General features: G+C 40.5%; 2 protein-coding genes and 1 pseudogene across 5 annotated transcripts in view; all 3 read right to left on the reverse strand.

The window, feature by feature from the left end:
• The window catches only part of Fam151b (family with sequence similarity 151 member B), a 31,528-nt gene extending 3,404 nt beyond the window's left edge, over nucleotides 1–28,124 (reverse strand). For both annotated transcript variants that reach the window (XM_028760146.1, XM_028760147.1), the window contains exons 1-5: nucleotides 28,018–28,124; nucleotides 23,004–23,129; nucleotides 19,098–19,263; nucleotides 14,898–15,115; nucleotides 13,964–14,099 (exon numbers count right to left, since the gene is read on the reverse strand). In XM_028760146.1, the coding sequence (XP_028615979.1) occupies nucleotides 13,964–14,099; nucleotides 14,898–15,115; nucleotides 19,098–19,263; nucleotides 23,004–23,129; nucleotides 28,018–28,042 (671 nt within the window). In that variant the 5' untranslated portion in view covers nucleotides 28,043–28,124. The remainder of the gene's footprint in view (nucleotides 1–13,963; nucleotides 14,100–14,897; nucleotides 15,116–19,097; nucleotides 19,264–23,003; nucleotides 23,130–28,017) is intronic.
• Nucleotides 28,125–31,547: 3,423 nt separating this feature from the next.
• Zfyve16 (zinc finger FYVE-type containing 16) lies at nucleotides 31,548–76,150 on the reverse strand. Of its 3 annotated transcripts, XM_028760195.1 has the most exons (19): nucleotides 76,038–76,150; nucleotides 66,764–66,872; nucleotides 64,436–65,830; nucleotides 63,507–63,754; nucleotides 62,092–62,188; nucleotides 58,892–59,053; nucleotides 56,338–56,480; nucleotides 53,532–53,895; nucleotides 52,020–52,142; nucleotides 50,884–51,039; nucleotides 50,011–50,235; nucleotides 47,506–47,588; nucleotides 46,325–46,429; nucleotides 45,747–45,894; nucleotides 42,692–42,772; nucleotides 38,582–38,744; nucleotides 37,522–37,627; nucleotides 36,400–36,567; nucleotides 31,548–32,503 (listed from the first exon to the last, which is right to left on the reverse strand). In XM_028760195.1, the coding sequence occupies exons 2-19, from the start codon at nucleotides 66,831–66,833 to the stop codon at nucleotides 32,342–32,344; spliced, it is 3,999 nt and encodes a 1,332-aa protein (XP_028616028.1). In that variant the 5' UTR covers nucleotides 66,834–66,872; nucleotides 76,038–76,150; the 3' UTR covers nucleotides 31,548–32,341. The 3 variants fall into 3 exon arrangements, with proteins under 3 accessions (XP_028616028.1, XP_028616026.1, XP_028616027.1); XM_028760193.1 differs by having other exon boundaries at nucleotides 63,507–65,830; XM_028760194.1 differs by lacking the exon at nucleotides 76,038–76,150 and adding an exon at nucleotides 75,653–75,806 and having other exon boundaries at nucleotides 63,507–65,830.
• A 20,645-nt stretch (nucleotides 76,151–96,795) lies between these two features.
• LOC114614433 lies at nucleotides 96,796–97,246 on the reverse strand (annotated as a pseudogene).
• Nucleotides 97,247–102,987: the final 5,741 nt, after the last annotated feature.

Consider the following 102,987-nt stretch of genomic DNA (forward strand, 5'->3'; position numbering starts at 1 on the left):
GGAGGATGTCAGACCCAGGACAGTGAGGACACTGGAGGATGTCAGACTCAGGACAGTGAGGACACTGGTAGATGTCACACTCAGGACAGTGAGGACACTGGTGGATTTCAGACTCAGGACAGTGAGGAGATTTGTGTAGAGGTTGCTCAAAATACTGAAGATAAGACTACCATAAGATCTAGCTAATGGTACAACTGGATATACATCCAGAGCATCCCACATTCTATCAGACAGATACTTGTACGTTCATGTCTACTCTCCACTATTCACAACAGTAAGGAAAGAAACTATCCTAAACCTCCATCAACTGATGGCTAAAGAACATGTAGTACATATATACAGTGGAATTTTATTCAGCCATAAACAAAAATGATATCACATTTGCCAGAAAATATAGCTGAAAATTATTTAAGTAAAGCATCTCAAGCTCAAAAAGATAATTTTCACTGAATTAAAACACTCCATTCCCCAGAACAACTCCTTAAGACCTAGGAAGTGCTAAAGGAAGCTAACTTAACATCCAGGAAGTAAACAATTCACAAGTCAGGAAGTTCCTGAAACTTACTAGACTCAGAAGTTCCCCCTTCTCCTTATATAATCAGTAAACCCTGCTGAGGAGTGGAGAATTTGATCAGCAGAACTGTCAGCCAGTTAAGCAGATAGATCTGGTACTCCAGCTTTCATGAATCACCTCTGTGTTGGGGTGAGCTTTTTGTGATGCAGATGCCTCTGAGTCATTCATGCTACTGTAAGTAAACTTTTACCCACATTCTTGCAAATAACCCAAATAAACTCAATGGTTCACCAAGTTGGACTTTAGATATTAATACTTTGGTCTGTTATCAATTTTCTATCTGAGGTAAGCAGATATTTGTTCATGTCTTCCAGGGATAATGCTGTGCGACAGACAAATACTATATATTTTCTCTTGTTTGAGGATCATAGATTTTAGTTATTATATGTGAAGGGGGCAGAGTCAATAAAAGTAAAAGGGTGACCTTCACGGAGAGTAAGAGATTTAGAAGGGAGGGGGAAGAAGGTAACTGAATACATGTAATATAAAAGCAGAATAAGGGCCACTTGGGGCAGGAAAGGACTGGGCGGGGGGAGCTAGTGAGAGGTGGAAGGCAGAACAAGAAGGGACCAACAAAAAGAATACACAAAACACCATGATGGACTCTAAATAATATATGCTAATTTAAGCAAAACTGTCAAAGCAATACATTTAGTAAACACGGTGGTTTAAATAAGACTAGACTCCAGAGGCTCACATATTTGAATGTTTGGTTCCAAGCTGGTGGAACTGTTTAGGAAAGATTAAATGTGGCCTTCTTAGGAGACTCTCTTGTGGGAGAGTGGGCTTTAAAGGTTTCAAAAAACCCATGCGAGGCCCAGGTTCTCTCTCTGAGATCTCAGCTACTGCTGCAGTACCGTGCTTGCCTGCTTCCTGTCATAACGGTCATGGACTCACCCTCTAAACTGTGAGCAGGCTCCCAATTACATCCTTTCTTTTATATGTTGCCTTGGTCATGGCATCTCTTCAAGCAACAGAATACTAAGACGGTAAAGGTACATAATGAAACAACATAAAAATCAGTGCATTTCTATATACTAACAATAAGTAAGAAAAAAGAAAATACGAAAACAATTCCAATTCAAGAGCATCATAGAGAATTAATTAGGAATAAATTTAACACATGAAGTATGATATCTGTAGATTGAAGATGATGAGTATAAATTAACACTTGGGCTGGTGAGATGGGCTCAGCTGTTAAGAGCACTGACTGCTCTTTTAGAGGTTATGAGTTCAAATCCCAGCAACCACATGGTGGCTCACAACCATCTGTAATGAGATCTGATGCCCTCTTATGGGATGTATGAAGACAGCTACAGTGAACTTACATAAAAAAAAAAAGGGGGCTGGAGTGAGCGGGAGAAAGAAAGGGGGAAAAAATAAACTACCACTGTTTATCCATACATCCTACTTCCAGCAACCAATGAGGTCCCATCAAAGTACCTGCAATAGTCACTGCTCTGTTTCTGGGATAAAACACTATGACCCAAAGTGGCGAGCTTGCTTTGGCTTATGGTCCAGAGGGACAAGCACCCGTCGTGATGCACAGGGACGGCCACGGCGTAGGCATGCCGACAGGAGCAGGAAGTTAAGAGCTCACATTTCAACCATGAGCACAGAGCAGACAGAATAAATTGAAAGCAGGGCAAGGATTTATAGTCTCAAAGCCCTCCCCAAGTAAAGAACTTCCTCCCGCAGCTCTGCACCACCTAACCCTTCCTGGACAGCACCACTGACAGGGGACCAAGTGCTCAAACGCCCGAGACTATGAGGGACACTTCTCATTCAAACCTCCACGCTCCACTCCAGGCCTCCACAGGCTCATGGCCATATCATTTGGTCTACCTTCAAAGGTTCCCGTTGTCTTTAACATTTTTAACACTATTTACAAGTCCAAAGTCTTTCCTGAGGCTGGAGGCCATCTGTTAAGTGTAACCCTCTGTAAAATCAAAATCACGTATTTCCAACATACAGTGGAACAGTATACACACTATAATTGCTAAGGGGAGGAATGGAGCATGGTGAAGAAATACCAGGCCTAAGAAAGTTCAAAACCTAGCAGGGTCACAAGGCCAGGCCTGTCACTCTGTGTCTGATATCTGAGCTTCAAGGGCTGAGATGCCTCTGTCCCTGTAGCACACACCTATCTTTTGGGCTAGTCCCACTCGCTGTCTATGCAGGGGTCTAGCACTGGCGACACTTTTTAGTTTCTTGCTAGATCAGGCCTCACTTTCATAGCTTGAGACCTCTCACAGCCTCTGGGCCTCTCTGGGCCTTCACGTATGGACCCCGATGCACACACTGCCTGACCTCAGCAGCAATCAGAAGAGTCAGAGGAAGACTCCATGAGCCCCTCACTGTCCTGCCTCTAGAGCCAGCACCATGGAGATGATACTGACAAATCCGGCTTTTTGTCTAAGCATCTCCACCAGCAGCATCTCGTATATTCAGTTGCTTTCCAGGAGCAGGAAATGCCTTCACTCTCTTCCTAAGCTGAGGTTTGTCCCAGGGCAGAGCAGGACTCCTCTCCTCAATGGCGCCAGTCTCCGTAACAGTTGCAGTCTGTCTTTGGGACACATTTTCTCTTCAAGTGGTACATTTCTATTTCTTTATGCCCCCACTTGCTCTTTTCACTGTATACTGTGGAAGTGTTATCAACACTAACCATACCACAGAATCAACATTATATAGTCTTGACATTTCTTCCACTAAAGAGATTCCTCCTTTACTTTTTAGTTCAGCCTCAAGCAAGTTCTTAGAGCAAAGACAGAAAGCAGAGTTGGCTATGGTTCAAGTCCTTGCTTTCCTCCGAAGTCCTGAGGCAGGCCTCCTCACCGTCCATGCTGCTCTCGGCATGGCTCTGCCCCAGGCTCTATTTGGCTGCTGAGAGCTCTGTTTACCGCACTAGGTCACTTTTCTCTCCAAAGCTCCAGAGTCTTCGGCATCTCTCAGAAAACACACGATCTGGTTCTCCTCAGCAACAGGCTACTCTTAGCAGCAACTTATGAATGAATCACTTTTCTGTTGCCGTGATAAAACAATTCATGGAAAGTGAGTTTTTGTTGGCTTACAGTAGCAGAGGAACAAGCATCTATGGTGGGGACACAGGGCATCGAACAGTAGGCATGGTGACAGGAACAGGAAGCTGAAAGATCACATCGTAACCATAAGCATGAACCAGGGAACAAACTGGTAGAGCTCTATCATCTCAACACCCACCTCCAGGGACACTCTCCTAGCAAGGTGGCACCGCCCAAACCTCCCCCAAACAATACCACCAACTGGACACCCAGTGTTCAGGTACCTGAGCCTCTGAGGGACACTTCTCATTCAAACCACTAGAGTACTTATGGTATTTTTACAGAAATAAATCAACCTAAAGTTTATCTGGAACCATAGAAGATTTTAATGTCTAAAGACTCTTGAGCAAGAAGAAAAAGCAAGTAGAAGTAGCACATTCTTGATTTAAAGTCAAATTACAAAACCACGTAATCAAAACAACATGCTAAATGGCATAAAAGACACATAGAACCACGAAACAGGGCAAGCCACTTAGAAACAGGCCAACAGATTTACCACCAAATATTCTTCTATTTAAAAAAGTAGAAATGCTGACATCATTCCCTTACATGACAATAAACGAAAATCAGACTGATAAAAGCTATCGCTTGGGCTGGAGAAATGCCTCAGTGGTTAAGAACACTTACTTTTCTTCCTGAGGTCCTGAGTTCAATTCCCAGCAGCCACATGGTGGCTCACAACCATCTGTAATAGGATCCCACACACTCTTCTGGTGTGTCTGAAGAGAGCAACAGTATACTCACATGCATAAAGTATTCAAGAAAAAAATCTTTTTTAAAAAAAGGTATCACTTAGATGCTAAAATTTTTCTTTCAAATGTTTGAGACTAAAAGATAAAGAGCCACGGCTGCAGCATAGTTCAAATCAGCAATGCCGGAAGCTCCAGAAGACTGACAGGACACAATCCAAGCACAGGGCAGAGAAAGAGTGGTCTTCAACATCTATATTAATATAAGTAGTTCAGAGCGTTATCTTAACAAATGCACAGGTGACAACCAGCAGTGTAAGCATCCAACAGGAAGTGAAAACAACTACGTTTCAAGGAAGAAAAGGAAGGAATTACTAAGTCATAAGCCAGAAAAATAAATCCAATCCAAGATCCCACTTCAAAGAATTATCATCTAGTCTAGGAACGGGGAGATAAGATAGCCCAGTGGGTAAAACTGTGTTTGTTTGTTTGTTTGTTTGTTTGTTCGTTTCTTTGAGACAGGGTTTCCCTATGGAGTCCTGGCTGCCCTGGAAGTAGGATCTGAGTAGGGATGACCAGCACTCACGTAGAGGAAGGGTGTGATGGTTTGAGCACAGATCTGCAACTTCAGCATGGGGAGGGGGAGCGACCAATCCCTACAGCAGGGTGGCTAGCCAGCCTAGCCAATCCCTAAGCACCAGGTTCAATGAGAGACCTTGTCTGAGAAAATATGAAGAGTACTTGAGGAAGACAGGGCATCACTCTCTGGCCTGTGAGTGTGTCTGCATGCACACAGGTACACATTTGAAGATCTACACATATACATATGCACATGCATATACCACACATGCAAACTATCTAGTCTAACCAAGAAGCCAGTGGGAAAGCTCAGATACACTAAGGAACCGAAGACTTGTAAGAAACTAAGAGAGTAACAGACTATTTCAGTCAGCTGAAGCTAAATAATTTTAAAAACATTGACAAAATGAACAATTTTCTACAAGAATATAATTTATGAAACCTGGCTTCTAAAGCCATTGAAAACAAACAAATCCTTTTCTAAACAGCAAACAGAAAGGTTACTCAAGTTCAGCTTTCCCCAAAGCCTCGGGTTTAGAATATTTCATATGCAGGTCATTTTAATGTTATTTTCGATATCTCTGAATATATAAGAAAGTGCAGGACATTTTATGACGTGCACAGGATTCTCATATCTAAAACTGAGGAACAAAACCTTGCAGACGAACACAGAGTTGGCATTGAGACACACAGCAGGCCTGGCATGCCAGACCCACATGGGGAAGTGATGAGAGGGTACAACACTGAAATAGCACAATAAATATTCTTTTTTTTTTTTTTTTTTTTTTTTTTTAATAATTTATTTATTTTTGAACATGAAATGCTTTTTTATAGCATGTTTCACAAGGGGAGGGGGTAAGAGGGGCCAGATGGTGGAAAAGTACAAAATCTTCTTGGCCTGTGCCTTGAAACATGTCATGGTCTATACGGTACACTGCCTTGAATTATGATCTACCTGCTGTTCTTCAGAAGATATGGTACACTGCTTGAGTTATGGTCTCCCTGCTATTCTTAAGATGATATGGTACACTGCTTTGAGTCTATCTGCAGTTGCTAAGCAGGATCTTGCAGTTGCCAAGCTTCAGAGGACATTGTGCAGGTGGGGAAAGGTAGGGGGTGAGGGTAAGGGCGAGGGTCCTGGCTTCTGGCATCTCCCCCTTCTCTGTTTAGTTAGAGAAGGCATCTTATGATCAATCCCAACTATGTGAATTTTGAATTTGGATGTCTAATTATGGGGGGTCTTAGACAAGTTCACAACCCCAAAACACTGATGTGAGACGAGTCACATCGATGGTCGAAGGTTTTAGGCTGTCGACGATGGGCAACGTCAAGGGACTCCGATGTGGGTGAAAGGAGGGTGAGGGCCCTGTCTTAGGCCATGTAGGCTGCACCCACTCCCAGCACCACGCACTCCTTTTCGGCTGCATTGGGTGGGCCCCTGGGAAGTGGACCTACAATAATCCCGTCATTGGGCTAACTCACAGCCATCCTAGTCCCTTGTAAATGTTCAATTTACCAACCATTTGTCAGTTTGGGGTGTAATATTGTCATAAAGGAAGGCTCCCCAACGTTAGCGGCCATATCAAGGGCGGCCTTGGTTTAGGAAAAAGCCAATTTTTGTTGTGGTGATCAAGAGGCCAAGCTCTCTATCGAGAGAAACGGGGGCAAAGCCAGGCATACCAGGAGCCCTTCTGGAGGGCGTGGAAGTCTAGCGGTCGACCGTAGGGGGGAGGCAGGGGAGCTGGCAGCTGTGTCAGTCTCCTGCAGAGTCACTTCTGGATCCTCTTCAGTTTTCGGCTGAAGGTAATGAACTTCAACCGTCTTCTTGATGGCAGCATCAACCTGGTTCCGTGGATGACAGGTCGCGGGTTTTGATCTCTGTCTCACTTAATCTTGATGTCCTGCGCACATCCTCTCAATGAGGGTCCGTCCAGAGGGGTCCGTGCCTCGAGCCCCACGTCTGGGTGCCACTTGACCCGACTGGCAGGCCCTAGTTATTCGTGGGGGCGAGGAGGACTGCAACCTGCTATTCTTCAGAAGATATGGTACACTGCTTGAGTTATGGTCTCCTTGCTATTCTTCAGATGATATGGTACACTGCTTTGAGTCTATCTGCAGTTTCCAAGCAGGATCTTGCAGTTGCCAAGCTTCAGGGAACCTTGTGCAGCTGGGAAAAGGTAGGGGGTGAGGGTAAGGGCGAGGATCCTGACTTCTGGCCCATCTGGATTAGAACTTCTAATGGCAGGCATCACGGGTGATTCATTTTTGCCTGGGATGCTGCGTGAGTTCAAGCTCCTGGGAGTCCCTGTTTCTCTCGGTTTTCTGGGGTTGAGTACGGAGCTGCCGCCTGCGACCTACTCTATGCTCGGGCCCAAACCGCACAATAAATATTCTATTAGTAAGCACAGAGGGAAAAGAAGACACTCTGTCAGGGGAGGTATCGTGGATGGAACTTGCTATACAGACTGGGCTGGCCTCAAGTGCACCACGATCCACCTGCCTCTGCTGGATGCTGGGATTAAAGGTGTGTGCCACCCCACCCGGCTATGACTGCTGTCATGGAATTGAAAAGGCACTTGAGAAAACTGAACGCCCACTTGGATTTTGGTGCTTGTTTAGACTGGCATCTTTGGAAGATTTGAAAAGCTTCCACATTAACAATGCCCACGATCACTAATAATTGGACGCTTTTCTCAAATTCTCCATATGGGTGTTATGTCATCATGTGAGAGACTTTTTCTCCTGGGGGTGTCCTGTGCAGTACAGAACACACTCCAGACTTTTGTCACGAGATGCCTCCTTGAATCCCTGCTACAGACAGATTGGAGAACCAAAAAAAATCCTCAGGCATTATCTGCTGCAGTTAGCTTTCCCCTAGCTCTGAACGCTTGTTCTGGAAACACTAAACAGCGTGCCTTAAAAAGGAAAGAGAGCTCAAAAGGAAGAAGAAATATTGTTTAAAGAGAATATATCTTTTTTTTTTTTTTTGCTTTGAAACCTGGAAAATCAACCAAAAGCCACTTAAAATGATAAAAGTATTAGAAGATTTGGGCATAAGCATGTAGACATAAAAGACTTTCCTATACACAGCAAGTGAACATTACATATACATCATATCTAGGCAGGGCATAACAGCAGCAAAGGACTAATTCAAAGTAGTAACTCTAGGGCAGAAGCGATGGCTCAGGGTTAGGGGCATGGAGTGCTCTGGAGAGGACCCAGGACCATAGAGGGTCACCCATAGCCACTTATAAATCCAGCTCTAAGGAATCCCAACACCTTGTCTGCACCCTGCAGCTACCAGTGTTCACATGGGCATGCTCCCATGTTCCCTTGCATGAACAGACACAGACACACACAGTTTAAAAAAATCTTTTAAAACACCAGTTCATTATTAATTATTAATATATTGTTAATACCATAAACAAAATACAGCAGAGGGTTTGTTCTTGTTTGTTTGTGAGGTGAGCTAAGAGTCTCACCCACACAAGGCAGCACTCACCACTGATGGTGGTCCCGGTACCTAACTTTTAGTCTTTTATCAACTCAGTTAAACATCTCAAAGCTTTTGCTCTAATTTAAAATAAATAATAAATTTCCTATCTCAAGCTGTATACTGCCATTAGAGATATAACAATGACAAGGTTTTACAACCTCTACAATCAGAAGTTCTGGGATGAAGACTGTTCAATTATCGGTACCATGACAGTCACTGCATAATATCCAAAGCAGTGGCTCTCAACCTGTGGGTCCGGTCCCCTTTGGGAGTTGAGTGATCCTTTCACTGGGGTGGCATGTCAGATATCTTGCATATCTGATATTTACATTAAAATTTATAACAGTTGCAAAATTACAGTAGCAACAAGCTAGGCAGTGGTGGCACACGCCTTTAATCCCAGCACTTGGGAGGCAGAGGCAGGCAGATTTCTGAGTTCGAGGCCAGCCTGGTCTACAGAGTGAGTTCCAGGACAGCCAGGGCTACACAGAGAAACCCTGTCTCAAAAAATAAATAAATAAATAAATAAATAAATAAATAAATAAATAAGCAACAAAATAATGTTATGGCTGCTCGTCATCACAGCATGAGGAACCCTATTAAAGGGTATAGCATTGGGAAGGCTAAGAACCACTGGTCTATAGTTTGATTTTACTTATTTGTGTCTAGAACAGTGATACTCATGGCCTAGATTTAAAGAGTAACTGTACTTAGTTTGTGTTAGACTTTTGTTATGGCTACTGAAGAAAATATGCCTTCCATAAGCTATACAGTTTTCATAAGAGAAAAACCTAGGGTCTAAGAATACAGTTCATTGGAGAAGTGCTTTGCCTGGCATGGATAAAATACCCAGCACCCTCTCCCATACACACACGCACACGTGCACGCACACACACAGTGTATGAAGTTTATTTTAATGCCAACTGAAGATAGGTAAAGTATTAAAATAAAAACATATTTGTCTTTATTCATTAATGAAATGATACTGAAAGGAATTCTAAATTGTCTTTTCATTAGTAATGATTAGTGTTCTTTTAGTTACTTGTTTTCAACTACTTCCTGTGATAAATACTTAGGGGATAAACTGAAGGAGAAAACTGTATCATATCACTAAAAAGAAGCTTATCATCTTCCAAAGTCTTCTAAGCCTCAGGCAACTTTATATACCATACTTACATTAGGGGAAAGATTTTCCATACATATGTGTGCAACACACATACATACACATGTGTGTATTATACACAAAAATGTACATCACATACATGTACATGTGTGCATCACACACACGCATCACACACATAAATACACACATGTGCACCACACATACCTACACATGTATCATACACACATATATGTATCACACATACACATGTATGCATCACAAATACATATGCAGGCATCACACACATACACATGTGTGCACCACACATACACATGTGCACATCATATACATACATGCATCACACATAAATATACACATGTGCATCACACATACATACACATGCATGTATCATACACACATGCACACAAGTATGCCACACACAGATGCACACATGTGCATCACATACCTATACACATGCAAAGGCTATGAGAACTTAATAAAAATGACACAATGAAAACAGCATGTAGTCCATAAATGAGAGCAGAAATGAAAAACAATGCAGTTTAGCACCCATGAGACATGGTGTCAAAAAGACTGATATCTCTGATGACATGCTAAAGTACATCATTGTCCTGACTTTTCCTGATCATATTTAAAAGATTGTTCATATACAAACTTATGTACATACTACTTGAGGGAAACTTTTAAATGTTAATAATTTATGCCATTTATGTCACTAGAACTCATTACTTTAAAGACTATTTCTCAAACATTGTCCTTATTGTGAAAAGCTGGGTCATGGATTAACTAACTATTGCTGTTTCTCTAACACTTTATACAGATTCAGAATGGAGGATGCAAATAGTCACTCACTGTTCTTAAAAATAGTATCTCTCTCTGTATTTTGTGAGACAGTTTACTATGGAAAAAAGACCCAAGCTTTAGAGAATTACTGTTAACTTACTGTAAAGAGTTGTCTAGGTCACTGAAAAAGCTTTTGGTAATGATGGATTGCCATGTTTAAAACCATAGGGAAACACTGTTTATATATAATCCACCACTTTCAATTTGAAAGACTTAACACTAGATATTTAAGAAATCTACAGTTTCTGCATAAGAGACAAAAAATTCTAAAAATTCTTAGACTCCATAACACAGAGCAGCCCAGCAACGTCTGTTGGTACTTGCTAGTCTGAACTTCACGAGGCCCATTAGGATTCTGTTTGGAAGGCTTATTTCTGATTGTGGGCTCTCAGATTAGCAGGTGCCTCTGTGAATTGCAAATTTTTCAGGAGATCAGACATAGCCTTTCAAAACCATCATGACAAATCAGTGGAGACACTGCAAACCGCAGGTGAAAGGAGCACAGCCTGGCCAGGTTTCCTCACATCAGTGGCTCTTACCTCACCTCACGGTGCTCTGTACACGACCAAGTCCTCCACATCCACGGAAGTAATCTGTTTATACTGCGAATGCTTCTCAAACAGGGCTATCAGAAGATATTTTCAAAAGCTAGAGTTCTGTATAAGAATTCAACTTTTACAATCTAATTTAGTGCCATAATTTAAATAATAATCTTTTAAAATGAATATACTATGCTAGTTGACTTCAGAGTAATTCTTCACCAGTAATGAAAACAAACAGAACTAGAAGCAGCGTTAGTGATAGTAAGAGTTAATAATGCTGACACGCCTGCCCAAGAGAATGTCTAAAGCACTGCACACTATACAAATAATGATCTCGGGGCTGGAGAGATGGCTCAGTCGCTTAGAGCCCTGTCTGCTCTGCCAGAGGATCCAGGTTCAATTCCCAGAACTCAGAAAGCAGCTTACAACTGTCTCTATTCCAGAGAATTCAACACCCTCACACAGACATACATGCAGGCAAAATACCAATCCACATAAAATTTAGAAAAAAAAAATCTCCTCATTAGCTCAATACATCTCTTTTCGGCTTGTTAGGCAGGTTTGGTTTCAGTTGTTTGCAATGAAGACCCTGACTCATTATTATCTGGGACCATCTAATGTCTCTCTTCTGTCATAATGCTGTAAGTCTAATTCATCTATAAGTATTTTATAATTCAGCCTTTTCATGCAAAGACTCAAAGTTACTACAAGATCACTGTGCACTTTAATGTTTTTCACTTAACAGAATTATTTTAGAGATTTGTCCATATTAAAACCCCAAGCCCAAGCATGACCCATCACAAGTATTTAACCTTCCACTGTGAGGGTATACCATAATATACTCAGCCAGTTTCCGACTGGACTCCTCCAGTGGAGACGTGGAATGCTTTAAACTCTGCCAGTCCTCCTCTGTGCTTACATGAACTTCTCCTAGGTAGATAAGCCCTTATTGACAAAAATCCAGGAACATGCCCACTGTTTCCTTAAGGAAGTAAATCAGTTTACATCTATGGTGTACACAACATGCCGGCTTCCTCTACTCTTCCCAACCTAGTTAGTTATTAAGTTGGGCATTTTGCCAGATGATTGTAAAAAACATTTTGTGTCAGAATTCTTTATATCTCTCTGACATGTATCATAATATCATTTTTACCAGAACTTTTGATTCTTATGTATTCAAATATAGCAAAATTATCTTTCAAAACTTCTGGATGAGTTACCTTTAATACCAAGAAAAGACTTCTATTCTGAAACTACATTAAAAAGCTAGCCTTGGGGCTAGACAGACTGCTCAGTGGTTAAGACTTGCTGCTCTTGCAGAGGACCCAGGTTCAGTTCTCAGCACCCACAGGGTAGCCCACAATCATCTGTGACTCCTGTTCTAGGGAATCTGACACTGTCTTCTGACCTCTGTGAACACCAGACATGCAGGCACCTCACACTGTACACACAGGTAAAAAACACTTGTACACAGAAAATAAAATAAATCCTTTTTAAAAGCCATCCTAGTCTGTTCTTCCTGCATTAACAATTTAATATTTGAGTGTTAATTCAATGGAAATATATCTGGCAAAAAGAATAAGAAAATCTGTAAGCATAGCTTGTTCTAGATAGTTAACTGCTTCTCAACCAGCTACTGGGCTGTCTACTGGCCCCAGAAAGTACTACCCAAACTGTTTGAATATTGTACCTTTAGGGTATACTTCAACATTTAATATACAATACAGCTAAGTTAAACTTATTTATTTTAAGATTTTAAGTATGTATATGTACGTATGTCTTGTGTAGGCATGTGCAGGTGAGTACACACGCCCTCGGAGGTGTGATCCCCTAGAGCTGGGACGATGACAGCTGAGAGTCACCTGACATGGGGGCTGGGAACTGATCTCAGGTTCTCTGCAAGACCAGTGCACGCTCTTCAGCACTGGGCCATCTCTCCAGTCCCCAAAATATATTTTTATATTATTATTATCAGTGTGTGTGTGTGCTCGCGTGTGCATGCCATGGCTCGTGTGTGGAGATCAGAGGACAATACTGTGGGGTCAGTTCTCTCTCTCCACATTTACATGGTTGCAGGACATGGTAAGGTCATCAGCTTTCATGGCAAAACACGTGGACTCGCCGAGCCACCTTACCAACCCCAGTTAACTTCCTGTTGTATACCAAATGATTAAAATTTTGTGTGAAAAAGACTTCTGTAATGTAGTGTTCCAAGACAAACTACCTTTTGTACTTACAACTGGAAGATGACATTTACTTGGAATCAGGATGTACACAAACTGTAGAAAGCGGGGTAATGCTCTCAAGGTCTGCTGGGAAGGGAATCTGTGCACTAACCTCATCAGTTTTCATTCCTTCTCTCTTCCCACTGTCCTTTGATAATTAGCATATCATGGCTTTTTTTTTTCTGTGTTAGACAGTCTCATGTAGCCCAGGCTAGATTCCAAGTCCCTCTGTAGCTGAGGTTGACTTTGAATTCCTAATCCTTCTGTTTCTGTTCCCCAAGTGCTGAGCTTGCAGGCATACATACAGCAGCACACTGAAATTTCCACATCCCTCTCTCCACACCTTACACAGGTATAGTGATAATTGTTAGGGGTTAGTCTGGTGTTGCTATGAATTTAAATGCTAAATGCCGGCCCCCAAGTCAAGCAGAGTGTCATGTACAACACGTGACACTATGTAAACTCTACACCACACTTTAATTAACTAATAAATGGCTAGAGACTGTGACTGGGCAGTAGGGAGAGACAGGCAGGATGTGAGGATGGGTGACTGGTTTGAGACGAGACCAGCGGAGGGGGGGAGGAGGAAGAGAGGGGACCAAGGGACGAGGGGACGCCATGAGAGGAGACGGACCATGAGTCCGTGTCCAGGAGATACAGCAAGTAACAAGGAACATATGGATGGGATAGAAGTTCAACCAGCTCAGAACCTGCCCAACCTGGGCTTACAGCTTGCAACTAAACTACCAGGATTATGTGTCTTTTATATGGGCTAGTTAGGATAAGTAATTCTTATTACAGATAACTCATACCTGTTTGATTTTGTCAATAGCCAGAGCAGCTGAGAACACGACTGTCTCACTAAAGCTGCCCTGACAGGGAACGTGACAGGCTGGGTTAGCTCACTGCATATGTAGTCCATCTCTTTCACCATCGACCAACTGTAGCCTGAAGTGGGAAGAAAGCAATGTGCACTTGTGATTGGAATCCTGGAAGTCAATTTACTAAAAACCCAAATTACCCAGGAGAAGACAACTCTATCAGTAACTTACAGGTGAGTTCCTACTCTACAGAATTTCCATTGAGTTCAGAGTGAATTAAAACATCACAGTAAAGAAAAAAATTAATTGTATTTATGTATTTAATTGTGCTGGGTGGAATCCATGGTCTTGGACATGCTAAGCAGGTAGAACATCCTTAAGCCACCTGTGGTTTGGCCCCCATAGACTCATGTGTTTGAATGCTCGGTCCATAGGGAGTGGCACCATTAGGAGGTGTGGCCGTGGTGGAGTAGGTGTGGCCTTGCTGGAGGAAGTGTGCCACTCTGGAGGCGGACTTTGAGATCTCATATGCTTCAGTTAGGTCTAGTGTGGCAGTCTCCTGCTGCTGCCTATAGATCAAGATACAGAACTCTCAGCTCCTTCTCCAGCACCATGTCTGCCTACATACTGCCATGACGATAATGGACCGAATCTCTGAACCTGTAAGCCAGCTCCAATTAAGAGTTTCCCTTTATAAGAGTTGCTGTGGTCATGGTGTCTCTTCACAGCAATGGAAACCCTAAGACACCACCGAACAACAATGAAACGTTCAGGGACAAAGCTGAGTTCTTCAGCCACTCGTATGTGCTTGAGCTAACATCTGAGTTTGCTCTGTACTCTACTGAAGAAATGAGTCTGGAATATTTCACACATTTGCAAAGATCAACTTGGTATTTGCTCAAAGAAAATTGCTTAGAATTATCACCTTCATTGACTTTCTCTGGATGCCATCCTGTTGTCCAACCCAAGGAAAAGGTCACGTCTGGAAAGAAGGATGTCACGGTGTCTAGAAAGGCCTTGGCATCTACTACTTTGCTGCTCCCGTTTGGCCCAGGAAGAATATCGGCATTAATCCACACGGGCCGCTGCAGGTGCTGTTTCACGCTGTCCAGGAAGAGCATGGATGCTCTGACGGCTGCCAGACTGAAAAAGAGTGTGACCAGTCAGTCTTCCCACACTGAGGTCTTCCTGTTCTCAAATTCAAAGTCAAATAAAAGAACTCACATGGGACCAAAGGGGAAGACTAACACATATCCTACCTCAAGGTATTTATACTTCATTTTCATGAAAGGAACTTATAGATTTTACAGTGATATGAATAACGTCAGTTCCTATGGACCTAACAGGGGCTTCAGAACTCCACATTTGTGTCACGAAGTGTGAAGTGATGCAAAAAAAGATACAAATATTCACTTGTCAGCCACACTCAGGAAATAGCAGTTGCACCTGGGAACAGTCTGAGAGTGGTTCCTGTTACCACAGCCTCTGATAAAATTGACCCCAACACTCACAACCCTGTGGGAGGAAAGGTCTCTTGTCCTTCATGCATGATTAGGTGAATTTGGAGACATAAACACATTTCTTAAAATGCCTAGAAATACTAAAACCACACATCCTTTGGGCTGGAGAGACAGCTCAGTGGTTAAGAGCACTAGCTGTTCTTCCAAAGGAACCATGTTCCATTCCTAGCACCTACATGGCCGCTCCCAGGCATCTGTAACTCCATTTCCAGGGCTTCTGATACTCTCAAAAGACATTCATGCAGGTAAAATGCCAATGAACATTAAATAAAAAATAAATTTAAAAAACATATTTCCTAAAGCTAATACAAACTCGGACTCTTCCTGTATTGTGAACACTTCTGTGAAAATGATAAGATACTTTAGCTCCTCTTGAAAAGTGGGTTGTCTTCTCTTCCCTACGACTATTACAGCCACAGAATTCAAAGCAGGAAAGGCTTCTGTTGCTGTTTTTATTTATTCATCTGTTGGTTCTTAAGACAGAGTTTCATTATGTATTTCTGGCTGGCCTGAAACTTGCTATGTAGTACATGCTAGCCTCAGTTCAGAAATCATCCTGCTTCTGCCTGTCTTAAACCCTGGGATTAAAAGAATGTGTCAGCATGCCCAACTGACAGAACAGTCTAAGTTTAGTATATCATTTTTACTTTGTGTATACATGTCTGTGTCTTACTATTCTCAGATATAAGCATGCATGCACACACACACACACTTAACTGGAGAACCTCACTGCTTTAAGATGAGTACAATGCTTCTGACCCTTTAGAAATGTTCCCCCAGCTCCCGTGCTACTGTGATAGCGGCTGAGAACCCTGGGGACAGGAGAAACATCAGCTCTTCCTGAGGACAGGTGTTCTGTCTGTGCTCCTCTCCTGTCCCTCCTACTTTAAGAGAGACACTTTATTAACTCACGTGCTGAAAGCAGAGGCATGTGGTCCTCGGCCTCCAGTCTTTACCTTGCATTTCTCCCCATTGTCCCTGAAATGGATGTCCTAGATTTTAGTGGATTAATAAGTAAGCCTCAGGCAGGACTTTGAATTTAGATGCTTTTATTTCTCTGTAATGCTAAACAGCTAAGTGCTACACATTAGTATTTCGTGCACAGAGAAGGCTGCCCTGGCCCTGAGTCCTGGGATCTGCAGCTGGCTCCGCAGTCCTCTTCGGGTGAACCCCTTAGCTACTCTGGGACTCAGACTGTTAATAAAACAGATGAACCACTCATTGTAAAAGTAACTCTATTCACCTGATGTGACTATAATCTGGGAGGCTTACTGCCCCCATCTGCTTACTGCTGAATAAGCTCACTCTTTCTGGTTCTTTCTGAACTCTGACTGGTTGGTCAACTCAGCCGTTCTGGCTCAAACTCCTCTCCACACAGACTGGTTCAAACTGGCTTCTTTTACCTTCTAACTGAATTGCTTTGCTTTGCTTTGTCTCATACTAACTTTGGCAATGTGTTCTAATCTTCTAGCTTTTCTGTCTTCACCTGTATCTAGCTTGTTCTCTCTCTGCAACCTGTCTCTGTACAACTCTTTCAGTCAAACGGCCCTCTCTCCTCTTCTTTCTCTGCACTGCTCTCTTAAGTAGCCTGTTTTCTCTCTGTTCTCATGAGTTGGGCATATTCTATTCTGTCAAATCTTTCTCTGATTTGTCACTTTGTCTGCCTCTCAATTAGACATCACTTTCAAACATGGCTGCTTCCACTTTATCTTCCTTGTTTGGGCTTAAAGGTGTATACTAAGGGTGTGCCTTATTCCATCTAGAGAGATTAAAGCAGTGTGCTAAAGGGTTGCCTGTGTGTCAGCCAGAGAAGCCACATTACTGGATTAAAATCTTTCTAGAACTCACCACCCACAAAACTCGCTGGTCTTCAGACGATTCTGTAACTCAGGCCTTGTCAGTCCAGACTCCTCTACATCAGTTCTCCACAGCCACCTATCACAGCCAAGTGAGGTTTGCTGGGCATTCATTCACCCACAAATGGTTAGGGTTATCTTAATAATCCTACAAGCTTTTCAAATCCTACTCACCAAAGGTTTTTATTTTTATTTATGTATGTGTGCCATGTGGGTACAGGTGTCTGCAGAGGCCAGCAGAGGGTGTTGGGACTCCTGGAGATGGAGTTACAGGCTGCTTTGTGCTACCTGACATGGGCGCTGGGAGCCAAACATGGGTTCTCTGAAAGACCAGCAAATGCTCTTAACTGCTGAGCTCTTTCCAGCCCCGAGATAACTTCACACTGAGGTATGATTCAAAGATGGGGTGAATTTGCCACTAAATCTAGGTTTGAATGGCAGTGGCCACTGGAGCTTGTGGTAATCCATTCTGCATGCCATCAATTCCAGACATTATAGCTTTCTTCATGGCCAAATGCCATAAAAGGCACATCCCGTGACAGACATTGGAGGGGAATGAGACTCATTCCTGCTCACATGGTCAGTTCTTGCAAAATAGTATTTTAAAAGATGCTTTGATTACTGATGACTTTCAAACAAACCTCTTTACTAATATAAAACATAATGAAATTGAATATGCAGGTACTGGCTCTGTTAACGCCCTCTCCTTTCAGAGTACTGGTGGAGAAAAGCACTTTCAGTTTGTCATTCTGTGGTATGATAGTTACATGTGAAACATTCCTTTATAAAAGCTGACTTTATATATACAGTATTTTAAACTTTCTGATATATATTACCATAAAGGAGCTCATTTTGAGTCCAAAGATCTCATGATTCTTAATGTTTTTGTTTCTCTATATTAGCCAGTATTTGACATAAAAATAAATTAACTTTTAGCATGGTAAAAAAAATAAATAAAAATAAATGCTGACTTTAGTTTTAAAGGTCCTTAAGGAGCAATCTTAGCCATTGGCACAATGTCCTTTTACATCTATTCTAGAAACACATAAGGTCTAAAATTTCTTTTCAGTTTGGATAAGGTATAAGAATAGGTAGTTGTAGTCGGGCAGTGGTGGTGCATGCCTTTAATCCTAGCACTTGGAAGGCAGAGGCAGGCAGATTTCTGAGTTCAAGGCCAGCCTGGTCTACAGAGTGAGTTCCAGGACAGCCAGGGCTATACAGAGAAACCCTGTCTAGAAAAAAAAAAAAAAAAAAAAAAAAAAGAATAGGTAGTTGTGGTCATTTAAATAGGTATGTTCACTCCCTACAGACTCTGTATGAATGCTTGGCCCATGGGGAGTGGCACCATTAGGAGGTGTGGCCTTGTTGGAGGAAGTGTGTCACTGTAGGGATAGGTTTTGAGATCTCCTATGTTCAAGGGACTTTGAAATCTCCTAAGCTCAAGCTATGCTCAGTGTGTCACAGTCTCCTCCTGCTGCCTGTGGATCAAGACGTAGAACTCTCAGCTCCGACTCCAGCACCATGTCTGCCTGCACACCACCATGCTTCTTGCTATGATGGTCATGGACTAAGCCTCTGAAACTGTAAGCCAGCTCCAACATAATGTTTTCCTTTACAAGACTTGCTGTGGTCACACTGACTCTTCACAACAATAAAGCCCTAAGACAGTAGTCACAGACAGAGATGCGTGTCTTAATGTCCTCCCTGAATGTGAATTCTGTAGCAATTCAAGCACGTTTGTAAAAGTACCTCTTGAAATCCAACTTGATGCCCTTGTTGCTCTTCACGACCTCAGCCAGCCACTCCTGCAGAGTGTTGTCACTGCTTGTCTCAGGAGGATGGGCCATGATTGGCTGGCCATGCTCTGATCCGTCACTAGGAAGAAGGACATCAGCCTCTATCATGTGAGCAGCACCTGCCCAAGTAAGAGCTTACGTTACTGCGAACAAAGACTGACAGTCAGGAGCAGCACCTCGGGGCCCATGTGAGAAAGAAGAGACACCGAGCAAATGCAGAATGCCAAGCACTGTACGTGGCCCACGCTCTGTCCTTACATGGCTCCTCAGCCATTACCCTGCCTACAATTCTTTTCTAACATCTAGCAAAGTGAACAACAGGAAGGGAAGGGAAGTAGACTAAGTATTTGTTGGTAATAAAGATAGTATATTTGAGCAGGGAGTGCCTCTCAACAGTGCTACTTGCCTGGTAGTATGGGCAAGGTTCTGGTTCTACCTCTACCACCACACATGTATACACACATACACACACATACACCCCTGCACACACACAGACACACAGACGGAGAGAATCACAGACACATGCATGTATTATCTTCTTGATATCAAATTAGATTCATGGACATTCACTGCTCATGTCTGAAATGCTACATAAAAATTAATGTCTTTGATTTAAAGCTTGGCTACTTTTTAAAAGTGACTTTTTTTTTTTTTTTTTGGTGGAACAGGCTGTCACCATGTAGTCCAGGCTGGCCTCTAACTTGCAACTGTGCTGCTCCAGCCTCCCAAATGCTTGGACTGCATGTGTGCAGCACCACCCTCAGCTCTGGATGTGTGCTACCAGGAGTGAGGCAGAAACAGACATCTGCCAGTGGCTATTGTTCTAATAAAACCCTGAAATAGAGCATCAGCAGTGGGACTAGGAAGCCTTAAAAAGGTAAGGAAGGAACTTTAATGGAAATAGACAAAGCAGTATGGAAATGATCCATAACTTGAAAACTGACACTTGTCTTAATTTTTATATTTATAAATGTTTATATTGTATAAGAACATATAAATATTTTATATTTATTCATAAAGTTATATACATACATACATACATACATACATACATACATACACACACACACACATACATATCTGAGTGCATGCATGTGAATGCCACAGTGGCGGAAGACCATGTATGTGTAAGAGTTGGTTTTTTCCTTCTTCCATGAGGGTCTGGGTACCACACGTAGGTTGTAGGCTTGGTAGCAAGCATATGTATACACTGAGCAACATTGGTAGCCCCATCTGTCTTATGCAATAGTAAAGCTCTAGCAACACTCTCCCCTGTAGTAAGCAATGGTAGACGATCACGAGAGCACCAAATCAACGTGTGGAGCTGACGTGGGTGGTCTCTGTCAACTGTGAAAAGGACTGTGTGGGGAAAGGTGAACAATTAGCTATTGGGCCTTTTAGTAGCATACTAAGGAATATTTCCAATTTAGACCCCCAAACTTCCCTAGATATCTCATCTTCCATATAAATCTATTGGTAATTATACTATATAGAGAAGACAAACTTTCAAATAAAAGTACAATAGAATATAGTCTCAGTGCCAATAGGGCAGCTGCAAGACTCTTTATGAAACCTCAGAGAGATAGCTCTCCACGTAACTATGTGAAGAGAGTTTAGAATACTAAGAGTGCTTGCTCACAGTAACCAAACCTGCAGTAACCAAACCTGCAGACCAACCAACCCAGAGTGAAGACTATCACAAGGCAACCTGGATTTGTGGCTTTTGGCTAAAGGAGTAGTTTATAATTTGGTACATAATAAACCCACAAGCTGGGGCTACAGAGATAGCTCAATGGTTGCACATTGTGGACATATGTACATGCAGAAAGCAGACAAAACACTCAAGACTCGGAAAAGTATTAAGTAAATCTTAAAAAATAAAGCATATATATCTAACAGTGTTCTGCCTGCATATGTGCATGCATGCATGCAGAAGGCAGCACCAGATCTCATTACAGATGGTTGTGAGTCACTATGCGGTTGCTGGAAACTGAGCTCAGGACCTCTGAAAGAGCAGCCAGCCCTCTCTCCAGCCAAAGCCCACATGTTTATGGGAGATCAAACATGTGCTTGAATCAAAATGAACAGAGATCAAGCTGGAGAGATGACTTACTAATTACAAGCACTGACTGCTCTTCCAGAGGTCCTGAGTTCAAGTCCCAGCAACCACATGGTAGCTCCCAGCCATCTGCAATGGGATCCAATGCTCTCTTCTGGTTTGTCTGAAGATGGCGCCAGGCTCCTAGTAACACAGACATCTGGACCTTAACCTCTTACCATGGAAGCTAACCCATGGAAGCTTCCACAAATGGTCAGCCTTGAGAAAAACAACTTACCCAGTAAAGTTTACCCTTTAACAACATGAGCTACAAGTGCTCATGACCTGATGGTCAGTGTGGGGATGTGGCTTTTCTGGAGAGCTGTTGTCTTTGCACATCAACATTTATACGCAGGGTTTTAGAGCCTTTAGCTCTTTTATATTGCGAGCAAAGGAATGAGAGCCTAAGGCAGGTTCAAGCCGGTTCAGGCTTTCCACAGTGAAACTGCGCCCCCTGACTCTTGCAAAGAGGACTTTGCCCCTTCCTCTCAGGGGTGCCATAGTATCTCCAGAAATTCACTCACTGCTTTTCTTCAGTGCATTTCAATAAAATCTCTCCTTGTCTGTTCACGTCTGCTGACTTCTTTTTACCACATGCACTGCTGGCCGCCTACATGCCAGTTCACAGGGCAGACAGTGAAGTAATAACCAAAAATGGCACCAACTCAAAGGCTTATGAACTGATGAGTGGATAAAATGCACTCCTTTGTGTATAAAACGATGCAGCAGAGATCCGTGTGAGAAAACAGCAACCTCAGGACCATACCCACTAAAAGGAATAGCAGAAGCGAGGCAAGGCAAGGAAATGCATTGGGCGTGGGGGACAGTGTTCAATCCTGGGGTCAGGAACAGGCGTTTTTCTTTAAGAAATGGCAATCCGATTGATGCCACAGGCTTTGTGGTAGGCTGGCCAGGCCTGGCCTGGAATGTAGCTCTGTAATTCCCATTGCTTGGGAGGCTGAGGCAAAAGATAGAGTTCAATCATCCCTATAGTTCAATTCCCAGCACTCACATGGCAGCTCACAATTGCCCATAACTCCAATCCCAAAGAATTCAATGCTCTGTTCTGGCATCTGGGCATCAGGCACACTCACGGTGCATAGATATACATGCAAACAAAACACTCATACACATAAAATAAAAATTAAAAAATTAAAACTGGCCAGGCAGTGGTGGCGCATGCTTGTACAGGGCTTTCAGGTCACTAAGATGGTTTGAAGACTCCAAAAAATAGGTCCCATCCCTCACACGGATCCTGAGAAATAAAGCAGCGGTTTAGCCGACGAGTGTCAGACTATTACTCGTATCACCCTGACACTAGGACAAATGGCTCAGCTTAGTTGAGAGTGAAATGAGCCTGATAATTTCTAACTGCAGCAATCATCCCTGGTCCAAATTTTGGAACACAGTCTGTTTCCAGAGCCAAGCGCTAGCGAGAGCATCCACACAGCTGCTGGCACCCTCCAGGGGAACTGCACACTCCCTGCTCTACTGACTCCAGCAGGCTGGCTCCCAATCCAGCCAAAGCACAGCTCAAGACATTTTCCTGGGATTTCAAAAAATGTACTCAGTTAATACATTACCCAAAGAAAATTGAAGTAGTCAGGTATAGTAGCTCATGTCTAGAATCCCAGCACTTGGAAGGCTGAGGCAGGAGGATCACAAGTTTGAGGCCCGCCTGGATTACATATCAAAGAGTGTTTTAAAAATAAAATAAAATGAAATAAAATAAGAAAATAATTTTTTGTAGAAGCCACTTACTCTTCAGCGCCTCGCTCATCTGAGACTTGTGGTTGGCTGCATGGTACCAGAGAATCTCAGCGCCATCTTCTGCCATGATCTGGCTGTTCCTCAGAAAATATTTCAGTATATTTTCACTCCAGGATCCTAAAATAACAATATTTACGTGAAAAGAATATTGGTTTTGATGGGGTATATTTTTAAGGTAGATAACATGATGCTGTGAGATACAATGGCAAGAAATAGTTTCTATCCTGAGGTAAATAAACATACCCACCATCTCATAGATAACCATTTTTAAGGTTTGGGGTGAGTGTGTGTGTGTGTGTGTGTGTGTGTGTGTGCGCGCACGCGCGCGCAGGTGTATGGATGAAGAGCAGCTAAAATCTCATTAGCATAAGTTTTATAAACATTTTCATTACCCCTCGCCTTCATGGACACTCTACTTCTAGATTTCCTAGGCTCATTCATCCCACGCATCTGCTCTGTATCCTTTGACCAATACCTCCTCCTCTCTCCTGTGAATAGCCAATGCTGCTATCTCTACTTCTATAGAGTCGAAAATTTTCAAGCTCTACAAGTAATGAGATCATGCAATATTTTCTTTCTGTGGCTGGCACAATGATATTTCCTAGGCTCATATGTGTAGCTTCTAGCAACGGCTTTGTCAGAGTGGAATACTATTCTACTGATAACACATACCACATTTTCTCTATCCATTAGTCTGTCATTGTAGTCTTGGGTGACTTCTATGCCTTGGCTAATTATGAATGTTCATAGACATTCATTTACAAGGTAATGGTTTTCTTCCCATGGGTACATGCCCAGAGGGGTAAATGCTGGATTATAGGGTTAAAAAAATTTTTTTATATAAATGAGTAAAAGATACAATGAAGGAGAAAAACCAAGCAATTGAGCTAGAGAAAATAGAGCTAAGAAACAGAACATGTAGTGTGATGTGTACATATAATCATACATCATGCTATAATTAGTAGTCATATAGTGTGGTCTGGAGATCAGAGAGGACAAACCATGTAGGGGAGTAGAGAATTGCTAAGAATTAGACACTCAAGAGCAGAAATTCTACATTATGTCCTCCAAGAACCGAGGTTCCTCTGTATAGAGCCGCAGCAGTATGAGTTCATTGAGGGCGGTTCCCTCTCCTCCACGGTGTATCTGCCTTCAGACCATGACTCTCTGGGCAGTTCCCTCTCCTCCACAGTGTATCTGCCTTCAGACCATGACTCTCTGGGCAGTTCCCTCTCCTCCATGGTGTATCTGCCTTCAGACCATGACTCTCTGGGTGGTTGAGCACTTGAATTCAGGGCAGCAGTCACAGGCTCAGCTGGCACACACAGATACAAGTAATGCATACATTCACCAGTTGCTTACGGCATACCAGGTTTCTCTAAGTCCTGTTATTCAGTCCTGCGCCTAACTTCCTTGTGTGCAAAATATTCTGCCCTCTGCCAACTGTTGGCTTATATCTGCCTGGAAACAGTTAAAAAGCCTAAAAAAAATGCTATTGCACATTGCCAAGAAAATATTAGGAAAAGTAGGGATTTTTTGAGATGGCTCTGTGGTTAACGGCACTGACTGCTCTTTCAGAGGACCCAGGCTTGATTCCCAGCACCACCATGAATGCTCACAACCTTCTGTTAAGTCCAGTTCCAGGGAATCAACTACCTCTTTTAGCCTCCATGCCTGTGAAGCATAGACTTACATGAAAGCAAACACATATATAACAGGATAATTACTCTTTGGTCATAAAATAGTGCTTCTTTCATTTTGAACTACCTCAGTTCATTTCAATCCAAGTGTATGTATCTCTCATAAAGATGGCATTATTCTTAAGATTTATTTATTTCCTATGTCTGGGTGTTTTGTCCACCATGTCTGTGCCTATTGTCTGCAGAAAACAGAATTCAGCACTGGATTCTAGAACTGGAGTCATGGACAGCTGTGAGCTACCAAATGGGTGCTGGGAACTAAACCCAGGTCCTCTGGAAGTGGCTGTAACCACTGAGCAATCTTCCCAGCCTCAGCATGTTGCTAGTTTACATACCAAACTATAAACCACTCCTTTAGTCAGGAGATAGAGACTCGAAAGATAATGTCTGACATCTTGAACAAGCACTCTCCATAAAGGAAGGAGAGTTGGCTGAACGCTGCCCCCAGCAGTGCCTGTTCCCAGCACAGGGCCCTGTTCAGATATGCAAAAGTATTCATGGCTGTATTTAAATATTCAATTCAGCACATTAATTCTTAGTAGTGACAAATACCAAGGAGGAAAAACAATCAAATCATAGTATACGTTCATGATAAAAAACATAATGGTTTGGACACTTGAATCACATATCTCAGCAGCTCAGGGTAGGAAGAGTATAAGTTCAAAACTAGCCGAGACAGCAGGACGTAAGATCCTGCCTAAAATAATGTAAGAAGGGACAGACAGACAGAGACCAAATGACTTAGAAAATTGGTCCTTCTTTCCTGGATGGTTGCCAAAACAAACCTCAGCATTCATAAACAGTGCACATTAGGTTTTGCCATTGCACCTTGCCACTGTCTTTACATTGCACTCAGAGGTTTTACAAAGGCATCTTGCAAAATAGTAATAAGGCACAACAATGCAGGACTTGTAAGCACGCCAAATACATTTTTCTTAGGTATACTGCTGTTCTGTATACTTAGTGAGTCATAATGGAGTTATGTCCAGGTAAGCTAATTGTTGGGTTAAAATATCCTAATTCAAAATACATTCAACATACCTACAGGACTTATATCTTCTTTAAAGTTGAAGGCAAAGCAGGGAGTTGGGCCTGTCATGGGGCTTTTGAAACTTCAAAGCTTGCTCCCAATGACACTCCTCCTGCAATAAGGCCAGGCCTCTCAATCCTTCCCAAAACTGTTCCACCAACTACAGACCAAGCACTGGAACATAGACGCCTATGGGGGCCAACCTCGTTCAAACCACCACAAAGAATATCTGTCCTTTGATTCAGAAACTCTAGTTCTATGGATTTATTCCATACATAGATAAGCTCATTTGGGAGAAGACATTCCATTCAAGAGACATAATGCAGAAGAGTGAAACTTTAATGTTTGTCAACATATATAGGGTCCATTCTGTGGCACTTAAAATGAATAAGGCAGCTATTGAGGTAGTAGAATTTCGCGTGGGGAGAGCATTAGCGCACCGGTGTTCCTGTAGCAGGAGGGGTAATGAGGACCTGTGCATACGCTACACAGCAAGCCAGGAAGCCTGCTAGTCAGACGCCTGCAGCATCTTTGTCAACTTGTGTTTTCTTTTTTAGAGTCCATGAAAGTGAGGACACAAGATATTTTAATTCCAAATGGAATTTAGGGTTGCTAATCAGAAATAGGAGGACATTTATATGAGTGTATAAATTTTAATAACAAGGTCCTTATAAGTCTACAGGGAGAAAGGCCAGTAAAAGTCGAGGTGATGTAGTGAGAAGAACTCAACCAATTATTTCCGGCTTGAGAGGTGCAGGAAGAGACCTTGTGAGCCAAAGGGGCCAGAAAGGCAGGCAAGGCCACTGTCACCCACACCTCCTGGAGAAAGGCAGGCCTGCTATCACAGAGCTCTCAGCCCTCTGAGATCTGATTCAGACAAGGGAACTGAAAACAGCTTCAGGGTGGTGGCTGTGTCTCCTGTCAGAATACCCCTTTCCTAGTTAGATGTCCTTAAGTACCAGGGCTTTTCTCTATACTTGTGCACCAAGGAGGGGTGTGCATCCTCCAAAGAGCCAGTGCCATTACGTTACAGTGTGGCACGCCTGTGTGTGTGTGTGTGTGTGTGTGTGTGTGTGCGTGTAGAGACCAGAGGGCAATCACAGATGTCATCCTTTGGGAGCCTTCGCCTTGTGTTTTGAGAAAGGGAGGCTTCTGACCTGGAGCTTATCAAGAAGACAACTCTTGAGTGACTTGCTATCTACTTCCATGGCTCCACCTGCTCCCATCTCCCCCAGCTGCCCTCCTGGATCAGGGTCCCTGGCTTTCACATGTGCTGTGTGGATGAAACTCTGCTTTGCGAATGAGCTCTCTCCAGGCCCTCCATCGTGATTCTGACACCTACCTCTCCCTTTTTTGTGGGCCTCATTGGAAGAAATACCGAAGAAATTGATATTGAATTGGTCCACTATGGGTTGGGAGGGGAAAAGTCTCACCTCATCCCATAAATATGCACCATAAACATTTAAGGAAACTTTCTTAAAACCCACAGAACAGAACCAGAGGGAGGCCCCCAACCTTGAAACAGCTCACTCTATTCCCTCTTTGGAGTTTGATAAATATAAGAACAAACAAAAAGACCCATGACGTTGGAGAGAGGTTTGGTCAGATCTGGGGCAGAGGCAAAGATGAATTGACCAAAATACATTGTTTAAAATCTTCCAAGGGTTAACTGCAATATATATATATTTAATGTGTATGTTTGTGTGTGTTAAAAAGCAGACGGTAGGGGGCTGAAGAGATGGCCCATCGGTTAAGGGCACTGACTACTCTTCCAGAGGTCCTGAGTTCAATTGCCCAGCAACCACATGGTGGCTCACAACCATCTGTAATGGGATCTGATGCCCTCTTGTGGTGTATCTGAAGACAGCTATAGTGTACTCATATAAATAAAATAAATAAAATCTTTTTTTAAAAAGTGGAAGGTTAAAAAAAAAAAGGTAATATGTGTGGTATATATGTACGACCTTTCTGGAAGGATCCGCCCACGAACGTGCAGCAGAAGCCTGAGAGAAAAATGGGTTGGTGATTGGGAAGGAGTATAGACCTTACTGAACCATTTTGAGCTTTTAATATCAAAAATGAATTTTCATTTTGTATTTAAGCAATCGATTTACCCTCAATTATTCCTATCTTTGTCACACGGAGATACTGACTCCGGCCTCTGTAAAATCAGCCACCACTTGAACACTCCACACCCGCAGACACTGGCATTTACAACTCCAATAACAGAACAGGGAAAGGAGTAGGTGGCGCCCGCTGAACCCTCCACACTTACCCGGGCCCCCAGCACATGCTGCCATGGTGACAGACAGACGCCGCGGTCTGCGCAGGTGCACAGGGTTGGCGAACAGGGGGTTGTGTCCGTGGCGGAAGCCAGATGACCTGACCGGAACCTCTGCACCGGTGATGTAAGAGGCGCGCATGCGCACTGCAACTGCAGGGCCTGAAGGGAGAGAAGCGGGGATGCTGGAAAGAGCGGGGTGGGTTGGGGGAGAGGACTGCGGGGCAAGTTGCCCACAATGCAGAGGTTCAGTTCTGTTGCTGAGCCACTCCTTCTAGGGTACTGCGGGCTGCAAAGCGAGAATACATTACGTGACAGCACCAACGGAAGTGGTTCTCGCCCCGCCCTTCAGAGAGTAAGATTTTAAATCACTCTGACTTGTGTGGCAATTATTTTAACCTTAACCAGGACTCCATAGTCTTCTGGATTTCCTCCAGCCCAGCCAGAAAACACTATAGCCCTATTGCTTTATGGTCTTTTCGTTTTCTACTTGTATCTTCACATTTAAACTTACTTCTTTATAAAAATCATAGGTCACACACCTCTCACCTCAAGAGTTTATTACTGAATCAAGTATGAGTGATAATCGTCCTAGAACACCAAATCAGCTGCCCCAAACATTGCATAGTTTAGTGGAGTCTTCGCTGTTTAAGAAAGGTATATATCATGGGATTTTTCAAATACTTTGGTGGAAATATCAGGTATTCAGTTTACAGCAAAGTGAGGGCAAGTTTCAGTTGCTACCCGACGGTTCTTAGGTTTTAGGCTGGTGGTGTGCTAAGTTAACATAGTCCAAAGGTTTCACCTAGTCACAAGGACGTTAGGTCAAGTGACGAAGCTATTAAGGGAGTTAAAACCAGCACAAGATGATATGATGCTTCTAGCTTCAACATTCCAACACTCTACACACTGGAAGTTCTAACTACCAGCCTTGTTAGTAATGAAATTAAGTACTTCGAAGAATACAGGCAGGATTTCTAATGGATTTTTGTTCCTTCTGCAATTAAGATGCTTTTTACCAATGGCTGAGTAAAAATGTTCAGACAGAAGCAATGGACCTTTATAATCCTAAATATAAAGCTACATAATCCAAGTAATTAATATGGTACGACTACACCATGCTACATTTTATGTAAGAAATGTCACTATGAAAATGGTGTGGCCGGGCAGTGGTGGTGCACACCTTTAATCCCAGCACTTGGGAGGCAGAGGCAGGCAGATTTCTGAGTTCGAGGCCAGCCTGGTCTACAGAGTGAGTTCCAGGACAGCCAGGGCTATACAGAAAAACCCTGTCTCGAAAAATCAAAAAAAAAAAAAAAAAAAGAAAAGAAAAAGAAAAAAAGAAAAAAAAGGAAAATGGTGTAGATGGCCCTGGAAAAATTAAAAACTACCACTCACTGTGTATGTAAAGGTGCTGACTGCAATGTTAACTCATAAAAGCAAGACACAAAACCAACCTAAGATCCACCAACAGATGAATAGACAAAATGTAGCACAGGCCTATGATAAAGTTCACGGTTCATATAGGCGGTCCAGTCATTGTAACAAAGATGAAGCTGTCAGAAGTTAGGTGAAGGAGGACAGGTAGGTGCAGGAAGACCGAGGCTGCCTGATTTCACATCTATGCTCACCTAAGAATGCTGACCTGGACCAAAACTGACGATGGTGTTGCTGGGGCAGAGTTGGTGGAGGAAAGGGAGACCCTGGGGAGATGTCAGGACACACCATTTCAGGTAGGAGAGATAAACTCAAGTGTTTTCTCACACAACATACTAATTACAGCAATCCCTGTGTGTTGTGCACTATTAGAAATGGAGAGGAATAAGATCATTGCTGCTATTACCTCCAAATCTTGGGCTGGCACACAAGATCCCTGTTGAATGTATGTGGTGGAATAACAGGGTAGATCTGTGCAGGTGGGGTCTGCACAGTATTTAGGATCATAAAGGTTCCATTGCTTCTGTCTCAACATTTACAACTCAGCCATTGGTAAAAAGCATCTTCATTGCAGATAGGAACAAAAGCTTAACACTGCTAAATTTGCATGTTTCTTTTTGCCGAACTGTGTATAGCTTGAGTCAAACATTTTAAAGCCACTCAACAAAACATTAAACCTAGAATGAGTCAGAAGTTTGTTTTACTTCAAAAAAGTCTTTTAACACTTGAATCATATCAAATTATTCTTTCTATTAAGAAACGTCTATGAAACAACACAGAAACCTAGGTTGTCAGGAACCGATACAACTGTCAAAATAAGACTTTTATTATTCAATCATAAAGTGTGGTATTCAGTCTCTCTACAGCATTCTTGGCGTTTCAGACTTCCAGGCCAAAATGTCCACTGTACTGCCAGCTCCTCCTGAGGTGGACATGGGCATCCTCCAGTCAGTTTCCCACACGCATGCAGTCATTTCTCCACTGCAGCAGTTAAAATGCTCTTGTATGTCCACATCTAGCTCCAAAAAGAAGTAACTTAGTATTCAACTGATGCAACCTGATAATGGTCCTCTTTTGTATGTCGCACACACAGGCACACAGCTTGTTCAATAGATGCATAAAGCAAGATTATAGTCCACCTCATATTTCAAAATGCAGAGAACCCAAGTTGCATTAAAAGTCTTAAGACCATAAACAGAGCATTGTAGACTGACTACAAAGAACCAACCAAGTTCTTTACTAAAATGTCAAATAAAGTGCAAATGTGAACAAAGACTTTGATCAAGCAAGTGTCTACATTCAGAAAAATCCATCTCCAAAGAATGCTGTAGAATGTGCCTCTAACATTTTAGACTACAATTCCAAACTTACTGGTTGTAAACAGTATGAAAACAAATTCAAAGTTACTTTACCACAGAAGATCCTCCCACTATTTGGTAAGTTCAATACTCATAAATTGTGTAGTTACACAAAGTATACAATATACTGAAAAAGAAACAAATTATGTAAACAAAATGAGCTTGATATGCAGTCACCTTTATATCACATCACTTTGTCAGTAATATGTTGTCATTTTATTTCCTATCTGTAACATTTCACATTACTTGTGACTATTCTCCTCAAATATGTCTTTGGCTGGTCCAAGTGGGATTCAGAGTAGACTCACGCAACTGGATCTGTAAGTTGCAATGCTTTATAAATAATCCTTCTTACACGGCTATTTAGTGTGGCTTTCTTGATAGATACAATAGTGTTTTTAATACAAAAAATATACTTCACATAATAAAAAGACATCAAAACAATGATTACATTTTATATAAGTTACATGACAGGTTTTTTTCTTTTCTATTGTTTGAATTAAATAAGAAAGCTCTATCAAAACCTTTAACTTTATGTTAAGTTAAATATTCCATTATAAAAAATAACTAGCATAGAAAGAATTTAAAATATGCAAAAGTAATCAGTTTGTTGAAATTTACACTTCATACACTGATGTCAATCAAGAAACTCCTAAGGACTAACATGGAAATAAAAGAAACCTGATTTAGGCTTCATTTACTGCTACACAATGACTACTTCATGGGTCATCTGGCCTGCTGTCATCTGAAGAGTGTAAAATACAGTGCTGTACTTCGTAAGGAAGGAGAAAGAGAATGCATTGTGATACAAAAATATTACCTATTTATATATTAGCAAAGATTTATAAAACACATTCCAAATCATATGTTGCTATGGAAACAACAGACTTAAATAGAAAAGCACAAAGTCCTGAAGCACCCACAATTATTTTAATCAGAAAAAATTATATATTTATATATATATGCACATATATATAATTTGAGAAGAAATAAAGGCAAAATTCTAATTTTAATCAAACAGAGTTTGCATGTAATCATGGAGGTAGTTCTCCATTCCATTTATACAAATAAGTTATCAGCATTATTCAAAGAATTATAAGTCTAGAATCTTGAAACTGGTCTTCATTACTGAAATACATTTTTAAACAGACTTCGAAACCGGTATTCTCATTAGCATACACAGAAAACAGGTATCTCCTTCATTAAAATCATATATAAAGAGGTATAACTAAGTGCAGATACTTTGGCTTAACATTTAAGTTACACAGTAAATACTATAAATTTTAGGTTAGAAGAAATAGTTCTTTCTTCTTAGTTCTTATACCAAGCATAAAGCTATAAAAATGGTGATTCTTTAAATTTTTCGGTAAATATTGTGCTAATGATTTTTAAAAATCATTCCTACCTAAAAAGCAAAATTATATATTTCAATTATCAAACATTTAGTGTTTGTGGCATTTCAGTTTTAGTGCTGAGATTCATTTTAACAAATCAGTTTGCAACATACAGCACAGTACATTCTTTCACTCAGAAAGGTTTTCTAAAATGAAAAATGCTAACTCTATTTCCAGTGGCACACTCGAGCTGGAGGCCCCGCCGTGGATCACAGGAATCAGAGCGCTGTCGAGATCATTCAGGTAATGCTGCGGCAAAAGCTGGCCTTCACAGCCTGCCTGAAATTCAACCTGGAAGAAAAAGAAATCTTGATAAGGTAACCCTAGAAAATTAGCCCTCTTGTGTTGCTTGGTGGAGGAATATGTAGCATTTTTGAATATTCAACTTAAGGCTATTAGTAAAATAATGTTATTTTCAAAAATATATTCTCCAATATCTTTTATCTCTTTGCTACATAAAGTATAACATTATAAATATTGTCACTATATATTTTAGATTTTCCTTCAACTAAATATATATGTAAATAAGGTCTGAAGCTTTTAAAAATAATTAACAATGCAACTTAACTGCAATCAAAAATGAATTGAAAAATCAACTTACTGTGTTTCAAACTGTTGCAGTAATGTGTTGTGTGAGCTGTACGTGCAGTTGTGTGTATGTGTGCATGTGTGTATGCAGTTGTGCAGCTGCATTCGCCTGTGTGCACAAGTCAAGTCCAGAGGTTTGACTCTGGGTGTCACTAAGGTTTCCACTAAGCCTCCACTTTATTTATACAGCGTCTCTCACTGTTGGCAGCTACAGTGAAAACAGCGAGCCCCAGGGTGGTCTTGTTTCTGTCCCCACAGCAGCAGGGTTACAGGCATACACCTTCATACCCGGCTCTGACATAGTTAACATAGGTCTGGGGATCGACACTCAGGGCTTCGCGCTTGCGCAGCAAGGACTACCTGCTGAGCCTCCTCACAAGCCCTGCAGTGCTATTTGATGTTAAGATTTAATATTACTGATGAAGTTTATATTTTATACATTTAATGATAAGAAAATAGTGCTTACTCAACCAATACTCATGGCGAGTTTCTTTGAAAGGGTCTTACAATGAAGTAATGAAAACAAAACACCTCTTTTTAGTAGGAAACATGAGTAGAACACATCTTGCCGAAGAAGCAAACTAGTATATAAACTCGCATTTAGAAAACCAATTCTAATGAAGAATCTGCCTTGAAAATCTGTACTTAATGTGAAAAGTTACAAAATACACCCAGCAAATATTCACTAGACATTCTTAGGAAGATAAATAGCTTTTCCAAGTACGATCACTGTTAATTAGATAAACTCTGTTAAGTAGAGATGCATATTAAGGTAACACTGCACAGCTTATTGTGCTGAGACTTGTTTGGCTTTGTAAGGGATGGAATAACGCGGTTCCTGACACCGAACAGAGCCAGCAGGGCCTAAAAGAATGGTGATGGTTGTTGCTACAGGCTTAAGACTCATTGTATAATTATGCACATATTTTCATGCTACTTCCTTGATGAAGGTCCTCTCTGCCAAGGCTAATGACTCCAGGATAATCAGAGACAGCATGAGTCCAGGAGGGTGTATCTATGTCTCAGCAAAATGGTAAATGTTGTGACTTTTAAGACAGCTCTTAAGGCTAGGAAAGAATGCTGAAAACATGACTAAAAATATATATAATTTCTTAACTATGCAAAATATAAGGATGCAGTATGAATCGTATAAGGACTTTCACAGATCTAAAGGAACAGCAGCTGCTGCACTAAGGCCAGCTAGCCAGTCAGAAAGATACTAAGAAAGGAGATAAAGAGATTTAGGGAGTGGTGGTCTTAAGGAAAGATCCCACCCAGCTAAGGTTTTTGTTTATGCTTACAAAGGCAGGCAGGGGCTGGAGAGATGGTTCAGCGGTTAAGAGCACTGACTGCCCTTCCAGAGGTTCTGAGTTCAATTCCCAGCAACCACATGGTGTTTTGCAACCATCTGTAATGGAGATCCAAAGCCCTCTTCTGATATGTCTGAAGACAGCAACAACGTGCCCACATACATGAAATAAATAAATAAACTAAAAAAAAAAAAAAAAAAAAACAAAAAACAAAGGCAGGCAGATTCCAAAATTCAAGGTCAGCCTGGAACAGAAGGAGTTTGGAGTTTAGGTCCAGGCTTAGGCATGGTCGCAATGGTAATTTCAGAGTGGGGTCCCACCCAGCTATCTTACTGCCTGTGCTAGCACTTGCAGTCTCTTTCTAAAACAACAAGGAGCTGGAGTCCTGGGATGCTGACTCATGGAATAATCAAAACGGAACCTGGGGTAATGACTGAATTGATATTAAATAAAAGACTGGTCTTTTGATCTACAAGAGCTATCTAGAAAATTTTTAGAATAGCAAGAAAAAGCTGTCTTGAGCAGAAGAGGGGTGGGGAGAGGAGGAGAGAGGGAAGGAGGGAGGGAGGGAAGGAGGGAGGGAAGGAGGGAGGGAGGGAAGGAGGAAAGGAAGGAGGGAGGGAGGGAGGAAGGGAGGGAGGGGGAGCTCAATCTGGAAAGCTATCTCAAGCAGAACATAGGCCATCAGAACACAGTTTGTAACCCTCGATTTGAATTCAAGCCATTTGATTTGTTGCTCCCAGACACCCCTTCTCTCAGGAACCTCTCTCCAAGTCAAGGCTGGTCCTTGGCATTATTGCAACTATCAAACTATCAACAATCAAAAGTTCTATTTGGCTTTAGATACAGCATAGTAGTAAAACACTTGCCTAGCATACACAAGGTCCTGGATTTGATTTGCTGCTAAACTACAAAGATGTGAATAAGACCTGTCTCAGAAATTGCTAACAGAAGGCAGGCTTGGTGGTAGCAGGCCTATTATAATCCAGCTATTCCACAGGCCAAGACAAGAGGATCACAAATACAAGGTTTACCTGGGCTACGGGGTAAATTCAAGCTCAGAGCCTGCCTTGAACTAAAAAATGAAGGGCTAGAAAAAAAGAGCCCTGAGAGGACACATCTGCCTTGCATGTGGGAAGCTGGGGTTCAAGCTTTCAGTGCACACCTGGGGCAGTATGCTGATAGCCATTGAGTGCATACTTGGATGTAAATCTAGTTCTATGGTTATATTCAAGTTTATGTAAAAGTAAAATACTGTCAATAAACTAAATTTTAGTCAAAATTACCAAATGATATTACTTGTTATCCTAATCAACCATGACTACTATACAACCATTAAAAAGAATATGTACTAATATACAATCTCTGATATATTAAAAAAGTACGGCAAATAAAACATTTTGAAGAAATGACACAAGTTTTATTATATGTATACACTTGTTTGTACATGCATAAAAATCACAAGAAATATATAGTATCAATTATATAACTGATCGGGGGAAATATTTAAGGAGAGTCTGGAGATGAAGTTCTGTTTGGGAATTAAGGGTAGCTCTTCTGGGAAGCAGTCACACTGTGGTCTAGAGTCAACATCTCCATGGCCCACCAACTCAGTACTGTACAGCATGACTATTGCTTCCTGCAACGTTGAAGAAATGGTGTGTGTGCGTGTGTATAGTTTTACATCTTTGAGTCATGTAAATCAATTAGAACACATCAAAGCCAATCTACCACACAGGACAGGACTGGATCAGCAGACTATGGTCCCCAGGCCGCCCTGTGTGTAAAACAGTTTCCCTGGATCACAGGCACACTTATCAGTTACAGGAATAGCTTCCCTCTATAGAAGGTGAGTTGTGAGAGAAACCCCTGCAGCCTACATTACCTTTTACAGAAAAGTCTGACTTCAGTTAGAGGCTAATACAGGGAATACATGTGTGCGACAGAGTCTGGCTTCGGGGTGGAAGTGTAGCTCAGTGGTTGAGGACTTGTCTAGCATTAAGGCCTTGGGTTCTATTACTAGCTCCACAAAAAACAAAAGAAAAAAAAAGGAGGCCCCCTTTTCTCAAAGGGTTAGACAAAAGTTTTGGTTTCAGGAGCAGCAACATGGCTCAGTGGACAAGCTTGACAATCTGAGCTGAGTTCCTAGAACTCAATGCCAGGAGGAGAAAACCGACTCCCATGAGTTATTTTTGACTTCCACATATGCATCATGGCACACACGCCCCACATATAAATATATTTATATCAATATAAATCTCAAAAGTATATCACAAGAGTATGTCTTACCATATCAGTGTCAATGGAAACTCTGAGTCCAATTTTGTTCATTCTGTTACTCTTTAGAGTTCTCAGGTTAGGGCACAGGGCAGCACTACAAGCCGTGGCAATCTCTTTTGCAAACTGGTAACTACTTGATAAAATAGATATATCTTGGTCCTTTTGGAAGCAGAACACCTGAAAATCAATCAAATTAGGAAAAAATCATGACTGTGACAAATAAGCTGAATTAAAACAAATAAAAAAGGCAACTACTGCTTTCAATTCAACTTTTAAGAAAATTCCAACATTAGATCTTTGAAATCATCATTTGAGAGCATTCTATATCTTTAGCCTGAATATGTATGATAAAAAAAATTTAAATCAGAGATTACATACTATAGGAGTGGTCCAACTATTTTTGCCTAAAGTTGACTTGTGTCAATGAAATCCTTGTTAATTCAGTTCAGAGCCAACATTATAAGAACGTCTGTATGGAATCCAATCAGACAAAGAAACAATGTTCTGTAGCTGCTATGTCATTCTACACGTATGACAGAAGAACTGGCCACCTGACTGCAGAGAGGACAAAGGGACTCCAGGCTGGGAGGCTATGGACAGTACCTTCATAGTGTCTTATTTCAAAACAGAGAATGTGCCAAAATGGTTTTCCTACATGAGTGATGATTATAAGCTGTTGTCAATAAAATCTTTTATAATAAAATAACAATATAAAAATGCCAATTTAGCCAGGTGTGGTGGTGCACATCTTTGAGCCCAGTACTTGGAAAGCAGAAGCAGGTGGATCTCTGTGAGTTTGAGGCCAGCCTGATCTATAAAGAGAGTAGTACCAGGACTACAAAGAGAAACTCTGTCTCAACAATCCCCCCACCCCCAAGTCAGCAACTATTAGCTGTCAGGAAGTCCTTTCATGTTGAGAGCTTAAAATAAATATATGCAAATTCAAATCTGGGATGTGAGGGATTCTGGGTGGGGATACGTTTCCACATGGAAAGTGAAAGGTGTAATACGCTAATCAGTCACAGGCTGAGTAGGCAGCATTTCCAAGTATACACCATGCACAAACACACACGCGCACATGCACACACACAGACGCCTGTGCACATGAAGCGAAGAGACCTTTTTCTATACCTCAGTGCATTTCACAGTCTTCTCTTCAGTTTCAAAATCTGTTTCCAGTTTTATTTTTTCACTTGGAAATCCTTCTAATGATATTCCATCTACTGAACTGATAACACTATGTAATAAAGCAGAGTATAATACAATTAGTATCATGGTGCTTTCTATGAAATTGATTATTGAATTTGGAAAATGAAATAATAAAGTCCAGGTTTTATATTTAAAGTACCAACAAATATCTCAAATGTATATAAAATAATCACTTATCATGATTCCTTGATTGTGTTATAATCCTTTTGTCCAGTAAATTGTATCTCCTTTTTCATATGTCCAGTTCAAATCTAGCTTTAATATAATTTAGTTTCCTGACAGAAAAGTATCTGACAAATTAAAAAACTATTTTCTGGGGTTACATATGTTACCAGTTTGACAGGGTCTGGCGTATTTTGCAGACAGCTCTGAGGTGGATCCCCAACAGGCCTTTAACACTAGCACTCAGGAGGCTGAAGCAGGAGGAGCTCAAGTTTAAGGCCATCCTGGGCCATATATTGAGTTCATGTCCAACCTAAGCTACATAACAAGACCTTATTTCAAAAATCTATTTTGGAATCATTTCCTTCTTCTTTTTTCTAGAACCTTAATCCATCTCCCAAACTTCAAGGTTATGGGTAACCGAACAGAAGGAGCAACAGTAGTATTGATAAGGCCTTTACTGATTACATCATTAAGTCTTGCTAACATTACAGGGAGTTAACAGAATTCAACAATCAAAAGGAAACCCTTATTTATTTGACAAAAATGTGTACCACATAATATAAAACATATTTTGCCTTTCCTTAGGCCTCATTAATGTTTTAAAATTAGACCCTCCCCAAGTTGATGGTTCATTATGGCTTCCTGCCCAAGAAAACTTACGAGTCTGATTAGTTACATATTTGAATAAATACATACTGTATTAATTAGAATAGAGACGTTAAAGTTAATAGCATAATTCTATATTCATTTATAAAATATGTCATTGTATTTGTACAATGTTATTATCATCCTCCTCCATCAAGTAAGAAATTCCTACCCTTTGTTCTTCCTGTCTTCCGAATCCACCCAACAGATGTCCACATATTCTCTCAGGTCTACTGCATCAACTTTTCCACACTGAATTTTAAAGTCCTTTTGCTCTCGTAAAGCCAGCCGTAAGCCATCCATAGTCTCTGGAGTTATTTGTACCATTAAGCCATCTAGAAATGAGAGTTATGCTTCATATTGTGTTTCCCAAACTTTACAATGTGTGCCCAGTAACAGAATTCACTATTAAAATATTTTTGTTTCAAGATACAAGTTTTAAATATCCTTTGTTAATAATTTAAATAATTAATTTTTTCACTAGGAAAATAAAGCTATTTCATAAAGTTAAGAATTATTATAAGGTTACACAAATAAAGACAGTAAGTTAAGCTTTTTAATCACAGTACAACAAAAATATCATGTTCCATAATTAAGTAGGATTTGTCCTAGGGATGCAAAGATGATCAGGCATATGCAAATCAATAAATAGCATACCAACTGATAGACAAAAATCATGCATTAATAATCTTTCAGAAGAAAACACTGGATAAAATTCAATATCCATTTATGAAAAAATCTCAATAAATTAGGTTTGGAAGGTTTAGAAGGAATATATCTTAAAACAAAAAAGGCAAAATGGGACAAAGCCACAGTGAACACCACAATGAAAGGGGAAAGCTGAGACCATTCTTTTTCAGTACTCTTGGCACACTAGTGTAGTTACCAGACACTAAGTCAGGAGGCTAGAAAGGAATCCAAATAGGGAAGAGGGAAGGAAGTCAAACTGTTCCTGTTTACAAATTGTATGAATCTGGCAAAAATATGTTAAAGCTGAACACAAAATCAAGATATAAAATAAGGAGCATGTTTATATACACAAGAAGCTTGCCGACAAGGAAATTAAGACATCAATCCCTCTCACAACAATAACAGAAAGGAATAAACTTAATGAAGAAACCAGATGATTTCTACAGTAAAAATGTCAAAATACCAATAAAAGACTTGAAGAAAGTATAGACAACTAGAGATTGAAAATAATCCCCATCAAATACCAATGGCATTTTCACACGGACAAGGGAAACAAGCACACAAATTCCCAACCCTAAAACTCTCAGGAGAGCACAAAAGACTCGGAATAGCTAAAACAATCACCCCACACATACCACAAAGCTATAAAACCCCAAGAGCATTAAATACACACACACACACACACACACACACACACACTCACATACACACACACCCTAAAATCCCAGGATAAATTACCCACTTAAGCCACCTGATTATTAACAAAGGTGCCAAAACATTCACTTAGAAAAACAAACAAAGTCTCAATAAATGGTGCTATAAAATAACTATTCATTCACAGTAGGTCCCCCTTCTCACCTTAACCAAAGGCCCAAAGGTAAGATCTGAAAATATGAACCTACTAGAAGAAAATACAGGGGAATTATTTAAAACGTATGCATGACTAGGACTTTCTGTCTGTGTACCCTGTAAGAACTGAAAGCACTGCTGGGTGTGGCTCCTGCCTAGAATCCTAGTACTCAAGAGGCTGAGAAAGAATATACATGCAAAAAGACAACCCAAAGCATAAGTAACAAATGTACATCAAATTAAGCCTCTCCTGAATAACAGAGGGAAGAAGACTGCAGACTAAAACATGCATGGCAAGAGAGACCATTTTTTAGCACTGGGGGTTATTGCCCCAGCACTCTGGAGGCAGATGTGTATCTAACAAGTTTGAGTCTAGCCTGGGCTACAAACTGAAATTTTGTTGTACAAAATCAAAAGCTGGTTAAAAAAAATGACACTTTTCTAAAGAATTTCTAGAAATATCTAAGAAATATTCAGCATCACTACAATCATCATATTTTTCAGTGCATGCCAAGCTAGTGCTCTAGCACTGAGCTACATTTCCAAGCAGAGAAAGAGACTGTACTATACACTGCTGACAGCAAAGCCATATCAAAAATAGCACATGTTGCTCAATGAGCCAAAATTAGAAATGCCTTATGATCCAACTATTCCCATGCTGGGTGGACCTCACATGGAATTAAACAATTAATTAGAGTTAAGCTGGACATGGTGGCAGAGGTCTATGACCCCAACCCTCAGAAGGCACAGGCATGAGGGCTGAGGAGTTGAGCTTAGCCAGAACTACACAGTGATCCCATTCATAGCAACACCCTGTCTGAATGCCCTCTGATGTTCTCCTCCAAAACAAACAACAAAAATACAGAAAAAGAGAGAGAGAGACTTCACATCCTCTTATTTAGCACTGTTCTAAATAGTCACAATGTTAAATCAATATCATGTTTAAATAAAAAATAATGATAATATTAATAATTATTTTTAAATTAATTAAATTAATTAATTAAAAAACATGGTATAGAGAAATAATAGATTAATAATCCAGGAAAAAAAAAACAACCTGAAATCCTGTCATTTACAGCAATGTGGATAGAACTAGAGGTCAGACATTAGATTTAGTGCAAAATCACAGAAGGAAAAACATCACTTGGTTCCAGTTACATGTGGCTGCTATAATAAAAGAATCACTTTAACACAGGAAGGTAAAATGACAGCTCCTACAAGTGGGAGGGTAGAATGGAGGACAGAAGAGGAGACTGGATGACGGCCACCATAACCCAAGTTAAGACCAAGGATGCTTCGTGCTCAGAAAGGCAACTACACTTTACGATTTATCCGTTATAAAGAGCTTGCAGAAGAATCTCAAGGTTGTTAGTTAACACAAAGAAATAACAAGGGTTTAAGCAGATGGAAATGGTAGCTACCCTGACTTGACCACTATACATTCTATATTATGTTCCAAATGATCAAAATACCCTATATAAATATCAACAATTACTATCTGTTACTTTAAATATAAAGAGGGGAATCTACAATATGTAACATATAAACTACAAAACAGGAAAAAAAGCAATCAATGGAAAATAGGCAAAAGTTGTGAATGAGTATCTTACAAAGATAACGCATTCTATAAATATAAGACTGGCTAATGAATAAGAAATATGCCAATAATGACCATATTCAGAAATATCTAAGAAACTGACAAAATTAAGTAGACTAATAATAGCATGTCTGGAGACTCTGTAGACTAGTGAGGAACTTAACAGCCTAAGAGTAACAAGGACTGGTACAATAACTTTGCAAAATAACTTAGAAATGGTCTGTAAAACTGAACATTTACCAATCTAAATGTAATTGGCTCAAGAACTGCAATCCTAGATATATATTAACACTACTGGTTGCCATAAACAACAAACAATCTAGAAGTTCATGGTCAGATGAACAAACTACCACATATTCACAAAATATTTAAAGGCACTGAAATTGAACAAGCAATATGCATAAACTAAAAAGATAAAGTGCATTTGTAAGTAAATTATCATTCTTAATAAGCATAATGAAGTAGCATATTCTGTAAATACCCTATAATATAAGAAAGTAATACACACTGTGGTCAGTCAAGTAGCTGACTCTTGAGAAAGAAGGCTCAAGTAGATCCAGTACTGTCACGCCCTAAGCTTAGAGAGGCTTCACAGAAGTTTGTGCTTCTGACTGTTTTTAACAACTTATATTATTCTTTTATAAGCATCAAATATGTTCTTTGTTTCGTTTTCAGATAAGGTCTCACTATGTAGACCAGCCTAGCCTCAAACTCACAGAAATTCACCACCTCTGCTCTCCAGGTACCACCATACCTGACAATTTCTTTTTCTTATTTTCTTCTTTCCTTTCTTTCTTTTCTTTCTTTCTTTCTTTCTTTCTTTCTTTCTTTCTTTCTTTCTTTCTTTCCTTCCTTCCTTCCTTCCTTCCTTCCTTCCTTCTTTCTTTTTTTCTTTCTTCTTTCTTTTTTAAAATTAATGTATGAGTACTCTATTTGCCTGTACACCTGCATACCAGAAGAGGGCACCAGATCATATTATAGATGGTTGTGAGCCACCATGTGGTTGCTGGGGATTGAACTTAAGACCTCTGGAAGAACAGTCAGTGCTCTTAACTGCTGAGCCATCTCTCCAGCCCTGCAAATATATTTATTAAAGGAAAAGAAAAAATAACTTTATATTAAAACACTCAAATATGAAGCTCATACCTTCAACTATGCTGGATTTGGCAAGAAATCCTGAAGATGTTTTCAGAGCACCATTGAACACCACAAAACTTGCACCTGTCACTGATAACAAATAATAAGTTATATTTTAATCTGTTCATCCTCTGCTGTGTTTATTACTCAAAATGTGGAGTTTCTGCATTTCAAATATTTGATAAATGTTATCTCATAACACATTAAAAATACAATAAAAATCAAAACAAAATTACAATATTGGATAAAATAGTGTTTCAAATGATGGACTACTGTATTACTTAAAACATTTGTGCTTTTGTTAATGAGGGTGTCATGAATCAAATTCACTGTGGGTGAACATAAAATGTATAAATCTCTGTGAGAAGAGTAGTTAAATACTTTCCTGTGTAAGCATCGAGACCAGAGTTAAGATCCCTAGAGCCCATGTCAATCCTGGGTAGGTGTGATAGCCTGCCTGAAGTCTAGCCTTTGAAGACAGAGATAGACTCTCAGATCAAGACAGCCAGCAAGGCTAGCCATATCAACAAGCTCTGAGTTTTACTGAGAAACCCTGTGTGCTGGTGTGAATAGGAATGGGCCCCAAACTCATGCGTGTGAACGGCTGGCCCATAAGGAGTGGTACTATTAGGAGGTGTGGTGGTGGTGGTGGAGTACATATGGCTTTGTTGAAAGAAATGTATCACTTGGGGGGTGGGCTTTGAGGTCTTCTATGTTCAAGCTAGGCCTAATGTGGCAGTCTCCTGTTGCTGCCTACAGATCATGTAGAATTTTCAGCTCCTTCTCAAGTACCATGTCTGCCTGCATGCCACCATGCTTCCTGTCATGATGATAATAGACTAAACCTCTGAAACTGTAAGCCAGCTCCAATGAAATGTTTTCCTTTGTAAGAGTTGTAGAGGTCATGGTGTCTCTTCACAGCAATAAACCCTAACTAAAACATCGTGCTTCCCAAGAGGTCTCCACATGCACACCTTTAGAAAGAATATATTGAGCACTGTGTGGCTCCATCACCTAGCAATTAAAAAGCCATGGCTTACGAAGGAAATAGGAGGTGGAACATCAGAGGCAGAAAGAATTCTGGGATAGAACCAGGTACAGGAGATTCTCCTGGAAAGATGTGAGGAGAGAATGCATGGAACCTGAGCACAGGTAGCCAGCCACGTGGCAGAATGTAGTTTAAAATAAATGGGATATTTTAAATTATATCTAGTCAGAAAAGAGTCCAGATACATGGCCAAGGCATTCAAATCTGAGTCTTAGTTCTGGGAGCATGGGGCTGGGAGGAAGACCCAGCACTAACTTCTATACGCACACACATCACACACACACACACATACACACACACATCACACACATGTACACGTGTATCTACGGACATGCAAAAACATGCTTAAATGCACAAAAAAACACTACGCACAAAAAGTAGAAAAAGGAAAACACAAATATAACTTTTGACAGTAATTTCACCCCTAGAAACAAAACATGCATGTATAAAAGGTTATTCATAACAGCATTTTTATAAGTAGCTGAGGAATGGTAACCAACTATGACAATAAGAGACAGGTAAACGACAGATAATTGCCAAATGGAAAGTTACGGAGTGACTGTTCTACACTAACACAGAATAACCTGAGAGGTGTTAAAAACAACAAAGCAAGGTGCACAATGGAACAAGTGTTACAAGTTATCTGAAAGATGCATCTTGAATGTATGTACATGTATGCCCTTGCCTGAATGTGTATATTATACAAAGTCTCTGGAGAGATATACAAAACAGTAAACTAATTTGTTGCCCTTTAACAGGATGCTTACCTAAGTGGTTAAGGGGATACTTTTTTTTACCAGAGCATAAATACCAATAGTCTTAATCTTACCACAATGTAAATATCTTCTATTAACAATAAATACTTAAAACTCCATAAATTTACAGGCTGTGAAGATGGTTTAGTCAGTAAAGTGCTTGCCATACAGGAATGAAAATATGAGTTCAGAATCCCAGCCCTCATGTAAAAGATTAAATGTGGTGGTCACAACTGTAATCCCAGCAGAGGTAGAAGCAGGAGGATCCTGTAGGCTTCCTAGTTAATAAGTCTAGGTGAACTGGTAGACTCAGATTCAGCAAGACCCTAGCTAAAAAACCAAGGTGGCAGGAGAGTTGAAAATATCGTAACTCTGATCTCCACATGTGCATATGCACACATACACAAACACACATACAGAGCTCTTAAATGTCAGTTAATGGTAAGAAGGAAAGTACAAAAGTATAAAATCAAGTCTAAAACTATCCATTCAACCTATATATTAATAAACAAGAAAATACATTAAAATATCAACAGTGGCCTTATATTGCAAAGGGGTGTGTGTGTGTGTGTGTGTGTGTGTGTGTGTTGCAGGTAGCCTCAGAGACCAGAAGAGGGCAACCAAACTCAGGCTTCTGTAAGAACAGAACATACTCTTAAGTACTGAGCCATCTCTCCAGCCCCTACACTTCTTTTCACTGCTTTTCAAAATGTATTACAGGTGGGTATACGACATCACCTTTACAATTGGAAGAAAAATTATTAACAGTGAGAACATCAGGCTATTTTAATGTTATCCTATAATTATGAACTGCTTAGCTTTCACTCAACTTTCAATTTGTCAGGCTGTTCACCACAGAATGAATGGCAGCAGCCAGACCTGAAGCTAATGTCCAAGAGGCTGCTCACTCTACCATTTCATCATTTCTCCATCCACGGTCTCTTGGCATTATAGTTCTTTACCCTTGTCAACCTCTGTGCCCTCCCAACTGAATAAATAAATGTGAAAACATCTCACTCCATAGAGAACCTACTGAAAAGGTTCTCACACAATGGGATACACTAAAGGTGCCAAAAAGAACAGACTTCCAAATCTTTACATCTAATGTAGTCAGAAATAAAAACACGAAATAGAGGCAATTTTCATCCTATTATTTATGCAAGCTCAAATGTTAAGCATACCATCCATCATTAATTCAGCAAATAGGTAACGGGTATCTGTTTCTCTTTTGAGGGCCTCTTGTGAGGGTATCTTAACTTACCTTTCCTTGTTTGCCCAGTGGCACTGTTGGCCTGAGTCTGATAAACCCCATCACTCTGTACACAGACCAGATGAGAATCTGCTTCTGTACTAAAACTAGCTCCAATACTGATGACATGTTCATTAGAAGAATTGATTACCTTCATTACCTGAGGGGGGAAAACACCACATTTGTTAAAAAAAAAATTATGTCTAGTCTAGAAGTGTTATTACTGATTAGCTTCATAATTATCAAGCTTTAATCTGAACAACTCCTTGAGAATTTAACAAAGACAGACTGACAGGCACGTACGTATGTATGTACGTATGTCTGTATGTACATACATATATATATATTATATGTATAATATATATATGTAGGCAGGTATACAGGCAGAAAGTAAAATCTCTATTAATAAATAAAGTAATTTTAAAAGGATTAAAAAATCGGGTCAAATTCTCTATTAACAAATTTTAAAAATATAAAAACATTGTTACGAATTATATATCCAGATTCAAAACAAACAAACAAACAAATTTCAGTCTCAGGGACGCCTCTGCTCACGTGTCTTTAGATCTGGACAGCACAAGTACACTTACATCGCTGTACTTTTTCCGAGGTATTTTTATACAGCTTTTTCCCATTTCCATATGAATCAACAGCTGATCGATGTTATGCAATGTATACTGGTAATTTCGAAGATCCTACATAAAATGATCAAAGTTCCATCAACATTTATCCATCCACTAAATGCTTCCATCAGCATCTACAGTTTAAGTCTTCTGACACAGTCCTATCAAAATGCTACACAGAAGGATAGTCCCAACTTGAAAAACAAAACACTCTCCCCAAGAAAATCCCACAAACTAATTTTTCCAACTACTTCTCAAAAGTGATGAAGAATATTCTCAGAGAGAAGTTTACAGTGTGTGGAGACTACTCTCCTTTCCTGTTATAGCTTTCCCAAAACAGAAGTCATTTCTGCATAAGTGTCCCCCAAGAGCTCCCATATTAAGGGCGTAGTCACTTTCAGTGCTCCCTGGGATGAGATGGGATGTCGAGGAGGTAAGGCTACCCTTGAAGGGACTATTAGATTCCAGACCCTTTCAGTCTCTGCTTCCAAGCACTATGGGATGAGTGGCATCCCCCACCAAGCTGTCCCTCCAAACGTTGCCACAGCCTAAAACAACAGAGCCACATGACCCTGACCTGAATCTCCTGAAGTCACGGCAACAGAACACTAATCTCTAACAAGATTATCTCCCATGTTTTAAAAAAGTAACGGAAAACTGAGAGGCTTCCAGCTGGCTGCTGATGGGAATCTGAAAGTAGGTCTACTAAAACTTTCATACAGTAACAAGCAAACAGAATGACAACGGTATGGGAGGAAGAGAATCTCAGAGATCACCTTATCCATGCTTTCCTACGACAAATGAAGACACCATAATTTGTTCAAAATCACAAAGCTGATTTACTTTACTAACACTTTATTCAGCTTTGTCAATTTCAGAGGTTTGTGAGGAAGTCTCAATTACCTCAATATGCAAGAACAAAACAGTCCAGGGAACCAAAAGGCTATCAGAATTAAGGAATACATACATTAGGAGACACAGTATTCTAAAAGGCAGAGCTCATTCATGTTAAGTGGTTTCGGACTTACAAATGTGCCTTCAAATACCAAATACTCCAAATTAAAATGGACAAATAAAGTAGGTGAAAGATACTAAATAAACACTTGAAGAAACTGTATGTCAGACAACACAAGAGTCCAGTTACTTACAACAAGTAAGTTCATAATAGTATGGCCTATTTCTCCAAAAAGAGGTTTCCTGCCTCTGACACTTGTTAGAGGAGCAGGGTACACTGCACATGAAAAAGAATAATTGGTTATTATCAACAATAACACAAACTTCAAAGGTTATTAGTTTTATTTTCTTTTTTCAAACAAAAAGTACATATATACTCAGTCAGTTACCAAAGAAAAGGAAAAGATGCCTATGCATCTGCTAGACACACTAGCTGGAAACCTTACATAGACTGTCTTATGTAAATCCTGTAACAAGCAAGGGTAGTATACCTGCTTATAGATAAAAAATCAAAACAAAGATAAACAAACTCGCTCACTTAACTGTTAAAAAGATTCGAAGCTGGGCTTTTCTGACTCCGGAGCATTTAATTTTTTTAATCTTACTTCTATAAAATCCCCAATGGGAAAGAAAAATTACAATAACTGATTCAATCCCTGTAAAGCTTTTCTAATTTAAAGAGAAAAAAAAAACCTTAGCATTTTGGTCTTTTCTTTTGTGGTGCTGGGGATTGAACCGGGGCCTTGTACATGTGAGGTAAGCAGTATGTATGTAAGTGAACTATAACCATAGTCTCCAAATTCAAGACTTTAAAGACTTAACATTAAGTTTTAGTAATTAAAAAATGGTAATTAAAAAATTAAATTCTGACTTTGATAGGGCTCCCTACGTATTTAAGACAAATACTTGATTCTATTATGAAAAAAATTAACTTTAATCTCATATTTTGTGTGTAATCCTGAGAATTTACAGAATTTTACTTTGAGCCAGTGTTTTCTTTATCCAGCCCAGTGTTTTGTTGCTGATAATAAAATCTGAATGCTGTTTTTATTGACGATTAGGACAGTATACTAGCTAGTCATCAGTCACTGTAAGGCATATACTCCATAGGTGTGGCCAGTAGCTCCAACAGAAGCACTAAAAACAGACTGGTTTTCTTACAGTGAAGCTCAGAAGGTCATGGAGTAAGGAGGGTCTTTCAGAAGCATGCAGGATTCAAACTGCAAAGCTGTGTACTAACAGTGTCGGGACACTACATCAGTGGACACTACCGAGCCTCAGCAACGGCCTATATCTGTTACAGTCTGCTCACCTAAGACAGACTGACACTGAAGGCAGAGATGCTCATGCTGGTTACATAGAACTTGGATTTTTTTATGGAATTTATGGGACATTTAATGACAAAAGTTAAAGTCCCAAGATTCTGGATAAAAATAGCTTTCTCGGATCAGTGACCACCGTTTATACATCATTAGTCATAAGACTATAATATGGAGGCTACATCATTCTAAGCCACAGCCTGTTCAGTGTCTTAAGTAAGATTACCTCTAACCATTTTCAAGGGATGCTCATGACTCATAAAAAGATGAGGTTAGAAACTCGGCATTTACACTGATCACATCCTTTATAGTTTTCTTGACTTTTAACACTAATTGTGTTTCTACCAGTCTTAGACATCTTTCACAAGTGTGCATTCTGAAATAGAAGTAACTTTTATTTTTCCCAACACTAATTTTGTCTCTAAAATAATACATACTAAATTATTTAAATCAAGTTCCTCATAGTTAAATACAATTTGCTGCAGGTATAACAAAAAAAACATATATATATATATATATATATGCACACACACACACACACACACACACACACACACACACTTTTTTAAAAGCCAGGAATAAAGGTACAGAGTAATTTTTAAAGTGTAGCATTAGAAACAGTTTTGAAATGACAAAAACAATCATATATAAAAGTCTGACCATTTATGATAGTGCTAGAATCTTAATCTATGTCTAAAGTAGGCATGTAAACACACACGCAAACATGTATGTATTTTATAGTACTTCTGAGTAATTAGGTAAACATCAGGAACATAAAAGTTAAAATGAGGAAGGTAAAAGTAAGGAAATGACAGTCAGCTCTCGAGACGTCGTCAAGCCTTGACTTCATCAGCAAGTGTTACGACAGTGCTACACCTAAGAATCACTTGTCTGTGTGTAAGCAGGGGGACACTAGATGCCTACTATGTAGTTAAACACAACTAACTAATAATACACAATTTTAAGAAGACTTTAACAAAGGTAATAATGTGAAGAACGTTGTTTTGCTTTGAAAGAATCAAGCATGGTGGTGCTAGCCTGTAGTCTCTCTCCAAAAGTGAAGCAGGAGGATCAGGAGCCCGAGGTCATCTCATCAGCTTCACAGTAAGTTTAAGGGCTGAGAGTGACTTCTGTTATGAGACCCTGTCTCAAAAAAATTAAATTTTAAGTTAAGTTACATAATTTATGAGCATCCTAATAGCTCATGAAACAGCATCTTTGTCACACTAACTTGGTATAAGAGGGCTGTCTTGGAAATTTAAAAATAAACCAAATCAAAAGTAGTTCTATTAATCTAGTAAAAATTACTTGAATGATTTCCCTGAATCTACTGCTTTATCTTCAGTATATTTGAAAATCCAACATTATTTTCAGACTTACCTTTGTATTCTGCTCCCAATCTCAACATTAACCGCATAGGAAAAACCTTTGCCCAGGGAATCTCCAGCTTCTGGATAAGAATGCCACAGAGAAAAGGCTTCCTTGGTACTGGGAGATCATCAAGTTTCTGAAAGGTAGGTGTGATAAACAGGAACCCTCCATGATCCTTGCTATTGAGAAAACTCTCAGTAAAGGTCAGATTGTCCAAGTTTTCTATGTACTTTCCTGAAATAATATTATTAATAAAAATATTTTAAGTTGTTATATTATTATTTTGATGAAACATTCTGAGTCTGAATGTCCCAATACACATTTTCTTAAGTAAAAGCAATACAAAGATCTTTGTTGTTCTTGTTGTATTTCTACTCTTAAAGAAGCCTCTATTTGGACTGGTAGAATAATATCTCTCAAGAATGCCTAAGGCCCTAGGTTCACTTCATGGCACCCCAAAAGCATTAAAAAGGAAGTGGTAGCTGAGCCACTCCTGGATATTGGGTTGAGGACTATAACAAAAATTTGAAAATGTTTCCAGCTACATAGTATCTTAATTTTTTTCTCTTTTGTGCATGGCAATAAGAAAAATTACTCCCCTCTCCAATGCAATATAGATAAGTACATTGATACATCTAGAAAACCAAGGAGGCAAAGGTATTTCCACTTATAAAATCTAAAAAAATACTACATACAGACATTCATCACATCAAAGTCTAGATTTAAAGAACTCAATGGTGACAAAGCTCATTGTAGAGACATCAATCTCCTCATGAAATACATCTTCAGTACAACCAGCAGAGCTGAGATACAAACGCCTTTAACTAGCTTTCTACTCCTAACCTCAGTAGTTCAAAATAAAACAGTAGTAAAGTGATATACCTTTCAAAGCATCCTTGTATATGGTGATGAACAGTCTAAAGACGTCCTTAGGAACTGTATCCTCATTTGGCAAACACAGCAACAGGATGATGATTTCTGCCTGTCCCAAGCCATGCAGCCCATTGGTTGAGAAGTACCAATACTTATCTGAGGAATCTTGAGGAATAATGACATATAACTATAAGTGTCAATTTTTATTAATTTGAAAGCTAAACATTGCTTTTACATAAAGCACAATTTACTCAATTTTTAAATTCTCTTGATTAAGAACCTTGAAGAGTTTAGGATTCATGTACGAAAAACCCAGAGATTACCACAGGAGACAAGCAGTATCAGTTAAACACCCGGGAGGAAAGGGTGCACTGTCATGCTGCAGGGAAAGCAGCGCCTGCAGAGCGGCGTTTGTTTCAGAGAGGGGGAAAACAATGAATGTGTTACTGGACAGTAAAGATTATTTATGATTGAGGATGACTTATTTCCTTAATTTACTTTAATCAGGTCACATCACTGACCCAGCATTTGAGAAGCAGATTAGGGAAGGCTGCCACAGATTTGAGGACTGCCTGATCTACATAGTGAGGTTCAGGCCAGCCAGGGATATGCATTGAGTCCTTGTGTCAAAAAGAAAAAAGAAAAAAGAAAAGAAAAAGAAAGAGGAAAAAGTCCTTTATTGCTAACCAAATCATGATTCCATTTACCATAGTTCAATTTATCTAAAAGGTATGACCGATAACAGGCAGTTATACACTAAGCATCAAAATGTGCTTCAACTGGACTGAGAAGGCAGTCTAGCAGCAGAATGCTTAGCCCCCATACATGAACACCTAGGTTGAATCCCCAAGGGAGAGAGAAGGAAGGGAAGAGGTATGGAGAGGGGGGAGAAGCAGGGAGAGAGAGAAAGAAAATGAACAAAACAAAACCACCTGAGCTAAGCTGAGCATGCTGCAATCCCAGCATTCCACAGGTGGAGGCTGGAGAACCTCAAGTCTGAGGCCAATCGCTGTTCTGTCTAGAATCATGTAGTCACATTTGGCTGCTTATTTTTCACTATTTGTCAATCAAAATGTAACATGAAGATATAATCACTTTAGATATCTTTACTGAAAAATAACTAGAAAAAGTAACTCTCTACTTACAAAATACCAACTTGACATTCACAAGTAGGTTTGCATTTAGGACAAATGTGGCATGAGGAAATCCTTCACCTTCAAGAAGCAAAATGATCTGCTCATGAGACGGATGCTCCTGTATTACAGGCACTAGACAGCAGAAAGACAGTAATCAGGACAAATAGCCTCTCACATATACTTGCAATTTAAAAAAAAATGTGTAAATCTATCAAAAGAATCGAAAACAAAACCAAACATGTTCTTGAAACCAATTCCCACTCTGTTCAATTTTTACCCTTTATCTGTTCATTTTTACCCTTCTACCCACTAAACACCTAATGAATACACAAAACTCTGATGTGTGTGTGTGTGTGTACACATTCAATTACCATTTTTGTATAAAAGTTTTGTACTTCTCAAGTTTTAAAACAAACGCTTATCAAAAGTGGATTCTAGGGCCTGCAAAATGGCTCAGTGGGTTAAATAACTTGTTTTGCAAGTTTCCTTTCCTAGAACCTACTGTAGAAGGAAACAGCCCAGCCCCTAAAGCTGTCCTCAGCCCTCCACACATATGCTGTGGCATACGCCTGCACTCCCACACATCATACGTACATTAAAGTGGATTCTAATTTCTGAAGAGAGTGTACATTCAAGTCTCCTCTGATGCTTTGCTACCATATACATATCAGCGACATGTAGCCACAGCAAAACAAAACTTGACAACCAATCAGAAAAATATGCATGATATTCCAAGAACAGAGCTTAAAAACACCTTCTCTCTAAAGGTAACCTCACAAAATGTCTCCTACAGGCAACAGAGTAATAAGCTTCTTTTCTCTACGTTGACATGCAAACAACAACCCATGTAGTTTCAAGTAGAACAACGCTTGAGGCAACAGGCAACTGTCAGAGGTGGGAGGGACTTGGAGGAGGAAGTCAGTCACAGTAGCCCAGCTCATCTGCTTTCTCTTTTTACAAAGAAGTAGAGACCCAATGAGATCATACATGAAATAAGTTTAAAGTCATACATGAAATAAGTAGCAGATGATGAGCTAAAATTCCAGGTTTTGTCATTGAATTTAATGCTACTTCTTTGGGAATCATGCTTCTTTAAAAAAAAAATACAAAAGCTAGAGTTAAAACTCAAAAATAGAAACATTTCTGATCAGTTTCCTCATTGTGTTAGACTTTAATTCATCCTAAATCAGAGACCTACATGCAATAAATGACTCAAAAATTGAAATCACTTTGGATTTGTTTTGTACAAATTAAGACTTTCTATAAGCTAAATTTATCACCCCTTATATATAGCATAACAAAAATGTTTAAGTTTTAAAAATACATTTTATATACTAGAGACAAATTCCTAAGTTCTCTTTTAAAAGTTCCTTTCCTTAGAGAAGATTAATGGTAGCTCACACCTGCCCTCTCACCGGCCTGCTCTATACAAGTCCCATGGTAGCACATAGCTGCATACATCTTGTCTTAAAAATTCCAAACTAAGGATTCTTTTTCAATTTTAAGTAGCCACTACCCTACCTGTTCCATCTTCTCCAGATGTGGCCACAAGGGGAGGCAACCCAATGTCATCATCTGGTAGAAGACTAATGTTATTACAGACACATTTGGCAACACCACACAATAACTTGTAGTCTGAAATGCTAGCAACAGGCAAAGCAGTATTAGCAGGGACAACCGTAGGAGTAGATGGCTCCTCACTGTCCACAAAAACATCATCTTCTAGTGTGAAAGGGCCGGGCATGGGCAAGCCTTCAGTGCCTGTGGTCCCAGGTACAGCATGATGAATTAGACTCTGGGTCATCTCACTTCTTAGAGTGTCTCCTACACCACTGTTTGGTTTTTCCACTGTAGGAGAATGGGTATGATCCACTTTATTTATCATCTGTAAAATATAGAATAAAAAATTAAATCAGTCCATAGTCTCTGTTCAAGAGTGACATGTTAACATCCATAACCAAAAATATTTTAGCAAAAATAAAAGAGACCAATATAGGTTTCTAAAGTTCATTTCCCATAAAAGAAAGGCCATTTTGTTTCTTTAAATTCAGGGTATACCACATCAAGAAGCACAAAGGTTTAGTTAATGACTATGTCTACTACCATTACAGAAGGAGGGCTGCAAAGGAGTGGCTGGGAAGCAGAGTAGAGAGAGTCCACAGTAGCAACCACCTGGAAAAAGCTACCACCAAGTCATCTTCGTTAAAGCCTCTTTCAGACTGTCCAAAATAAATCTTAAGGGGGAAGAAGTCATGACAATGAATGTATTTATTGGTCTGTTTTTTTGGAACAGTGACTGAGAGTAGGTGTGAGCTAAGGACTATGCCACCTTTCCAAATTCCACCTATCTACAAAATCTACTCAACAACCTTCACTTGCAGGTGGTATACAGATCACATGACTTCCACTTACACCTGGTACAGCTGTATAAATGCAACCATAAATATCACCAATAAATACTTTCCTGAATGTATAGAAACCATTAAGTTAATATTAATCTAAATTAAGTTATGATTCTCAAGTTGCAGTCTAGGGAATGCTGAAGTCCACGACATCCTTTCAGAGGGACAATGAGGTCCTAGATTTTCTTCATAAAATCAATAGACTATATCACAACACACTACATGAGGAAGCAAAACAATGCCACTCTCTACTGACTCAAGTGATCTGGTTTTAAAATATTATCAATTGGCTTATATATTATATAGTTTATAAAATAGTTTTACTTTTTAAAACTCAAATTCATTCATTCATTCATTCATTCATTCAATCATTCATTTATTATGCTCTGCTGTATGTACCCCTGAATGCCAAAAGAGGACATCAGATGCCCTTGTAGATGGTTGTGAGCCACCATGTGAACTTAAGACCTCTGGAAGAGCAGCCAGGCCTCTTAACTGCTGAGCTATCTTACCAGCCGCTATTATTTTAATTAATAAATATTTTGAAGTTTTTCTATCTTAGTTTTAAAAACAGTAATTATAAATACATGTAACCCACATAACCCATACTTTGGGGCTCTCTACAACATTTAAAGCTTATGAAGAGCTTCTAAGGTTTCTGTTTTAAAATTGAGAATCAATGCCTAAAACTAACATTTAAAGGGGTAAAAGTCAGGGTCTGGAGAGGTGGCTCAGAAGTTAGGAGCACTGACTGCTCTTTCAGAGGTCCTGAGTTCAATTCCCAGCACCCACATGGTGGCTCACAACCATCTGTAATAGGATCTTATGCCCTCTTCTGGTGTCTAAAAGGGTAAAAACCAGGACTGGAAAGATAGCCCACAACTATGAGTGCTTACTGATCTTACAGAAGAGCAGAGTTTGAGCCTGGCGGTGGTGGCACACGCCTTTAATCCCAGCACTTGGGAGGCAGAGGCAGATGGATTTCTGAGTTCATGGCCAGCCTGGTCTACAGAGTGAGTTCCAGGATAGCCAGGGCTATACAGAGAAACCCTGTCTCGAAAAAAAACAAACAAACAAAAAAACAAAAACAAAACAAAAAAAGAAGACCAGAGTTTGATTACCAACACCCACAGCAGGCTCCAGTTACCGGGAATCCAACCCCCTCCTCTGGCTTCTATGGGTATCTACACATACACATATACAACACCCACAGAGACAGACACACATACACATATAAAACTAAAATAAGTCTTTTATTTAAAAAAATAAATAAAATCTATTAACAATGTTAATCCAAGCATATCTCAGATCCTGGGGACCCAGGCTCAGTAAGAGTACATAAAACCTATGTTTACATCATAGCATAACTTATAAAGTGGGCAATAGCACTATATCTAAAGAAAAGTTCAGGCCGGGCAGTGGTGGCACATGCCTTTAATCCCAGCACTTGGGAGGCAGAGGCAGATGGATTTCTGAGTTCGAGGCCAGCCTGGTCTACAGAGTGAGTTCCAGGACAGCCCGGGCTATAAAGAGAAACCCTGTCTCGAAAAACTTAAAAAAAAAAAAAAGAAAGAAAAGTTCATACCTTTATTAAAAACACTTTATTACTAAAAACAGCTAACGGCCATTTTGAGCAGTTGGAAAAAAAAAAAAGAAAGAAAAGTTCATACCTTTATTAAAAACACTTTATTACTAAAAACAGCTAACGGCCATTTTGAGCAGTTGGAAAGCTGCGGCCGACAGACCTGCTGCATCAGCACTTCCACAGCCTTAAACTCAGAAACAGTATAGTTTGCAAAGTGCCGTAAGGGAAGCAAAATATGCATATACATTTTTTTCTAGGCAAATCAAGGCATGCAAAGGATAAGCACACTAATAATCCCATGAGGAGTTATGAGTTAACAAGTGTTATTTAGATCCCTTACTGTGGGCGCATCAGGCAAGACAGGACTAAAGTCATCCGAGCATCGTTTGCTTCCAGACGATAACTTTGTAGTGTCTGCAACTTCACCATTCGGCAGTATGCCGTCTGCAAACCATACTCTCTTCTGTTCTCTGGAACATGGTCCTAAGACGAGTTGGAAAAGTGAGTTGGGTTATTTGGCAATACAGCAGGATTATAACACCAAATAGGTTGGTTAATGTTTTAAGAATCCTTCTGCTATTCACCCAGAAGTCCTATATTCTCAGAGAAGCCTAGGAAAATGGCTTCTCTAATTCATATATCCTGAGAAGAGTCCATGCCTATCTAGTCCACACCAAGAGAGGGCACCACAACAGTTGTGGCCATAGGAGTCCATACTCTGAAAGGAAAGGAGACTCTTATACCTTATGGACTGTGGGGAAGATACAAGGCCTCTGTTACTGAGGCGAAGTCTCTATGGAGCAGCGTGGTAAGCCAGCTTTCCACTGCTAAAACAAACCATGAAGAAAATGAATGACTCCAGAGTTTCTGAGGTTTCAGTCCAAGGTGGCTTATCTCCATTTCCATGGCTTGTTACAGGTAGCCATGGTGAGGAAGATGGAGCAGGGCAGAGCTGCTCACCTCAGGGCGTCCCGGAAGCGAGGAAACAATAAGAAAAAAATGACAATATAGACACTTTCCAGGACACACCCCAAGGGCCTACTTCCTCCAGTAAACCCACCTTCTAGTTTCCACCCCTCACAAAAGGTCTTGGGATTATAAAGCCAACAACAGATTAACTCACTGATTAGTCCAAAACCTTAGACATCCAGTCACTTCCCTAAAGCCTCATTTGTGAACAATGTACTAGGGACCAAGCCTTCCACACACCAGCCTTCGGGGGACACGTTAGAGTCAAATCATAACAAGCAGGTACTGAACACACCTCAAGGGCTGAGTAAGGACAGGGATGAAGAACAAGGTCTAGAAGATAAGTGAAGAAAATCACACAGATAACAGAAAGAAGTAAGTCTGGAAAAAGTGTGAAACTGGATCACTTATGTATTCAAGAGGTCTTTTTGTATTTTCATTTAATATACATACAGCAACACTGTAGTTCTTATAATACGGGTCATAAACTTACTAATATATATTACCATTTCCTCTCAAATATGGAGGAAATATTTGTTTAAAAATAGGAAGACTTATTTTGTTGCTGTTGTTGTTAAAACAAAAGTTACAAGAATTAAAATTAGATAATTTTAGAACAACATAAAAACATAAGAAGTTTCATGTATAATTTTTAGAATGGAGAAAATAATGGAAAAAGTTGGAATTAAGTACATGTATTTGTAACATGAGTGGGTATATTAAACAAGGTACCTTTCTTTCATTTACAATAGTCTGATAATAATTTAGATCATTCAAGAACATACAAATCACTTTAGACACAAACTTATTATCTTTAGGGTTAAAATACACAATTTCATTAGTATGTCTCCACAGATATGATTATAAATAGAAAAGCCACTGAGCGATAATCTAAGTACCCCCCCAACCCAACTGTCAGAAGAATCAAATGTATCTTTAACTGATATTTATAGGTATTTTCTAAATGTCACAGCCTTTGCTTCCAAATAATGTCTGTAAATATATACTGGCCTTGTATGAGACTGATAAGAACTACAGACTAGAACAAACTAGCAGAAAATTCCAACATTTAAAATAGATGTTTCGGTAGTGCATGTCTGTAATCAATGACTCATGATAGGTTACTTGAGTTCAGAAGCTTGGACTAGCTTGAGTCTTAAAAACAAAAGACAGATAAATAAATAATAGTTTGTTATTGTTGTAAAACACACAATTAAAGAAAAGTTTTTAAACAAAGTTATTTACTGGTTATTACTAGAACCCAGGCCCCTAGTCTATACTGAGCTCTTGAATCCTAGGCTGGAAGTCCGGAAAGTACAAATTCTAACCTTGTCTTCTTGCTAGCTGGCTGTGGTCAGAACATGCTAGGGGTAGGGACTGGTGGGAAAGGGAGGCCAAAACGTAGAAAGGGATGGGATTCTTTGTGCCCCAACTCCTGCAAGGAATCCTGCAGCAGCAGCAGCAGCAGCAGCAGTTATGCTGCAAGTCCCATGACTTTCAGTACTCCTAATATCAAATCTAGAACTCTCCCTCAGTCACCTGAGCACCATCTGTAAGACTCCTTGATGCTTCCAGTAATTGCCATATGGCATTTTCCCAGAGGCCACAGCTTTAGTCATATGGTGCTTTAGCCCCCAATGCTCAGGTCTGAGAGCTAAGCACCACCAGGCACTCCTCTCTGATGCTAGTACTGCCTTCTCCCCTTCCATCCCCCTGGTCCTAGCGATGGTAGCTGCTCCCTGCAGTTTTGAGTCTGAGACTCCTAAGCACGTTTCCGGTCTCCATCATGCATGTATAACCAATTCCTTGCGGAAATCCCCCGACATATAATTGGTTTCTCTCTTCTGTTTGGATCCTGACTACAAGAGTATTTCTACTTAAAGAACGTATTCTTGGTGTAAACCACAGCAGTTTACTCTGGTTACCTTCAACATTTGGTTGCTTCAGTGCTGAGATGGGCAAAGTTGTAGGTGAAGGTGTACTGGATGTCTGGGCCTCCTGAAGTGGCTGGGCAGTGGCACAGTCATTAGAATGATTAGACTTAAGACAAGAACCACCTGGACTCATCATCCTTTCAAATGCCTGAGCTATAAAGGGAAAGAATAGTATTAACAACTCATGGTTTTGAACTTCCTAGTAATCTATAATAAATATTTGATTTTTCAAGTTACAAGGAGAAAGAAGTAAGTGAAGTAAATCAAGAGAAAGTGGCACTTGGCAAAGATGTCCGAGTGACTAGTATTTAGTTGGCAGCACTCCACTCTGATAAGCTATACTTGAGTTATTTCAGTATTTTTAGTTGTTGTATATGTGATATCCACTATAGAAAATCATCTTTATTGAATACAAGTGTCTGGTTTTTTCCTTTTACTCCTAGATCTACTAGCAACATACTCCAGAGTACATCTTTAAGACCTAAATGATTATTTCCTTAATCCTCATTTTAAAGCCATTTAAAAAAAGGGCTTTGTTTGTCTGTTTGTTTGTTTGTTTGTTTTGGAGGGCTGTTTGCTTGTTTTGAGACAAGGTCTCTCTGAATAGTCTTGGCTGTCCTAGAACTTACTCTGTAGACCAGGCTGGCTTTGAACTTAGAGATCTGCCTACCTCTGCCTCCCAAGAGCTGGGGCTAAAGGTGTGCATCAGCACCTCAGCTTTTATGTTCTCTGGCTTTCTAACTAGAGTAAAACGCTAAGTTAGGCTCTTCATCCCCAGTCTCATCTCTCAGTACAATCCACTGACTCACTAGGAGCAGCGACCTGAGCCTCTGGGCTTCAAGCTAAGCAAATCCAGCTTATGTTGTCTGCTCTTCCCTCTGCCTAGAATGCTCTCTCCATAGGTTCTCACAGACTAGCTATTTCTTTCAAGTCCCTAGTCACATATCATATTATCATAAAGCATTCTTATGGCCACTGATCTGTTTCTATCTATCTTTGTACATTTGAACTTTAAATTTGGGGTAGTATTACCATCTGATGGCCTGTTTACTATCCATTTATCTCCACATTCAAAAATTCCACTGGCAACAAAACATCTATTTTGTTGTCAGCTGGAGCTCCAAATTACAGAATAGTTCCTAAATATCATTGAATAATACTTCAATAAGAAAAAGGAATAGTCCTGGCAACAGTATCTTCAGCACTTCTCCAAACTCAATGACCGTAAGTTCTATTACTGCTACAATCTTCTTTTTTTTTCTTTTACTTTTTTTTTTTTGTTTGTTTGTTTGTTTTTTGAGACAGGGTTTATCTTGTAGCCCTGGCTATCCTGGAACTCACTCTGTAGACCAGGCTGGCCTCGAACTCGGAAATCCGCCTGTCTCTGCCTCCCAAGTGCTGGGATTAAAGGCGTGCACCACCACCACCCGGCTACAATCTTCTTTAATATTCCAAAATAGCAGTGTTCTGAGAAACTACTCCACTAGGTAGGAAAACCCACATCCAGGTTCACACTCTGGATCCAATCTACCTGACAGCACTCACACGCTGCTAAAGCTCACGCAATTCCAGCAGCTTTCTCAACACCCACAATCTCTACTCATCTTTTCTTCCATCCCTTTACTGAACGCATCTCACAACCTTTGAGTCAACGTTTTCATGTCTAACAATATTGTTAACATGATCACTTCAGTCAGGTTCTAGCCTATAGTTGGTGTTTTCTTTAATAATCATTGATAGCTCCCTAAAAGAAACAGGTTACCTAATAAATTCACTCCACAGCACATTCGTGTGTGTGTGTGTGTGTGTGTGTGTGTGTATGTGTGTGTGTGTTGATGGGAATTAAATTTGTGGTCTTGTACTTGCTAGGCAAGCACTCTACCGTTGAGTAACATTTCCATTCTTCTACATTGTATCTTTGAGAGACCAAACTTTCATCTCAGTATTCTATAAGTCTCTTTACTGAGCATATTCTCCTCTCTCTCAGACTCTATAGTTAGAATGTCTCTCTCAAAATTTGACCTATCAACTCTAACAATCACAGCTTTTTAAGTAGGAACTTTTAGGTGGGAACTTATTCTAAAAATTGGATTCTAGCAACTGCTTGGGCTAATAGCTACAGAAACAGTGCAAAAAGAAAAACAATTATAAGCATGTAGCTTCTTCATAAACAATGGTGATAACATAAAAATATTTTAAAAATTATATTCTATTATCTTCCAGAGTATAGGTCAAGAGCAGGGAGTAGAACAGCTTACCTCAGGCTAACAGACTCAAGTCAGAGCTTTTTGGAGAATTGCGGAAAAAATTTATCTTCATTCAAAAGAGAAAAACAAATTATTATCAGGTATTTATTCTCTGAGCTAAAAGGAGCTAGCTCACAGGCCTGGTCAAGAAAGGGTCAAGTAATTTTTGCTGGGAATTAAATGGTCAACAATCTTTGAAAAAGCAAGAGCTACTCAAAAGAATAGACATGTATCTAGAGTGAAAACACAGTCTCTCTCTCTCTCTCTCTCTCTCTCTCTCTCTCTCTCACACACACACACACACACACACACACACACATACACACACACACACACGCACACACACCCCATGGGAACTCAAGACCACCAAGACCACTGCTTAAAATGAAAACTAGCTAGAGAGCCAAGAAACAATGGGAAGACACACATGTGACATTCTAACACTAAGGAAAAAAAGAGGAGGCCAAACTGTGCAGACAGCATGGTGTCCTATGAGCTTATAAAGTCATACCTAAGTCCTTACCTCCATTCTCATTTCAGGCGGTCGTCTAACAGGTAAGGACTACGACCTTGCCTTCTAGCACTAATATATGATCCTGAGCATCAGTACGGTGGCTACTGTTATGACTGTCTCCATTAAGATGATGAGGATGACAGTGATAATGAACTAGTAGGCAGATGAAATGCAGCACTTGGGGACTTGGTACCTGTTAAAAGGCAGTGAACTGCCACACCAGAACCTGTGCTTCGTTTCCAGACTGGTAGTGTTAATTGTGAAAGTAGAACAAAAAAGAAAAACCAAGCCTTGGGATGTCCCACCTAAGCCAGATAAGTCAACACTAGGTCCTTATTGTAAGAAAATAAACAAGTTTATCTTTGTCACAATCCAGTTATTCTTAATATATATTCATTTAATAGAAGAAAACATGTCAGGCTAATACTCACCTTTATTAATAGTCTCATAGCAGATTACACATACTCTTGCTTCCTTTTCTAGATACTGAAGCTTACATTTCCTGTTACAACAGACACCACAAAATACCTATAAAGAATAAAATACTAAATTTGTTTTTTGTCTCAAGCATATTTAAACTTAGTAGAAGCAAGGGGATAGAAGCTCAAAACTTAATTAGCTGAAACTTACTTTCTTACTTTATTATATAATTTATTTTTTCTAATCACCACAACCATAAATATAATTATTTAATGATCTTTAAGTACGATAGTTAATCTTGACTGTCAAGGTTAGGTGAAATGAGAGATGTTTAGTTCTGGGTATGTCTATAAGGGTGTTTCAAGACTAGATTGGCAACCAGAATGACAACTAAGGGGGAAAGACATACCCTGGATTTGACCAGCACTGCCCAATAGACTGGGGGCCTGGCAAGCATACAAGTGGAAGAGAAAGGCAGCCAATGAGGACAAGCTGTGCTCTTCCTGAGCAAGCATGTCTACTGCTGCTACCATCATTTGAAGACAACAAATTCCAGCTTCTTCAGACATATCGATGACTCTGCAGGGAGATTGCAGGCCTTCAGCATCAGACAGGACTGCACAATTCATTCCCTACCACCACAGTACTTTGATCAAAGTTCAGCTTCCTGAACTAAGCAGCTACTGCATTATCTGCCTCTATAACATGTGGATAATCACTGTTGGAATAATTAGCCTCCTATCATTAAATCTAGTGAACCCCTTTAAAATTATGTACACATATATTTATATATAAATATATACAGTAACTGTTTTTCTAGAGAACTCTAATTTAATGAATATTGTTTATTTATATATCTCTAATAAGAAAAAAATTTTTAATCAACTATGTTAGCTGAAAAGCAATAAAAACTTTCTTCAATAAATACTTTTCATTTAAAAAGCTTCCTGTAGCAGCCCAGGGATGATAAGCTTGCCTACAATTTAAAAGAACTTGGTTTTCGTAAGAAGGACACTATTTTGCTAAGATAGAGTAGTTTGATCTGAAACCAACATGAAGAATATTACATAAAAACCATGCCAGTCTTTAAAGACAATTTCCTTAAAATTCATAGACAGCATCTTTATCATCAACTACAATAAGGACACAAAGTCCAGCATGGTATTCTTTATAAGCAATTGGCTTTCTAGTGTTTTCATGGGCAATGATCAGGAAACTGGCTGCAAAATGGTCTTGCAATTCAGTATTTGAGGACAAAGGAGGATTCACTCAGCTTGGAACATCCAATTTATCAATATTTGAAAGCATAGACACTTACTTAGAGAATAGAAAGAGTAACTCAGAGAGAGTTTTCTTGGTGTGTGAGGATCTAGTTTTAATCTCTAAGACCATGGAAGAATAAAAGGCTAAGGTTTCTATAACTTACCTTCCCACATGCTCGGCAGTGGTGTCTCCGTTTTGTAAAAGTGAATTTGACTTGGCAGTTCATACAGTTTGGAGCTTCTGAATCAGGAACCCATGTAGGTTGTTTCTGGCCCAAAAGCAAGCCTTCTTTACGTATATTTTCAGGCAGAGAATCTTTGTTTGCAGTTACAAAGCTGGATCCACTTTCAGAATTACTTTCTATGTCAATGTAATTGGAGTTGAAGTTAACCTGAGCATCAGGTATATGATCTGCAGAGCAAGTAGATGCAGCAATAGTATTTGCTGTGCTTGGCTCACTTTCTGGCACATCTAGAACATCTGGACTATTCAGTTCCTTTGAACTCCTTGTTCCTGGTGGAAGATTCAGCAGCTGCTTAGGTCTAGCCCCCCCGACAGCTTGAGTGTTAATACTGGGGACTGGCAATTCATCCCTTATGTCAGGCTGACAGGCAGATATCCCTCTTTCAGCTGGAATTGTGCTTTTTTCTCCTACGGAAAGACCACTATTTTCTACTGTGTTTTCTTTACCAGTTGTTTCACAGACCACAATACCTCCGCTTTCCCCAGCAGCTCCTGCTTCAGCACTGAAGTATACATCCCCAGTGTTTTCATCACTGAGTCCTTTCCTATCTATCGGATTCATGTGCAACTGCGAATCATTTACATTTTCTCCAAAAGACACTGTGTTAGAGCTCTGAAGACACTGTTCCTTCAGGAAAGCATCAAGTTCAGCATCGCTAATTAGTGTGCCACTTCTCATGCCTTCATCAATATTAAAGTAATCTAACTCTTGCCCATCCACATGACTGCTGGAAAAAGTGAGACCTTCACATGGACCAGGAACCTCTGGGGCACACACAGCGGAGAGTGCCACTGAAGCCCCAGCTGCTGCAGCAGAGCTACTGTCCTCAGAGGACTCCAAAGACTCACCACTGATTACCATCTCCTCAAGCTCCACCTTCCCATCCCCGTTCTTTTCGTTTACTGGCTGAAGAAATACGTTCTCACACTTTTCCTTCTTCAAAAGATCTGTCTCCCCATCTAAAACAGCACTCTTCTGTATGTCTTCATGTATGGTCACTGCATCATTGTTCTGACCTGCAGACTCACTAGGAGGTAAAATATCACTGTGCACACTATTGTCAATTAACGATCCACACGAAGACCCAGACAATGAAAGACAAGACAGTGAAGGGGGCACACCATCACCTGAAACATGTAAAGATGAAGAAGAAACCTGGACTATATCATTATTATCTTCAAGGTCTAAATTTCCTGAGTCTTCTTTTATAGTCTGTTTCATGAACACAGCAGTTCTATTTTCCTGGAAGGAAAAGTCAGGTAACTTGAAATTTTCATCTTCTGAAGCTGGGTCACTTGGGGATATCCCTTCATTTTTTGGAAGCTTGCAAGGCATAGCAATTGTGTTACCTCCTTCTTCTAAACACTCTGTATTATTGACTGCCATGCCTACTTTCTCTTCTGCCAAAGAGCCATCATCTTTTAACAAGTCACATGGTAGCCTCTTGTATTGTAGGTTATCTTTGGTATTAGACATTTCAGAACTTCGTTCAGTCAAAACAGATAGTATGTCAAAATCAACTGTTTCTAACTCATTAGAAATCATTTTATCCTTTAAATTATCTGTTCTATTATATTTACAAGAATCGGAAAGTGCCATGTCTACTTTTACACCCAATTCTTTGATACTACTGCTATCTCTGTTTTGTGCCCCTGCATTGTTGTTATTCTGCTCTTCTTTGACAGCATCGCTACTACCACAGTCTACCGATGAAACGGTGAGAGTATCTCTGACAGCATTCCTACCACAGTCCACTGGTGAAGCACTGAGAGTATCTGAAGCTGAAGCCAGATCCAATCCTATCAAAGCCTCTGAAATGGAAGATGAGTCCAGTGTGATCACCGTGTCTGCAGGAGACTCAGAGTCGTCTGGCAACAACTGTTTAATGTCTTCCTCACTGTTGGTAGCATGTACTAAGTTACCCATGTCACTTATCAGGTCACAGACTGGCTTACTACATTGTCTCATACATGAAGGCTGGAGCTCATCTGAAGTCCTGGCATCTACAGAAGAAAGAAGATCAAGTCCCGCTACGTTTTTTTCATTCTGTCTAGAGGTTAAACCCTCATGTATCTTTCCATTGAGGAAAGTTTCATTTGCTTCTTCACAGGATGTTTCTGATGAGGCACAACTACTAATGCATCTTGGGTCCTTTGACAGCAAAGCCAGCTGTGGAGAAGCCAACTCTGAAGAAATTGAACACTGGTTAAAAGAATATGCATCTTGGAAATAATCTTGTTTATCTAGGAAAAAACAGAAACACAAAGTTATTCAGATGATGCAAATCAAACAAAGGTTATGAAGATATGCCTTTATAACTTCACATTGACTTTTTATTCGCTGTGAACTGTTCTAGTTTTACTTCTTAATGCAGTTGTCATAGGTGACAGAAACACTGTCAATAACTTAGCTGCACTGTAAACCACACCAGAAAAGACTGATGAGTAATCTTATCTTTAGCTGCTTTTGTTCTGTCATTGTCCTGATTAGATTTTTGTAAACTTGACACAAGCTAGAGTCATCTGAGAAGGGAAGCCTCAATTAAAAAAACATCTCCACCATATGACCTATATAGGCCAGTCTGTGGAACATTACTTTGATTAATGGTTGATGTGAGAGGGCCCAACCCACTCTCACATAGAAGGTGGTGCTACTTCTAGCCAGGTGGTTCGGGGTTGTAAAAGAAAGCAAGGGGTAAGCCATGAGGAAAAAGCCAGGAAGCATTACTCCTCCATGTTCTTTGCTTCAGTTTCTGCCTTGAGCTCCTGCCCTGACTTCCTTTCAAGATGGACTATATACTATAAACGGTGAGGTGAAGCAAACCCTTTCTTCCCCAAGTCGCTTTTGGTTGTGGTGCTTCTTCACAGAAATCTAGCTAAGATAGCCCCTATTTCCTAACTTCATTCTGAGGAAATACCATCTCTTACAGTAATGACATTTCATTTTACAGAGCTCTATCAATTTGTTTTCAGCTTCCTCATAAAGATTTTCTTCTAAGCTTGTATCTACAAAGTAACTTTTATTTCTGACTATTGATCTTACTGGTGTAAAAATAAGCTAATATGTTATAATGAAACAGGCACATTTTTGAGAGAACAATGTGACCAAGATTGAAAACAAATTTTGTTAAGGGGACATTGTAAGATTCTAGTGGCAAAGTAGAAAAACCAACAAACCTGGGTTCCGTTCAAAATCATCAAGAAGTTTGTCCAAGTCACTGACAGCTGCTTTAAAGTAACTGTCCATCCTCCCTGTGGGCTCACTCAGAATTTAATTCTTGTATGTCTAGAAAATAAAAAGTACAATATCACATTTACTTTTCTACCATTCAAATATACCATCCATTCTGTGTCAATACAACTATCAAAGTAGAAACAAAAATAAAATTAAACAGTACTTCTTTCCCATAACTTAGATAGAAAAATGGTCTCTACATGAAAATGACATAAAAATCAATTTTTACAACACCACATGTATACACACAAGCTATTGTATGGGGGGGTTGATGTATGCACATGAGTATGCACGTGGAGACCAGAGAAGCACAGAGTGTACCTTCCTCTATCACTCTGCTTATTGACTTAGGACAGGGCATCTCACTGAACTGAAAGCCCACCATTTCAGTGGGCTGGCCAGCAAGCTCCAAGGATCTACCTATCCCACAAAGTTGGGGTTGCAGGAACACACAGCCATGCCTAGCTTTACCATGTGCTATGACAAGATCTGTGAAGTAGCTGAGGTAGAAACTCTACCAGGTAAGCTTGAGACTCTGCAAGAATCTACCAGTGACCAACATCAGAAGGAAAGAATTCAAATTAGGGGGCTCTTTCTCACTTACAGGGACAAGTGATCATCAAAATAATGAAGAGCACACAGAACTGAAAATAACTCAAATAACATTTAAAAACCAAAAAATCATAACATTAAATTCAAAACCAAAGGATTCCATCTACTGGAGGGTTGTTAGGGTACCATTACTCTGAGAATTAATGAATTAAGAATAATGAGCAGACAGCCGGGCAGTGGTGGCGCACGCCTTTAATCCCAGCACTTGGGAGGCAGAGGCAGGTGGATTTCTGAGTTCGAGGCCAGCCTGGTCTACAGAGTGAGTTCCAGGACAGCCAGGGCTATACAGAGAAACCCTGTCTCGAAAAACAAAACAAAAACAAAAATAAAAACAAACAAACAAACAAAAAGAATAATGAGCAGAGAATTAATCCTTCACTTAGTTACAGAATATACCTCCAGATGATACAATAGTTGCTAAGGGAACGTTCTTTAGGTAAGAATTCAAATAAATAAATGCAGAAAGACTTAAACTTTAAACAAAAAATCTTTTCATAGGTCCTAATGCAATGAATGGGCTAAGCAATTGTTACCAATGAATGTTGAGACTTCAGAGGAAAAGTCTGAGAGAGGGAACTTCATAATGTTATGGTTGGGTCAATTCACTGCAATCCAGTGATCAGTTTCATCATCAATAATGTGGAAGAACAATCTCACAGACAACATGAGCCTAAAGCTAGTCAAACCTGAAAACTAACTGCATGTTTGCAGGAAACTTAGTCATCTAAAGACAACTAAAAAGATTTAAAACAAAAAACAAAACAACAAAAACCAAAGCAAGCAACTCATAATATAGGAAGACTTATGTTCTTCAAATGACCTATGGTGAATGACTAGTGAAAGAAAGAAAGAAAGAAAGAAAGAAAGAAGAAAGGGAAGGAGGGAGAAAGGGAAGGAGGGAGAAAGGGAAGGAAGGAGGGAGGGAAGGAGGGAAAGAAGAAGGAAAGAAGAGAGGAAGACAGGGAGCAAAAGAGGAAAGGAAGGGAAGGGAAGGAAAAGAAAGAAAAACTACTTCCAAAGTATTAGCAAGTATCTTTTTTGAAAAATGTAATAAAGCAATGCAAATTTTGTAAGAATGCACACAACAAAAGAATAGAGGTCATTAAAAACACTCTAATGTTGCCTGGAATACAGGAGTGAGATAGGAAGGTTTTTAAGAACTAAACATGATCGACAGGCATGACCTAAGGCCTCAGGTGATTCAGAAGTAGAGAGCACAAAGAGAGATATTACCAAACAAGAAGCACGTATAAAACAGAAATGTAGAAGAGTGTTCCTTCCATAAAGGGAAAAGAGCCTGAGAAAACTTCATTTGAAGGCAATGTCGAGAATTTTTTCCAGAATTCATGAAAAACTCAATGAATAAAAATACATCATATTACAATAAAAATAAAAAGAAATTCACACTTTTAAGCACATTATAGAGAAACAACTAAGCACCAAAGATAGAGCAGCCAGGGACATTTTCAAAGTTACAACAATTACGCATATAACAAGATTAAACCGAAGTACATTTCAGAAGTATTTTCAGTAACAATATATGGCATCCTGATTCAATAAAGCCTATTAACTCTTGTCTCCACTGTCAAATATATCACTATACCATATATACAGAAATGTACACAAAATATATGTATTAAGGCAAGAAAGGGAGTTTGAAGGAAGAGACAATGCAGGAAATAAGAAAACCCCAAAGCATATTCTGAGAGAGAGAAGCATCTATGCAACTATGAAACAGGAACAGAAAACCACAGGGAAGGAACATATGGGGAACGACAGCTGATCATAATGCCAACAGTAAAAATCTTAAAGTCAAGAGGCATGAGGGACACAGTAAGATGGTTCGTTCATAAGACACACTAACACGATTAAATGTAGTTGTTAAAAAGAAGCAAAATGCCGGGCGGTGGTTGCTCACGCCTTTAATCCCAGCACTTGGGAGGCAGAGGCAGGCGGATTTCTGAGTTCGAGGCCAGCCTGGTCTACAGAGTGAGTTCCAGGACAGCCAGGGCTGTACAGAGAAACCCTGTCTCGAAAAAAAACCAAACAAACAAAAACAAAAAACAAAAAAAAGAAGCAAAACTTGAAACCAACTGTTTAAACTTTCAATTTGGGAAACTATACTGAACAAACAATTCAATTTAGAATTTCTAATTCCAAATTAGAAACAGAAATAAACTGAAAACTAAAGATTCCTGGGGTTGCAGCTATAGTCCACCTTATGTAGCATTCATTTATGCATTGTATTATATTTATATGTCATTTGTTCTTTGTTAAAGTTGTTACGTGTTTGGATTTTTAACTGAGTCTCATTTAGCCCAGAATGCCCTTAACTCAGCATGTACCAAGAGATAACCCTGAACTCCTGACCCTCTACTTCCCTAGTGCTCCTGTTACAGGCATACATCATGACTTGGAAGAAAATGCATGTATGTGGCTTCATTCACAACTGTCAAAAAGTGGAAGCAACCACACTATGGGTCTTTGGCAGGCACATGGATAAATAAACCATGGTGCACATTATTATTTAGTGAAATCCGTTAGCAAGCCACAAGAGCACAGGAATGATCTCTAAACACATATCAATAAGTAGAACTCTATATTCACTCTATGATCCAATTATGTAGCACTCTGGAAAAGCAATGTTACAGAGATAAAGAACATACCAGTGACTGCCAATGGCTCGGAACTGGGGAGAGGGCTAAAGAATACAGCAGATGGTTCGTGGTAATAAGGTTACCTGGATGATACTACAATGATGAACAAAAAGAATAAACACTTGAAAATATCCATATAAGTTTATAGCACAAAGAGCACCTTTCAATGTACACCTGACAAAAAACAAAAGACTCATAAGGTCAGGGATCCCAGAAGGAAATACTGAATGCACCAAGCATCAAAGCGTATTACAAAGTATGAAGCAATGCCCTAACAGGAAATGGAGGAAAATGTTTAAGACTAAAAGCAAAAAGAACACAAGCACAGAACTCTCACTTCCTAAAGCAACTACTTACGTTATGTCCACACAGGGCATTACATAAGTTACTTACTACATTTACTAGACCATCTGGAAAAACCTTCTCCTGGAATTTAAACTTTTATAGGAGGGGACTAGTATTTTATTCACTTATATATTCAGTGTCCTTTTGGTCCCAATTTTTTTTATTTTACATAGGTGTTTTGCTGCATGTATGTTTATGTACCACATGAATACCGGAAAAGGTATCATAGCCTCTAGAACTGGAGTGAGGCACCATGTGCTGGGAATTGAACCCAGGTCCTTTTTTAAAGTAGCCAGTGCTCTTACCTGATGAGCTATCTCTCTAGTCCCATATTCAGTGTCTTTATCGGTGCCTACCATATAAGGTATGCTGTTGAGTAAACACAAGACTTTCCAGAGAAAATCAACAGGATTGGTTATCATTCTGGCATTAGATTTCTCAACAGTGACAACAGAGCAAAGAAACATGGAAGCGATGCTTCTAAAATTCTAAAAGTTACAAATGAAGCCATCAACCAAATGTAAGGGTTGAAATATTGTTTAGATGTACTAAATGATGTGTTTTACAAATAAGAAGATAGAGACTTGAAATCTAGGAAACAAGCTATTCCATATCAGATAGAAACAAAAGGAATGCATCCAAGATCATAAATGGTAACTCAGGAAAACTGCAATATAGCAGACCAGAGACAGAAACAAGGTGCCAGAGATCTTATGAAACATACTGCAAAACAACGAGATTATTGGAGGTATCTGAATCTACTCAGAAGTGAATAGCAAATCTTGTCCAGGGGGTTAAAAATCCCAAAGATACAAAGTACACATTAAAAAAAGAATGAGTTGGGAGTGATGGCACAAACCTTTAATCCCATCACTCAGAAGAGGCAGGCAGATCTGGTCAACAGAGCAAATACCAGAACAGCCAGGACTACACAGAAAAATCCTGTATCAAAAAAAACAAACAAACAAACAAAAAAGATATAAAACATATTCTGAAAAATGCAATGAGAGGTAAATACAAAAAATTAAGGTGACTTGTTACTCTAGAAAAGCAGAAATTACATAGTAATATAAACACAGAGTAACTCAAAGTTAACATGTAACTGGTTTGAGAATACCAGAGGAAAGAACATGCCCTGCAGTGCTTAAAGAGAGGGTGGATGCAGCAAATCTAACCCCTGTATCTTAATATACAACATGTACCCACACTACAGTAGGGTAGGAGTGAAGAAGAGAGGTGGCTATACAGCTAAATGTGCTACTTAGACGTTTGGAGGTTTAAAAAAAAATGAAGTCATTAGACTGAAGCAGTCTGTCTCACTTGTGAGAATTAGTCTTTACTGCCCTGAGGCATCTGCTTCTAGTAACAAACTCGCTTCATTCCTAGGCATTTAGAGTGTTATTTGTATCATCTATGGACGAAGCTAGAAACAGTCATTCTCTGTGTTCTATGACTCAAAGGAAGCCTAGACTTCAGAGGAGGAGTCTATTCATCTCTGGAGAGTAGGATTCTGGGTAAGAAGAGCAAGAAAGGGTAACTGGGTTATTCATTATATATCTCCAGTATCATTTAGTCTTTCTGTATGGTATGGTTACCCCCTTTTTCACAAAAGATCTCACTCTATAGCTCTGGTAGGCCTAAACTTGCTGTGTACATCGTTTGACTTATAGAGATCTGCCTGCCTCTGCCTTTTGATTACTAGGATTAAAAGTATATGCATCAGGCTAATTAGCCTTTTGACAAAAATAAAAAATAAAATTAAATATAATGGTAAAGAATAGGCCAGGAGTGATGGCATATGCTTGTAATCCCAGTACTCAGGAAACAGATAGGATGATCATAAATTCAAGACCAGCCAGTCTGACCTACATAGCAAATTCTAGGTTAGCCAGCACTATATACTGAGACACTGTCTCACAAAACCAGTAGATGAATAAGTGCATACATATTTAAAAGAGTAAAGAACTCTGTATATAGAATGCATTAAAAGAACTGTCGCCAGCCAGGCAGTGGTGGCACACACCTTTAATCCCAGCTCTTGGGAGGCAGAGGCAGATGGATCTCTTGAGTCTGAGGCCAACCTGGTTTACAAAACAAGTTCCAGGACAGCCAGGGACTACACAGAGAAATCCTGTCTTGAAAAATGTGGGGGAGGGGGAGAGGTGCAACAAAACACCAAAAGTTCTAAAAACAGTTTTCATGAGCAAAAGTGAGAGGATTAAAAATGGACCAAAGATTCCATTAAAGAACATGTATTTGCAAAGTGTCTCAACATAATAACACACACTACTAAGCATATTATTTGAAGTGTCAAAAATACAGGAAACAATACAATTCAGCAATTTGTAAAAAGTATGACAATGAAAATACTTTTCATTGAAACTCCTTAACATGAACTACTACTAAGCTGTGGATTTTCTCATTTCAAATAAACAGACTGTACTTTGTGGCTAGTGATCTATTATAAATTGAAGAAACAAACAAAATGTATGAACTCTCTATTTAATGTTTATGTGGAGAAGTGCTGATAAGATGTTTTTAATCTCATGGATACAAGGATGAGCTTTACTTGTTTACTTCTATGTATTTACCTGTGTGAATGTGGTTGACAGAGAGAACTTCCAGAAGCTAATTCTGTCCTCTATCATGTGTGGAGGGGATCTCACTTCGGCTGTCAGGCTTTGGCTGCAGGCTCCTTTACCCATTAAGCCCTTGTGCCAGCCCAAGAATGTCTTGAGATATTTTCACCAACTTAACCATTTAAATACTCTCAGACTTCCAAACAAATTTTTGTAATATTTACTTTTAAAATGGTTTTAAAAGTCTCTTCATGGTTTTAAAAAAATTGGTAACAACAGGGATGATTAATAAGAAAATGAAACAATAATAAAACTTCTAAAATTGCTAAGGTAAGAGACCATGAGGACCTGAGCAGAGACTAAGGTGAAGATGAAACAGAAAAACAGCTAAAGAACCAGAACTCCTGGACGCTGAAACAAAGGGGAAGGCTGGCATTACCGACAGACTCCCACACTGTGTGACTGGGCAGACTGACCATCACAGGCAACTCAAAAGGAGCAGGAAGAAAGGAAACACTTTCTGGGCTACTGTCTGAAGTACCTTGAGAACATCCTGGGGAGATGTCCAAGAGGCTATTGAATATAAGGACCTGGAGAGGATTCTGAGATAAAGATATGTAAATCAGCACTGCTCCGCTGTGAATGGAAGTGACCTAGGAAAAGATACAGAAGAATACAGAAGCCTGACATTAGACAACGAATGATCCCCAAACCTGTCTGCATAAAACTCCGCCCTGCGTTCTGTAGGAACTATCCAATATACAATGCTGAAAGAAAGAAAATCACAAAACTCTCTACAACATAAATCCATTTTCCACAAAAAGTGTTAAAATAGTATTAGCAAAGGGGAAAATATGGCGGAACAAATACTAAACTAAGTCTAGTGCAGGGATTATGTAAGCCTCTCAAAGCTAAGTTATATACCTCTACATCTTTAAAAGAGAAAAACAGATAATTTTATTATTTTCCTTAAAAATGATATAACATATCCTTATAATATAAAAATAATAAAAATGTTAGAAGGCAGTTGGACACTAGACTGTAAGCGGGTATAAAATTGTATGGAAAGACAGTAATATGATCATGAAGAAAATGTTCAATGTACATTAGAATAATGAGGATTTAAAAACATCCAAGTTTTTTTCAATATAATAAAGTATTTAATGTTGGAAAGGTGTGAGTTTTAAGAAACAATCTCAACAGCTACACAGAGAAAATGACACAGCCTCTCAGGCAAACAATGTAGAAATAGTAGAAAGCAATATGCAGTAACAGTCTGGGATGGGAGGAATCTGAACTCTCTCTTTAAATTCAAGAAAAGAAGCCAAAACTATTGAAAAATATGCAGATACTTTACCAATCATTAGGTGAAATAATTCAAACGAAAGATCTTGGATACAACAGATAATTATGAAAGGACTCCAAGTTAACTTTGATGTCTATCAAAATATATTTTAAAAAGGGAACATAAGTCTATGACCTAGCAATCAACCTCCGGAAAAACACTGTGCTCAAGAACACAAGGAACTTTCAGTGTTGCAAAGTTTGAAGTGGGAAGTGCAACAAGTGACTAGCTTATTTAATGCAATAGTCAAATCCCGTTTCTCATGCTTTGCTGAGAAATCCTAAGAGCAGAGTTTTCCAGGTCTTCTCTCTTCCAGCCATGTAACTATGCAAAGACAGATTTACTTCATGCTCTTTAATCTAAACAAGCCAGCACACCAAGATGAACTAAGAAATACAAGAACTCAGCTGTCTTTCTACTATGACAGACAAAGTAACTTGCTTCCTGGCAAAACAATACCACCCTTCTCTCTAAACTTAGTTTGGAAATACTGTTGGCTTTCAATAGAGATATTTAGTTAGTGTACTGATGCTTTTACTTTTATCTTGTTTTATTTTTGAGACAGCAGTTTACTGTGTCCCCAAGGCTGGCCTGTAGCTCAATCCTCCTGCCTCGATTACTTGCTGGGATTACATTACCGTCATGACCCACCATGCTTCATTGTATGATTATTTTTAAGTGAATATGTGAAAAAAAAGAATTTTTTCAGTTTTAGTTTCCAAAATGGTAGATACTCTGCACTACCTCTTACTTTTTCTTCAATATTTTTCAATTGTCATTACCTTCAATTATATGGGGTACTATGCGTAATTGGTATTATGATTGGGGATAAAAAGTTTTATCTGTAAGATAGCTATTTCAAAAGATTGTTTTTGCTCATATATTATGTGTACAGTAAAAATAAAAAGTAGTGGGTATATGTGTAAGGCTTTTAAAAACATGGGAGAGGCGAGCAACACCCTGATCATCTTAAGTTTAAAATGCAACATGGGCAAAAAGAACAAAGAAAAAATGTCAAAATGTTAAGCGGCTGGTTACTTTTGCTTGGTGGAATGCTACCTCATTCCTGATTCCTTCCTCTTAATTTTTAAATAGCTTGCCACTAAATGTGTAGTTTAATATCAAAGAGAGAAAAGAAGTTACGTGAGAAGTCAGACAGAGCTCTACTCAATCAAACCACTAAACTTTTGCCAACTTGAGAAACGCCAAACTCGGACGAGTAAGTGACGGAACCGGATGACATCACCAAATTAGTCTTTAAATTAAAAAGATGAACTTAAATATTAAACTTACGGGCCGGTTTTTCTGACATGTCTAACCAAGAACATGGGTCTGGAATGTTAACAAATTGCAATCACGGTCGTACAAACAGGTTAACCGTTAAAAGTTAAGGTCATCTCTCTTCAGAGGCACCAAAGACTAGACAGCCAGGGAACACTGGGGCATCCGTGAGACGAAGGCGGCGGCGATAACTGGCGCCGCGGAGACCCGCGGGGTCCAGTGCGCCCCTCTCGGCCCTCTATGGGTCGGGCATCCCGGGCGCAAGGAGCCCAGGGAGGCAGGCGGGTCCCGGAGGAAGGCGAGGCCCGGCCGTCGCAGCCCGACGAGACCGCGGCCGCCCCGCCCCTCCGCCCGCAGTACGCTGAGAAGAGGCCCGTGGCGGCTCCGGGGCTCTTACCTCCCCACACCCCGCCGAGCTCTCGGGGACTCGACGCGACGCCGCAATGAGGCGTGAAGAGCAACCCGACCACGACACCCGGGACAGCGCGACGCCGACCCAGAGTTCGTCCCCAGCCGACCTAGCAGAGAAGGGCGCAGGCGCAGAGAATGCTTCCCGCTGCCACGCCCCCTCCGAGAGGCTTGGTCTCTGCGCATGCGCGCTGCTCGGTCCGAGCCAGTGCACAAAGGCGCGCCGGAAATGGCTGAGCAACTCTGTTCACCGCTGGAATCCTGCGATCCGACGCGGTCCCAAGGACGCTCTGCTGCTGGCCTCAGGAGGTGACTCGGGCCACAGCTCCACTAACACGGCGCTCCAGTTTGCACCGGCCAAAACCAGCGGCGGACACTGTATCTCACCTTCGGGCAGCTTCCAAATGCCCGTCCCCGCCCTACCCTTCTGGCTGGACTTCTGCATTTCCAACCCGCTTTAGCCTCCAGCGCAGCTGCTGTCTGAAAACAGAAGCCAGCTAGCATCTCTGAAGGAGATGCGGGGCTCCATGCGCTCTCTCTCCTTCGGTCTTCGTCATTCTCACCACAAGTTTTCTAAAATTCAAAGTGAGAGAAGAGAAAATTGGTATTCGGACCTGTCTGGGGACGGCTGGCGCGCCTAGGCTTTCGAGATTACAAGCGTTCTCGCTGTGATTTGTGCTCAAGAGACTTCACAATCAGAGCTCGCATCCTCAATTCAGTAATTAGCAACTATAGTTTACCTTTCAGAGATTCTGAATCTCTAGTTCTGGGTTTTCTAAACTTTGAAGGGGATTTGTGTGATTTTAGATCAAGAGCAAAACTTCTGGTTATGTAAGATGACTGACATGTTCTGTCACAGACAATACAAAAGAGATGCTTTGCTTACATTAATCTTAAGAATAATTCCACAAAGTACAGTGTGTATTTTCTCTTTAATACGTTGGATACTGTTCACAGATAAAATGACTCTGTCATCCTTTGGTAACCTCGGTTCAGAAGCAGTGGCTCGTGCATACAAATTAGAGGCAAAAGTATTTATATAGTACAATGTAAGGACAAATAAGAGTTATTTTGAATTAACAAAAAACACTTTAAATAATGTGTATGCAAATCAATTCACAAAATGTCTACCACATTTTACTCATGTTCAAACTTAATAACGGCAAAGCAGAGACAGTGTATTCTCCATAAATCTGCTTTACCCATTTATAGATGAATTCATTGGTGAGAATAATCTGGATACTCTCATACCCTGGGGTGGATAAAAGTTAGCACAAATACAGATATAAAGTAGGACTTCTGGAAGAACCTGCTTAGCAGCCAGGTACAGTGGCACAAGCTTCCTCCCCAGGAACACCTGTAAGGAGAAGCAAGGTGACAACAGAACTTGCAGAAGGAGAGAAAGACAAGAAAAAACTGATGGGGACCTGGGAGAGGAAGCATCCTGTCTTTCTCTCCTGCCTCAATCCTATTACTAGGAGTATGTTCTTGATACTGAAACTGTGGATCTATTGCCTCCTCCCTTTTCCCTACCTGGATTTGAATTCTAGTTCTGTCAGTCATTAGCTTAGTGACTGAAGTTGCTGGGCTTAGACACTCTCTTAGTAAGACTGTGATAGGAATACTGCATAGCCTGAGATAGCCACATAGCACAATTGAATCATTGATGTTCCCATTGGCTTAGTCCTTTTCGTGAATTGTTGGATTCTATTCAAGTTGGTATGTGTGATGGTTTGTATATGCTTGGCCCAGAGAATGACACTATTAAACAGTTTGGCCATATTGGAGTAGGTGTGGCCTTGTTGGAGTAGGTGTGTCACTGTGAGTGTGGGCTATAACACTCTCATTCTAGCTGACTGGAAGTCAGTCTTCCACTAGCAGCCTTCAAATAAAGATGTAGAACTCTCAGCTCCTCCTGATCTTGTCTTCCTAGATGCTGCCATGTTCCTGCCATGATGATAATGGACTGAATCTCTGAACCTATAAGACAGCCCTGATTAAATGTTGTCCTTATAAGAGTTGCCTTGGTCATGGTGTCTTTCACAGCAGCAAAACCCTAACTAAAACAGTATGCCATTGCCCTGTGAATGTGGTACATAAGTATGCCTTCAAGCATACTTAAGAATGGACTTTCTGGGGCTGGAGAGGTGGCTCATCAGGTAGAAGCACTGGCAGCTCTTTCAGTGGATCCAGATTCAATGCTCAGAACTCACATGGCAGCCCATAACAGTGAGGGGATCCAACACCATGGGCACACAAGCTACAGAGACATACAGCAGGCAAAACATGCATAGACATAAAAGAAAAACTCTTTTAAAAACTGACTTTGTTAACATAGAACAAATCTTGACAGCTATGTGACTCTTGCCTTAGAAAGATCTAGATTTCTTGGTTTGTTCTGGTTCTTTTTGTTGTTTGTTTCTCAAGGCCTGATCTAAAATATCAATAGTGCCAAGGTTAATTTAACCAGCCAGTGGTTTAAAGCCAATGCTTCCAATTCCTGGTCCCTTTTTCTTTCTTCCCTCTTCCTTCTTCCTTCTTCTTCTTCCTCCTTTTCCTCCTCCTCTTCCTCTTTCTTCTTCTTCTTGTTTGTTGTCCTTGGTGGTGTATGTGTGTGGGTGATTGCTACCTGAATTTGAAGACAGGATTTTTGAGACAGATCTCTCTCTCTCTCTGTGTGTGTGTGTGTGTGTAGCCTTGACTGTCCTGGAATGCACTCTGTAGACCAGGTTGCCTGTGAACTCAGAGGCCTGCCTGCCTCTGCCTCCTGACTGCTAGGGTTAAAGCCCTGCTCCAGCACTGCCCAGCCTGCCTCTGCCTCCTGACTGCTGGGGTTAAAGCCCTGCTCCAGCACTGCCTAGCCTGGCTCAGTCCCTTTTCCTCTAGTGACAACAAGTACAAATATGAGTTCAGAGAATCTCTTCGCCAGTGCAAATTAAACTTTGTACCAAGCAGCAATACACTAGCAATTAAGGAGAGATGTCTACAATGGCTGTTTACAGAGCATACAGAGCAATGTTTCACACCTATGTGAGAACCAGGAGGAGCCCACACAGTCACTATCAAGAATGCTTTACAAATAGGTATCACTTATTGACCACCTACTGCTTTTTAGCCCTGATCTATTAAATGACAAACACTTCCTAGGATAAACAGTTTTGCTCAGCTGTAAGCAAGCCTAGAGCTCACAAGCCCTCGGGGTGCTGAGAGCACCCTCCTAAGCTCAGCAGCACAGATTTGCAGAGGGCTTTCTCTGAACAGCACATTGCAACCTGTTTCTCTTTACACAAGGCTTTTCTTCAGTTCTTGCAGGACAGTTATAATTATGACACTTAAAGACAGTTCAAACACCCACAATTTCTTTGAGTGTGCTTTGAAATCAATGACAAAGAAATGAGTAAGATTAACATGAGGATTTGTTGATAAATCTTATTTTCTAAAAAAAAAAAATCTATGCTTTGGACATCAATGCTTGCTTGTATACCATAATCACACTGTATTTCCTATCAAAGACAGACTCATTGCAAAATCCTACAGTGCCCTTATCTATTTATGATTGATTTGTTTACATTTTGACAAAGTTGCACCCTGTTGTCTAGACTAACTTCTTACTTCTGTCTCAGCCTCCAAAGTGCTAAGATTACTGGTTACATGTTACTTTGTTAACAATAAATTAAAAGAAAAATTATAGCAATATTACTTTGTAACTTCAATTGTTTTGTAACATGTGGATATGTTTGCCCAGTTGAGCTGTTCTATAACATACTAAGTTCAAGACTGATAGCTTTGTTTACTTGTGACTTCCAGATAATAAGTAAAACATGCTACTAAGAACATAAAGGCCTTTCCTATACAAATGCAATTGTACTTTGAATCGCTCTTATTTGCTCTCCAGTATTTTCTCTATGCACAGTACAGCACATTGTCATAGGAGTTACACAGATTCATGGCTTTAACACTGAGGAAGTTCACAACCCACCCTAATAAAAGAACCCTGCCATTCTTTTATTGACTAGCATAATCATTTGAGAGACAAATGGGAAAGAATACAAAATAATACATACATTTTTAGCCAGTTAAATCTTCTGCAACTTCCTTTACTAGTTAGGAGAAAAAAAGTGATCATGAACTATAGTAAAAATAAAATGTTATCAAAGCAGGGGTATGGGGGGTGCTGGAGAGATGGATCGGCAGTTAAGAGTCCTTGTTACTCTCCCAGAGGACCTGGGTTCAGTTCCTATCACCCATGTGGTGGCTCAAAGCCACTGTAACTCCAATTCCAAGTTATCTGGTGCCTTCTTCTGACTTTTCCGGGCACCAGTCATGCGTGTGGTACACAGACACACATGTAAGCAAACACCCATACACATGAAATTAAAGAAATAAATCTTTAAAAAATTACAGAAATTTCCTAGCAAATCTTGGGTTTTGATAATTGCTTTGAAAAATTACTTGTATCAACTTTGATCTCTAAATAGCTCAATTTGTAACTAAATGATTTCTACATTTCAGGAAATTCATCTCGATTGTACTATTTTTAGAAAATGTATTCCTTAGATTGGTCAGTCATTCCTTGACTCAACAGCAGTTTTAAATCTTTTTTTGAAAAACACTCATAATCTTAATAATTTTAAGAGGCTTGTGGGTTCACGATGTAGTCAGTGCTAGAATTCTTGGCTAGCATGGATGAAACACTGCGGTCTATTTAAACACAGTAATGGGGTAGAGCTAGGAGAGCTACATTTATGTTAATGTTACTCTTGGAAGCTATTCCTTTTTAAATATTCTGGTTGGTTGGTTGGTTGGTTGGTTGGTTGGTTGGTGGGTTGGTGGGTTGGTGGGTTGGTGGGTTGGTGGGTTGGTGGGTTGGTGGGTTGGTTGGTTGGTTAGTTTAGTTTTGGAGAAGGCATCTCTGTAGCCTTGGCTGTCCTGGAACTATGTAGACCACTCTGGCCTCAAACTTGGAGATTTACTTGCTCTGTACCACCACTTCCCAGCATACATATTTTTTTTTAAATGAATCTTAGGAACCTAGTACTTTATTTGTTAGTTGGGAATGCCCTATGCACTGTTCCTATTTTTTTGTAATATTAGTCTTTATTTTTGAGAATTTCATACATGTTCTTAATGAAACATGATCATATCCATCCCCAAATTTCTCTATCCAACTCTTCTAAGCCCCACCTCCTACATGGCCCCTCCCAACTCCATATTCTCTTTCAGAAAATGATAACCTGTTAAGTTCAATCAGTGTTTTCTGAATGCATATGGGTGCATGGTCACCCACTGGAATATGGGAAATCTACCTTTGACCACACTTTCAAACAAGCATGAGCCCCTGCCCCCAAATGCCCAAGCAACTCCCAACCAGCAATAGCTCCTCAGTAAGAGATGGGGGGAGCAGCCCCATCCCAACCTCCCAGCCCGTGGTGGTTTGGTTGGATTGATCTTGTGCTGGTCTTAGACAGCTGGTATGAGATCATAAGTGCAACAGGCATGTTGTGTGCAGAAATTTCCATATCACAGCCCTCCTCACCATGATCTAGCACTTATATTCTTCCTACCTCCTCTTGTTCCATGATCCTTGAACCTTGGTGATGGCAGTAGAGGGGGAGGAAAATGTCTCATTTAGGGGCTTAGCACTCTGCTCTTCTTCTCAGCACTTGGGCCATGCATGCATCAGAGCATTGCCTGTTGCCTGCTGCAAAAAGAAGATTCTCTGGCCAAAGTTGAGAGCAGCCTAGGTCTGCAGTTAGAAACATAAATATGTAGAATATGATTTGACAGTGTGACCATTTAGTAAAATACCAATAGCAGGTTCTATCCTAGAGCCTGTGACATCCTAAACCATGCACTTTCCAGCAGGATTATAGTAGCGGGCATGACATCCCCTCCTCTGGAGCAGGTTCAAATGCAACCAGAAATCAGTTAATTGCCCTGTAATAGTCATGCCTCTATTGTGAACATCCCACTCATTTCTGATAGCTTATAGTAACAGTATGACATCAGGTCTCATTTATGACATCTTTACGCATCTGAATAACTCATTTGCATGATATTTATCCCCCAACTGCCCTCTCTTATCTGCCTTCTCACCTCTTCCCACAGGCTCCCTTCCTCATACTAAACAGCCCCTTCTATTTTCATATATTTTATTTTAGCCCAAACTATGGACACAAGAGAAAATATGTAACACTTCTCCTTCTGAATCTGGCTTTCTTCAGCTTAACATATTAATCTTTAGTTCCATCAATTTTTCTGAAAATGATATAACTTTGTTCTTTTTATGGCTAACTAAAACGCCCATCTTGTCAATATGCCACATTTTTTTTTGTATCTATTCTCCTTTAAAAACGTTTTGCATGTTTTTGTGTATGTGAACGCAGATGCATCGCATGCGTGTGTGGGTCAGAGGACAGCTTGTGGAGTCGGCTCGCTCTGTCCACCGTGTAGATACCATGAGTCATGGATTTAATGTCAGGCTATCAGGCTTGGTGGCAGATGACTTTACTCAGTGAGCTATCTCAGCCAGTGGCCCCTATATATCTACATATCCATTCATCTGCTGATGAGTACTGTGTATGCCTGGCAAGTGTGTGTGTGTGTGTGTATGTGTATGTGTGTGTGTGTACCCAAGAAGCAGCACCAAATACTAAACATGCTGGTATCTTATCTTTAGACAGCTTCTCACTATAGCCAGTCAAATTTCTGTCACTTTCTCTGTTAATTAAAATAAAGGAGAAACCTACACATAAAATAGAGTATTAAACATAACACCATTAAAAAAGAACTTGGATTGGGTTCACACTATGCATACACGACAGGTTCTCACAGTGGAGTCCAGGTAGGCCTTGGACTTGTGATCCTCCTGCTTCAGCCTCCCCTGTAGGCTTATATTCTTTAAAACCTAGTTTAATAAGGGTATTTAAATGCTTTAACCTCCCTTCTAGCCAACCACCTACCAGAGGTAGTGGAAAGGAAAAGTTAACAGGGCAAAGGAACATATGGGTCTGTTTAGAGATAGGTCTTTGAAGCAAATCTAATTTGCAGCAGCAGCTTGATCCACTCACAGACACTATTCATGAATCAGCAACAGCTCTGCCAGTTGGCCCAAGTCCTTGGGAGCAGCAAGAAGCTGCTGGAACACCACCAGAATTTTTTGGTGTTTCTCTCTATAAAGTCATGACAAAGGATGACCATCAAAGCATGGCAAGGTGAACTAATACCACACGGCATCATCAGCGAAGATCAGCATCATCAAAGCCCAGTGATGACCAGCAAAGAATGGAAAGATGAACCAATACACAGTTTGTCCACTCTTGGATTATAGTTATACCAAACGTCACGTGTTCTCTCAAATATCTACTCTAGCAAAACATCATATGCCCTTTTTCCAGGCTACTTCCAAGAAAACATTACATGTCTGTTTTCAGAAAAACATCCTCCCACAAGACAGTTTCTGGAAAAACATCACATGATACAACTGAGTCTCAAAAAAAACCAGAGACTTCCACTTCACTTCCTAGTATTGGGATTACAGGTATGTACTGCTATGCCCCACTGAGAAAATAAACTTCTGTTCTTTATGAGTTACCCAGTCTCCAGGGTTCTGTCATAGCACCACAAAACAGTGAGACAGTGTTAAAGCTTAGAAAACAGTTTCCAAAATCAAGGCTTCAGTAGTAACCTCAAAAGCAAATTTTCTGTCGGACTTTTTCCTACATCTGTCTCTCATGTCTCTGCTCTCCTCAGGATGAGTCACAGAAACAGAATTGTTCTTCCTCAAGAGTGGGTCACTCTGGTGGTTTAAATGAGAATAGCCCCCATTGGGTGTTTGACCCTAGTTAGTAGTGCTATTTGAAGAAGCTTAGAAGGTATGGCTTGTCAATCATCTGAGATTTGTTTTAGAGATGTCTCTCAAAAATCTTCTGATAGTCAAGAAAGGAATCATTCTTCTCTTTCCTTGCCCCAGTTATTTAATGCAAAAGTAATTATCATTTTGGTAACCATAAAAACTGTTTTAAAGAGGTAAAGTTTGAAAGGAAATTAACCAAAAAAATGAAAGGAAATTGACTAAAATATGAAATGTGTTTTTCCTTTGCATGTGAATTCATGAGTGATTATTTCCCCCATTTTTTATTTCTAATTTTCTTTTTAATAAGGGCCTAATATTTTAACAATGGAATATTGCCTTTTTTAAATTAAAAAAAACTGTGTGTGTGTGTGTGTGTGTGTGTGTGTGTATGAGCACATGTGCATTCAAATGTGTTTAAGTTCATATGCATATGAAGGTGCATATCTACATACATGTTTGCCCTAAGTTGATGCTGGTTATCTTCCTCAGCTGCTTTCCATTTCATTGACTGAGGCAGGTACTCTCACTGAACCTAAGATCACCAATTCTGGCTCTTCTAGCAGGCAAGCTTGCCTTGGGGATCTACTGTCACAGCCACCCAAGCACTAAGATTAAAGTCGCCATACCTGGTTCTGGGAATCTGAACTCCACAGGTTTGTGCAGTGAGTAGTTTATCCACTGAGCCATCTTTCAGCCTCCAACACGTCTTCTAAAAAGTATTGCTTAAGGACTATGGGGGAAGCTTAAGCAAGCAGCCCTGGCCTCAATCCCCAGGACCTGAGCAATACCTAGATCCAATAAAAACCATGAATAATATCATGAATTGAATTCATAATATCCTCACAATCATTTCTCAATTTCCACAAATGATTGTATTGCAGCCTGTCAGAGCATATAGCCTGACAGGATGTATGAACACTCATACATACCTTAGGGGTGTTGAGTTAATGGAGTGTGGGTCCCGCGTCCATCTCCCCAAGGGCCTAGGGCTGCTGCTCCCAAGAAGTTGACTGTGCTCTCCCCATGCAGGCGCCAGACAGGTGTCTGGATGTGTGAAGCCTTAGGACCCCCACACACACTCCATCCCCTACCCCCACCCCCGCTCAGGGGTTGGGGAGCACAGTCTGAAGTCCTGCAGGGAGCCAGAGCTCTTGGCCTGGGGGTCCCCAGGCCAAAAGGTGACCAGGAACTGGCTGGTTCTCAGGCCCTTGGGCTCCCAGGCGCCACTGGGGGCGGGGGAGCGTGGAAGGGCCGAGAACAAAGTTGGGGCTTATGGGCTGGATTGGCCCGCAACCGCAGCCAGAAAGGAGAGGGGGAGAGAAGCTCTGGCTGTGTCCCTGCGGGGATAAGAGTCTCGCTTGGCTATGTGCTATGTGGCAGCGGCTCACCTGGCTTGGGTGACTGGTGGTCTCCGTGGCTGGGAATGCAGAGAGGTCTTCTACAGGAGATTAGATGGCGGCTCTGTAGGCTAAGACCAGCTCTGCTATTTCACAAGGCGGATCCCAAAGAAGAGAAACAGTCCATGTTCTTAAGATGTTTATTATCGTGGCAAAAAGTAGATGAAAACTGTATCCCAGTTTTCTCAGGGCAGGCCTGAGGTTAAATACCTTTGGTAAGGAGGAGGGTCTGGGAAGGAATGTTTAATTGGCTACGCCCCTCTGGCCTTCAGGTACCTCATTAGTATGGAAACCTGTCTTGAGCCTCTGTGGCCTGTAGTCATGTCCTCTACATGTGGAGGGTCTAGGGGCATTGTCCTACATAACTGAAAGGTACAGATAAAGGCTGCAGCCTTGTGTCAGGAGCCTGGAGTCTGGGAGTGTGGTGAAATGCCTGTAGTCCCTTGCAGGAGACCCTACATGATCTCCAGCGATTTCCAGCCTGTGCTTGAACGGAAATCAGGTTGCCTTTCACAGTCCTACACAAGGATAGCAACAAAGCACAGTCATCCCTAAGGCTTAAGACACAGCTTCAACACCAAGACACAGGTGTTCCTAGGAAGGAGATTCTTGGGGTTCTTTCTCAAGTGCTTTTCCTTCTCCAGACTTCTGGGCATATGATGACAGCATACTTTCTGCCCTCCTGTGACTGAGTAGGGAGACGAGACTGATCCAGGCAAGACAGCTATAAGCACGAGTGCCATGTGTCATTTCTAGGTTGGATTCTTTACTCAACAAAGTAAGGTCATCTAGAGCCTACTTTCCCTGTAGCACAACCATGAAGACCAGATGTGGCTGAATCCTCGAAAGCCTAAGGAGCAGAATATCTCGGCAACAAGAAACTAGCCTGTTGTCGTGTGCCACAGGGACTGTGGGAAGTGTTCAATGGCAGCCATTTAGCTTAGTTACTCTCAGCAGGTTTTTTACCTTCGAAGTATCCCTTGAGATTCGAGGATGGCTCTTCAGAAGGATATGCTGAGATAATATCTGCATGAGTGCATCCGTGGAAACACTGTTCACTAGTGTGATATTTTCCCTCTCCAAGTGAACTACCCAGTGCTTTTAATTATTATGATTTACAAGTATATTTTATCGTAAAGAAGTACATCAGGGAGACAAGTAAATTCTTCTATTGTATAAAATGTGAATCAATTTATAAATGCAGAAATATGCTGTGTTCTGAAGGTCTGGATCCCCTCAAAATTCATATGTTGAAATACTATTTCCCAGACTGATGGTATTAGGAAGAAGGCTTTGGGGTATCGTGAGATTGGAGGGCTTTGTCTTCATAAAAGGCATCATGACAACATCGAGTAAGCAGTCATCTGTGAAGGAAATGGGCCCTTTGATAGACCTTGTCAGCACCTTGGTCTTGGATCTCCTAGCATCTAGAACTGTGACAGATAAAAAAAAAATTTTAAGACAGATAAAATTTTAATGTGTGGTATTTTGTTATAGTTCTCTTAAAGGACTGAGACGACAAAGCATTTACCACTCAGTGCCAACAGCTCATGGTCATAGGTCTTATTTATCTCTCTACCCCATAGATAGATTCATTCATATTCTCTTTCCCTCTCTCCCTCTCTCTGTCTCTCTCCCCTCCCTCTCTGTCTCCTTCCCTCCCTCCCACTCCCTCCCTCCCTCTCTTTAGCCGAGAGTTTGAGAGTGTTGTCACTAGTCCAGTGTAGTCACTAGTGTTGGATCTAGTCCAGAGCTCACATATGCTGCGTAAGCATTGTCAAATCTCATTTCTCATATCTTTTCATTGCTAAATTTTTAATGTAGATTTAAAAGATAGACAATTTCAGAGTAGAAATAACAACATAAAACGCTTATACTCAACACCATCAATTCACTTTTATTCCCCTAATAAATATTTAGCTTTCTAGAAATGAAGTTCATATAGGAAAGGGAAGTAAAGCTTAACCATTCATTGATCAAGAGTATCAGAGTGAGTTTCTTTCATCTTCTCAAAAAGACCCATGCTGGGGATATGGCTCAATTAGCATGTCCCCAGCACCACATAAATCAAGCAAGGTGTAATCCCAGCACTTGAGAGGTGGAGGCAAGAGAATCAGAAGTTCAAAGTCATTCTCAGACAGGTAGACTTCAAGGCCATTAGTCTTTGTCTCAATTTTTTTTAATTAAAAAAATAAAAGAGACCAATGGTGAAGTAGTTGGTTTAAATATGTAAACATACTTAAACTCAAAATATTAAATATGGACTGGAGAGATGGCTCAGTGGTTAAGAGCACTTACCATTCTTGCAGAAGACCCAGGTTCAGTTCCTAGCAGCCACTTCAAGGTGACTCACAACCTTCTTAACACCAGTTCCAAAGGATTAGATGCCCTCTGACCTACACAGATACCTTCACTAAAACTCATGCAGGCTTGCATACATATAAATGGATGGATGGATGGATGGATGGATGGATAGACTTTAAATAATATCAAATGAGTTTCTAACTCATAATACTAAATCATTTCTCGGTTTTTTTTCTTTTGTAAAAGTATCTAAGATCTTTGCCATTCTTTTTACCATTTTAAATGTTTAATACTATAAAAAAAATCCTGTCATATCTTTTGCTACAATCGTAAGAAAATATTTAAATCTTCAAATATTAAATTTAAGTAAGTTTACAAGTTAGTTATAATTCTAATGTTAGATTTCTGCTTTCTTATTTTTCTAGAATTCACAAAACAATTTGAATGAGGAACTTTCTCCAAACTCATGAGTGTGTGTGAGAAGGTTAGGGGTTCTTACTATGTAGGGATGTCATCCTGGATGATCTAGAACTTGCTATATAGACCAAGCTGGCCTCAAACACAGAGATCCAACTGCCTCTACCTCCCAAGTGTTGGGATTAAAGATATGTGTCTTTACATGGATCCTATTGATTATTTTAATATATTAAAGGACAGCTATAATATAATTTCTCTACAAAATTGCAAAGATATAGACATAGCATATTGTTACACATATGTGTAAGCCTTGGTTTGAAGCTGGCACAAGGAAACTCACCAGAGCTCAAATGCTAGATGAAGTTGTCGTTACTAGGCACTCAATCAGAGAAGAGCCAACATTTGGTCACCTAACTCTACTGCCAGTAGCATGCCAACAGGAGCTAGAGAGATAACTAAAATTCCAATCAGAGGAATGACAGCAAACACCTTTCTTGGCTAGTCACATTAATAATAACACTTTACAAGATCGAGTTCAAACCATGGCTAACTTGCTCTGTGGTTATCAGCAATACTGAACTGGAGCTGTTGTCTCTTTTCTTATCTACACACAGAAAAGCCATGTATACGAGTCAACACTTTTTAAAAAGTGCACGCTAAATACAGAAAAGAAAAACACCACCTGCCCCTTCTAACTCTTTGAGTGAAGGCTTTTGGAGAGAGTCTGCTGTAGTGGGCCATTGTATAATAGGACCACACTACACATTTCATCAGGTGCTGAACTGCTTTTATTTCAGTGGTGGCTGTGTTGTTTCTATTACATGGTGGGACTATTCTGTGTGGTTTTCTTTTCTCTGTTTTAAAAGAGTAAATTTGGTGAAAGACCTCAGTAGATCAAAAAGTGTGAGACATAATGCTTGGTTTCTTTTGCAGTAGCATCCAGACACAGGCGATAGACAGACACATGAGCTTTGCTGACTGAGTTCAACCCTGACTTAGAAATCTGCTTGCTTGATTGTGGCCGCATCCATTCCTGTAATCACACCTCAGTCTCAAGTAGCAAAAAGAAGGACAGAGGTGTGGCGTATAGAAAGATGCACATGCACGTAAGCTGTCCCTTAAGGAAGGGTCTGAAGCTGGTACAGGACGCTCTTTGTTTAAATTTACTGGCCTGAATGAATTCTTAGGGTCATATGTATACACAAGGAAAATCAAGCGTATTAGCTACTTTTCGCTTCCCTGTGACAAGAGAGAAGACAAAAGCAACTTGAGGAAGGAAACGTTGATCTGGACTCACATACTGAGGGCGTAGTCCTTTAGGACAAAGAATGGGCGTGGTAAATGGTGGGAGGAGTGTGGAGCGTGGGGCATCTGGTTCCTATGCGATTCACCAGGCAGAGAGAGATGAAGGCTGGTGGTCTTCAAGCTCCTTTTTATTTAGTAAAGGACCCCAGCCTATGGGATGGTGCAATCCTCACTCAGGGTGGGTCTTCCCTCCGTGTTAAACCTTTCTAGAAATACTCTCCCAGACGCCATGTCTCCTAGGTAATCCTAAATCTTTTGACATTGTATTTGTTTTAAGAGAGCCTGAGCCCAGCTGAAAAATTCAGATGGGAAAAATAGATATCAGGAGGAAATAAAGGCTTTTCACACATTCTTTTTTGAACCACGGTGCCACAGGGAGCTTCTCTTGCAGAAAACACAGGAATATTCTACTGAAAGGCTTGAGCCTGTGTGTGGTGGGTGCAAATCCAAATAAGGCTGTCTTTTCAGTCTCACAGAACACGCCATTAAGGTTGCATGGCCAGTGTCTACTCATCTATTAAGTCAAATGAAAATATCCTTATACCACCCACAATGTCTCCTCTCCAAGCCTATTGCCGTAAAACCACATCTACTCTCCGACTTCGTTTGCCGTAAAACCACGTCTACTCTCCACAACTTCGTTTGCTCGCCTATTCATCTCCAGTTCCCCAAGTGGGTTCTCTCCACTGCTCTGCTTTCTTGCTAAGGCCAGCAGTGACCCCAAGAAGACAAATGATCTTGTGTCATCTCCTTTGGCTTCTCAGCACCTGGTAAAAAGGGAACTTGAGACACTTTGTCCCTTGGGGTTTTACTATGCCAAATGTACTTCCTGAGTCTTTTTGTGAACCTCTGGGAGCTGCTCCTCCTTCAGAACACCTAAGGACAGACCTCCTCACAGGTCTTTTTCTCTTCCCTAGGGTCTCCACACAGATGAGTCATCCACTGTTGGCTTCTGTTATTATCACCACGTGCTAATGATTCCCTCTTCTGAGCCCAGTCCATCTAATTAATCATTTACCCTGAGGTCTCACAACAGCATGTAGTAATTAGCACAGTATCTGCTGCAAAACGGAAACGCAACGATTATCACTAATGGACAAACACACTTACAAATCCTACTGAAAACATAAATGTACAGAGTTGACTTTCCTTTATAAACATAGTATTTTTGTTCATAGTATGGAATCTAATAACATTGTTCCCGGTGGGAGAAACAAAGCATTAGCAAAACCCCATCTCAAAAGCTCAGGGTGGCCGGGCGGTGGCGCACGCCTTTTTTCCCAGCACTTGGGAGGCAGAGGCAGGAGGATATCTGAGTTCGAGGCCAGCCTGGTCTACAGAGTGAGTTCCAGGACAGCCAGGACTATATAGAGAAACCCTGTCTCGAAAAAAAAAAACAAAAAAACAAAACAACAACAACAAAAATCCCTCAGGGTTATGTTTTGGATCCAGTCTAGTTCTGCTCCCAGCACTCACTCACTGTACCAGGAGACTGGCTCATTTGCTCGAAGTGGGCACTATGCTGCCTGAACCGTGACCCTACTACCACACACACTGAGACTACGAAGCTCTATTGACCTTGTCCCCAGTTAACCTCAGACCCTCAACCCCAGTTCTCACACTGCGACTACTTCCTAGGTATTGTATAATCTGTTTCTTTAGCTTTACTCCTCGGAGTGTGACATCTCGCTCATCTCTAGATAGGTTCACCTCAAGCCAGGAGACTCCCTGTCCTACAGGCAGCTCACTCTTGCTACAGAACCAGGTCTTCCTTGGCTGTGCCCTCTGCTGCACCTGTGCTACTCCACCTTTTCCACTTCTCCAGATGCTCTGTCCCCAAACCCCTTTCTCCATGAGATTGCCCAGCCCACCTAATATAAATGTGTATCGCCTTGTCTGACAGCCCCATGCTTTATATGTCATTTCAGCTGAATATTTGTTCTCTTGGGCCTCAAGTGATCCTTCATATCCAGGAGCCCTACATCTATAGATCCATCATACAGCAGATTGAAAATTTACAGGAAAAGAATGTCTTTAAATAAAATGTCTGACATAATAATAAAACAATAAGGGAAACATCGAACCAGAAAGTTTAGTTGCCTTGACAACCACATTCCCAATTTGATACTAAGGCTGGCAAAAATTCAAACTAGAAAAGAAAAAATAAAATGTCATGGATTTTTGTCATAAGTGATAAAAATTATGCGTTCTGGAATCCAACAGTTTGTTTTGATTCTAATTGTGGTTTGTAACTTTCCAAGTTAACTCCTCAGTTCTGCTCTCTTCCTAGTTCTATTCCCAGAGTAAGATACGTAGGAATAACACTTAACCAAGACAAAGTACGGAGCTGGAGTGATGGCTTAGCAGTTAAGAGTACTGACTGCTACTCCAGAGGTCCTGAGTTCAATTTCCAGCATCCACATGGTAGCTCACAACCATCTGTAATAGGATCCAATGCCCTCTTCTGGTGTGTCTGAAGAAAGCAACAGTGTATTTTATGTGAATAAATAAAATAAATATTTTTTTTAAAAAAAGAGCAAATCCTAAAGACAAAGTAGAAGTTGCCATCACTATACCAAGGTAATTTGAGGGCTTCTCAATAGGAAGATAAAATGATCAGATGCCAGGAAGGGGCCTTGCAAGGGTCTAGGCTTACATGCAGCCTAAACACAGTTACACATGTGTCCTTCTCCTACAGATACAGACCATAAGGAGCCTCTGTGAACTGGGCTTTCCCTGATGGTCAAACCTGACCCTTGAACACCCCACAGCTTAGGCATTAACCAGCCCAGATCTCACACTGCGAGAAGAGCCGGCTGCTGACAGGTGGCAGACCTGGAGGGTCTGTACAGGCTTGAGTTCCTTATTGGGTGAGATGAGCCAGAGGGGAACTGTTGGCAGGAATTTGTCCTAGACAACTTGCCTCTTTCCCTTTGCTCAGGGAGCCACTGGCCTTTCATGTTTAGTTGCAGAAGCATGTCACTCATCTATCTCCTAAAGGGATACACAGAATCCTCACACTGAAGTGCTAAGACCTCTCTTACTGAACTTTTGATCTCTTCCTTCCTCCCACGCAGTCTACTGTCAAGTCACTCCCTTCTGTTTCTGCCACTGTCATGGATTTATGCTTATCGTCCTTTCCTCTGCCGTGGCCTCTCAACTGACCTTCAGCTTCTGTTCCTGTCTCTCTCCAATTCATTCTCCATCCAGAATCCAGAGTCCTTAGGAATACAAACAGGACTGTCTGACTCCTGTCTGAAACCTGACAAGGGCCTGGCATAAACATCCGAACATCTTGGATTTCCCAGAGTCCATCACTCATCCTACTGTCAATTATTAAAGAGTCCTACCCCTGGCCTTGAACGGCAATGATGGACACATTTATTATGTATGTTAGTATGTACTTGTAGGATATCTATTTTAGTCTTACCATGCTATAGGAACTTCATGCAACTTCTGATTTTTATATTAAGATCTATTTGAGCTTATTTTTCATAACTCAATAGAGAATTTTTGTGCAGAATTTTCACTTGATAAGTTCTCAGGAATATTTTCTACAAAATTTATTTTTAACTGATTGTGTATGTGTGTGTACATGCGCATGTGCAAGTGCTCAAGGAGGCCAGAAGCCCTGGAGCTGGAGGTACAGGTAGTTGTAAACTGACTAACACGGGTGTTTAGAACCAAACTTGAGACCTTTGGAAGAGCAGTAAGCACTTTTAACTGCGGTACTGTCCCTCTGGCCCCAGCAAATACATTTTTACAGTTTTTCTAAGTGACTCAATGTGCAGGGTTTCAGAATGTTGACTGAAAAACACTTTATGTAACTTTTAAGTATAATTTGCAATCAAAAGATTTTGATACACACATCAATATAGTTTATAGAATGTTTTTCTATAAGATATGATTATTAGAATATTCCTGAAACTTAGAAACTCTCCAAATCAGGGAACTTCTCGGTTATCACATCAACTAAACATTTTTAAAGGGCTCTTAATAGAGGTACCTTTAAATTTTAACATGAACTAACTTTTTCCAAAAACAGTCAACTCCTGATGATGACTGGATAGATTTTATTTCGGAATAGTCACTGTTGCTGGGTGTTTTGCTGTCTTTGCTGTTTTGTATGGGTTTCATCTGTGGAGGCAGGTCTTACTGTGGAGCACTGGCTGGCTGGAACGTAGGATACTCCTCCACGCTCTGCCTCGCACATGCTGGGGTTATAGATGTAAGCCACCATACTTGCCTCAAAACATGTTGTTATTAGTAAATATTCCTGCATATTTAACATAAACGACGATGCTGGATTGAGACAATTCAACCTGGGTTAGCAATGTGATCACGTGGGACAGTTCAGTGGTAGAGCACTTGCCTGGTATAGGAAGGTTCTGGGTTTGAACATCTTGAAAAAAAGATAGGGGTCACATACACAGGGTAAGGTATAAAACATAGCGCTTTGAGATGCTCTGACAGGGTTTTTGATTTTTTTTTTTTTTTTTTTTTTTTTGGTTTTTCGAGTCAGGGTTTTTCTGTGTAGTCCTGGCTGTCCTGGAACTCACTCTGTAGACCAGGCTGGCCTCGAACTCAGAAATCCGCCTGCCTCTTCTGACAGGGTTTTTGGACGAAAACTTTTTTTCCTCTTTTTGTTTGCTTTTTAATGTAAGTTGCAGTCTTTTTGACTTTCAGTGTCTAAGCAAGTGGCTAATTTGTCTTTCATTAGCCAACAACATTTCTTTGCTATGTATCAAAATGTGCATAAATTTTTAAATGTATAAGTATCTCAGTAAACTACAGATTGTATAACTACATTAAGATAAAAATAATATAGCTAGATTGGTGATGTCACACAACTTTAATTCCAGCACTTGGGAGGCAGAGGTAGAGGGATCTCTGAGTTCCAAGGCCACCCTAATCCACAGAGTAAGTTCCAGGATAGCCAGGTCTATACAGAGAAAGTCAAACAAAACAAAGTCAAACAAAACAAAAACAGATGTAATGTGTCTTAGTCAGGGTTTCTATTCCTGCACAAAACATCATGACCAAGAAGCAAGTTGGGGAGGAAAGGGTTTATTCAGCTTACACTTCCACATTGCTGTTCATCACCAAAAGAGGTCAGGACTGGAACTCAAGCAGGTCAGGAAGCAGGAGCTGATGTAGAGGCTTTGGAGGGATGTTACTTACTGGCTTGCTTCCCCTGGCTTGCTCAGCTTGCTTTCTTATAGAACCCAAGACTACCAACCCAGGGATGGCTCCACCCACAAGGGGCCCTCTTTCCTTGATCACTAATTGAGAAAATGCCTTACAGCTGGAACTCATGGAGGCATTTTCTCAACTGAAGCTCCTTTCTCTGTGATGACTCCAGCTTGTGTCAAGTTGGCACAAAAACAGACAGCACATGCTATAGCTTGGTTACAGTTTTCAGTCTTTAAATTATCAAATAATTAAAAACATCTCGTAAGCTATGGCTGAGGATATAAAACTAATTGTTTTTCTATTCTTCTGTCATAGAATTTTTTCTTCTTCTGGGTTTGGTGGTGGATACATACACAAAACATATTTGACACTGAAAGTGAACTATTTACTGTGAAGCTTTACAGCTTCTATTCGTGATGGCAATTCTAACTGTATATGAATGTATTGACTTCTTTAATTATTGAATTAAATTATAATTTAATTAAAGATTATCTTAATTATAAGATGATTATAATTATAAAAATGTCTTAATTATAAAAAATAATTGAAGCATAACTTGTTATAGTAGTAAATACCTTAACTACTTTTACATGATTTTTTTCTGTCTGTGTCTGTGTGAGTATTTGCCAAGTGTGTCCCTGGAGCTGGAGTTTCAGGCAGCTGTGAGTCACCTGATTCAGTGCTGGGAACCAAACTCTCTAGTCCTTTGGAAGAGCAGCAAGTGCTCTTAATCACTGAGCCAACACTCTAGTCCCTACATATGTTAATTTAAAACTAAGAGGAAGGCCTATAAGATGGCTTAGTGGGTGTGTAGCTGCTTGCATTCTAATACTAATTATGTTCCCCCAAAAAACTGCTTACAGGAGTATCTGCATGTTGCTTCTGGGACCCTGTCCCCAGTTGGTTCTGACTGAAAAATAAAAATGCCAACAGCCAATAGCTGGGAAGTTGGGAGAGTGTGGAGGAGAGGAGAGACACCAGGCCTGAGAAGAGTGCAAGACAGAGAGACATGGCCGCCATGTGAAGGAGCCAGGCGAGTGTGATCCAGTTGGGCAGCACCCTGGGTCCAAAGCTTCCAAGGTAGAATACAGAGTTTAGTAAGTAATAATTCAGGATTATTGGTGGAAGGTGGATTAACTGCATGGAGGTTAGGCAGTTAACCAGCTATGGAGCTGTTTAAAGCATATCAAAATATAAAGGCTTTGGGTGTGTCTTTCATTTGGGAATGTAAACCATTGGGGCAAGTAGTGAACCTGGCACTGCGATTTATTTTTTAAAGTAATTATTTCAACAGTGGTGATTTGAATATGCTTGGTCCATAGGGAATGGCACTGTTAGGAGGTGTGGCCTTGTTGGAGGAAATGTGTCACTGTGGGGGTGGTCTTTGAGATCCTCCTCCTAGCTGCCTGGAAGCCAGTCTTCTGTCCACCTTCAGAAGTTGTAGAACTCTCAGCTCTTCCAGTGCCATGCCTGCACACTGTCATATTTCCGGCCATGATGACAATGGACTAAACCTCTGAACCTGTAAGCCAGCCCCAATTAAATGTTGCTCTTTATAAGAGTTGCCTTGGTCATGGTGTCTCTTCGCAGCAATGGAAACCCTAACTAAGACAGTGAGTACAGGTGCTTTGCCACCAAGCCTCAGGACCAGAGTTGAATCTCTGATCCCCATATTGTAAAAGGAAAAAAAGGAAGTTGTCCACTGACCTCAACACTTGCACCATGGCACACATACGTGAAAACAGATAAAGAAATGTAATAAAAATAAAAACAAACAACCCTAAGAGAAGTGTATGGTGGTTCATTCCTATAATTCCAACACTCAGGAGACTGAGGCAGAAGGATTGCTGTGAGTTCAGGACCAGTCTGGGCTATGTTCAATTTTCAGGCCACCCTGGGCTACAATGTGTTTAAAATCATCATGTCACCATCAACAACAACAACAACTACAGAAATTTCAAGAATATTTGTTTTTTGAACTAGCTGTATAAATGTTCTCCCTTCAGTTAGCCAAATCTGGAAATAATACAGTACTTAATACTATCTACGTAGCTGAGTGTAGCTGATCATGACTTTAAACCCAGCATTCAGGAATCACAGGTAGATGAATCTCGGTAAGTTCAAGGTCAGCCTAGACTACATGGTGAATTTCAGAATGGCAAAGGCTACATTGTAGTAAGACCCTGTCTCAATAGCAAAACAAAAAGACAAAATCAAAAGGAAAAAAAGTAAAAGAAAAGACTATATGCTTAGTTCATTTCTTTTTTTTTTTTTTCCTGGGCAAAGTGGCTTTATTAGTGGCAGGGTCACAACAGGATTTAGGAATTAGCATTAGGGCCCTTCTTCTTGCCAAAGGTGGGCACAACATTGACAAAGTGTCGGTTGTACTGCATTCGCCTCTTGGGCCGGCCTGTCTTCTTCTTTTTTTCCTGTTTGGCCACCTTGGGAGTCTGACCCCTCACTTTTCCAGCACGAGCCAGGGAACCATGGACTTTACCTCCCAGCATGCGGCCTGCTACTTCCAGAGTGGTCAAGGCCTCTACACCACACTGGCCTAGGGTGGCTTCATCCTCCAGCGGCGAGCCTGCCAGAAGCACGACTTGATCTTCGGGGGCAATGCCTTCCAGTGAGGCCACATGAGCTTTGATCTGGGCCACCGTCTCCTGGCCGGTCACTTCGAGGGTGTGTAGTTTCTGGGCGCGGACAAAGAGCTGCATGTTGGCTACTAACTCGCGGACCACTTAGTTCATTTCTACATGAGAAAATATTGTTTAAAAAATCAGAGAACCTGATATTCAAATCAATAGTCAATGGTCATTTATACATCAACTTCCTATATAAATAAATAAAATATTTGGGGACCATAATGGCCCAAGGTTACAGAGGAATTCTGGACACTTCAAACATGAGGATGATAGGAGTTGACTGCTTTCACTCTCCCAACCTGGCACCATAAAGCCTGCTTCCCCACCATCAACCCTAGTAAGAATTTATTACCCTGACAGTTATTAAACCTCACTTCTTGTTTGAATGCCCCACTGTGCTGGTACCAATTTGTCTTAGTAAGGGTTTCTATCCCTGCACAAAACATCATGACCAAGAAGCAAGCTGGCAAGGAAAGGGTTTATTCAGCTTACACTTCCACATTGCTGTTCATCATCAAAGGAAGTCAGGACAGGAGCTCACAGAGGGCAGGAACATGGAGGCAGGAGGTGATACAGAAGCCATGAAGGGATGATGCTTACTGGCTTGCTTCCCCTGGCTTGCTCAGCTTGCTTTCTTATAGAACCCACGAGTACCAGTCCAGGGATGGCACCACCCACAATGGGCCCTCCCACCCTTGATCACTAATTGAGAAAATGCCTTCCAGATGGATCTCATGGAGGCATTTCCTCAAGGGAGGTTCCTTTCTCTGTGATAACTCCAACTTGTGTCAAGTTGACACACAAAACTAGCCAGTACAACCTTGTAAGGCTTCTCCTGGCCCCCAGACCCTTCAATCCCTGAGTACGTAGATGGAGCATCTTCCAACACCCCTGCCAATGGTGCACAGCCACACAAACCTTGACCCAGAGACACTGGCCACCTCCCCGGGGGCATAGATATCCCTTTTGCCCTTCTAATAAAGGAATCAGTTTCCCGAAGCTGTTCAGAGGTGTGTTTATTGCCTGTGAACTCATTGCCAACTAAGACTCTGCCCTGCACTCACCCGGGCTAAGCGTCCCTCCCTCCAGCCCGGCTGTTGCATAATGGGCCCGGCCTGGCTACCTGAGGGAGAAGCCAATGGGCAACAAAGTATTTGTACCTATTTCCACCATCTAAGAAGGAAGTATTTAACTATTTATTTTCAAGTGTGTATGTGTGGAAGCCGAGGGGTGCTGTGGTGGGGGTGGGGGCCCTGCAGAGGCCAATGGTATCAGATTTCCCCTGAGGCTGGAGTTACAGATAGTTGTAATCCACCTGATGTGGATGCTGGGACTCTGTCCTGGCAACATGATTATGTCATTATGTCAACATGATGCACTCCAGAGTCATTTCAGAGTAGGAAACCTCAACTGAAAACTGCTTCCATCAGATCTGGCTGTAGACAAGCCTATAGGGCATTTTCTTAATTGTCAACGATATGGGAGTGCCACTCTAGGTGGTCCTGGGCTTTAAAACAAAGCAGGCTGAGGGAGCCACAAGGAGCAAGCCAGTAAGCAGCAGTCATCCATGGTCTCTGCAGCAGCTCCAAGTTTCTGCCCAGTTTGAATTCTTGCCCTGGCTTCCTTCAACAGATATGATTCAGGATATGTGGGCCAAATAAACCTTTCCTCCTCAAGTTGCTTTTGGTCACGGTGTTTTATCCCAGTAAAGAAGTAACTAAGACAGAGTTGAGCTCAGGTTCTCTGCAACAGCAGTCAGTGCGCTTAACTCCTGAGCCATCTCTTTATTCCAGGAATCATTTTTAATAGTATTCTTTGTAGCATTTATCTGAACTTCATTACCAAAATCTCATCCCTAAGCAATGTGCTAAAGGGTAAAATCTATTTGAATTGGGAGAGCTTTTGCTTCCACAGATATTGTAATAACCGACTATTGTAGCTATAATGCTCTGCTTCCACAGATATTGTATTAACCCACTATCATAGCTATAATGCTCTGTGAGGACCCACTAAAACTCAGGAAGCTTGTAATAATGAGCGTTTGTTTCTCGGTCATGCATCTTTGGGGCTATTGTGATTCATGCTGCTGTAGACTGTACACACTTGGCTTTGGCTCTAAGCTGTAAGTAGGCTTCAGGTGTGTGGTTTTCTTAGCTGCCTTGGACCCACATGCTGTCCTCTTGGCAGAAAGTGGAAGGTCAGAGGCCAAGCCTGATTACTCATTTCAAGCCTTTACTCTCCAGCTCCTTTATTTTCATCTGCCAAAGGTAGTCATATGAGTAAGTGCAAGTTAAGTGATAGAAGAGTACCCTCCCGATACAGGGTCATGCAACCACATAAATATAATAACAGAAGAGTGTGTTAATTACCTTTCTCGTTGCTGTGACATGAAGCATCTTAAGGAAGAAAGGGCTTATTTGACCTACAGTTCTAGTATATACAGTCCATCATGGTGGGAAAAGCATGGCAGCAGGTATGGTCCTGGAAAATACTCTACACACTACTGGAGGAGAAAGGTAGTCATCAGTGTCACTCAGCTACAAACCTTGCAACCTGTAATAGTGACCCACATGCAAGGCATACTGGTGCATTAGTGCTAACAATGTTATGGGAATAACCAACCACTTTCTGGTTAGATTTAAAGCCTACTCCATGATAGGGAACACAGACCTGACCCTGCTAAGATGACCAAGAGCCTTAGACTAGATGAGTCACAGGCCTACGGGGAAACCCATTACTGTCATTCTGCTAAAGGAACATAGCAATAAAATAACTCCTGAAGGCAGACTGCCATGCTCACAGATCAGTGCCTTGCCCAGCCCTCTGTCAGAGAAGCTTCTTCTTACCCTAGATGTTTGTTTGTTTTTGGGGGGATGGTTTGTATTAGTGTTTTGTTTGCTTTGATCTTTTTTTTGCAGAGGTTTTTTTTTCTGGTTTTTGTATATGTATATGTTGTTGTTGTTTCTTTTTCTTTCTCTCTCTCTCTCTTTTTGAATGTGAGAAATAGGACAGTAGGTGGGAAAGATCTGGAAGGAATTGGGAGAGAACTTAACCAAAGTGTGTGTGTGTGTGTGTGTGTGTGTATTTTTTTTTTTTTTTTTTTGGTTTTTCGAGACAGGGTTTCTCTGTGTAGCCTTGGCCGTCCTGGAACTCACTCTGTAGACCAGGCTGGCCTCGAACTCAGAACTCTGCCTGCCTCTGCCTCCCAAGTGCTGGGATTAAAGACATGCACCACCACTGCCCGGCTTTAACCAAAGTATATTATATGAAAAAAAATGTAAATTACAAAACTCCACAGACATGCCCTCTTATCATTCCGATGAAAGGAAATCCTTAACTGAGAGACCTACTTCCTAGGTGGCTCTAGTTTGTGTCACGTTGATGAAAACAAACCAGCACAGAGATGTTAAGTCATTTTTAACATTAATGAACTTGTCTTAAAGCAGATTCAGGTTTAGAAAAAAATTAAACAGCACACAACTCCCATAGATGTCTCTTCCTGACCACAGGCCTATTTCATTCAGTAGGAACCTTTCTGCTAAAATGTTGGAGCCAAGCTTATTTCCTTTCCCCTCAAATATTCCCACTAGAATCCTCCTTCCCTTTCTCTCCCTCTCCCTCCCTGCCTTCCCTTAGTGCACGTGTATGCACACACACACTCATAAACACACTCATACACACACTCATATACACATACATGCACACACATTCATACACACACACATACACACACGCACATGCACTCATACACACACACTCATACACAAACACTCATAGACACACATGTACTCATACACACACACACACTCACACACACTCATACACACACATGCATACACATTCATACACACACACTCATACACACTCACACACTCATACACACACACATGCACCCACATTCATACACACACACACTCATACACACACACACATGCACAAGCACTCTCACACACACACACTCTCACACAGTGTTGACTAAGAAAATTAAGTAGAAAGCTTCAACTTGGAACCCGTCAACATTATTAGCACTGCTGGTCTCTGAGATTTCCTTTAATAATCTACAAATTATGTCATTTGTTTTTCCATCCAGGAAACACCACACTGTTTCTGTGGGGCCCTGGGGCAGAGAGAATCGATTCTGCTCTTCAGTAGCCAGCAAGCCAGCTGCAGCTATGACCTCCAGTGACCTCCTTTGTTGTTCCTTAGATGTCGAGTGATTCAGTAGGTCTCAGCTCAGAGTGAAGGACTGTAGACTCTAGTGTTTGTTTTGAGTCTGACGTAAGTGTACTTACATTTCATGACAAAGGTTCAAATATTTGGTTTACTATTAGACTAGCACTTTGGCGTCCCCCTTTCTCTCCCTCTTGTTTGTTCTGATTTTCTTTTTCTATATTTCATTTATTTGTGATAACTTTAGTAATGATTCTTTTTCTCCACCAATTGTTACTTAAAGGCCACTGGAGCCAGTTTTCAATTATGTAAATAAACTGTTAGCTTTCTTCAGAAGGCCCAATTGTTTCTGAAAGACTGTTCCAGGTCAGGAGAAAATCCAAAACATTCTTAATTTTTAAATTACATTTTCATTTAGTGTGTGTGTGTGTGTGTGTGTGTGTGAATGGGTATGTGTGTGCCATGGCACATGCATGGAGGTCAAAAGGCAACTTGCAGAAGTTAGTGTTCTCCATCCACTGTGTAGGATAAAGGATTGAACTCTGTTTATCAGGCTTAGCATCAGCTGCCAGTACCTGCTGAGCCGTTCACTAGCCCCTCCACCACACACACACCACACCACCCCTGGGTGGGGGGGCAATTTTCAGCGGTATGTGATCTCCTTGCTTGTATTTCTGGGGCAAAGCATTGATCTTAGCTAAGTCTGATCATTTTAATGGCCCATACATGTAATGGTCCACACATTCTGCCCATACAGACATAGTTGGTGGGATTACCACTGTGACTGGGACTGTATAGGGCAGAGCTTGTGGATTTGTGAGGAACTGCTTTCCAAGCTTGTAGACTCACATCCCTGTGGCAAATCCCCTGCTGCTCTCTTCAGTAATTGCCTCTTGAGTTATATAGTTTCTTCAAAAAGTACCATGTAAGTGTCTTGTGTTTGGGGCAAAGATTGTGGGCAAACCCTAGCTGCTGCCTTTCTCAGAGCTGAAGGATGACAGACAAAGGGATTTCTGTTAGCTGTGTCAATCGGTGCTGTAGCTCCTGTCTGGTGTAACAAATAAACAAAAGTGGCAGCTTTGAAAAGGACTTTAAAAACAAAAAACATTTAAATTAGGCACATCAAAAACCAAAGCCTTGCTCCTGAGACCCCCTTTCTGCCCAGTTTCCTGCATGTCCTGATGAGTGGCTTTATCCTTCCAGTGCTCAGAATAAACTTGGGCACAGCCCTTACTCCTCTCTCCCTCCCCTCACATTTTCTCAGAGCCATCGCAAACCTTGGCTCTGACTCCCAAAATGCATCTTCTTACTGTCTGGTGCAAACGACGTCACTTTGGTCTGTTGGAGATGGCTCCACTATAGTTGCTTTTGTGTTTGCTGTCACAGCTTTGCTCTGGACTGATCACTGCCCTTCTGACATGGAACACCATTACTAGACATCAGTGTTCCCCTGGCCTACCTTCAGAGACTGAGTCCCAACAGCTACATCATTACCAGTTGCCAACTCTTTAAAAGGTCCCCTGCCATCACAGACTGCTCTCTTGCTGTTTCCCTGTCTGTCTGTCTTTCCTGTCTATCTCTGTCGGTGTCTCTCTATGTTTCTGTGTCTGCCTCTCTGCCTCTCTGCCTCTCTGCCTCTCTGCCTCTCTGCCT

This window comes from Grammomys surdaster, unplaced genomic scaffold (genome assembly GCF_004785775.1).
Source record: "Grammomys surdaster isolate TR1022 unplaced genomic scaffold, NIH_TR_1.0 126391, whole genome shotgun sequence".
Lineage (NCBI taxonomy): Eukaryota > Metazoa > Chordata > Mammalia > Rodentia > Muridae > Grammomys > Grammomys surdaster.

Bases quoted from the DNA above. Each gene is read 5' to 3' on its own strand.
- Zfyve16 (XM_028760193.1), bottom strand. From the start codon at position 66,833: ATGGACAGTTACTTTAAAGCAGCTGTCAGTGACTTGGACAAACTTCTT. The intron at 50,236-50,883 runs GTATATCACTTT...ATATTATTTCAG, and splicing joins ATACAAGGATGCTTTGAAAG to GAAAGTACATAGAAAACTTG. The intron at 38,745-42,691 runs GTATGAGCTTCA...TCTCATTTCTAG, and splicing joins CAAATCCAGCATAGTTGAAG to ATGGCTTAATGGTACAAATA.